The following is a 121896-nucleotide window of genomic DNA, read 5'->3' on the forward strand; positions in this document are numbered from 1 at the left end:
AAGAGCCTGCACAGTTCTGTGCTTGGGATCCACCCTGGTGACATGGGCTCATGAGGAGATCTCCTGATCTGTGGGTTGCACAGATTCATGGAAAAAAATGTGGTTTCCCTGATGCAGTAGCACAATCACTCGCCACCTCCCTTGGCTGTGAGTGGGAGTTTCCCTTACCCTGTGTGGCCTCTGGGTGGGCTGTCAGTCTGCCCTGCTTTTTCTCACTCTCTATGGATCACGCCAATCACCTAGTCAGTCCCAGTGAGAACCTGGATACCTCAGCTGAAGGTGCAGGATTCACTCACAGTGTTTGTTCTTCTAGGTCAGAGCCACAGGCTAGAGCTGCTTCTAATTGGCCATCTTGGCCCCTCCCCCACTTTCTGAATATTTCAGCTATAAGAAGGTAAATAATCCAAGATCTCCCTCTGATTCCCTTCAAGAAGTTTAAAATTAGTTCTACAGGGTCATTCCCACAAGCAGTATGCAGTACCAAAAAGGGAGGTAGAACGCTCCACTTAGTAAATAAAAATTTGGAGTAGTACATTCTGGAGGAAATTCAATAATAAACAACAAAAGCCAGTCAAATGCAGCTGCACACTGTTCTGTGTACTATTGATCTCCTTACTATATTGGTCTGGGTGCTTTCATTGGTTTGCAATCCAGAGGCCAAAACCTTCCAAGTAAGCCATTGTTTAAACCAACAGTGTAAATGCAAAGAACAACAAGCCATCAATTTTGGCTACTACAAGCCTACAACCTGAAGACTTTCCTGGCTTGCCTGTGACCAAACAAACCAACAACTGAGCCACAGGGCCTGCCCACAGGCCAGTGTTTTAATTGACAGACAACCTCACAGTCTATTAACAACACACACCCAAATCAGGCCATATGATTTAAAACCTATTTGCAATAGAACATCACCCATTTGGGGGCAAAATGCTGCAATGTAAAAAACTGTTCGCTTGCCCCACCCTTAATTGGGGCTCTAACTTTCCCAGTTGGGTTACTGCACCTTGGTTCATTATGACAGTATTGCAGATGTCAACATTGCCTTTGCCACCTGTGCACGCACATAGCTCCTTGACTTAAAGTATATTTGCCAGTCAGACTCCCAGGCCCAGTATTCTCTTCTGTTGTACTTTGGTTTGTTTGACCTCTTCAAATCTCATGTTGAAATTTCATTCCCAGTGTTGGAGATGGAACTTAATGAGAGGTGTTTGGACCATGGGGACAGATCCCTCATGAATAGATTAATGTCCTCCCTTGGGATGGGTGAGTTCTCACTCATTAGTTCTCATAAGAACTTCTTGTTAAAAGAAAACAAAACCTGGCACCTCCCTCCCCTTCTGTTGCTTCCTCTCTTGCCATGTGATCTCTGCACACAGCAGATCCCCCTTCATCTTCCACTATATGTGGAAGCAGCCTGAAGCCCTCATGAGAAACAGATGCTAGTGCCATGCTTCTTGTGTAGCCTAAAGAACCATGAGCCAAATAAACTTCTTTTTGTTTTTATAAATTGCCCAGCCTCAGGTATTCCTTTATAGCAACACTAAACAGACTAAGTAAGACACCTTCAAATTACACAACTGTGTCATGATCCTGGCTTGGCTCTCTGCCACAACCTACACCCCACACTCCCAGACCTAAAAGGAAACCTGGTAGAGGTTACTACTACCCATCCCTTTTTTAACATTTAATGAAGATTATTGCATTCACAAGGAGGCAATTGTCCTTGAGAAGAGGATAGCCCACTTCCCAGTGCCTCTCCTATTTCCCTACTGCAGCTTTCCACCATGAATTCCTGTCCTGAGTATTTGACCGTGGCCACCACAACCACCCCCTTTGTGTTAAGGACTGAATATTTATGTCGCTCCTCAAATGCATATGTTGACGCCCTAACCCCTAGTGTGGTAATATTTCCAGGTATGGTCTTTGGAAGGTGATTGGGATTAGATTAAGTCACAAGGGTGGGACCCTCATGATATCAGTGGCCTTATAAAAGCAGGAAAATCTTCCCTTTCCCACCTCTCCCGACCTTACCCACATGCATGAACCAAGGAAGTGCAATCTTAGGACATGATAGGAATGCAACCATCTGCAAACGAGGAAGAGAGCCCTCACTAGGAACCAAATCAGCCAGCTCCTGATCTTGGACTTTTCAGATTCCAGAACTGTGAGAAGTACATTTCTGTTGTTAAAGCCATCCAGTCTATGATAGTTTGTTATAGCGTCTCAAGTAGACTAAGACAAATTGTGTTACCAGGAATGTGGTCCTGCTGTGACAATATCTAAACATGTGGAAATGGCTTTGAAACTGGGTAATAGGTAAGTACAGACTGAAAGTTTTAAGGTTCCTGCTAGAAATACAAATGTTAAAGGCCCATTTAGATAAACTGGAAGTCAAACCTGATGAAAAGGGTACTTTAACCAGACACAGGAAGAGTGTGTCCATTGTGATGAGTGTACACCATATTGTAGAGGAATGTAAACAAGAAAACTAGTTCCTTGATTGGGGAATACATGGCTCTTAATAACAGCATGGTAAGTTTCCTGATTACATTGAACAATTCAGACATACCAAGAAAAGCCAAGAGTACAAAATCAAGTTATACTGTAGGAAAACATGCTTTTTCTAGACCTTGAAAATAAACATTTCAGTGTCAGGTCATAACAGCAGAATTATAACCAGAGAAAAAGTTACAGGAGTTGACAAAATGATGGAAGGAGACAGTTATCATCATAGTCAAGGGAAAAAACATACCTTTTCAAAGGGATAAAGAACAGAAGGCAATAAGTATGGCCTGCAAAATGGAATTCAGTAAGGTACCACAAAGGTTGAACTCCTGGGATATTAATCTGAGATGTTTCAAGAAGACACAGATTTCAGAATTAAAAATGAAAACCTTTTGCAGTTTCATTAAGAGCAAAAGAATACTTTAAGAAAACCAGTAGTAGGCCAGGCGTGGTGGCTCACACCTGTAATCCCAACACTTTGGGAGGCTAAGGTGGACGGATCATGAGGTCAAGAGATGAAGACCATCCTGGCCAACATGGTGAAACCCTGTCTCTACTAAAAATACAAAAATTAGCTGGACATGGTGGCACTTGCCTGTAGTCCCAGCTGCTCGAGAGGCTGAGGCAGGAGAATCGCTTGAATCTGGGAAGTGGAGGTTGCAGTGAGCCGAGATCTCGCCACTGCACTCCAGCTTGGTGACAGAGCAAGACTCCGTCAAAGAAAGAGGAAAGGAGAGGAGAGGAGAGAGAAAGAAAACCAGTAGTAATTATAGTCTATCCCTTTGGTTCTGTTGCTTCTTCCCAATGTCAAACTAGTTGATCATAAATATCAACCAATCTTTAGTGGTGATTTGTGAGATTTTTGGTACACCCATCTCCTGAGCAGTATACGCTGAACTCAATTTGCAGTCTTTTATCCCTCACCCCCTTCCCACCCTTTCCTGTGAGTTCCCAAAGTCCATGGTATGTCCCCAAAGTCCATTCTTATGCCTTTGCATTCTCATAGCTTAGCTCCTACTCATGAGTGAGAACATACAATGTTTGATTTTCCATTCCTGAGTTACTTCATTTAGAATAATAGTCTCCAATCCCATCCAGGTTGCTGTGAATGCCATTAACTCATTATTTTTTATGGCTGAGTAGTAGTCCATCATATATATATACTACAGTTTCTTTATCCACTCGTTCAATCATGGGCATTTGGGTTGGTTCCACATTTTTGCAGTTGTGAATGTGCTGCTATAAACATGCATGAGCAAGTTTTTTTTTAATCACCACTAAAGAACTTACTTATGTAGCCAGATACCTACTACCTGTTCCCCAAGAACCTATGGAGAAGAAAAAATTTAAAAAATAAAGAATAAAAAACAATAACAGCAGGAACATTATTTGATAATCTTCCTAGCTCTGATTATAATAATCAGTGCTCTCCAAATGTTTTTACAATCAAGAAACAAATATAGAATGATAATATTTATACACTGAAAAAAAAATCAACCAATCTGCCAAGGGAAGGATACCAAACCTCTTGATAAAGTCAGCTTCCTGAATTGCTCACCCAAATGTGTATGGGATGAGGTTCTAATATTACTTTGGATTCTTCCCATATATCTAGTTGACATAGTCAGCAATTGTTTCAGTTAGTGAGAGTGGCTATACTCTGCACAGTAGACCTTAAAGGATGTTTGGTTTGAGTAGTGAAAGTTTCTAACAAAAGAGGAAGCTTGAACATCTTTACATTAATGCAAAACAAAAACAAATCTTAGTCAATGAAAAAGAGTCAAATGAAGTCTTGGTGCACCATCTTGGGAAAGCTGTCTACTTCGTGATGCCATCTGTTTCTAAGAAAGATTTCCCTTGGATATTCTCAATTTTAAGTCACCTATAGGTTGATAAGTCCAAGAAACCAAGGGAGCTCTCTTTAGTCCAGAGACATGAACCCAAGGCTCAAGACACTGAAGCTTTACTGCAGTGTTGAGTAGTAAGAAGACCCTGGTATGGTTTTTTCAGTGAGACTCAAGGGCAGTTTTTCTCTAGTGTCATCTCCAAAAGACCCAATCTTTAGGTTCCAGGTGATGGAAGATCTGAACATTATCAATTGGTGGTTCATAGAAAGCCTACTTCAAGTGGTGGATGTGTACATTTGCAAAATGCATCAAGGCCTTGCATTATTGAGTCACATCAGAGCTAACAAGTACAGGGGATACACAATGTTGTATTATCAAAGGAATAGATGCTACAGTAATTATTTCATAAGGGGTTAGTTTGTGTTTTCCCATAGAGGTTAATCTAATTACCATTAAGGCTAGTGGTAAAAACTTTTGACCAAAATAAACCACTTGACTCTGTTAGTTTAACTAATTTTAGCTTCAAGATACCATTTGTCCGTTCAACCTTTCCAGAATCGTGAGGATGATAGTGCAATTGGGTTTGAAAAATCTTATTTATTAACTTATCCTATAAAGTGAATTGTCCAACAACTTTCTCCAAACCTGAATTTGTGGCTGTAATCATGGTTTATTTGGAATATTTTGGGTCAACAGTGTCCTTCTTGGGCACCATTCTCCTCAGCAGTGCACGCTCTGCGTGGCAAATGTCACACACAGGTCAATATGCATCCTGACGTTAGGAAAGGATTACTGTTGGGGTTTTGGGACTCGAACTGGCTTCTCTGCTCCTCAACTTGCAGACAGCCTATTGTGGGACTTCACCTTGTGATCGTGTGAGTCAATTCTCCTAATAAACTCCCCTTCGTATATACATCTATCTTATTGTTTCTGTCCCTTTAGAGAAACCTAATACAAATTCCCCACCTCAATATGTTTCTGAAACTGAAGTGATGTGATCCTAGATTGAAGAGTTTTTCAATAATATGAAAGTTATGTTACAACTTAATATTAAAGTAAACATATATTTAAAACCTTTCTCTGGCTGGGCACAGTGGCTCACACCTGTAATCCCAGCACTTCGGGAGACTGAGGTAGGTAGATCACCTGAGGTCAGGGGTTCAAGACCAGCCTGACCAACATGGTGAAACCCTGTCTCTACTAAAAATACAAAAAATCAGCTGGCATGGTGGTGGGTGCCTGTAATCCCAGCTATTCGGGAGGCTGAGGCAGGAGAATCACTTGAACCCAGGATGCAGAGGTTACGGTGAGCCAAGATCGCACCACTGTACTTCATCCTGGTCAACAAGAGCGAAACTCTCAAAGGAAAAAAAAACCTCTCTCTGTGAGAATCACTTCAACAATTAAGGTATTCCATGACTTCACGTGTAGTTAAAATAATCATGTGATGATTTATTTATATTCTGGGAAAATATTTATTTTCAAATATTCATATGCAAAGAAAGGAATCGGTTTGAGGAAGCCAGACCTAAAACCATTTGAAAACTTGTTTGAAAGCAGGGGATTCTGGGGGTCCTCCTCACACTCATGAACGGGGAATGACACAGAGTTTGAAACGTGGTGGGATACACCCAAACCCAATATTTACAGGACTGATGTCGATATCCTTTGGGTCAACGAGAGGCTTCAAATTAAAATGCTGCAAAATGGCAGACAACAATAGAAACAACTCCATGCGAGCCAAGCCTTCTCCAGCACACACTCGTTTTCCTAGAAGTAACAATGGTATTGATGAGACACTGAGGGAGTTTCAGAGACACGACGCTGTCAACAGTGAGACTAGGGGAAGCGGGGAGGAGGCTGTGGGCAAATGGCCATCACAAGGCAGGACTCACCCCTCTCTGTCTATTAAAAGCAGCACAAAATGTACTTGAGTGGAAGAATACCAGCGACACTGACTAATTCAGGGACCAGCCTTCATCAACCTCAATTATCCAGAGCTCAACTACAAAAACCAGTGTTAAGTTGGGAAGACAGTGTCTGCCCAGTAAAGAAGCCACCCCCAGTGCTCACCAGTGATGCCTACAGGAGGGAAGTAGGGCCCTGTTAGAAGCTGGGGCTCCAGCATTGGGTGTGAAAAGTATGGAGTTGGTTGTGTGATCTTCCCACAACAATCCCTAAGATGAGGCCCTGGGAAGGAGGACAAGTGCCTCAAAGAGAGTCACTGAGTCACATCCCAGGAAGGCTTTGATGCTTCCTGTGATGATTCTAGGTAACCAAAGCTTCGGTTTTGTTTAGTAGCTCTGGTTTACAATTAGGGAGAATTGGATAATATGGCTTTGAGAGCTTTTCACTAAGTCTTGTTAAAATAGAAACAGAATTTAGCAATGAATGATGTAAAATACCTAGTCTTTGGGGAAAAAATCCACCTACAACACTTCATTCCCAGGATTGCTGCTGAAAGATGTTCCCTGCTGAACAGGGAAGAGTACATGTGGGTCATGTTGTCAATAGAAACAGGACACACAGTGAGGTTTGGGGTGTCAGTGGGTGCCTGGGACGAGGGCAGAGCACACGTGGAGTGGACATGAGGAGTGTGGGCTGCTCCTCTAGGGAAGGTGCTGCCTCTGATCGTTCTCACCTGCGGAAAATGGCTTGAAATAGTCACTGTACTTGAACTTCCCACTTTCATCCAGGAAGTGTTCTGGCTTAAACTTTTCTGGATCAGGAAATTCTTGGTTGTCATACAAAACAGAGTCCAGAGTTGGCACTACGACCGTGCCCTGTAAGAAACAAAGACTTGTCTCAGTGAGTCATGTTAACAAAATGTGGGCTTTCACCTAGAAACCCCCAGGGACGAATGCTGTTTTGAATATTATGCTATAGAGGATAGTATATTTCCAACTGAGGGAGTTGCTTAGTGAAGGATTAGATAGAAAGCAGTCAGGGGTCAGGTCTAAATGAAGATGAAAGCCCTAATCTCACAGGATTAACCCCAGAACTGGTTGTGATTTTTCCTGGCATTAGAATTCACTACAGTCCCAGACATTAACTGCTGAGGCATTTTCCAGATTTCCTCCACCTCTCTGGTCACCAGGCCAATCTGAGCACTCCTGGGGAAGCAGCACCCCACAGGGTGCGAGTTGGGGGGCAGCCTCTCCACTCGGTGACCCCTGCCAAAGGGAGGGGTCTTGGGGCCCCCATCCTGCTCCCTGGCATGAAGGCGATTAGCTGATAGGATGGCGTTCATGCTGTGTGCTCCAGGCTCACGCTGGACCTTGGGGATGATGTATCCTCTGAAAATGGTGTCTCGGGTTGCTTCATGGGGCAGGTTGGAGGGCACGAGGGTGATGAACCGCTGAATCTCATGCACCACAGCATCCATGTAGGGCATCTCTTGCCTATCCTTGATGGCGGGGATTCGGCTTGGCCCAATCACCCTGTCAATTTCTTCATGGAGCTTCTCTGCCAGGATATGAATGGGACAAATTTAAGGGATTGGTTCCTGGCCAGTTGGACATCCACCCATCATCCACCCATCTATTCAATCACCCTTTTACCATCTGCCCACCTACACATCCATCCACCCCTCCATCTATCCACCCCTCCATCCATCCATCCACCCTCTATCCATCCACCAACCATGCACCCACCCAACCATCCACCCACCCACCCAGCCAACAAGCCATCCACCCATCCATCCAACCACCCACCTATCCATCCAACCACCCATCCATCCACCCTCCCATACACTCACCCACCCATTCACCCTCCCATCCACCCATCCACCCATTTATCCACCCTCCCATCCATCCATCCACCCACCCACCCACCCATCCATCCATCTATCCAACCACCCATCCATCCATCCAACCACCCACCCATCCACCCATCTATCCATCCAATCATCCACCCATCCACCCATCCATTGACCCATCCATCCATCCACCCACCTATCCATCCAACCATCCATCCATCCATCCATCCATCCATCCATCCATCTGTCTGTCTGTCCACCCACATCCATCCACTCCCCTACCCAGCCAGAAGATGTTTATGGAGCATCCTAAGCAGTGCTTAAGTTTCCCTGGGTCCTTTGCATTACTGGAAAATTCTCCAAAAACTTAGTGAGAGCTAAGCTCTATGAGGTTATTTACAGGATGTTTTGGCATCCATTATCTTAGTTGATGATGGCTTATTCAGTTCTCTTCATGTAATGAGTAGAAGATAATGAAAGTGTTTTGGAAATTTCTTCTGGGAGGGTAATCTTTGCATTGATAATTACTCCAGGTTTGTTTACTGCATGCTTCTGAGTATGAAGGGAATTTACAGAACAGAATCAGACATGCAGGGTCTACTTCCTGAAGTTGGACAGTCTCTGTCTTTCTGACAGAGGTCACAGCTGCCTTGGGCAAGTTGCCTAGCCTTCCCGTATTTGGAGTTTCCCATGGAATGTCTTCATATGTTGAGTGAAAAAAAAAACAAGCTGCAAAATGTTATGTACAGTACCCAGGTGAAATATTAAACACATACAGCAATAATATGAATATTGTGCTGATAACTAATAACTGTTAAAGGTGCAAAGCCACACAGCAATTCTGGAGCCATCTCTGGGGAGAGAGGTGGGGAGATGTGAGGAGGTGGACTTTGGCTGGCTCTGTAACACGTTTTCTTTTGAAGAGTTCTGACGTAAGTATCGCAAAATGTTAATAAATGTTAAATTTGGCAATGGATATATGCATGTCAATCATATTTATTTTCCTTTTGTCTACATTGGAACCTCCTCATAAATAATAATTTAAAACATTTTTTGAGTCCATGGTTCCCCTAGTGCAGAGTAGTTGAAAGTTCTCTTATAATTGCTGCAGATCCATGCAATGATTCCTTCCCTAAAGTTTTGGCTCCTTGACCCTTCACATTTCCATGTGATTGAAAAAGCAAAGGCCAGGGATGGGGCATGGTGGCCACACCTATAATCCCAGCACTTTGGGAGGCCAAGGCAGGAGGGTCACTTGAGCCCAGGAGTTCAAGACCAGCCGACGAAACAGTAACAACCTGTCTCTACAAAATTTTTTTTTTTTTGAGACAGATTCTTGCTCTGTTGCCAGACTTGAGTGCAGTGGGGCATGATCTCCGATCAGTGCACCCTGTGCCTCTGGGGTTCAAGCGATTCTCCTGCCTCAGCCTCCCAAGTAGCTGGGACTACAGGCGCATGCAACCACACCCGGCTACTTTTTTGTATTTTAGGAGAGACAGGGTTTCACCACGTTGGCCAGGCTGGTCTCGAACTCCTGACCTCGTGATTACCTGCCTTTGCCTCCCAAAGTGCCAGGATTACAGGCATGAGCCACCTTGCCCAGGCAAAATTATTTTTCTTTTACATTTTAATCAGCTGGGTGTGGTGGTGCACACCTGTGGCCCAGTTACTTGGGAGGCTGAGGTGGGAGGATCAATTGAGCCCAAGAGGTAGAAGCTACAGTGAGCCATGACTGCATCACTGCACAGCCTGGGCAACAGAGTGAGAACCGAAGAAGAGGAAAAAGAAGAAGAAGAGGAGGAAGAGGAAAATAACAAGAAAAGCCAGGGTCTGACCCTGGGTCCGTCACATGTCGACTTTCTTGGGAGAAATAACTTCATAGCCTGTAATTCCTGCTTTCAGGAACTGACGAGCCTTAAGACCACAAGTGACCATTAGCAGCAGCTTTCTGAGGAGGGCGGCACACACCACTCTGGCTGTGAACTGCCTCGGGCAGAGGCTGCCCAGCCCTGTGTCCAGACCAGCGAGAGGCAGGGGCTCTGGGCCCCCGGGCAGTCTCCAGCCAGGCTGCAGCTCCCTTTCCTGCCCTTTACTTGGAGCCAGTCCTGACTGGCCTGTTTGCATGCGGGTGCCCTCACATCACCTCTACTTGGCCCAGATGGGTGCTTCTCAGGGCACGACCCTCTGCCCACCTAGGCCCACACCCCTCACACCTCCTCCAGGCACCGAGTCCCAACTGCCCCAGGTGCCGCTGGGAGGAGACCTGGGGAAGGAATGACGAGGGTCCAGGGCAGCTGTAGCTGCTTCTTCCTGGACTTCCCTCCTCACATCTGCATTTGAGGAAGATGCCCCAGCAAGGACCCTCCCCTCCAGCTCCAACCTCCCCACCTGCTCTGCCTAGAAGACCAGGTCTTACTCGGGGGAACTGGGACATTATCTTCTCTGTCATAAATAGGTTATTTATGGAGCAGAATGCAGACCCTGCCACCTCTCTCCACTCTGGTGTTGGGATGTTTCCTGCAACCAGGGGCTTCTTCGTGGGGTATGGACCAACTAGTGTACAAGAGTACCAGGTGTCCAGCACAGACAGTAACATCTCCCCTCAAAGCAGTGCATCCAGCCATCTCACCACATCACCGTGAGGGTTAACAAGCAGCTTCAAACAGAAAGCTGCAGCCTAAAATGCGCAAGGCTGGCCATCCAGGGGGATTCATCCGCACGCACAGTGTCCCTCCAGTCACTTGCCTACCTTCGATCTCAGGGTATTTCATGAGAATCAGGAGCCCATATCTCAGAGTGGTGCTGGTGGTCTCTGTCCCCGCAAAGAACAGGTCGGCCACAGTCACGGTGATACCGTCCATTGTGTACAAGCGCTCTGCACTGTGCTTTTCCTGTGATGCCAGAGACAGACAGGAGAAGGGGCTGCTTGTCTCCTTTCAGCACAGAACCAGCCACCTCCCAGCTCCACAGGGACACAGGAGACAGTGTCCAAGAGGCTCTCCCAGCGGAACTGTGACTTGGAGCTGTGACAGACAGGGTCGTCTCCCCCGCACAGCCATGGAAACTGAGGCTCCCTGGAAACCTGCTGAGGGCAGGACAGGGCTCTGTCTCCCTCAACAGCATGAGGGCCACCCTGGGAGAGGCGACATCCCCCTGACCTTGGTCATAGCTCAGGCAGGAGCTAAACGGCTCCTGCTGACCCCTCCTGCTACAGGGCTAGTGTCTGCTGCCATGAGGGGCCAAACTGGTGGAGGAGATGCTCAGACAGTTCCGGGAAATCAGGGTGGGCTCCACATGTTGTTCTTGAGCCACAAGCCACAGGAAAGGACAAGACAAGGACACAAGAAGCTTCTCCAAGCTGGGAAGGAGGCAGGGGATCAGGGTCCTGAGCGGCTGCAGGTGGATGAAGCTGGGGAAGGCTGGAAGTCTTACACCTGTGCACTTGGGGAGTACATGCCCACAAGGAAGGCTGAGGGCTTCTCCTCAGACAAAATGCAATTCTCAAAGTCTGTGGACTAGAAAGGGTTGAGCAGCGGGACCTGGAGAGGGCTAAGGGGCCCACCCACACCACCCCAAAGCCCCAGGCCAGCTTGGCAGCCAGGCAGGCTGACTTGCATCCAGTGGTCATGCTGAAGCCAAGAGTGTGTGTGTGAAACTAAGAGCGTGCTGCGCTGGAAGGCCTGGACACCAGCGAGTGCAGGTCACACTGTAAATCTGAAATCGTGCACTCCCTGCCCACCCCGGAGAGCCCACATCATGGGAGGGCCGAGCCTACCTTCTCCATTTCCACAAGCAGGCAGTCGGTGAGATCCCGGGGGCAGTTGGGGTCCAGAGATTGAAGGTGCTCCTTCACCCTTTCAGACACATACTCCTTTATTTCAGCCACATTTTTCATGACTTTTCTATGGCTTCCAGGCAAGTAGTGTAGTAAGCTGGGGAAATTATTGTAAAGCTAGAGAGGGAAAAAAATATTTTACTATTTTCTTCTGGATGCAACATAATTCTGTGTGTTAGAACAACAACACATTCTCCAAACCTGAATTGGTGGCTGTAATGATTGTTTATTTGGAATATTTTGGGTCAACAGTGTCCTTCTTGGGCACCATTCTCCTCAGCAGTGCACACTGCACGGCAAATGTGCACACACAGGTCATTACTCATCCTGACGTTAGGAAAGGGGGTGCGTAGGGCCCCAGAGATGACTCTGGGAGTAATATTTGGGCTGTCTAATCAAACACCCCTTGAAGCTATGTTCTTTGGCTTTTGCAGGCCTGTCTATCACATATAACCTGAATTTTCCTTCTTTTTCTAATGTAAACTATACAGTTGATGATTGATGAAAGAGGAAAGTGGCTTCACCTGGAGCCAGGGAGTGCTGAGCAGCTGGAAGTTCTCATTAAACAAATACATCAGCCTCAGAAACTTCTCATCATTGTAGTCAAAACGCTTGCGGAAGAGGATGTCGGCTATGACGTTGCAGGGTGCGCAGCCGATGAGGAAGGTGGGGTCGAAAGGCTGGCCTAGAAACAGGCAGTCGGGGCAATCAGAAGATGGGCACAAGGAGACTCCTCCACCGGCTCAGTCACCCGCTGAGGTTCACCAAGGCCTGTGAGAAGGTGCCCTGATAACTGGCGATTTACAAAAGATAGTGAATGTCTGAACCTGTTTGAGTTTCCTTTGCTTTTCGACAGTATCTAGGATACAAGTCACATGTTTAATGGCCACCCTTGCTCCCTGAACTGTGTAGCTGGAAACTAGAGTTCTAAAACACAGTATCTGTGGACTCACGTGACCCTCTCCTTGTCCGTAGGTCCCTGTGGTTCAGATGCAGTCTAGGAGTCCCAGCCAGGGCTCCCTGCTCCCCTGGTCTGCATGAGGACTGGGCCCTGCAGCAGATACGCACCTTGGGTCTTCCTGAGCGCTTCCAGCAGGAAGTGGGCCTCCCTCTGGATCCGGCTCTCGTTGCCCTGTTTCCCCATCCCATAGTTCCGGAGGGTGGTCAGGGAAAACCGCCGGATGTCCTTCCAGGTAGGTCCGTTATTGAAAATAATTCCTAAGGCAAAGGGGACAGGAGAGGGTTATTCCAAGTACCCATTCTGGGGAGAAGCGGGCTAGAGAGGGCCTGGGAGAGCACAGCAGGGTTTGCAGGGGTGTAAACAAGTGACAGAGGGGACAGAGGGGACAGAGGGACAGAGAGACAGAGGGACGTCCCAGCCTGGGAGCTGCCAGCACCGGCCACTGGTCAGGTTTTGGGTGGGGAGGAGCCTTTCTGGGGCCCTCAGTCTGCACTGTGGTTCCTTCACCACATGTAGCCTCTCCTGGGTGCTCTTCTTCATGCTGTCAATTTGCCTTCTTTCTTTTTCCTTTCTGCTGAGTCTTCCCCATGCTACATAAAACCACATATGGCTGCTCCAAGAACACCTCCCACCTCTTTCCCTTTCTATATAAGGGAATAAGTATTCACTTATTCCCACCCTTATCTCAATGAAATATAAACCTTTTTATTTTCCCCCAGAGAGGAACCTTGAAATTATCCCTGTTTCCCTGCACACTCCCAGCCACAGCTCATTTACACCTCAGGGGCCCCTTCCCCCTCTCTCCCTCGCTCTGTGTCTTCCTCTTATCCATCATCACTTCCTGGATAAATACATTTTGGGTACCTCCCGCATATAAGACATTCTGCCAGCTCTGGGCATTCTGCAGTAAACAAGGGTCATGTCCTACGCAGCTGCATTAGCTGATTGACCACTGACCACTCCTAGGAGGCGCCTGCAGGGCACTCAGAAAGTGCCTGGCAAAGCTGTGCTCACGTGCTCCAGAAGCAAGGCTGTCCGGCCTGAGAGGAGCGGGGCCACATGAGATAAGGTGGGTGGGGCAGGGGTGCAGCTGGACTGAGGGCTTCATCTCATCCTGAAAGGTGTGGAGGAAGGACTGAGGAGACAGGTGGGGCAGGGGGCAGACGTGGTCATGTTGAGTGGAGGGCACCCCGAGATGACCCATTTAGACAGCATTCAACAGGTTAAAAATCTAGATTGGGAACGAAGCTTTCTCCGTTTTATGAACTTTTTCTGAAAGGATGTGTGCAGTTCCCTTGACACGTTGTCACACAGACTGTGCTCAGTTTTGTGCTAATGAGGAATATTTCCATCATTGTCCCTCAACGGCCAGGTGCAGCCCATGCCCAGGGCTCTGCTACTTTTCCGCCAGTCTGAGCCCTGTGCGTCATGTGAAAATGAAGCTTTAGAGCCCCCAGGCAGAGGCAGCAAAGTCCCCTTGGGCCCGATCTGTGTTGATGTGAGTTCGGCTCCCCGCCCTGCTGCCTAAGACTGTGCCTTGGACCCGTGGGTGGCAGATAAGGGCTCCCCGGAACCAGAACTGAGCTCCTCAACCACAGAACCCCAGGGCCTCCTCCAGTAATGTTCCTCCTGTGTTAACGACAAGGTCTGAGATGGTTAATTTTGTTTTTGGCAACCCCAGAGAAGCAAAACAAACCCACAATGTAAAAGAAGGAAGACCAAATGCCACTAATTGTGATATAACCAGCCCGTTGCCCGCTTCCGGAGACAAGGTTCTGGACGCGGTTCTGGCCCAGGAGCCTGAGCTGGAGCCGGACCCCGCCCTCCGCCATCCCGCGCCCCGCAGAGCGCACGCCAGGAGCGCGAACACCGGCGCCTGCTCTGTGCTGACGGCCTTCTTTATCAGTTCGTTTAATTTTCAGATTTGTTGGCCCATTCAATGTTCACAATGTTCAGGAATGTAGACTGGACAACTAAATAGGGCAAGAGCGTGAGCTCACCATGTAAAAATCCCACACAGCATGCCAAAGGTTTTCTGGAGCCTCGTCATCAAAGTTGACTCAGGAGGAACTAGAGGCTTCCATGTGGCACACCGTGTTATTTCTAATCTACTTTGAAACCGAGGGGCAGGGAGCGAGGAAGGAGAAAGCAGCAGCAGGCCGGGTCTGCAAGCAGGAAGAGGGGAGCCGGCCGGCAGCCCCGCCTCGCTGGGGTCTGAAGCCAGGAGGCTGGGAGAATGCTCAGATAAAGACGAGCCAGACCTCCAGACCCCAACCTTCCTCTCCCTAGAGAGACAACAGGCCGCTTTCTGGATTTGCTGAACTCGGGGCTCTGGAGACAGGAAATGTGGAGGAGACAGCAGAGGTGAGGCTGGGAGATGGAATTTCAGTGGGTCTCTTCCCCCTTCCCGGTCTCAGGACATCCCCCCAGCGGGACATCAGAGTCTCCCTCTCTGGAGGTCACCAGCTGCCGCTGAGCAAAGCCCCGAGGCGCGCAGTGTCCGCAGCTTCCGACGCCTCAGCGTGGGTGAGGGGACCTCGGTGGACGAAGCCACCTGTGCCCAGGCGGCTGAACAGGAGGCGAAAGCGCTCCCAGGAGGAGCCTGCGGGCCCAGAGGCGGAGCGGTGGGGGTGCGGGAGGCGACTCCTGCTCAGAAGCAGCCCCGCCCATCCCTGTGAACTCGCCCCGTCGCTGAGAGGCCGGACTCCTGGGCGACTCAGTGCGCCTCCAGCCGCAGGAAACGCGCGGGGCCATCGCCCGAATCCCGGTATCATCCTTCGGATGCTGTTACTGTAACATTACTGTTAGTTTAGTATTTGGTCATCTTCAAAGTGGCTGGCGCCCGTAACTGTCCCGGGGCGTGGTATGCGCCCCCCGCCCCGTGCCACGGACGCGGACTCACCCCTGTCCCTGTGCGCGTGGAACGCGGGGATGTCGCCTCTGCCCGAGAACTCGTCCTTGTGGTCCAGCAGCACTTCCCTCACCGCCTTGTAGCCGTGCACAACCACCACGCGCCGCGAGCCCACGTACAGCGTGAACACCGGCCCGAAGCGCTGGGCCAGCTGCGGAGACCCGAGGCTGGAAGTCAGGCCCGCGGCCCGGCGAGGAGGTGCGGGGCTCTAAGCCACACCCCTGCCAGGCGGGTATTGCTGTTGCTCTAGAGAACCCAGAGGGACGTGGGGAAAGGCTGCCTTTGTCCAGCCCGAGGTGGGGGAGACCCTCCCCACAAGACGCTGCTGCCTCTGCAGGGCGCGCGGGGGGCTCCAGCTGCCCCGCACCCCACCCGCCTGGATTCGGGCAACTCCGCGGACTCCGGCTCAACTCCCTTCCCTAAGGCGCGCCCACCAACCGCCCAGTTGCCCGCTTCTGGAGTCGAGGTTCTGGACCCGGTTCCGGCGCGGGAGCCCGAGCTTGAGCCGGCGCCCCCCGCCCGCCGCCAGCCGGCGCCCCGCAGAGCGCACGCCCAAGAGCGCGAACACCCGCGCCTGCTCCATGCTGAGGGCGTTCTTTATCAGTTCATTTAACGTTTAGATTTGTTGGCCCATTCAGTGTTCACAACAGTCGTAGGCGGCAGGTATTGGTGTCACAGGGGCTGGCCCAACACTTCACGTTTCATCTCCTGCTTTGGCAAACACAGGCTGACGCCCAGCGGGTGCGCATCTGGCCGCCAGCGCGGTTATCCCGGCCTCGCAGCAGCCCGGCCTCGCCGGCCTCCCCATCATCAGCCCCAGGACGAGGCACCGGCGGGGGCCTCCAGGGCCTGGCACGCGGGCTCCGGGCTCCAGCTGCACCGCAAGCGACACATTTTGAGTGTCGCTCCAGGATGCTATCAATTCCGTTAACTCACAACAGGCTGGTATTGAACAACCACAATTTGTCTGCAAAGCAGTTGAATACACACATACCAGATCCAATTCCTGAGTTATTCTCCCTCAAATCAACACTATTTCTCTTACCCGGGTGAAGGACTTGGGAATATTCTTCAATTCCAACTGGAAGAGGTTCCCGATGATGGGAAGTGGGAAAGGGCCTGGGGGCAGATTCCAGCTGCTGTGCACCTGCCTCCAGATGGACACCAGCAGGAGGACGGCCACCCACACCAACAGGGCCACGCTGACTCCGAGGGCAGACATGGTGCCGCTGGGGTCCCGCTGCCAGCCTGGGAGGACAATCCTGTGGAAACGCAGGGCTTTTTATAATGTGTTTCGAGCAGGAGGGTGACCCACCAACCAACGCCTTCTTCCCTCTCGTGTAGCCCAAGTTATTAGTTTATTATTAGCTGCTGTTGGCCATCGTTTCGAAGGCTGATTCCCGCAGTGGTGGCCCCCAGGGTTTCCAGTCAGTGACCTGGTGAGGACGAAGCTGGGCCATGTCAACACCCTGGTTGCTAGCACCTGACAGTGTGCGAGTAAACACATCCAGGGACATGTTGCCAACCCATAGTTAAGAACGTGGGGTGAGGGACTGTCCTGCCCTTTGGACAAAGGGGAACTCCAGCCGTATTGCCATGAATTTGTTTGGAGTAGGGTTTAATGTAATACAACATCAGCCACATGCCAGCCACCTCTAGACAGGGTACCGGCCCTCCTGGTGCAACAGCCTCTTGATGTCTGATGAGGAGGTTTGTCTGAGTAGCCCCCAATAGTACCTGAATCACCACCTGCCACATGAGTGGGGCCAGAAGGAAAATTCAACATTGGAATTCTATTCCACTTTCTCAAATTCACTGGAAAATTCCATGAAAGAAAAATAAAAGGAAAGAAAGAGTCGACCAATTCTGAGAAAGTTAATCTCTGTTTTTATTTTTTAAAAGGGTTTATATTCTGGCTGTAGAAAACTAAGAAAAAATTATTCTTTGGAATTATTCCACATTTAAGTTCTTAAAAATTACAGTAGGATTTTATTGAATTTGTTTTACATTAGGGTAAATTTGGAAGACGATTTTAAAGATATCTTGTCTTTGTTGATCCTGGGACACAGTAGAGCTCCACATTGACTAGTTTCTTCTTTCATGTATTAATTATTTTCTTCATACAGGCCCTCTTCCACCTTCTATGAATGTAGTCTGCAGGTAATTTGTGGAGCTTTTTGTGTGTGTGGTTAGAATGAAGAGAATGTTTTTCATTCTGTCTTCTAACTGGCAATATATAGAAGTTCTTAATTCATAGGTTGCAATTTTATACTTTTATATAAGCAATGAATATGTATAATAGAAAATATGATGAGAAATGAAGAAAATAAAAGTCATTTACAATCCAACCAAATGACTTGTGGATTTTGAGTTATGCCATTCTACACTTGTATTTATACAAAAATGAGACTCCATACTATATATTGCATTGTAACCCAGTTTTTCTCTTGGCAATTTATTAGCCACATGAGCAAGTCATTGGTTGTGCTGCACCTAACGCTGCACCTCTCCTGAACCAAGGAGGGGCATTGGCCTCAGGCAGAAGCTTCAGGAGCCTTTCCCTCCCTCTGGTTTTTTGCACCCCTCAAGGTAAGAACGGACAATGGAGAACTAGACTGGCTCATGGGTGAATTAGCATACCCTCTCCTCCTGTCTTTCCTTTCCAGTGGCCAGAGTGAGGTGGCAGGGACAATTTCCTAGGCAGAAACTGAGCTGTCCAGACCCCTGCACCCTGTTCTCCTGTTGTGGGCCCAGCCAGGCCTGGCCGAGACAGACAGCCATTGGGGTCCACAAGTTTCCTTGCTTACTGGTTCCTTCTCCTAGTGCTTGACAGGGGCAGAGTCAGCTCCCCGCAGACTGAAATTGAAGCCTTGGCTTTGGTGGGGTGAGAACAGGAAGCATCATGGTGGAGACTCAGAGCAGGCCTCTGGCTCCCCTGGGCTGAGGATAGCCTCGTCTGTGCAGCTTACCTGAGTGTGCACATCCCACGTGGGACCCGCGTGCCCTGGAGAATCTGTGCCTCACAGGGATGCAGCTGTGGTCTGAGTCCTCTGGCCATAATACTGTTAGATGCCCAACCAACATCAAATTTTAAATACAGGAACATGTTGTTTGAAAATAATGACATTTCTGTGTACTTCTTTTCAGAAGTCAGTGCTTTTATTTGTTTTGCATCTATCCCGTTGGCAGGACACTCTAGGACAAGGTTAAATAATCAGGATGACAGAGTGCGTGTGCCTGTGCCTGTGCCTGTAGCAGGGAGTTCTTCAGGCTTCCGTCACGTCTGCTGTTGGCAAAGAGGTGACTGTATTGGGACAATTTTCTTCTTTCTCTAGATAACTAAGAGTGTTTTTCAGGGATGAGATTTGGGTTAATGAAATGTCTTTTTGATTGAGACAATCCTGTGACTTTTCTCCGTAGACCTGCTAGTATGATGCCACATGAAAACACTGTCTCACAGTGCACCATAAAAGTACCATGAACTTTTATATTGTATCATAAAAAAGTACCTCATAGTTCCACATCACAACCATCTTCTTCATGGAGTGATACTCTTTTAACACTCTAAGGATTCAACTTGTTAATAGTATTTTTAGCAATTTTGCATTTATAACCGCAAATAAAATCGGGCTATAGTTTTTGTGTTATATTAGGTTCTCGCATAAAAATTGCACTATTCCAGAAACCACTGAAAAACCCCTGTCTTCTCTGTGCCTGGAGATACTTTATATTGTAGGGGAATTGTCTGTGCTTCAAAATTTTAATAGAACTCACTAGTAAAGCAATATAGAGAAGATTTATTGGAATTAAATAATTGTTTATAAAGATTAGAAAGATAATTTTAATTGGGAAAGTAAAAAATCTACTTTTAACAAATGCAGACAACATGGAAGTGGGTGAAGTGAAAACTGAGAGTCCCAAATTCACCCTACAAAGGCAGCTTCCATATTTTAAGCCCCATTCAGACAGAAAAATTCTGATAATTCTTTTTATTATTTGTAGTTTTAATTTTATACCTACTAAAACACTTTTTTGCACTTACTTTAATTCTGTGTATAATGTGGATTTGAGTTACTAGTGTTCTTTGACTTTGACCCGAGAGACTTCCTTTAGTATTTCTTATGACAGGCTTATGAATTCTCTCGGTGTTGTTTATCCAAGAATGTCTTAATTTCTCTTTCTTTTTGACATTTGTTCTTAGCCAAAAGGCTAAGATATATTTTAAATTTTAATTAATTAATTAATAGGGGAGGGTATTAGAAAACCTTCTAGACAAATTCTAAAGAGTTGTAATACTTCTGTCTTTTTGGAAGCATGTTTTCTGGATACAGAAATCTTGGTTGGCAGTGTTTTCCTTCAGTGCCCTGACTGTGTCATCTCACTGCCCGCTGGCCCCATGGCTTCTGGTCAACAGGTGCTGTTATTTTATCAAGGGCTGATTTACCTGATGACTCATTTCAGTTTCAGGTGAACAGGTTCTATTATTTTAACGAGGGCTGATTTACCTGATGACTCATTTTGCTCTTGCTGCTTCCAGGACTCCCACTTTCCCTTTGATTGTTTGACTACAGTGTGTGCAGGTATGGCTCTCCTTTCATTTATTCTATTTTGAGAATAAATGAATAAATGACAATAAACGAATATTCATTTATTAAGCTTTTGGAGATATAGATGGATCTTTTTCATCAAATTTGGGGAATTTACACCCATTATTTCTTCAAATAGTATTTGTGTCCCCTTATTTTTCTCTTTCTGTGATTCCCACTGTGCCTGTGTAGATCCTCCTGATGACGCCCCAAAGGTCTCTGAGGCTCCATTCATTTTTCAACAATTTTGCTGGTGTTCACATCGCCATTCTGGAGGAACAGATTTTCAGAGCTTCTTATCCTGCCATTCTGAAAGTGCTTCTCTTGTCTATCCTATTCATTAGGAAAATAAGAGCTTTCCAAGAAACTTCCAGAAAATCTGAGATTTTTTAAATTATTGGTTAGAATGTCACCACTCCTCTGTGCAAGAGGGGCTGGAAAGTGCAAAGACTTTCTAAGCAAATGCGTCAAAATGTTAAAGGAATTAGGAACGGGATTGATTGCTAATCAATAGCGTGTACCATACTATGGTTAAAAGTATTCTGTGTATTTTTCCAGACTTTAAAAACAATTTATATAAACATACACACACATACTACATTTTGTGAGGATTTCACAATTTGTCTATTTTGAGTTGATGAACAATTCAAATGGTTTCCCCAACTATTTATGTTACAAAAGGTGCCACAATGGTACCTGTAGATGTATCTTTGTTCAGACATGCACGTATCTCTGTAAGTCAGTTTTGTAGGACTGGGACGGTTACGTCACTAGATGTGTGGACTTACGATGTTAATAGGTATATAAAACTGCTTCCTGCAAAGGCTGAAACACTTGAAACCCCCCATAGTAGTATGGGAGTGCCAATTTCTACACATCTTCTCCAACACTGGATACTGTCAGTCACTGATAATTGAAAATTCATATGTCATTACTTTAATTTGCATTTCTCTGGTCAATAAAGAAATAGAGTATCTTTTCATCTATTGATTTTTTATCTGAATTTCTTTTTTAATGAAACTTCCTTCCCTTTTCATATTGGGGTTTTACATATTTCCTCTCAGATTTTCAGGACTCTTTGTCTATCAAATAAGTAGTAGTTGTTTTTACGTTTTATGGTTTGGAAGTTCCTCCCAGTCTCTTGTTTGATTTCCATGTGTAAGTTAGATTTTTATACAGTTAAAATGTTCAGACTTTTCCTTTACGGCCTTTGGAATTTAGACAATGTTTTCTAAAAGACCTTCCCCATCGATTATTTTTAATTTAAAAGTCACCTTTATGGCCGGGCGGGGAGGCTCACACCTGTAATCCCAGCACTTTGGGAGGCCGAGGCGGGCAGATCATGAGGTCAGGAAATCGAGACCATCCTGGCTAACACGGTGAAACCCGTCTCTACTAAAAGTACAAAAAATTAGCCGGGCGTGGTGGCGGCGCCTGTAGTCCCAGCTACTCTGGAGGCTGAGGCAGGAGAATGGCATGAACCCTGGAGGCGGAGCTTGCAGTAGCCGAGATCGCACCACTCACTCCAGCCTGGCGACAGAGCCAGACTCCATCTCAAAAAAAAAAAAGTCACCTTTAGAAAAGATCTATGTGATCTGGTCATTTCTAGGTAAGGTGCTTTGATTTCTCCGACTAGAATCATGTTTTATTAAATTATCCTTTATTTTTAAAATCTACTCAGATTTATTCAATACGTATTAAAAATTAGCAATTAATCTTCTAATTGTAACTTTTCCGTTGTATAAACATCTTTTTGTCCCCTCTGATAACTGTTACTACATGTGTTTGCTTTTCATAGTATTTCCCTGGTCTATCTTTGCTCATCACAATATTTAAAGTATCTTTATGTCATTTTTGTTCTTGATAGGTGTCCTGTAAACATTCTATAGCTTTGACATAAACAAAGTTTTTCCTTTTTATAGGAGAATTAAACAGTCATATTTATCATGATCACTAAATTTGGCTGTTATGATGTGTATGTTTGTGTGTGTGCGTATGTGTGTGCATGTGTGTGTGCATGTGTGTGTGCATGTGTGTACGTGTGTTTCCTTTCGCTGTGTTTGGATTGATCATTTTCTGTTTGTTCTTCTTTTCGCTTGATGATTTGGAATCCTGTTGTTATTCTACCAGTGGTTATCCTTGAATCTGAAAGTACATATAGACTTATAGTTTTTTATTAACTTGAATAATTTGTCAATATCTTCTTATCTGAACAAGAAGGGACCTTAGCATGCTTTTCTTCTCTACTTCTCTTGCAATATACACTCTGCCCCAAATCTCGGGAATTTTAGTTTTAGAATATTAGTTTTAAATTTGTTCAAATATACTTTCTTCTATTTTATAAATTAATTTATATGGAGGGCATTCACATTTTCAGCCACCTATCGAGTGATTATTTGCACTCGAATATATGCTGTACCAATCCCTTTGCCTGCTACTTCTATATCATATCTTGTCTTCCGTGGATTCCTGCTCCTAGACACATATCTTCCACATAAAATCAGGACCCAATTTTGTGGGGAGAGGGTGGGCTACACGAGGGGGTACACTTGGAGGAATGCCCACCTCCCTGGACTACTTGACCTCCCTCCACAGCCAAGTTCTCAGTGGCAAATCACGTGGCAAAATTATGTTGTCAGACTGACAGCCAACTTCCCTCCCCTCCCTTCACACTCACAAGTAGGAAGCATCAAACATCTCAGAAGTGCTCTAGGAGGACAATCAGTGCCATAAATCCTTGCACCACAGAGCTAAGAGGCAGAAGAATGTTACTTTTCTGGGCACCCAAAAGGCTCTGGAGAAGAAGGGAGGAGAGCACGGATGAGGCTGAAAACATGCTCAGAATGGCTGATTTGAGGGCTCTCCCGGGAAACTTCCTCTTGTTTTGTGTTGTCAAAAGGGTGAGAACCCTAAAACAGACATTCGTGTGGGCAAGTATCTAATGTTCAATGCCACACAAGGTCATTGGAAATAATGACCTTGACAAAAGCCAAACGTCTGTTCCAAGTAAAACAAAAGCAGAGAACACACAACCTCGCCGCGTCCAAAGGCCAAGCCACGCTGGTGCAGGAACGAAGCCTCCCAGTCCGAGGGCGCGCGGCCCTGCGCTGTGTCCTGTCTCCAGTCAGCCGGCTCTGCCCGCGCGCTGAGCCGCGGTTAAGGTTCCGGAAGCAAACAACGCGGAAGTGGCAGCCCGGCTGGGTGGAGGAGGGAGCCCTCCGGTCCCGCTGGGGCTGCAGCTCCCTGAGGCCCCGAGGGGACCCCGCTCGCCTGGGCCCCGCCCACCAGAGGCCGCCAGAGAGAAGCCGCAGGGGAGGCGCCTCGGCTGTTTCCCTGAGGCTCCTGGTGCCCCGTTTGAGACACAGGACAAAACGTGTGAACGGCTTCTGTAAATTATCAAGTGTGGTGACGTCTGAACACCAGGCAGCGCACTCCCAACCCCAAACAACGTCTCATTCAAGCCCCATCTGCCAGAAGCTCTCACATCCAACTGCCTCCCTCCAGAGGTGGCCGCTGTCCTGAATTTTGCTTTGAATGTGATTTTATTTTTTATATTGTTTAATTTTATTTTTGGATTTTTAAAGGGATTTCGTAACATTTATATTCCCTGAGGCTTGAATTTTTTGCTCATCATTTGTCGTTACCACGTCGTGAGGTGTTGCTGCAGTTCCTCAACTTTGTGACTCCACAGATAAGAATATGTCGCACTTTGTTTAACCACTGACCTGTCAGATTATTCCCAAGGTTTTGCTACTGCAGACTAGGAATATTTTTCCACATGATTCCTGGAGCACTGTGTAAGAATATCTCTAGGCCAAGTGTGTACCTGGGCAACCTAAAATACATGGAACCAGATTGTTTTCCAAGTATTTGAACCATTTACACGCTTCCAGTGGTGTCTAAGTGTTCCTGTTATTCCCAACAGTAGGTACTAATATATTTCTTAATATTTTCCCATCTAATGGATATAAAATGATATTTAATTGTGGTCCCATCTTGCACTTCCTTGATTATAAAGTAGAGAAGCTTTCTCTCCCTCTCTTTCTCTCTCTCATCAGAATTATACATACCTTCCCTGAAATGCCTACCCATGTATTTTATGTATTTTGCTCTCCTCTTCCCCTGGGGTCTTGGTCTCTCATTGTTTGTAGCAATGCTTTATTCCACCTTCAGTTCTATGTGTTGCAATAATTTTTTCCATCCTTTAGGTTATGTTTCTACACTATTTATGGCATTGCTTTTTTATGAACAGATGTTCTCAAGTTATAGTCTTGTATTTTTGGATTAGCACTTTTTGAGTTTAAAAAATTCCTTCTTCCAGCCTGGGTGTTGGGGTGAGACCATGTCTCAAAAATAAAAATCCTTTCTTAGCCAGAAAGATGATAAGATAACTGCTTATTTATAAGGTTTTACTGTTCACATTTATGCCCTAAATCTATGCAGAATTTATTTTTATACATAGTAAGGACTAAGGAAGTTTGTTTCCCATATAGATATGAATTGTCCCAGGATCCTGTCTCTGATCCCCAAATCTTCTTCCAGCACAAGACAAAGTTCTTACACAGGGGATGCATCAGAGGCCTGTGTCTCCCTGATCCAATGCCACAGCATTTTAATTCTTATACCTTTAAAGTAGTATTGATATCAAATAGTGCAAGTCCTGATGGGATTCACTCAGGATGGTGGCAGAAACATTAAAGGGAAATATTAGGGAAAGTTATAGGGAATAGTCACAAACCTTTTTGGAAGGCTGAAAGGTTACATAGTTTGTAATAATTGAACAGGCTGAAGGCAGCTGGTTCTTACCTCAGAGCATTAGGTCATAGGGTAAATACTAGGGACAATAGAGGCTTCCCCAGTTAAGTCTGTTTACCCCACCTCCATTAACTAACCTCTGAGCCAGATGGCCCACTCGGGGGGGAGGTCGACCAGGAAAATTGCCCGCTGGTGGTATTTAAACCATGGTACCTGAGCTTTAATCATTCATAGAACTACTCTCTTAACCATGTTAATTATCCACAAGTGTGTTGACTCAGAGCTTCTGGTGTTAATTGTATACTAAATAAATGTCTGAAGTGCAAGCTGCTCAGAGCCAGGCGCAGTGACAAACCTCTCTTGGTGTGTAGGCTGTCGGACACTCAGCTGGACTGGCAAAGCTGAATATCTGTGTGTCAGTGTACGTTTTATTCATTCGTCGTTTGGGTCAGGGTCTGCAGGCCGACCCCTCAGCTAATGCCCTCTTGTGAGGAGCAATACCTCAAGTCCCACCACCATTTTTTATTTCAAGAGTGCCTTGGGTCTTTGTTCTTCCATACAAATTTTAAGACTCAGTTAGTTAAATTTCCTCAAAAACTCTTTTGGGATTTTGAACGGAATCACATAAACTCTGTGAATTAAATTTCTTTAAAGTACTGATTTTTCCTATCCATGATGTGGAATCTGTTTCTGATTATTTAGGCCATTTTTAAATGTTTTCAATAAATTTTATAATTTTCTGCATATAAATCATACACATTTTTGTTAGACTCACTCTTAGGTAACTTTGAGTTTTTTCAGCAGAGTTCTTGATAAATTACATTTTCCCACTATTTATTGCTAGTGTATAGCAACACAAATGATTTTTGTTTATTGATCCTAGAGGCAGCCCCCTTGCTAAACTCTCTTATTTCCAATAATTTCTGTGCCGATTATTTTGTGGTTTCTCAGTAGACCATCCTGTCATCTGTGACCAATGAGAGTTTTGCTTTATAGCTGTCAATCCTTTTTCCTGTAATTTCTTTTTCTTGTCTTATTGCACAAATAAATCCTGAGTACACTATTGCCTTGATTTTTATTTTAATGGAAAATATCTCAGTTCTCTAAGAGGACACTCAGTAGCCATTGCCCCGTTAGGAATGATGTTTGCTGTGGGATTTTGATAGGTATCCTTTTTGAGTTTAAGGAAATTCCCTTTCATTTCTAGTCTACTAAGAATGTTTAAGTTAATAATAGATGTTGAATTGTACTAAATGCTTCTTTTGAAATGTTCAGATGATTTTCCCCTTTAATTTGTTAAAGTGGTGAATAAATTTATATATTCTCTACTGTTGAACCACTGTTGGGACCCTGGAATAAACACAATGTGGTCCTGACGCTTTGTCTTTTTAATGTATTGACAGATTTGCCCCCAGAGGAAGGGCTGGCTGGCAGCTGCATTAGGTTTGCTCACAGGTTGTTTTGATTTTTGCTTCTATGTTCAGTATGAGGCTGGCCCATAGTTTTCTCTTCTGTCTTTCTCTGCATTGAATGTCAAAATTATCCAGGCTCCATAGAATGATTTGATGACCATTCATTCATATTTGATTCTTTTGAATAGTTTATATAAGATTGATATAATCTAATAGGTTTAGAAGAACTCACTTTTGAAACCATATGGTATTTTTGTGAAAACATTTAGAATTAATAATTCAATGTATTGAAGAGCAGCATAACTGATCAAGCCTTATATTTCTTGAATTGATTGTGAAGACTACATTTTTTTCTAGGAATTTGTGATTTCTTGTAAGCTGTCAAATTTATTGACATAAGTTTGTTTTAGTATTGTCTTATCTTTACAATCATTGTTCTGTATATCATTATGTTCCTTTTACATCCCAAACATTGTGTATTTGTGCTTTTTTGTGCTTAAGTAGTCTCAGAAGCAGTTTTTCTACTTTTATTAATCTTTTTCAAAGAGCAAGCCTTGGTTGTGTTCCTCTCTTATTTCCTCATTATTTTGTATTTCATGATTTCTGCCTTTGTTATCTTTCCCCTTGCCCTTCTTGGGGTCCAGTATGCTGCTTAGTTTCAGCTGGACATTTGGTTTATTAATTTTCAGTCCTTTCTTTCTTAGTACAAGGGCTTATGATTATATATTTACCTCAAGACCTTCTGTTACTGCTTCCCCAAGTGTTGATATTTAACACTTCCATTATTTGTTGAGCTCTATGTGCTTTCTTAATTTCCATCCCTTGATTCATGATTCATGTGGAAATGGGGTATTTTTCAAACTATATAGAAATTATTTTTTAATTAGAGAAAATTTCAAATGTGGAAAAACAGTGAGAGAAATATAAAGCACCCCCACATGGCTAACACTCAAATTCAACAATGGTCAAAATGCAGTTAATTTTGTTGCATCTTTATAGTTAAGACCTTACTCTCTCTAATCTCTCTCAAACTACTTACAATGCCAATATCACAACTAAAAATAAAATAATTTTATGAAGATTTTGTTTATACTTTCACTGATGTCTAATTTAATTCTATTGTTGTCAGAGAATATGGTGTGTATATAAATTTTGTACAGTTTTCTGAACTTACTATATGGCCTAGCACAGTGCTCCCTAGAGTGTGGTACGCAGACCATTGGTGACGAGGCTGTACAGAAATTGAGAGCAGGCATCTGTTCAAACTGTGTTCAAATACGGCAAACGCAGAGCTGTAAACAACCCAGCTGTTTCTAGACCTCATTTTCGTTTCTCTACATTTCTTTTTCTGTCCATAAATCTTCCACCACATGGCTCCACTGGCGTCTCTCTGAGCCTATTCTGGCCCAATTAAACTCTGTTAAATTTAATTTGTCTAATAAAGTTTTTCCTTTAAATATAGGATTGGGAGAAATATTGGCCACAAAGGAAAATTCACATTGGCAGAAGTCACAATAGTTAAAAATAATGAATATGAACCCCCCCTGCAAAAAAACTAAGAAATCAAATCTTCATTGGATAATTTAAATGGAGAAACTAATGTGGATTAAAACCATTGATGTAAAATGAAAGTGCAAAAAAGTCATAGTTCAACTACTGTGTGTAAAAAAGTGATAGGATATTAAACAGCTTAAGAGAATTTAAAAGTCATGAATGTTGGCATAATTCAGTGTTAAAGTTGCACATGTATGTCCAAATATCACCCGATTTAAAACATCCTTTCAATCAAAGTTCAGGATAGTAACTCTCGGGCTCAAAGGTCTCCTGCCTTCCCTACTTTTATCTTGTTAATTTTCTTTAAAAAAAAAAAGGAAAGAAAGAAAGAAAAACCAGTTGTTTTGTGCATGTGTGTGTTTTTGGGTTTTTTTGGGGTTTTTTTTTGTTGTTGTTGTTGTTGTTTTTTGAGACACAGTCTCGCTCTATCACCCAAGCTGGAATGCAAAGGTGAGATCTTGGCTCACTGCAGCCTCAACCTCCTAGGCTCAAGCAATCCTCCCACCTCAGCCTCCCAAGTAGCTGGGACTACAGGTGCATGCCACCAAGCCTGGCTAATTTTTTTTTTTTTTAGAGACAGGGTCTCACTATGCAGCCCAGGCTGGTCTTGAACTCCTGGCCTCAAGTGATATTCCTGCCTTGGTCTCCCAAAGCACTGGGAAAGTTTAATTTTTAATGAAGTATGATGTACATGTCAAGGTTTATTTGTTTTGCATATGGACACTTGATTGTTGCAGCACTGTTTGTTGAAAAGACTATCCTTTGCCCATCAAGTTGCTGCTGCACCTATGTAAAAACTCAGTTAGATATATTTGTCTGGGTCTATTTCTGGGCTATCTATCCTGACCCATTAACTTGTCTTTGTCTTTCGCCAAAATCACACTCTTTTTCACTGTACCTTAAGTAGGAGGGCTCTCCCTAGCCAATTTACATCTTTAAATTGGGTAGAGGGAATAAATTAGGTAATGAGAGTCCCACAACTTTGTTCTTTTTCATAATTGTTTTGACCATTCTAATTCCTTTGTCTTCTGCATAAATTTTAGAATTATTTGATCAATATCTGATTGCTAAGATATCGATTAGAATAGCATTGAATTTATAGATAAAACTGGGGACAATTGATACACTAACGAGAGTCTTTTCTAACCCATGAACATGGCATATCCTGCATATATTTTATTAAATTAATATCTAAGTGCTTCACGTGTTGATGCTATTGTAAATATTTCTTAAACATTTAATTTTACTTAAAAATTTTAGTTTCCTATCTAGTTGTTCATTGCTGGTACGTAGGAATACAACTGCCTTTTGTACACTGACTTTGTATTCTAGTCTTGATCAACCCATTTACTAGTTCCAGTAGCTTTTGGGGGGTAAATATGTAGGGATTTCTATACAGATAATTATATAATCTATGAATGAGAACAGATTTGTTTCTTCTTCTCCAGTCTGCCTGCGTTTTATTTCTTTTTCTTGACTTACTGCACAGTGTTGAATGGGAGTGGTGATAGGGTTTGACTGTGTCCCCACCCAAATCTCTCCTTGAACTGTAATAGTCCCCACCTGTCAAGGGCAGGGCCAGGTGGAGATCCCTGAATCACGGGGCAGTTTCCCCCAGACTGTTCTCGTGGTGGAGAATAAATCTCACGAGATCTGATGATTTTGTAGATGGGAGTTCTCCTGCACAAGCTCTCTTACCTACCGCCACGTGAGATGTGACTTTGCTCCTCCATCGCCTTCCACCATGATCATGAGGCTTCCGCAGCCATATGAAACTGTGAGTCGATTAACCTCTTTCCTTTATAAATTAGCCAGTGTCAGGTGTCTTTATTAGCAGTGTGAGAGCACACTCATACAAGTGGTGAGAGAGGAAACTGTTGACTTTTTTTCCAATGTTGAGGGAAAGCATTTACCCACTTATCTTTAAGTCTGACGTTAGCCGTAAGTTTGTGTAGTTGCCCTTTGTTAAGGTAGGGACATTCTTTTCTATTCTTAGAGTGCTGTGAATTTTTATTGGGAATGGAGGATGAATTTTATTGTATTTTTACAGTACTTTTTGATATGACAATATAGTTTTTCTTATTCAGTCTGTTAATACAGAAAGTTACATTCATTTTCCCATTTATTATTTTTTAAAATGTATTGAGGTGAAATTCATTTAACATAAAATGGACCATTTTAAAGTGAACAACTCAGTGGCACTTAGTACATACACAATATTGTGCAACCACCATCTCTACTTCCAAAACATTTTCATCATTCCAAAATAAAACCTCATACCCATGAAGCAGCTTCTCTCCATTTCTCCCTAGTCCCTGGCAATCACCAGTCTGTGTTCCGTCTTTAGGAATTGACCTGTTCTGGCTATTTCATGTAAATGGAGTCACACAGTTTCTATTGCTCTGTCTTGAAGTTAATTTAGTCTTTCCTGAGCTGTGCGAGTACTAGTGAGCCTTTTGAAGGCATTTTTCTTCTCTAGTGCTGTGGTTTAAAATTTCTATTGTTCCCATCACGTTTGTGTCTACAGTTTCCAGCTCTCCGCTACAGTGACCTGTCTGATCTTGCATACGGTCTGTCTTTTTCATTAGGACCATTAGCACATTGCTGAGTTGTTTTAAATTCCTTTCGGATAGTTCCACCACCTGTGTCACATTGAGCCTAGTTCTAACGATTATTTTATGTCTTCTGTTTTTCCTTGCCTTTTTGCATACTGGACATGTTGTGTAAGACAGTAGATACTAAGGTCAAAAGTGTTTTATGCTTTGAGAAGAGCACACATTTTATTTTGCTAGTTCTTTAAGTGTGGGGGCTTGTGCTAATCTTAATGGGGGTTAGGCTGAGTTTCAAGTTTGTTGTTTCTGCGTGAACATGTACCGTGAGCTCCTGATTCCCCTAGACATACCTCACGTTTGTCCGCATGCATGGCTTTGGCTCTCTCTTTGCTCCTGGAGAGAGGCTCTCTCTTGCAGCTCCTCCAGCTCTGTTCCACTGGTATTTTTATGTGATGCTAGTCAGGGAGATTATGGAGTGTGCAGGAGGGCAGCATTCCCTGAGATTCTAATGTAGCCTCAGTCTTCGGCAGGCCCTGTCTTTCCAGCCCTTCCAAGCTCCAGGAATGTTGTGGGATCGCCTGTAATTTCCAGAGGTACAAGTTCCTCCTTGATTGCGTCCCCTCCACAGAGCACTAGGTAAGGAGAGAATCAGTAACTTCCACTTATGCAGCATCTTCTAAAGTAATTTTCTAGCATCTATTTCTGAGATTTTAAGGACAATCATGACATGGAGAAATCCTATAATAATCCAGTGACATCTTGAAGTTGCCAAGATTGTGAGAAGCATTTCAGAAACCTGGGGAATTATTTTCTGGATTTAAATCATGTGGAAGTTGTGGTGCTTTTAAAATATTTATCTCGTTTGGAAGTTTCACGTGCAGAAGATATGTCAGTTGTATTCATAGCCTAGGAAATAGAGTCCTATCTAACATGCCACAGTTTGTTTTTCTAAACCTAAAACTCTGTTTAAAGGACAACCTTCTGGTTCATATATTTTGTAGGTTAATATATGCCCAGAAACAACTCCTACAAAGCCCAGATTCCCCAATGCATGCCAGGAAATAACCTTTGTATGAAATTGAATGAGAGTGTGTTGCAAGAGTTACATCAATTTGCAAAACAGTCCGTTAAATGATGAAGACAGCATAATGCGAAAAGCTGGCGATAAGGCACTTCTGATAGTAGGTATGAGGACATCACTAGTGTATATCAGTTTCAAAAGCTGTTTTTTTTTTAGTAATCTGATTTCAATTTCGAGTAAGATTGGGGGAGTTACCTTTTAAGTATTTCTAACTTTGTTGACTTAAGATCAAAGAATGTGGACTCTAAAGTGTTTACTTTGTATAATTCGATAAGGTTTACTTTGTTCCCAAGTACAAAATTGATTTTTGTAATTGGGACATGAACACACAAACAAAACGTTATCTTCTGTTTAAAAAGTAAGTTTAATGATTACATTATTCAGTTTTTTCCGTATTTGCTTTTTATACTAAATTTCTCCAATTCTGAAATTGTGTTTTGAAGGTTGCCACTGTCATAGAACTATAGTCTAATTCTTTTTTTATTTCTAGTAGATCTCAGTTCAAATATTTAGTTGTTTGGTAAACACAGATTTGTGGCTGTGTGGCCGTTACATCTTCTTCATAAATTATGCCCTTTATAATTGCCTGCTACCTCTCTGTGTCCTGTTTAGTGCATTTAACTATAAATATTGCAGCTGTTGTAATCTGAATACTATCAAATGCATAAGGAAAAGCATGCTAAGTGAATAGCCTGATGGGTTATCACAACATGAGTGTGGCCATGCTGAAGGGCTTTCAGAGTAGAAATAAAACAACACCCACCCTCAGAAAAACATCACCTTCTGTCACCAACTCCTCCCTTAGTCCTAGGGGAGTTTATCCTAACTTTTAATACCACAGAATAGTCCTGGCTGCTTTTAGACTTTATGTACCATTTGCTGAATCACACAGTGTGCATTCTTTGTGTCTTAATTCTTTTACTTGACTTCATGTTTGCATGACTCACTCATGTTGTTACTTGTAGAAGCAGTTCATTCTTTTTCACTGCTATATATTATTCCACTTCGTGAGTATAGCATGATGCATCAATCATACCCCAAACGATACTGTTTTTTCTACTTTTCTGCTATGCAAATAATGCTGTCATGAACATTTCAGTGCCTGCTTTTTAATGCACATGTGTTGCTTACTTCCGTTGTTTATATATCTGAAAGTGAAATTGCTGTAACAGAAGGTAAGCACAAGTCCTAAGCCAAGGTTCTGTGCATGTGTGAATCTGGACTTTGTGTGGCTCCGCTGGTTTGTTTGTCCTTCCTCGCACCAATCCCACACTGTCTTATTTAGAACAATTTAAAAATTACCCTTGATATCTGATAGTGTAACTCTTCCAACTTTGTTCCTCTCCGAGGGGATATTCTTGGCCCCTTGCATTTCTACCTACATTTTACAGTCGTCTTATCTGTTTCTACCAAAAACCGCTGACATGACCGGAATCGCACTGAATCTATAGATCGATTTGTGGAGAACGGATATATTGCAACATTGACTGCTCTAATTCATAAACATGGTATCAGTTGTTTCTGTGCAAGGAAACTCCAGGACCCTCTCCTAATCCAGGCTGGGCTGGGATGAGTGGCCTGTTGCAGGTGGGCTGGGTGGAGTGGTCCTGCCTTCCTGCAGGTCTTGTGTGGCTCTGCTTCACATCTGTCACGCTTTTTGGAACAGTTGAGGAGCTGACACATGTGTCCTCATGCCCGTGGCAGGAGCACCTTCTCAGACACCTCCTTGCATTGGTCGCTCACTGTTTTAATCATGCACTGTTGGATCTGACATGAATTTGGAGAAATCTGTGACCTACCAAAGGCCTCAAAAGGCATATCTGGGGTCTCTGCATTCTCTTCGTTTGTTGCGGACAAGTTGTTCAAAGCTAAAATTCAGGATGTGATGGTGCTCATGACAATTTCCCTGGGGCACTAACTTTGGAATTTTTTCTATTTTGTTCCATTGCTATTCTTGGCTAGTTTCAAAAGAGGAGAGTATAGTAAAAATGACACGCATCTACCATCATTAAACAGAAGTCTCCATACTACTTTCTGTTCTTTTATTTTTCAAAATCATCATGTGTAAAATAGATTTCTTTTCCTTTGGTATACAGATCTATGAAATATGATGCTCTTATATGTATTATATATTTATCATAATATATATTATAGTATATTTATTATAGTATATATTATATTTTGTGTAACTCCCACCATAATCAGGTAAAAAACAATTCCCTCAATGCAATTATTTATCAGTTCTAGCAGTTTTTTGATGTAGTCTTTATGGTTTTCTGTATGTAATATCATGTCATCTGCAAACAGGGACAATTTTATTTCCTCTTTTCCAATCTGGATGCCGTTTACTTCTTGCTCTTGCCTAATTACTCTCGCCAAGACTTACAGTAGTACTATGTTGAATAGGAGTGGTGAGAGTGGGCATCCTCGTCTTGTTCTTGATCTTAGATGGTTTGACGCTTTTCTATACTGATATGCTTTGACTAGTTTCTTCTTATCTTTTGTGTATCTACTATAGATTTTTGCTTTGTGGTTACTTGAGGCTTGCAGAAAACATCTTATGTTTAAAACCAGCTATTTTTCAGCTGATAAAAGCTTAATTTTGATTGCATAAATAAACTCTATATTTCTACTCCCCCACCTCATATTTTATGCTTTTGATGTCACAATTTGTATCATTTCATCATTTGTATCCCTCAACAAATTATTGTAGTTATAGTTGTTTTTAATAGTTTTACCTTTTAGCCTTCGTACTAGAGATAGAATTGTATTACACAGTACCATTGCCTGATTAGTATTTTGAATTTGACAATGTACTTACTTTTACCAGTAAGTTTTTTATTTTTGTATTTTTATCTTATCAATTAGTATCCTTTTTCTCCAGCTTGACAAACTCCTAGAATTTCTTGTAAGGCACATCTAATGGTGATATCCTTCCTCAACTTTTGTTTGTTTGAGAAAGTCTTATTCTTGCCTTCAGTTTTGAAAGATAGTATTGCTGGGTATGGTATTCTTGGGCAGTACTTTTTTTTTTCTTTTAGGATTTTGAATATATCATCCAGTTCCTTTCTGGGCTATAAGGTTTCTGGAAAAAGGAAATCCATGGATATCTTACACAGTGGTCATCCCTTTTGTGTAACTAGTTGCTGTCCCTTGTTGCTTTCAAAATTCTCTCTTTGTCTAAATTTTTAACAATTTGATTATAATGTGTCTCAATGTGTGTCTCTGGATTTTTCCTATTTGGCATCATCTGAGCTTCCTGAATCTTGATTTCAATTTATTTCCCTAGGCTTGGGAGGTTTTTTCCCCATGATTTCTTTGAATATGTTTTGGGCCCCTTTCTCCCTGTCTTCCTCCTGGTCCACCAATAATGAATATATTGTTCAGCTTGATGAAGTCCTGTAAGGTATCTTTTTCATTTCTTTTTGCTTCTAGGATTGGATTATTTCCAATGACGTGTCTTTAATCTCACTGGTCCTCTCTTTCACTTAATCTGGTCTCTGTTGAACACCTCTGTTGAATTTTTCAGTTCAGTTATTATATTCTTCAGTTTTATAATTTCTATTGGGTGCTTTTGAAATACTTTCTATCTCTTTGTTGAAATTATTTGTTTATGCATTTTTCTTCTGACCTTCGTGAACATCTTTATGACCATTATTTTGAATTCCTCATTGGGTAGATCACACATCTCCACTTCACTAGGGTTGGTTTCTGCAGATTTATCTTGATCTTTTATTTGGAACCCATTTCCCTGTTTTTCCATCTCCTTTGATTCTCTGTATTGGTGTCCGTGCGTTAGATAAGACAACAGCCTCTCCCAGTTCTGTCAGACTGTGAGACTCCCAGGTCTGTCAATGTAGGAGAAGGGCCTCACCAATCAGTCCAGATATTCTGAGGTGCCTCTTAAATCCTTGTTTATCCAAACTACTGTCTCTGATTTTAGTGCCCCCCGACCACTGACCACTGCAGGATATTACAATGTGCCAAGTCCCGTCAGTGCCTTGAGATAGGTAAGATAGAAACTAGATGCAGTTGGAAAGATTGGAGTGTTAAATATATGTTCCAGTTTCTTCTTTGCTCAGGGTAAAGCTGAGAGCAAGAGTTTATCTCCCACTCTCTATGCACTATGTCAGAAGAAGGATCTGTGACAAGTGTCTGCATTTTCATTCAGACAGCACCCTCTGATAGTCACTAGAAGTTGGATTGCTGAATGTCCACTTCTTTATTTTCTGTGGTCCAGGGAGACTCAGAAATGCAGAGACCCACCAATTCCCAAAGTTAGGTGGTTAAGGAGGCACTCCTCTGGGTGGGAGCTGTAGAAGTTGTGGTACTTGGTGCACAAACTGCTTCTAAAAGGAATCTACAGAGCTAGTTTTATCACTGGGGTGAAGTGGAGGGAAAGGCTTGGGAAGTGCCTGAAGTCTCATTCAGAATCCTGGAGGTCTATTTGTTTGTCTGCCCTGTTGGCTCCCAGATGCAGGCTAGATAGGAGCCTGATCCTTAAGCAGTAACTGGAAAATTCTGCAGACTAATCCCTTCCAGGGAGAAACTGGAAGCCGTGTATTTTAACCTCTTCCCTGCATTGGTCCTTGAGGGTGTAGCTCCTATAAGTGCTTGCATGCCCATTTTTTTTCTTTTTCTTTTTCTTGTTTGATTTTTTTTTTTTGTTTTTTGTTTTGTTTTGTTTTTTGTTTTTTTCTGATGGAATCTTGCTGTGCCACCTAGGCTGCAGTGTAGTGGTGCGATCTCAGCTCACTGCAACCTCCACCTCCCGGGTTCAACTGATTCTCCTGCCTCAGCCTCCCAAGTAGCTGGGATTACAGGTGCCCGCCATCGCACACAGCTAATTTTTGTATATTTAGTATAGACAGAGTTTCACCATGTTGGCAAAACTGGTCTCGAATTCCTGACCTCAGGTGATCCACCTGCCTTGGCCTCCCAAAGTGTTGGGATTACAGGCGTGAGCCACCACGCCCAACCTTGCATGCCCATTTAAAACTACCTCTTTGTACCGTGATCTAGGGAGACTAGCAAATGCCAAGTTGCTTTCATTCTCAGAGTTACGAAGTTTAGGATGCAGTCTTTTGGGTGGGAGCTGTAAAATTGGTGCAGTCAGTGTGCAGACAAACTTCTTCCAGAAAGAATTGGTAGATCTAGATATATCACAGGCAAACCACAGGAGAGGAGAAGGCTTAAGATGTGCTGAGCTACTGCTCCGCCTCCCGTCGGGCTATACACTAGTCCCCCTTATCCGTGGATGATACAATCCAGGACATTCTGCAGATTCCTGCAGCTGTGTATAGCACCAAACCCCGTATATACTATGCTTTGTTTCCTATACAGACCTATGATGAAGTTTAATTTATAAATTAGGCACAATAATGAAGAAAACATAATTCATTATAAAATAGAACAATTATAACAACATACGGTGATAAGTTATTTAAAGCTTACAAACTATTTCTGGAATTTTCCATTTAATATTTTCAGACTGCAGTTGGCCATAGTTAACTGAAACTTTGGAAAGAAAAACCGTCAATAACAGAGGATTATTGCAGTTTCTCAGCCCGGTTAACTCCCTAATTCAGGCTAGTTAGAAGCTCAGCCGTTAGCAGAAGGTGGAGGAGTATACTGGCAAACTCCTTTTAGGGTTTTGCTACTTTGTTCTGTGGTCTAGGGGGACTTGTGTATGCCTAGTCCCTTCCACTACCAGAGCTAGCTGAATTAAAAGTCAAACCGCGGGAACCTTGGAGCTAGGGTCATGTACACGTGGTCCATACCCTTCTCTCCTCAGGGAGAAGTTATATGTTGGGAGATTTTCCTGATTTATGGTGCAGTACCCAGAGTGATATTTGTGCCTACGTGTGCCTCAGCTTTTCCTACCTGCTTGATGTGAATATTTTCTCAGTTGTCTGCTGTGTAAGAAACTCTCAACTTTTTCTGACTTTCCCTCAGAGAAAATGGATCCGTGTGTAGGTGTTTATTCGAGTTGTCTCTGGGTGGAGGGAGAGTTGGAAGTCTCCTATGCCACTATGTTGCTGATGTCACCACCCAGTAAAGTTTTCTAAAACAAATTACTTGACCATAAAGCCCAGAACAACAAGAAGTGAATCAAAATAAAATTTAGAAATAAAGAAGCTATGATCGGAGGTTTTATAAATACTGGTAGCCACTATATTTATAATATATAAGAGTAAACAATTATGGCATAGAATGTAAATGATATGAATTCTGACAAGATAACATAGGCAGCGATCTCCTCATTTTTCATGGCAAGGAGGGCATTCATATTGTCTAAAATTAAAATTTGTTTAGAAACAACTACTCTTCAATGTTTTGATAAACTTCAGTGTATGTTCTAGGACACAGCAACATTCAGGGAGCTCCTTGCCTAAGTGAATGGCCATATTTTATTTCTTTTGAGATATATTTATGCTATAGTTTAGATATTAGACCTTCCAGACTTCATGTTGAACTGTGATCCCCTATGTTGGAAGTGGAGCGTCATGGGAGGCGTTTGGGTCATGGAGGCAGAACACTCATGAATAGATTAATGCCCTGGTGTTGTGACTTCTCACTTTATTAGGTCACCCAAGAGATGGCTGTTGAAAAGAGCCTTCCCATGATGGTTAGTACTGAGTGTCAACTTGATTGGATTGAAGAGTTCAAAGCATTAATCCTGGTTGTGTCTGTGAGGGTGTTGCCAAAGGAGATTCACATTTGAGTCAGTGGGCTGGGAAGGCAGAGCCACCCTTAATCTGGTAGGTACCATCTAATCAGCTTCCAGAAAATATAAAGCAGGCAGAAAACCGTGAAGAGGTGAGACTGGCCTAGCTTCCAGTCTACATCTTCCTCCCATGCTGGATGCTTCCTGCCCTGGAACATCAGACTCCAAGTTCTTCAGTTTTGGGACTCAGACTGGTGCTGCTTGCTCCTCAGCCTGCAGACAGCCTATTGTGGGACTTTGTGATCATGTAAGTTAATCCTAATAAACTCTCCTTTATATATATAGTTCATATATATTTATATATACTATATATGGTGTATATATAGTTATATATATTTATATATATTTATACCATATATGGTATATATGAATATAAATATATATAAATATATATAACTATATATACCATATATAGTATATATTGTGTATATATAGTATAGTGTATATATAGTATATATAGTGTGTATATAAGTGTATATACTATATAGTATATATTACATATGTATATACTGTGTATATATACTATATATAGTATATACTGTGTATATATACTATATATTTACATATATAAATATATATACACTCTCTATATATAAGTTCTGACCCTCTAGAGAGCCCTGAGTAATACAGATTTTGGTACCAGGAGTGGTTCTAGAGGAACAGAATATTAAGGATGGAGTTTTTTCATTGGTTTTCAGGTTTCTGGAGTTGGCTGCTTAATATGATTAGATGCAAAAATGCTAAGAACTCTACTTCTAATAGTATGAACAATGATAGTCCTTGGCATAAACTGTTTAGAAAGTTATACAAAATAAATGCATCTGACACTCCTGATTCACAGCTTGTGAGGGGCAAGGAGTTTAGTGACGCTATACATAATATGTGTGACCATATGTGGAGAACCAAGGAACATAATGAAACTGGTTGGTTGTTGCTAAGTTCAGTGGACAAGGTGATGAAAGCAAATGATGAACACAGGTATTCCATCTCCTGGCTTCAGAAGAAGATACTCAGCCTCAAATCTGCTAAGATTGCCCTGAGAGTCTCATGTCTTTCAGAGAAAGAGCTGAAATTGTGGAAAAACGGACACAAGCTTTTATCATTCTCGTGGCTAACCTGCAGTGAAAGATGCATGCACAGCCTCTCCAGGTGTCTACTGTTAAAGTGAGTGCATTGATTGGAAAAAAAAAAAATGGGACCCTGAAACTTGGAATGGGGACATGTTGGAGAACCCTGATGAAGCTGGGGACACTTGAGTTCGTAAACGCTGAAGAACTTTTTTGGCCAGAAGAAACTGCTTCCCCATCCCCCATAGTGGCAACATCCCCTCCCCAACCCATGCTGCCATCAGCCTTTCCACCTTTGTCTGAAGCGATAAACCCTGCGCTGCCTGAGACAACAGTGATGGCCTCCCCTGAGGCAGTTGCCAGGCAAGATAATGTTGATTGTCCTCAGGAGCTACCCTCCAACACCGCTGTTTGCTTCTAGACCTGTAACTAGACTAAAGACCCGGTGGGCCCCTAGAGGTGAGGTTGAGAGTGTGACCCATGACGAGGTGCACTACACCCAAAAAGATCTGCTTGAGTTCTCTAATTTATATAAACAGCAATCTGGAGAACAGGCATAGGAATGGATATTAAGGGTATAGGATAATGGGGAAGGAATATAGAGTTGGATCAGGCTGAATTTATTGATTTGGGCCCACTAAGTAGGAACTCTGCTTTTAATGTTGCAGCTTGGGGAGTTAAAAATGGTTCTAATAGTTTATTTGATCGGTTAGCTAAAATACAGATTAAAAGATGGCTCATTGTGAGTGAAGTGGAAATGCCTGATCTCCCTTGGTTTAATGTAGAGGAAGGGATCCAAAGGCTTAGGGAGATTGGCATGGTGGGGTGGATTAGTCACCTTAGACCTACTCATCCCAGCTGGGAGGGTCCAAAAGATATTCTCTTGACCACAAAAATAGATTTGTGAGGGCAGCACCTGCATCTTTGAAGTCCCCTGCAATTGCTTTTCTCTGTATGTCAAATCTTATGGTGGGAGCCACAGTCACTCAACTACAAAATTTAAAGACAATGGTAATAATTGGATCCCGAGGTGGCAGGGGCCAAGTGGTGGCACTCAGCTGTCAGAAGCATGGTGGGCATAGCTATCATAATGGACAGCAGAGGCAAAGCGACAATCAGAATAGTCTGATTCATGTAGAGCTCTGGCATTGGCTAATTAATCATGGTGTTCCTAGAAATGAAATTGATAGAAAGCCTACTGCATTCCTACTTAATTTATACAAGCGGAAAACTTCTAGGTCAAATGGATAAAAGACTAATTTGAATTATAAAAACAGGGAATCATGGCCCCTCAATTTCCAGACTTGAGCCTGTTTACAGATCCAAAACAACTTGAATGAAGGGGAAGCCAAGTTCCCTTGAGGTAGGACCCAACTACATTACCATCAATTTGTGCAGTGAATCGTTCTCCTACTCTTCCCCAAGGAGGCCTCTGACCTTTCACCAAAATAACTGTGCACTGGAGAAAGGGAAATGGTCAGGCATTTCAGGGACTACTGGACACTGGCTCTGAGCTGACATTAATTCCAGTGGACCCAAAACGTCATTGTGGTCCTCCAGTTAAAGTAGGGGCTTATGGAAGTCAAGTAATTAATGGAGTTTTAGCTCAGGTCTGAATTACAGTGGGTCCAGTGGGTCTCCGGACTTGTCCTGTGGTCTGTTCCCTACTGCCAGAATGCATAATTGGCATAGACATACTTAGCAGCTGGCAGAACCTTCACATTGGCTCCCTGACTGGTAGGGTGAGGGCTATTATGGTGAGAAAGGCCAAACGGAAGCCATTAGAGCTGCCTCTACCTAGAAAACTAGTAAACCAAAACAATATTTTGCCACTGGAGGAAATGCAGAGATTAGTGCCACAATCAAGGACTTGAAAGACTCAGGGGTGGTGATTCCCACCACATTCCCATTCAACTCTCCCATTTGGCCTGTGCAGAAGACAGACAGATCTTGGAGAATGACAGTGGATTGTCATAAGCTTAACCAAGTGATGACTCCAGAGCTGCTGCACCAGATGTGGTTTTATAATTTGGGCAAATTAACAATCTCCTGGGACTTTGTATTCAACCATAGACTTGGCAAATGCCTTTTTCTCCATTCCTATCCATAAGGCCCTCCAGAAGCAATTTGCCTTCAGCTGGCAAGGCCAGCAATATACCTTTACTGTTGTACCTCAGGGGTATATGAATTCTCTGGCTTTGTGTCATAATCTTATTTGGAGAGACTTTGATCACTTTTTGCTTCCACAAGATATCACACTGGTCTATTACATTGATGACATTATGCTGATTGGATCCAGTGAGCAAGAACTAGCAAAAACACTGGACTTATTGGTGAGACATTTGTGTGCCAGAGGATGGGAAGTAAATCTGCCTAAAATTCAGGGACCTTCTACCTCAGTAAAATTTCTAGGGGTCCAGTGGTATGGGGTGTGTAGAGATATTCCTCCTAAGTTGAAGGATAAGTTGCTGCATTTGGCTCCTCCTACAACCAAGAAAGAGGCACAATGTCTAGTGGGCCTATTTGGATTTCAGAGGCAACACATTCCTCATTTGAGTGTTACTCCAGCCCATTTATTGAGTGACCTGAAAAGCTATCAGTTTTGAGTGGGGTCCAGAACAAGAGAAGGCTCTGCAACAGGTCCAGGTTGCTGTGCAAGTTGCTCTGCCACTTGGGCCATATGACCCAGCGGATCCAATGGTGTTTCAGGTGTCAGTGGCAGCTAGGCATGCTGTTTGGAGCCTTTGGCAGGCCGCCATAGGTGAATCACAGTGGAGACCTCTAGGATTTTGAAGCGAGGCCCTGCCATCTTCTGCAGATAACTACTCTCCTTTTGAGAGACAGCTCTTGGCCTGTTACTGGGCTTTGGTGGAAACTGAATGTTTGACTATAGGTCACCAAGTCACCATGCAACCTGAACTGCCTATCATGAACCGGGTGCTTTCTGACCCATCTAGCCATAAAGCGGGTCATGCACGGCAGCATTCCATCATCAAATGGAAGTGGTATATACATGATCAGGCTCCAGCAGGTCCTAAAGGCACAAGTAAGTTACATGAGGAAGTGACTCAAATGCACATGACTCCACTCCTGCCACCCTGCCTTCTCTCCCCCAGCCTGCACCGATGGCTTCATGGGAAGTTCCCTATAATCAGTTGACAGAGGAAGAGGAGACTAGGGTCTGGTTCACGGATGGCTCTGCACGATATGCAGGCACCACCCAAAAGTGGACAGCTACAGTCCCTTTCTAGGACATCCCTGAAGGACAGTAGGGAAGGAAAATCTTTCCAGTGGGCAGAACTAAGAGTAGTGCACGTGGTTGTGCACTTTGCATGGAAGGAGAAATGGCCAGATATGCAATTATATAGTGATTCATGGGCTGTAGTCAGTGGTTTGGTTGGATGGTCAGGACCTTGAAAGAAAAATGATTGGAAATTGGCAACAAAGAAATCTGGGGAAGAGGTATGTGGATGGAACACTCTGAGTGGTCAAAAACTATGAAGATATTAGTATCCCATGTGAGTGCTCACCAATGGGTGACCTCAGCAGAGAAGCATTTAAACTATCAAGTGGATAGGATGACCCCTTCTGTGGACACCATTCAGCCTCTTTCCCAAGCACCTCTGTCATTGTCCAATAGGCCCATGAACAAAGTGGCCATGGTGGCAGGGATGCAGGTTATGAATGGGCTCAGCAACATGGACTTCTACTCATCAAGGCTGATCTGGTTATGGCCACTGCTGAGTGCCCAATTTACCAGCAGCAGACACCAACACTGACCCTCAATATGGCACCATTTCCCGGGATGATCAGCCAGCTACCTGGTGGCAGGTTGATTATATTGAACCTCTTCCATCATGGAAACGGCAGAGATTTGTCCTCAGTGGAATAGATACTTACTCTGGATACGGGTTTGCCCATCCTGCATGCAATACTTCTACCAAGACTACCATCTGTGGACTCACAGAATGCCTTATCCACCATCATGGTATCCCACACAGCATTGCCTCTGACCAAGGTACTCACTTTACGGCTAAAGAACTGCAGCAGTGGGCTCATACTCATGGAATTCACTGGTCTTACCACATTGCCCATCATCCTGAAGCAGCTGGATTGACAGAACGGTGGAATGGCCTTTCAAAGTCACAATTACCATATCAATTATGTGACAATACTTTGCAGGGTTGGGGAAAAGTACTCTAGAAGGTTGTGTATGCACTGAATCAGCATCTGATATATGGTACCGTTTCTCCCATAGCCAGGTTTCATGGGTCCAGGAATCAAGGGATGGAAGCAGAAGTGGTGCCACTCACCATCACCCCTAGTGATCCAGTAGCAAAATGTTTGCTTGCTATTCCCACGACATTATGTTCTGCTGGCCTAGAGGTCTTAGTTCCAGAGGGAGTAATGCTGCCACCAGGAGACACAACAACGATTCCATTAAACTGAAAGTTAAGATTGTCAGCTGGACACTTTGGGCTCCTCCTATCTTTAAGTAAACCGGCTAAGAAGGGAGTTACAGTGTTGGCTGGGTTGATTGACCCAGACTATCAAGATGAAATCAGTCTACTACTCCATAACAGAGGTAAGGAACAGTATGCATGGAACACAGGAGATCCATTAGGGCGTCACTTAGTATTACCATGCCCTGTGATTAAGGTCAATGAGAAACTTCAACAGCCCAAGCCAGGCAGGGCTACAAATGGTCCAGACCCTTCAGGAATGAAGGTTTGAGTCACTCCACCTGGAAAAAAGAAAACTTCGACCTGCTGAGGTGCTTGCTGAAGGCAAAGGGAATACAGAATGGGCAGTAGAAGAAGGTAGTCATCGATACCAGCTATGACCACGTGACCAGCTGCAGAAATAAGGACTGTAAAAAGTATTAAATCCTAGGTGTGCCTGTGAGGGTGTTGCCAAATGAGATTCACGTTTGAGTCAGTGGGCTGGGGAAGGCAGACCCACCCTTAATCAGGTGGGCACCATCTAATGAGCTTCCAGCAAATATAAAGCAGGCAGAAAAACATGAAAAGGCGAGACTAGCTTAACCTTCCAGCCTACATCTTTCTCCCATGCTGGATGCTTCCTGCCCTCAAACATCAGACCAAAACTCAGTTTTGGTACTTGGACTGGCTCTCCTTGCTCCTCAGCTTGCAGACAGCCTATTGTGGGACCATGTGATCATGTAAGTTAATATTTAATAAACTCCCCTTTACATATATGTGTGTGTGTGTGTGTGTGTGTGTGTGTGTGTGTGTGTATGAAATTTATCCTATTAGTTCTGTCCCTCTAGAGAACCCTGACTAATACAGATTTTGGTACCAGGAGTGGGGTGTTGTGTTGCTGAAAAGATACCCAAAAATGTGGAAGTGACTTTGGAATTGGGTAACAGGCCAATGTTGGAACAGTTTGGAGGGCTCAGAAGAAGACAAGAAAATGTGGAAAAGTTTGGAACTTCCTAGAGACTTGTTGAATGGCTTTGCCCAAAATGCAATAGCAATATGGACAATAAAGTCCAGGCTGAGGTGGTCTCAAATAGATGTGAGGAACTTGTTGGGAAGTGGAGCTAAGGTGACTCTTGTTATGTTTTAGCAAAGAGACTGGCAGCATTTTGCCCCTACCCTAGAGATATGTGGAACTTTGAACCAGAGAGAGATGATTTAGGGTATCAGGTGGAAGAAATTTCTAAGCAGTAAACATTCAAGAGGTGATTTGGGTGCTGTTAAAGGCATCCCATTTTATAAGGAAAGCAGAGCATAGAAGTTTGGAAACTTTGCAGCCTGACAATGCAATAGAAAAGAAAATCCCATTTTCTGAGGAGAAATTTAAGCCAGTTGCAGAAATTTGCATAAGTAATGAGGAGCCGAATGTTAACTCACAAGACAATGGGGAAAATGTCTCCACAGCATGTCAGAGGTCTTCATGGCAGCCCTTCTCATCACAGGCCTGGAGGTGTACAAGGAAAACATGGTTTCCTGGGCTAGGCCCAGGGTCCCCAGGCTGTGTGCAGCCAAGGGACTTGTCCTGTGTCCCAGCTGCCCCTAGCCATGACTAAAAGGGACCAAGCATGAAGCTCCAGCTGTGGCTTCAGATGGTGCAAGCCCTAAGCCTTGGCAGCTTCCACATGGTGTTGAGCCTATAGGCACACAGAATTCAAGAATTGAGGTTTGGGCACCTCCACCTAGATTTCAGAAGATGTATGGAAATGCCTGGGTACCCAGGCAAAAGTTTGCTGCAAGGGCGAGGCCCTCATGGAGAACATCTGCTAGGGCGGTGCAGAAGGGAAATGTGTGGTCAGAGCCCCCACACAGAATTCCTACTGGGGCACCACCTATTGGAGCAGTGAAAAGAGAACCACCATCCTCCAGACCCCAGGATGGTAGATCCACTGACAGCTTGCACTGTGTGCCTGGAAAAACTACCAACACTCAATACCAGCCCATAAAAACAGCCAGGAGGGAGGTTGCACCCTGCAAAGCCAAGGGGCAGAGCTGCCCAAGACCATGGGAACCCACTTCTTGCATCAGTGTGACCCAGATGCGAGACGTGGAGTCAAAGGAAATAAGTTTGGAACCTTTGAGATTTGACTGCCCTGCTGGATTTTGGACTTGCATGGGGCCTGTAGCCCCTTTGTTTTTGGCCAATTTCTCCCATTTGGAATGGCTGTGTTTACCCAATGCCTGTACCCACATTGTATCTAGGAAGCAACTAACTTGCTTTTGATTTTACAGGGCCATAGGCAGAAGGGACTTGTCTCGTCTCAGATGAGACATTGGACTATGGACTTTTGAGTTAATGCTGAAATGAGTTAAGGCTTTGGGGGACTGTTGGGAAGGCATGATTGATTTTGAAATGTGAGAACACGAGATTTGGGAGGGGCCAGGAGTGGAATGATACAGTTTGGCTGTGCCCCCACCCAAATCTCAACTTGAATTGTATCTCCCAGAATTCCCATGTGTTGTGGGAGGGACCCAGTGGGAGGTAATTGAATCATGGGGGCTGGTCTTTCCTGTGCTATTCTCATGGTAGTGAATAAGTCTCACGAGATCTGATGGGTTTATCAGGGATTTCTGCTTTTGCTTCCTCCCCATTCTCTCTTGTCACTGCCAGGTAAGAAGTGCCTTTCACCCTCCACCATGATTGTGAGACCTCCCCCAGCCACGTGGAACTGTAAGTCCAGTTGGACATCTTTCTTTTGTAAATTGCCCAGTCTCAGGTATGTCTTTATCAGCAGCGTAAAAATGGACTAATACACTTCCCCTCTCTCTCTCTTGCTCACTCACTCATTCCCTTCCCCTCTTACCTTGCCATATGATCCCTGCATGCCAGCTCCACTTCACCCTCCACCATGTATGAAAGCACCCTGTGCCATCATCGGATGCAAATGCTGGCACCATCATTCCTGTGCAGCCTGCAGAACCATGAGCCAAATAAACCTCTTTTCTTTACAAATTACCCAGCCCCAGCTATTCCTTTATACCAACACTAAATGGACTAAGACAATTGAGATAGAAACTTTAAGCACCAGCCAGCAGATATGGGTTTTAAGAGTTTTGTTTCCCATTGAACCTACCAAATGTCCTGAAAACAATGTCAAGTGTTACCTCATTACATCTGCCTCTGCTGCAAGTTGTGGTGTCATAATAGAATCATCCAGAAATCCTTTCATTGTTTTTCTTAGGAAAGACTTGTGGGCCAAGGTGGCATTTAATCATAACTCTCTTACCTAACTTGGAAACAAGAATTTACTCTCCTTCTCTTCTATTCGCTCTTTCTCTCTTTCTAAAAAAAAGGGGGGCAGTAAGCATGATGTCTGAAGAAATAAATATGCCCTGGAGATTTGGAAGTATTTTATATTACCTCCCACATTCTAGATGCCCACTCTTTCCCTGGGAAGAAACACAGAGACCCCGATAAGCCCCCGATTTAAGAATAACAGACTAGTCTCTGAGAAGGAAAAACTGAAGTAAGGTTTGTCAGGGTGTTTTGCACCCTCACAGAGTGAAGCTATGTAGTAATGTAGTTTATTGGAAACTAATCATTATGAGAAATGTTTTCTCAAAGTTCTTTAGCTTCATCAGTTTCCTTTCTTTTTATTAGTAAATATAGCTAAAACTTGCTTTTAAAGCATATATGATAGTTTCATAAAATTTTATCTTTCAACCTAATCTAAGCAGTTCTCTAGCTATACACAATTTAGCTTTCTTTCTGTATATGCAGAGAGACATGGAATCATGATTGGAGTGATGTCCACCAGATGTCAAAATAGATTTCTGGATTCCTGTTTTCTATCAATTTTAATGAGGTATAATTTCCATATAATAAAATGTACACATTTCTGTATAATTTGAAAAGTTCTCAAAAATTTATACATCCATGTAAACACCTCCACGTCATGATACAGAACATTTCAATTACCCTAACGAGCTCTTCTCTGCCCTTTTGATACAAATCCTTCATCTCAGCCCCAAGCAATCACTATTCTTTCTCTCACTCTACATTAGTTCTCTTATTGTGCAGTTTTATATAAATGAAATTATACAGTATGAACTTATTTTGTATCTGTCTTCTTTTGCTAATCTAAACACTTTTCAGATTCATCCATGTTGGTGCATGGATTAATTTGGATAAAGTTGGGATAAGCATAAATACATAGGCCTTTGTGTTGATATATGTTTTTCAAGCTCTTACATAAATCCCTATGAGTACATATTCAACTTTCTAAAGAACAGTCATTTTTTTCCCCAAAGTAGTTTGCCATCTTATATTTCCACCATAAATTTATGGTTGTTCCAGTTGTTCTACATTGTTTCCAACACTTGAAATTGTCAGTTTCTTTAATGTTAATTTTTCTAATGAATCTCTAATGGTATCCCATTTTGCTTATAATTTCTATTTCCTTGATGACTAATGAAGTTGAACATCTTTCCACATGCTGATTGGCTATGCATATAATTTCTTTTGTGTAGGGTCTGTTTGTATCAACTGACCATCTTAAAAAACAATTGGGTTGATTATCTCCCTTTTATTGAATTTTTAGAATTATTTATATAATACGGAAATACAACTTTTGTCTAATATATATGTTATGAATATTTTCTCCCAGTTTGTGGTTTGCCTTTTCACTTTCCTATTTACGTCTTTCAAAAACCAGATGTTTCTAATTTTTATAAAGCCAAGCCTACTTTGTAAATTATGTTCTTTGGTGGTTTGTGTTTTTGTGTGTGTACTACCTACAAAAATTGGTATACCCAAAAGTTGCATTTTTTTGCTAGTAGCTTTTAGTTTAGCTTTACTGTTTTGGTATATGATCTGATTGATATTTACATATGGTTTGAGGTAGGGATTATGGTTCATTCTTTTCTATATATATAACCAGTTATTTATTTTCTACATGTAAATAACCCGTTGTTTCAACCATTTTTGAAAAATTTGTCTTTTGGCTGGGCATGGTGGCTCATGCCTGTAAACCCACACTTTGGGAGGCTGAGGTGGGCAGATCACATGAGATCAGGAGCCGAAGACCAGCCTGGCCAACATGGTGAAACCCTGTCTCTACTAAAAATACAAAAATTAGCTAGGCATGATGATACATACCTGTAATCCCAGCTACTCTGGAGGCTGAGGCATGAGAATTGTTGAAACTGGGAGGCAGAGGTTGCAGTGAGCCGAGATCACACCACTGTACTTCAGCCTAGGTGACAGAGCAAGACTCCATTAAAAACAAAACAAAACAAAAAAGTCTATCTCTTCCCTGATTAAATTGTATTGATCCTTCATTAAATATCAATTTACCATTTAGGTGTAGGTTTATTCATTTCTGAATATTTATCCCATATTTATGCTTACATCAATAGCAGACTGTCTTTACCAAAATAGCTTTAAAGTAAATGTTCAAATCAAGTGATTTTATTTCCCTAATTCTGTTCTTTATTGTTCTTCAAAATTGTGTAAAATACTTCCTGACATTTGCATAACCATATAAAATTTAAAATCAAATGTCAGTTTCTAGCTACTAGTTCAATTTTAGAAGAACTGAAATATTATCAATATTGACTCTGCAATCATAGTGTGTATCTCCACTTATTTTATCTTCCTTGAGTTTTATCAACAAAGCTGTGATCTTAGTACTTAAGTCTTAAATACATTTTGCTAACTTTATCCTTTAGTATTTCATGCTTTTGATGCAATTGCCAATGGTGTTATTTGATTACAATTTCCAATCCTTGTTATTAGTACATGAAAACACAATTTATTTTTGTATGTTTTACTTTATGTGCCCTTGATAAACTCACTTATTAATTCAAGTAGCATTTTTAACATACATGTGATTATGTTACATTACGTGGCATAGTTAACCTTAAGATAGTGAGATTTTCCTGGTAAGCCTGACCTAAACACAAGAGCTGTTTAAAAAGGGGAGTTTTTTCCCCCAGTTTCAAAAGGCAATGTAGAACAGAAGCAAGCTGGTTTCACTCTCTCCCACAGAAAACCAAAATTATCACCAGAAATATCCCAACTCAAAATAAAGATGAGACCACTTCCAGGCCCACAGAGAAGTGAGAGCACTCTGAGTAGTTGGTAAGAGAATTAGACATCCACATTTGCAATACCCCCTCCCCCATTCTGCCTGGCACCACATATATTGAAAAATTTCCCCAATTCATTGTTTCTACGCTGAGAAAAGCTAAATGGAGGAGACAAACAGCTTCCCCACCATCTTGGGTTCCCTGGCAGGAGAACTGTCCCTACCTTAGCCCATCAAGAAGTATCCTGAAGACAAGCAGAGACAAAATGGGGAGGAGGGACTACCTTCTCCAGACCTGGAAACTCTGCTCAGAAACTCAGCCACAGGAGATGCCAATCAGAGTGGATGTTCAGCAGCACCACGCTGTAGGAGGTTCATTCCACAGGTCCCCTGGGTACAAACCCCTAGCCAGCCTTCCCACACTACTGGGATATCCCTTTGGGACTTCCCCACCTCCAACTCGAGAACAGCAGTGCTCTAACGCTTTACTAGAGCCAAGGGGAGCTTGTTTTTAAGGTACCACCTAGAGCCATAAAGGAGGCCTAGGTGACCTAGCATTAGAGAGCCTCTAAGCTTGGGAACAAGATAGCTGACTAGAGATGTCTGGTATTCATCTCCCCACCCCCCACCTCAGACAAGAAGGAACCAAAGCAATAAATAAACAGCTTAGAGTTAACTGGAGTGTTGAAGGAAGAGTGCTGGTATGCAGAAGAGGAGTGGAAATGCACCAGTGGTGATTAGAAGTCCAGGAGGGCAGTGTGGAAGCACTTGGCCTCTGCAACCCCTGTCCCTCATCCAAATCAGAACTGCCTAAGGTCAGGAGTTACTTATTGCAGGTAAACAAAAGATCCCCACTATCCCCGATTGCCACTGCAAACACCTAAAGTCCTTACAACAGGAGAATCCCACAGTCACCCAGTTTGGAGAGCTGCAGGGCGTTCCCACAGCTCCATTGCCCTAGATTAGGAGCATAAAGTGTGCACTCCCCATTCCCCAACTATCCTCTGTGAGCCAGTCTGCTGCAGCAGGGCACCAGCTTGAGACCAGAGCCATGTCTGGAGTGCACCCTATTCTGGAGGCCAGTATCCACTGCACCTCTCCAGCACTGGAGCTCTGTCTTTATTCCACCAAGCCCACCCTGGTGGCTGAACACCGCAACACTGGCAGCATGAAACCTGGGCCCAGGATTGGCTGTGACTCCAGACAGCAGAAAAATCAACTCCTACCCCCCTCACTTCCACACAGGGGAAATGTCTGGCAGTCCCACCCAGGGCAAAACTGCCCTTGAGCCAGCCAAACTGCTGCATGCCCTCCTCCAAGTGGGAGAGTCCCTCGAGACTCTGAGTAGCTGACACACTTCCAGGCCAGTGGAGTGGCTATGTACCTGTATTCAGGGCCTGAGTAACAGTTTCGAGGTGCCCTATCCCCTGCAGACAAAGCCCTGCCTTGTACAATGGCCCTATGTCCACAATCAGTGGCTGAGAAACAGCTCTAGGGACTGCAATTGCAAAACACCCCCAGAATAACCAAGCAGTTGTGTGCCCTGGGACTGAGAAACAGCTCAGCTGACCACCCCTGGTGGACTAATCCCCAGTCCAGCTGAGCAGATGCACACCCACATCCCAGATCCAAGAAACAGACTGGTGGCCCACCCCCAGCAGACACATACTCGGGCCAGCTGATCAGTCATGCAGCTGTGTCCTGGGCCTGAGAAATAGTCCCATGGCCTGCAGCAGACACACCCCCAGGCCAGCCAAGCAGCCCTGTGCCTGCATACCAGACCTGAGAAACAGCCCTGTCAGCCACCCATAGTGAGCATGCCCACAAGCTGACCAAGTATCTATGCTTATGTTCCTGGCCAGAGTAACAGCCCAGTGGCCTCAACCCCAGGGAGTCAGACCTCAAGTTGACCAGCCCATTGTGTATATGCACACACATCCCATCCTGAGAAACAGCCTTGTAAGCCTGACCTAAGTGCACAAGCTCTTTAAAAAGGAAAGGCAAAGCTGTACCACCAGTGCCAAAGACACTCTCAGACTAGGCCACTGAGAAACTTGAAACACCACCAATGTAGATTACAGCCAAAGAAACTACACAGAGACTACATTACTGCATCCATCGAGAACCCAGGGCAACACACCCCACTGAACTGATGCCTTAAGGCCCAGTCTTTTTTTTTTTTTTTTTTTTTTTTTTGAGACGGAGTCTCACGCTGTTGCCCAGGCTGGAGTGCAGTGGCGCGATCTCGGCTCACTGCAAGCTCCGCCTCCCGGGTTCCCGCCATTCTCCTGCCTCAGCCTCCTGAGTAGCTGGGACTACAGGCACCCGCCACCGTGCCCGGCTAATTTTTTGTATTTTTAGTAGAGACGGGGTTTCACTGTGGTCTCGATCTCCTGACCTTGTGATCCGCCTGCCTCGGCCTCCCAAAGTGCTGGGATTACAGGCTTGAGCCACCGTGCCCGGCCGAGGCCCAGTCTTATGAATGAGTCTTTCCCTTCAAAACTTACTCCATACAAGCAAAAGAGGTGATGTTTCTTCCCACCAGATGTATAGAAATCAACATAGAGATACCTTAACACATTAACCATGAAAAAGAAAGGAAACATGTCACCTCCAAAGAAAAATAATAATTATCCTATAACAGATCCCAATCGGCCGGGCACGGTGGCTCAAGCCTGTAATCCCAGCACTTTGGGAGGCCGAGATGGGCGGATCACAAGGTCAGGAGATCGAGACCATCCTGGCTAACACGGTGAAACCCCATCTCTACTAAAAAATACAAAAAATTAGCTGGGTGTGGTGGCGGGCGCCTGTAGTCCCAGCTACTCGGGAGGCTGAGGCAGGAGAATGGCGTGAACCCGAGAGGCAGAGCTTGCAGTGAGCTGAGATCCAGCCACTGCACTCCAGCCTGGGCGACAGAGTGAGACTCTGTCTCAAAAAAAAAAAGATCCAAATCATAAGGAAATATATAAAATGCCAGAAAAAGAATTCAAAATAATAATCTTAAGGAAACTCAGTGAGTTACAAGAGAATACAGATACAACATTCAATGAAATTAGAAAATAATTTATGATTTGAATAAGAAATTTAACAAAATGGTATATATCATTAAAAAGAACCAAATGGAAATCCTACAGCTGATGAATTCAATGAATGATTTAAAATATACAGTCAAGCACTTCAACAACAGATTAAACAAAGGAGAAGAAAGAATTTCTGGACTTGAAGATAGGTCTTTTGAAATAATACAGGCAGACAAAAAATAATTTAAAAGAATAAAGAAAGCTTGCAGAATTTATGGGACACCATTAAGCAAACAAATATTATGGGCATCCAAGGAGGAGAAAAGAAGGGAAATGGAAAACACATTTAATGAAATAACAGCAGAAAAATCCCAAGTCTTGTGAGAGGGATGAATGTCCATGCCCAGGAAGCTCAAAGAACCCCAAATAGATTCAACCCAAACAGGTCCTCTCCAAGGCACATTATAGTCAAACTGTCAAAAGTCAAACATAAATAATTTTTTAAGTAGCAAGAGAAAAGCATCAATTCAGATATAAGGGAATCCTAATTTGATTAACAGCAGATTTCTCAGCAGAAACCTTACATGTCAGAATAGAATGAGATGATATAGTCAAAGTACTGAAAGAAATTTTTAAAAAACCTGTCAACCAAGAATATTATACCCAGCAAATCTATCCTTCAAGAATGGAAGAGAAATAATTTTTCTTGAGAAGGAAAAACTGAGGGAATTCATCACCACTAGATCAGTCTTACAGGAAATGCTCAAGGGAGCCTTACATTTGGAAGTGAAAAGACAATAACCCTTCATGAAAACATGCAAAACTATAAAACTAACTGATATAACAAAGGAGAAAGACAAAGGAATCAAGCGTTATCACTACAGAAAACCACCCAACTGCAAAAATAAATAATAACAGATGAAGGAAAGACCAAAGAATATACAAAGCAACCAGAAAACAATCAATAAAATAACAGGAGTAAGTTGCCACCTATCAGTCATAACTTTGAATGTAAATAGATTAAACTGCCCATTTAAAAGCTAGAGACTGGCTGAAGGATTAAAAAAAAAAAAAAAAAAACAAGACCCAACTATATGCTGCCTTACCTATAAAGACACACAAAGACTGAAAGTGAAGGAAGGAATGGAAAAAGATATTTCATGCAAATGAAAACCAAAAGCACCAGACACAGTGGCTCACATCCATAATCCCAGCACTCTGGGAGGCTGAGGCAGGTGGATCACAAGGTCAGGAGTTCGAGACCAGCCTCGCCAATAGGGTGAAACCCCATCTCTACTAAAAATACAAAAAAAAAAAAAAAAATTAGCTGGGCATGGTGGCACACACCTGTAATCCCAGCTACTCAGGAGGCTGAGGCAGACGAATCATTTGAACCTGGGAGACAGAGGTTGTAGTGAGCCGAGATAGCACCACTGCACTCCAGCCTGGGCAACAGAGTGAGACTCCGTCAAAACAAAGAAACAAAAAACAAAACAAAAAAGAAGCAGAAGTACCTGTATTTATATCAGAAAGTACAGATTTCAAGCTAAAAACTATAAAAAGAGGCAAAGAAGAACATTATATAATAATAAATGGATCAGCTCATCAAGAGAACATAACAATTTTAAATATATATGCATCCAACACTAGAGCGCCCAGACATATAGAGCTAATGTCATTAGATCTAAAGGGAGAGGTAGACCCTACTACAATAATAGTTGGGGACTTCAACACCCTACTCTCTGCACTGGACAGATCATCTAGACAGAAAATCAACAAAGAAACATTGGTTCTAAATTGCACCATAGAACAAATGGATCTAATAAACATTTACAGAACAGTTCATGAAACAGCTACGTAATACACATTATTTTCTTCAGTACATGGAGCATTCTCCAGGATTGGTCATATGCTAGGATACAAAGCAGGTCTCAACAAATGTTTTAAATGAAAATTATATCAAATATCTTATCTGATCACAATGGAATAATGATATCAATAGCAAGAAAAACATTCAAAACTATAAAAATCTATGGAAATTAAGCAGCATAATCCTGAACAAACAATGGGTGAAGGAAGAAATTAAGAATGAAATATTAATACTTGTTGAAACAAGTGAAAATAGAAACACAATGGAAAAGCAGTATTAAGAGGGAAGTTTACAGCAATAAATGCCTACATCAAAAAAAAAAAAAAAAAAAAAACTAGAAAGAAAACAAAGGACTTAAGGATGCACCTCAAGGAACTAGAAAGCAAGAACAAACCAAACCCCAAATTAGTAGAAGAAAAGAAATAGTAAAGATCAGAGCAGAAGTAAACAAACTTAAATAAAAACACAATATAAAATAACAAAAAATGAAAAGTTGGTTTTTTGAAAAGAAAACGTTGATAAACCATTAACTAGACTAACTTTAAAAAAAGAGAAGGCTCAAATAAATAACATCAGCAATAGAAAAAGAGAAATCACAATGGATATCACAGAACTACCAAGGATCATTAGAGACTGCCATGAACAACTGTAGAAACTGATAAATTTCTGGACACATACAACTTAACAAGATTGAACCAAGAAGAAATAGAAAACCTGAACAGACCAAGACAAGTAACAAGATTGAATCAGTAATAACAAGTCTTTCAACAAAGAAAAGTCCAGGTCTGGATGACTTCACTGCTGAATCCTACAGAACTTTTAAAGAAGAATTAATACTGCTTCCTCTTAAACTATTCCAAAATATTAAAGCAGAGGAAATTCTTTCTAACTCATTCTTCAAGACCAGAATAACTTTGATACCAAAACCAGACAAGGACACAACAACAGCAAAAAGAAAACTACAGTCCATTATCTCTTGAGTACACAGATGCAAAAATCCTCCACAAAATACTAGTAAACTAAGTTAAACAACACATCAAAAAATAATAACCGTGATCAAGTGGGCTTTTATCCCAGGAATGCAAGGATAGTTCAACCTACACGAATCAACAAACATCATACATACATCAGTAGAATGAAGGGAAAAAAGTGATCATCTCAATACATGCAGAAAAATGTTTTGATAAAATTCAACATCTCCATGACAAAAACTTTTAATAAATTAAATATATAATCAAAGTAACTCAACATAATAAATATCATATATGACAAACCCAGTTAACATCTTACTGAATGAAGAAAAGCAGCAGGGGGGAGGGCATCCTTGTTTCAGTGCTTAGAGGAAAAGAAAGCTCTAACTCTTAGAACTGATAATTTAGTACAGCTGCAGTATTCTAATATACAAAAATCAGTAGCATTACTATATATGATGACACAGTTTAGATATTTGTCCCCTCCAAATCTCATGTTGAAATTTGTTCCCCAATGTTGGAGGTGGGGCCTAATGGCAGGTATTTGGAGCATGGAAGCAGATCTCTAATGAATGTCTTGGTGCCATCTTCATGGTAATGAACCAGAACTGATTGTATTTTAAAAGCCTGGCACCTTCCTTCCATCTTTCTCTCTCCCTTCACCTCACTATGTAAGGCAGCTTCCTCTTGCCTTCTTCCATGAGTGGAAGGTTTGAGGCCCTCACCAGAAGCATATGCTGGTGCCATGCTTCTGTTACAGCCTGCAGAACTGTGAGCCAAATAAACTTAATTTCCTCATAAATTATCCAGCCTCAGGTATTCCTTTATAGGAACACACATGGATTAAGGCACATGAACAATGAACTAGCTGAAAAAGAAAGGCAATCCCATTTACAATAGATCCAAAAAAAAAAAAAAAAGTGCCTAGGAACAAACTTAGCCAAGGAAGTAAAAGATCTCTACAAGGAAAACTACAAAATATTGATTTAAAAAAACTGAAGAGGATACAGATAGATATCTCATGCTCATGGATAGGAGAATGACAATACTACCCAAGGCAATCTACAGATTCAGTGCTATCTCTATCAAAATACCAACGACACTCCTACAGAAATAGAAAAAAAAAATCATAAAATTTGTATGGAATCACAAAAAAACCCAAATAGCCAAAGTAATCCTGAGCAAAAGGAACAAAGCTGGAACTATCATCACATTAGCAGACCTCAAATTATACTACAAAGTTGCAGTAACCAAAACATCTACGGCACGGTACTGGCATAAAAACAGACACATAGACCAATGGAACAGAATGGAGAACCCAGAAACTAATCCATATATCTACAGCCAACTGATTTTTGACAAAGGTGCCAAGAATATTCACTGAGGAAAGGACAGTTTCTTTAATAAATGGTACTGGGAAAAGTAGATATTCACATGCAGAAGAATGAAACTAGACCCCTTTCTACTCTATACAAAAATCAACTCAAAATGAAACAAAGATCTAAATGTAAAACCCAAAACTATAAAACTGCTAGAAGAAAACATAGGGTAAATGCTTCAGAACATTGGTCTGAAAAAAAAGATTTTATGAATAAGACCTTGAAATCACAAGCAACAAAGGCAAAAAATAACGAACAGTGTTATATCAAACTAAAAGATTTTTACATGGTGAAGAAAACAATCAAAAGAGTGGTAAGACAACCTATAGAATGGGAGAAAATATCTGCAAACCAATCATCCAAGAAGTGATTAAAATCTAGGATATAAAATAAGCTGCAACATCTCGACAGTAAAAAAAGATTTAAAAATAGGTAAATCATCTGAATACACATTTCTCAAAAGAAGACATGCGAATAGACAACAGGTATGTGAAAAAATGCTCAACATCTCGAATCATCAAGGAGACACAAACCAAAACCACAATGAGATATCATCTCACCCTAGTTAGGATGGTTATTATCAAAAAGACAAAAAATAACAAATGGCAGCAAGAGTGCAGATAAAAGGGAACTCTCGTGCACTGTTAGTGGATATGTAAATTAGTACAGCCATCATGGCAAACAGTATGGAGGTTTCTCAAAAACTAAAAATAGAACTACCATATGATCCAGCAATCCCACTGGGTATGTATCCAAAGGAAAAGAAATCAGTGTATCAAAGGGATACCTGCACCCCATGTTTATTGCAGCACTATTCACAATAGCCAAGATATGGAATCAACCTGAGTGTCCATCAACGAATGAAGGGATAAAGAAAATGTGGTATATATACACAATGGAATGCTATTCTGCCATAAAAAGAATGAAATCTTATCATGTGCAGCAACATGGATGGAACTGGAGGCCATTATGACAAGTGAAATAAGCCAGCCATAGAAAGACAAATATGGCCTGTTCTCACTCACATGTGGGAGCTTAAAAAGTTGATCTCATGGAGATAGAAGTAAAATGACAGTTACCAGAGGCTAGGAAGGGTGTGGGGGAAGCAGATGAAGAGAGGTTGTTAAGGGGTAAAAACAGACAATTAGAGAGAAGGATCTGATCATCACAGTACCTGATTTGATCATCACACACGGTACCTGATCTGATCGTCACACACGGGTGCCTGGTCTGATCATCACACATAGGTAACTGACTTCATCATCACACACAGGCACCTGATTTGATAATTACATTACTCAGCAAATGTACACCCTTATTTACGCATTTTATTGTTTGAAAATGTTACCTTAAAAGGAAAAATAACGATAAACAAATGTTTAATGATATGCACACAGAAGTATTTAAGAAGTGAACTGATGTTTGCAACTGGCTTTGAAATGCATAAAATAAGACAGATTGGTGATGGACATAGGATAATCAATTAAAGATAACAAGTTAATGACAGAATGTAGGTGACTGATGCATAAATTAAAGAATAAGAATGCCCTTCTCTGAAAGGAACTAAATCAATAAAGGCCCATGTATTTCCTGCAGGTCATTAGAAAGAAAGGCTGGATAACCCCATCTCTCACCCTTCGTGGTGCCAGGACCACAAAACTTCACACAGGAGGAGAGCATTTCTCGTGTATTCCTTGACCTCACACCAAGAGGACTTGGTTTGGAGAGTCGGGGTTTGGGTGATTTTCTCCAAAGCAGGATATGAAGACACCCCCACCCCACCCCATCAACACAGACCGGGCAGTACGCACAGTGGGCATATCTGGCTCTTGACTCATCCCCGAACGAGAACCCATGACTAAAAGAAGACATGGCCAGTGGCACCCCCCAGATAAATGCTCCTGCATTGCTCCCAGGGCCCAGTTGCCAGTGAAAGGGAGTCAAGCAGGTGCATGGGGTGTCGGAGGGTGGCAAGTGGCCTTTTTGGGTTCCTGCTCAGCTAGCCGCTGGCTCTCCCTTAGCTCCCTGCTGCCCTGTAGCCCTGACTGCACCTACCCATAGTGCCTTGAGATGTTGGAAGTTCCACATTGAATGATGGCAGTCACGTGGGGGAGCACATTATTTCTAAATCTATGCGTTAATTACCTTCTTGTTCCTTGCTGCTTGCATGAGATTCTCAAAGTCATATGTTGAAATTAGTTTGTTAACACCTGGAACATTTCACACTGGCCACTTCCTTTCCTTTTACCCGATGCACGAACACACTCTCCTCAGCGCCACCGTTACGTCCTTGTTCCGCAGGGAGTAGGTGAGGGGTTCAGGGTGGGGCTGGCCACTGTGTACAGCACAGCCACCATGTGCTGTTGTCCATGGAGGAGCTGGAGCCCAGGAGGATGTAGGTGTAGGCGACGGTGGAGTAGTACACGCAGACCAGGTGTAGGCGACGGTGGAGTAGTACACGCAGACCAGGTGTAGGCGACGATGGAGTAGTACACGCAGACCAGGTGTAGACAACGGTGGAGCAGTACACGCAGACCAGGTGTAGGCGACGGTGGAGCAGTACACGCAGACCAGGTGTAGGCGACGGTGGAGGAGTACACGCAGACCAGGTGTAGGCGACGGTGGAGTAGTACACGCAGACCAGGTGTAGACAACGGTGGAGCAGTACACGCAGACCAGGTGTAGGCGACGGTGGAGCAGTACACGCAGACCAGGTGTAGGCGACGGTGGAGGAGTACACGCAGACCAGGTGTAGGCGACGGTGGAGGAGTACACGCAGACCAGGTGTAGGCGACGGTGGAGGAGTACACGCAGACCAGGTGTAGGCGACGGTGGAGGAGTACACGCAGACCAGGTGTAGGCGACGGTGGAGTAGTACACGCAGACCAGGTGTAGGCGATGGTGGAGTAGTACACGCAGACCAGGTGTAGGCGACGGTGGAGCAGTACACGCAGACCAGGTGTAGGCGACGGTGGAGTAGTACATGCAGACCAGCAGCAGGCGGGAGGAGGACGTGGAGAAGGCCTGCGGCTTTGCCCTCTGCAGTGCGGATGCACAGGATGCTGCAGGGGCTGGCGATGATGCAGCGGGTGGGACACCATGGTTAGCAGGAATTTGACCACGCCAAAATAAACGTCTATGACCGTGATCATGATGTTGTTCGGGGCTATTGGACTGCAGGACAGCAGTAGCAGGGTGGGGACCTCACACAAAAAGTTCTGGTTCTGACCAGAGCCACAGAAGCTGACCTCAGGCCCGTGTGCACTGACGTGCTGACCACACTGACCACTCACCAGCGTGCCTAAGCAGACGGCCACGTAGCCGTCGTAGGCCATGGCGGTAAGCAGCAGCAGCTCGGCCCCCAGAAACCACGTCAGGAAGAGCTGGCTGTGGCCACCAGCCCCTCCAGCAATTTGGGGAGGACAATGGACGTGCAGACGATGTCTAAAAGGGCCAGGTGGGGGAGAAGGAAGTGCACTGGAGTGTGGAGGCCTGGATTCAGGCTGACGGCCACGACCATGAGGATGTTTCCTGCAAGTGCATTCGGGTAAAAGAGGAGGAAGAAAGCAAAGAAGCAGCCCTGGAGCCGACGGTCTTCAGAGCAACCCCGCAGGACAAACTTCTGGACAGCTGTGTGGCTGTTTGCTGCCATTAGGAGTGCGAGGCCCTTACAGGTCACTGGGCACAGCTAGTGCCACCAGCACAGGAACTGGGTGGCTAGGCGACCTGTCCCCCTGCTCGCTGTCCCGCTGAGACTCTGGGAAAGTTTGCTGTTGGCAACTTTGCTGCAGAAAGCACATAATTAAGATGTTAACATGGCTCCCTGCGCCCAGGGAGAAGTCAGCATTAACCCTCCATTCTGCGGGGAGTCAGCAAGCCCAGCCTCGCTCACCCCCAAGGACAGTGCTCTCTGCCTGCCTGCAGTGGGGCCCGCATCACAGTAAATAACAAAAGTGCAGCAAGAGCCTCTCATTGCTTTGACTTTAAACATTTCCTCCGTTATCCCAACACACAGAAGCTCGTGGTGTGCAAGTGTGCCTGGCCCCCGAGGCAGGCGGAGACCAAGTCAGTGACCTGGGCGCAGGACTGTGGGTTCCAGAGAAGAAAAACCACCCAGCAGGAGTGGGCCAGGCTTTACGGAGAATTGTGGGCAGAGCAGTACCTAGGTGCCAAGGCAAGAGACTGAAGGCACAAACTGTTTCAGTGTAATAAAGACAATAGTTAGAATAAGAATAGTCATAACACAAATTAGATATAGACATGATCATGGACAATTATCAATCATTATTATAAACATTATTAATCATTGGCTTTTAATATTACTCTTCGTTGCATTACTAATATAACCAAGGAATAACTGGCGGGCATAGGGTCAGGTGCTGAAGGGACACTGTGAGAAGTGACGAAGAAGACAAGAGGTGAGCCTTCTGTCACGCCCGCATAAGGGCCGCTTGAGGGCTCCTTGGTCAAGCGGTAACGCCAGTGTCTGGGAAGGCACCTGTTACTTAGCAGACTGCGAAAGGGAGTCTCCTTTCCTTGGAGGAGTCGGGGAACACTCTGCTCCACCAGCTTCTTGTGGGAGGCTGGATATTATCCAGGCCTGCCCGCAGTCATCCGGAGGCCTAAACCCCTCCCTGTGGTGCTGTGCTTCAACGGTCACGCTCCTTGTCCACCTTCATGTTCCTCCCGTACTCCTGGTTCCTCTTAAAGTTTGTAGAAGACAGCGGTAGAAGAAACAGTGAAAGTCTGAAAGTCTTTGATCTTTCTTATAAGTGCAGAGAAGAAAACGCTGACGTATGCTGCCCTCTCTCTCTACTTCGGCTACCTAAGAGGGAAGGGCCCTGTGTCCCATGATCACGTGACTTGCTTCACCTTGTCAATCACTTAGAAGATCCACCCTCCTTACCCTGCCCCCTTGTCTTGTATGCAGTAAATATCAGCACGCCCAGCCGCTCAGGGCCACTACCGGTGTCCACGTCTTGGTGGTAGTGGTCCCCCAGGCCCAGCTGTTTTCTCTTTATCTCTTTGTCTTAAGTCTTTATTTCTTACGATCTCTCGTCTCCACACATGTGGAGAACACCTGCTGAGCTTCGTAGGGCTGGACCCTACAGAGAATTAGCCTCAGGACAGCACCTGCAGAGGCTGGGGAGGGGCATCTCCAAAGGGAGGGATGTGGGGACATCAGGGCAGTGAGTGGCTCCAACTACCGCCAGGCCAGACTCCAGCTCTTTTGGCCAGGTGACCTCAGCTGTCAGATTTCGGCTGTGGGTTGACCTCGCCACATTTCTTTAGTGGAAACCACGACTGCGGCCCTACCTCGGCCACCCCAGACCGCTCCCTCGGGAGGGCAGACTCCATGCAGACGCGGGCACAGACTGGCCATCCCTGTTCCTGGTCTGGGTGGGAGGTTTTTTCCCTCAGGGGGTGTCAGGCTGTGTCCGAGACTAGATCCATCAAAGAAAGGCACAGACCCAGCCTCGGCCCAGCCCCCAATCCAGTGTCTCCACCCAACCAACCTCACATACCTCTCCCACCACCCATCTCTGACCACCTAGCCTCCTCGGGCAGGACAGGCCCAGCCCAGGGCAAGGAGACGCGACTTAGTCAACATCAGAGGAAACAAGGCCAAGCCCACTTCCTTCCCAGCCCAGGCCAGCCCTCAGCCCAGGCCAGCCCCCAGCCCAGGGCAGCCCCTCAGCCCAGGCCAGCCCCTCAGCCCAGGCAACCCTCAGCCCAGGCCAGGCCCCAGCCCAGGCAGCCCCTAGCCAGGGAGCCCCCAGCCCAGGCAGCCCCTCAGCCCAGGCAACCCTCAGCCCAGGCCAGCCCCCAGCCCAGGCCAGCCCCTCAGCCCAGACAGCCCCCAGCCAGGGAGCCCCCAGCCCAGGCAGCCCCCAGCCCAGGCAGCCCCCAGCCCAGGCAGCCCTCGGCCCAGGCAGCCCTCAGTCCAGGCAGCCCTCAGCCCAGGCCAGCCCTCAGCCAGGGAGCCCCCAGCCCAGGCAGCCCTCAGCCCAGGCAGCCCTCAGCCAGGGAGCCCCCAGCCCAGGCAGCCCTCAGCCCAGGCCAGCCCTCAGCCAGGGAGCCCCCAGCCCAGGCAACCCTCAGCCCAGGCCAGCCCCCAGCCCAGGCAGCCCCCAGCCCAGGCAGCCCTCAGCCCAGGCCAGCCCTCAGCCAGGGAGCCCCCAGCCCAGGCAACCCTCAGCCCAGGCCAGCCCCCAGCCCAGGCAGCCCCCAGCCCAGGCAGCCCTCAGCCCAGGCCAGCCCTCAGCCAGGGAGCCCCCAGCCCAGGCAGCCCCCAGCCCAGGCAGCCCTCAGTCCAGACAGCCCCCAGCCCAGGCAGCCCTCAGTCCAGACAGCCCCCAGTCCAGGCAGCCCTCAGTCCAGACAGCCCCCAGTCCAGGCAGCCCTCAGTCCAGGCAGCCCCCAGCCCAGGCAGCCCTCAGCCCAGGCAGCCCCCAGCCCAGGCAGCCCTCAGTCCAGGCAGCCCTCAGTCCAAGCAGCCCCCAGCCCAGGCAGCCCTCAGTCCAGGCAGCCCTCAGTCCAGACAGCCCTCAGCCCAGGCAGTCCCAAAGACCCCCTGGCTGCCCAGTCTGAGGCCCAAAATCCACCCTCCTTCACAGGAGCCCATTTGCCTGCCGAGCCGAGGGCAGGGCTGACTCTTCCCCGGAGCCTTGCACCAGATTCACAGGAAGCTTCCAGGCCCCTCTTACAGATCCTGATCTGCCTTAGAGGCCAAACCACAGGGCTCCAGCTTCTTGCTCACCTGATCGAGGGCACAGATAAGGCACAGAGCAGCCCACAGAGGTTCCCAGACACAGTTTCAAACGGAAACCCTCAACACAACAGCAAAGCAATTTAAGTCACCTTTTTTCCACGTTAAAGTAGGTCAGGGCAGGGTACAATCAGACCTGACTTTTCAAAAACGTTGAAAGGAAGATTAGGTGGGTCATCCATGCGGAAGGCAGGCATGGAGGGTCACAGCCACTCACTGAGTGAGGAGTGTGGCTGGGCCAGCTCCTGTCTAAACGGAGCGTCCACATCTCCATGGACACGACGGTGCCTCAAGGCTAACGCCTGTCTCCTCCCAGTCAGTGTTTCCTGTGCTTGATGCTGAACTTTGAGTGAAGTCTGTCCCCTGGGGGTGGACGCTGAGGTTGCTAGAGGCCCATGTGCCCCCAGGAGCAGCTCTCAGGGAGCACTTACCCCACGTGGAGGTAGAAAGGGGTCCCCGTGGGAACCGCCCCCAGGCTTGAGCAGACACAGGCCAGGGCACCTGCGGGGCTTCTAGATGATGGACCTGGGGAGAACAAAGCCAGAGCTGGTGGCTTCTCCCCAGCACCTCTGCCCTGCGCACACAAGGACCGTGTGCAACCCTCCCTGCCGGAGGATGGAATTTTATTTAAATAGACTTAATCTTTTAGGATAGTTTTAAATTTGGCCCCACCCAGTTTCCCCCGTTACTGACATATTCCATTAGCATATGTTACATTAATGTGCCAGTATCGATCCTGTACTATCCACTGCAATCCATGGCTGTTTCCCATTTCCTCCGTGTTCACCTAACCGCCTTCTGTCCACATCACAGTCAGGAGTTTCCTTAGGCTTCCCTGGACTGCGACATTTTCTCAGACTTTCCTTGCTTCTGATGAACTTGGTAGTTTTGGAGAATATTGGCCAGGTATTTTGTATTTGCCAGGTATTCCCTTGACTGGGATTTGCCTGATTATTTTTTTTACTCGTGATTAAAGTTATGGGTTTTGGAGAGGAAGGACACAGAGGCACGTGACATTCTCATCACACCACACCAGGGTGCACGCTGTCAGCATGTCTTGCTGTTGATGTGAACTTGAGACGGTCAGTATTTTCATCACATTTCTTATGTGCCCATCCAGACACTGAGGTGGCCTGCAGTGTCCAGGGAGACACTGTCCTGCCTTCAACGATGGAGCATCCAAAGGGTCTGAGGAGACTAAGAGTCTTCTGGTAGGCTGGAACCCAGACCCTACTCTGTACCCAGCAGGCCTGGCCATGTCGATGAGGCATGGTGAACCCACGGGGGATTGACTGACTTCCTTGTTTGGGCCAAAGGCCCACAGCTGATTGGTAAAGCATGTGTAGGTGGTCACAGAAAGTGCCCATAGGTAGAACTGAGATGATAATCGTGCTCAGGAGAAACCTGGCAATTTATCTTAGTGACCAAGTGCAGAAAATAAGACACGCAGAAAACAGCCATTGCAAAAGAACCAGAGACGTGGCCATGGCTGATTTAAAGTGGTTCTTAATTTCACAAAAGGAAGACGACTGGCCCCTTTAATTTTCCAAACCTCCTAACGTCCTTCATCTCAATCGGTCAGCACATATTTTTAATCTCTGGCCAATGATTATCTATTTTCCATGACAGTGTATGTAATAGCATTTCAGCAACCCAAGATTTGAACACTTCCTCTAATTTATTCAAATGTGATATAACCTTCAGCTATGCCAGATGTTCCTAATCAAACACACCACATTTCTTTAAAAATAATGTTGATTTATAAAAACATTCAGTATCAAAGGTCACTGCAACACTGATTTAAGGTTATTTCATGGCCCACAATAAGCAACCATATTTGTAGCATTTAAACCTCAAAATCCAAGCTCAGTGGTAAGATGCGGGGAGCACCTGCTACACACCTGGAACTGTCCCAGGGCTACAGGGATCCTCACAGCCCAGTGAGAGTCCCTCATCTCCCAACGTTTTGGGATCCTCAGGCAGCAGGGCCAACTCCAGCAAGGCTCAGCAGGTCTGAGTCACCTGACCACTTTCCACCGGGCACTCCCTGGGGGACCCTGTGCTCAGCCTATGGGAAACAAGCTAAGCAAAGGGGCTTCTTCAACTCTGGGGTCAGTGAGACACCCACCAACAATTAAGCGCAGGACGTTCCCTTGGGAGCAGTCTCTGTACTCACCTGTTCTTACACTGCTATAAAAAAATGCCCGAGACTCTGTAATTTATAAGAAAAGAGGTTTAATTGGCTCATGGGTCTGCAGGCTGCACAGAAAGGACAGTGGCGTCTGCTTCTGGGGAGGCCTCAGGAAGCTTCCGGTCATGGTGGAAGGTCAAGGGGGAGCAGGTGCTTCACATGGCAAAACAGGAACAAGAAAGAGGGAAAGATGCCACACTCAACGACCAGATCTCAGGAGGGAGATGCCACACTCAATGACCAGATCTCAGGAGGGAGACACCACACTTTCAGCTGACCAGATCTCAGGAGGGAGACGCCATACTCAATGACCAGATCTCAGGAGGGAGATGCCACACTCAATGACCAGATCTCAGGAGGGAGACGCCACACTCAACAACTTACATCTCAGGAGGGAGACACCACACTCAACAACCAGATCTCAGGAGGGAGACGCCGCACTCGACAACTTACATCTCAGGAGGGAGACGCCACACTTTCAACCAACCATATCTCAGGAGGGAGACACCACACCCAACGACCAGATCTCAGGAGGGAGATGCCACACTCAATGACCAGATCTCAGGAGGGAGACACCACACTTTCAACTGACCAGATCTCAGGAGGGAGATGCCACACTCAACAACCACATCTCAGGAGGGAGACGCCACACTCAACAACTTACATCTCAGGAGGGAGACACCACACTCAACAACCAGATCTCAGGAGGGAGACGCCGCACTCAACAACTTACATCTCAGGAGGGAGACGCCACACTTTCAACCAACCATATCTCAGGAGGGAGACACCACACTCAACGACCAGATCTCAGGAGGGAGACAACACACTCAACGACCAGATCTCAGGAGGGAGACGCCACACTCAATAACTTACATCTCAGGAGGGAGACGCCACACTCAACAACCAGATCTCAGGAGGGAGATGCCACACTCAACAACTTACATCTCAGGAGGGAGATGCCACACTTTCAACTGACCACATCTCAGGAGGGAGACTCCACATTCAATTACCAGATCTCAGAAGGGAGACACCACACTCAATGACCAGATCTCAGGAGGGAGACATCACACTTTCAACTGACCAGATCTCAGGAGGGAGATGCCACACTCAATGACCAGATCTCAGGAGGGAGACGCCACACTCAATGACCAGATCTCAGGAGGGAGACATCACACTTTCAACTGACCAGATCTCAGGAGGGAGATGCCACACTCAATGACCAGATCTCAGGAGGGAGACATCACACTTTCAACTGACCAGATCTCAGGAGGGAGATGCCACACTCAGTGACCAGATCTCAGGAGGGAGACACCACACTTTCAACCAACCACATCTCAGGAGGGAGACACCACACTCAACAACCACATCTCAGGAGAGAGACGCCACATTCAACCAACCAGATCTCAGGAGGGAGACACCACACTTTCCATCAACCAGATCTCAGGAGGGAGATGCCACACTTTCAATTGACCAGATCGCAGGAGGGAGATGCCACACTTTCAACTGACCAGATCTCAGGAGGGAGACGCCACACTCAATGACCAGATTTCAGGAAGGAGAAACCACATTCAACGACCAGATCTCAGGAGGGGAACACCACACTTTCAACCGACCAGATCTCAGGAGGGAGATGCCACACTCAACCAACCAGATCTCAGGAGGGAGATGCCACACTCAATGACCACATCTCAGGAGGGAGATGACACACTCAACTGACCATATCTCAGGAGGGAGATGCCACACTTTCCATCGACCAGATCTCAGGAGGAAGATGCCACACTTTCAACTGACCAGATCTCAGGAGGGAGATGCCACATTCAATGACCAGATCTCAGGAGGGAGACACCACACTTTCAACTGACCAGATCTAAAGAGGGAGATGCCACACTCAATGACCACATCTCAGGAGGGAGACAACACACTCAACCAACCACATCTCAGGAGGGAGATGTCACACTTTCAACCAACAAGATCTCAGGAGGAAGACGCCACACTTCCCACTGACCAGATCTCAGGAGGGAGAAGCCACATTCAATGACCAGATCTCAGGAGGAAGACACCATACTCAACGACCAGATCTCAGGAGGGAGATGCCACACTTTCAACTGACCAGATCTCAGGAGGGAGACACCAAACTCAATGACCAGATCTCAGGAGTGAGACACCACACTTTCAACCGACCAGATCTAAGGAGGGAGACGCCACACTTTCTTTTTTTTTTTTTTTTTTTTTTTTTTTGAGACGGAGTCTCACGCTGTTGCCCAGGCTGGAGTGCAGTGGCGCGATCTCGGCTCACTGCAAGCTCCGCCTCCCGGGTTCCCGCCATTCTCCTGCCTCAGCCTCCTGAGTAGCTGGGACTACAGGCGCCCGCCACCGCGCCCGGCTAATTTTTTGTATTTTTAGTAGAGACGGGGTTTCACTGTGGTCTCGATCTCCTGACCTTGTGATCCGCCCGCCTCGGCCTCCCAAAGTGCTGGGATTACAGGCTTGAGCCACCGCGCCCGGCCAACGCCACACTTTCAACCGACCAGATATCAGGAGGAAGACGCCACATTCAAACAACCACATGTCAGGAGGGAGACACCACACTCAACCAACCAGATCTCAGGAGGGAGAAGCCACAGCCAATGACCACATCTCAGGAGGGAGACGCCACACTTTGAACTAACCAGATCTTAGGAAGCAGACGCTACACTTTCAACTGACCAGATCTCAGGAGCGAGACACCACACTTTCCATCGACCAGATCTCAGGAGGGAGATGCCACACTTTCCATCAACCAGATCTCAGAAGGGAGATGCCACACTTTTAACTGAACAGGTTTCAGGAGAACTCACTAATTCAATCTTTTCACTTGTATATACTTGTTTCTTTTTCTTCTGAAGTCGATCTTGGAAGTTTGTGTCTTTCTAGAAATTTGTCCACTTCATCTAAGTTCTCTGATTTATTGACATACAAATGCTCATAGTATTCCTTTATAATCCTTTCTATGTCTATAAAGTTGGTAGTTATGCTCCCTCTTTCATTTCTGATTTTAGTAATTTGAGTCTTCTCTCTTTGTCAATATAGCTAAAGGTTTATCAGTTTTGCTGATATTTTCAAAGACCAAGTTTTGATTTTACTGATTTTCTCTATTGTTTTTCTGTTCTCTACTGCTATAACTTTAATTATTTCCTCCTTTTTATTTGCTTTAGGGTTAGTTTGCTCTTCGTTTTTCAATGTCTTAAGGTGGAAAGTCAGATTTTTTAACTTATTTCTTTTTCCCCAATATTTATATTCACAGATACAAATTTCCCTCTGAACATTGCTTAGCTGCAGCTTCTACATTTTGGTAGGTTTCACCTTCATTTTCATTATTCGCAAGATTTTTTCTCATTTTCCTTTTAATTTATTTTAAATTCATTGTTTATTTAGAAGTGTGTTAATTTCCAAAACTGTACAACATGAAACAGAAATGGCAAGAATGAAAATCCTTCCCTTGTTCCTAATCTTGGGGGAAGAATTCAGTCTTTCAACATTAGGTATGATGTTAGTTGTGAATTTTTCATAGATACCCATGATCAGGTTGAGGAAGTTTTGACTCAGTATTAAAATGAAATAGAAGACATCCAGAATGGAAATAAAGGGGTAAAATTATCTCTAGTCTCACATGAAAGATTCTTGTATGTAGGAAATCATAAGGAACCCACTAAAAAACTATTAAAACCTTATAGCAAGTTTGCAAGATATAAGATCAATATATGTATACAGTAAGTGCTCACTTAACATCAGCAATAGGTTATTGGAAGCTCAACTTTAAGATAAATGATGTACAGCAGGCTCTCAAATACCATTTCATTCAACATCATTTCATTACATCATTAATGAGAAATTTTGTTATATGTCATTTCACTTAGAGTCAGTTTCCAAGAACCTACTGACAACATTAAGTAAGGACTTATTATATTAATTGAGTTTTTAAACACTTACAACAAACAACCAAAAAATAAAATGTAAAAAAATTTCCTTTATAATAGCATGAAAAAGACTAAGAATACTTAGGAATAAATGTAACCAAGGAGGTATAAGCTATGTATACTAAAAACTACAAAATATCGTTGAAAAATTAAAGAAGACCTAAGATATCTTTCCATGAACATGGATTAGAAGATTTAATATTGTTGGCCGGGCATGGCAGTTCATGCCGGTAACCCCAGCACTTTGGGAGGCTGAGGCAGGTGGATCACTTGAGGTCAGGAGTTCGAGACAAGCCTGACCAACATGGTGAAATCCTATCTCTACTAAAAATACAAAAATTAGCCTGGCTGGGTGACACATGCCTGTAATCCCAACTATATGGGAGGCTGAGGCAGGAGAATTGCTTGAACCCAGGAAGCAGAGGTTGCAGTGAGCCGAGATTGCACCACTGCACTCCAGCCTGGGCAACAGAGCAAGACTTCTGCCTCAAAATCAACAACAACAACAACAAAAATGAAGATTTAATATTGTTAATGTGGCAACACTCTCTAAGTTGATCTAAAGATTGATCACACTCTGGCCGGGTGCTGTGGCTCATGCCTGAAATCTCAGCACTTTGGAAGGCCGAGGTGGGTGGATCACCTGAGGTCAGGAGTTCGAGACCAGCCTGGCCAACATGGTGAAACCCCATCTACTAAAACTAGCCGGGCATGGTGGTGTGCACCTGTAGTCCCAGCTAGTCAAGAGGCTAAGCAGGGAGAGTCGCTTGAACCCAGGAGGCGAAGGTTGCAGCAAGCTGAGATCGCGCCATTGCACTTCAGCCTGGATGACAGAGCAAGACTCCATTAAAAAAAAAAAAAAAATTGATCACACTCCCTATCTGAAACCCTGCTGGCTTTGTTGAAATTGACAAACTGACTATAAAATGTATATGGAAACTCAAGAGACCCGGAATACACAAAAACAGTCTTTAAAATAGAACAAAGTGGAAGGGCTCACACTTCAAAATTTCAAAACTTACTACAAAGCTATGAAAACAAAAACTGTGTGACATTGGCATAAGCTAGACATATAGATCAGTAAAATAGAATTGAAAGTACAACAATAAATCCATATAATTATGGCAAATTGATTTTTGACAATTGAAGGGTGCCAAGACCATTCAATGGGAGGAATAATCTTCTCAACAACTGGTGCTAGGACAACTGCATAGCCACATGCAAAAGAATGAAGTTGGACCCCTATCTCACACCATATACAAGAATTCATTTTAAATGGTCACAGACCCAGCTATAAAAGCTAAAATTGTAAACAGTAAAAACATGGACGTGAATCATCATCACCTTGGGTCTGGTGCTGTTATCTCAGATATGGCACCAAAAGTATAAGCAAGCAAAGAAAAATAGATAAATTGAATTTCAAAATTGAAAACCTTATGTGTCAAAGGACACTACCAAGACATTGAAAAGACAACTTACAGAATGGGAGAAAATATCTGCAAATTGCAATCTGATTGAGACTTGCATCTAGAATTTTTTTAACTCTTAAAATATAGATAACCCAATTAAAAATGGGAAAAGAACCTGAATAGAAGTTTCTCCAAATAAGACCTATGAATAGCCACTAAGAACCTGAAAAGATACTCAACATAATTAGTCATCAGGGAAATTCATACCGAAACCACATGAGCTACCACTTCACACCCACTAGCACAGATATAATAAAAAACAATAGGCAACAACAAGTTTTGATGAGGATGGAGAGAAATCAGACTCTGCTGATGGGAGGGTAAAATGGTGAAACCACTTTGGAAAAGAGGTTGGCAGCTCCCCAACATGTCAAACATAGAGATACCATTTGATCTAACAATTCCACTTCTAGGCACATACCCAAGAGAAATGAAAACATTTGTACACAGCAAATTGTGCATGAACATTCATAGAACCATTATTCATAATAACCAAAATCTGGAAACAACCCGAATTGCCATAAACTAATAAACAGACAAAATGTAGCTTAGCCACACAATGAAACATCATTTCATCATAAAAAAGAATGAAGCTGCCAGGCGCAGTGGCTCAAGCCTGTAATCCCAGCACTTTGGGAGGCCAAGACGGGTGGATCACGAGGTCAGGAGATCGAGACCATCCTGGCTAACATGGTGAAACCCTGTCTCTACTAAAAAATACAAAAAACTAGCCAGGTGAGGTGGTGGGTGCCTGTAGTTCCAGCTACTTGGGAGGCTGAGGCAGGAGAATGGCATAAACCTGGGAGGCTGAGCTTGCAGTGAGCTGAGATCTGGCCACTGCACTCCAGCCTGGGCGACAGAGTGAGACTCCATCTCAAAAAAAAAAAGAATGAAGCTCAGATACATGCTACAACATGAATGAACCTTGAAAATAATATGCTAAGTGAAAAAAGCAGTTACAAAATACTAAATATTATATGATTCCATTTATATGGAATGTTCAGGAATAGACAAGTGTATAGAGACAAAAGGTGGATCAGTGGTTGCTTTGGGCTAGAGAGGATGGAGAGTTGGATCGGTGATGGCTAATGGGTACAGGCTCCTTTATATTGATAAAAATGATCTAAAATTCATGGTAGTTATGGTTGCGACAGTCTGTGAATATACTAAAAACTATCAAATTTTATACTTTAAATGGATGAATTGTATGGTATATGAATTAATTCTCAAAAAAGCTGTTACCAAAAAACAAAATTCAGTGAATTTTTATTTCAGGTCACCCTCATTGTATACTGGACAAGTGCTAGACTGATGTTAGAAACAGTGCTGGTGCTCCTCGTCCTTGAGGGCCTGGGGTCCCACATCTGCCCAGGGCCCATGCACAGTGCCCAGGGGGAAACCCTCCAGAGGCACCTCAGTGCAGCTACAGACCTCACTCAGGATCATCAGCGAGTAATAAAATAATCATCTATAGGCAGTGTGACCTATGCAGGCCACAGGGACTCAGGGAGACTTTGAGGCTGGCAGAGGAAAGAAGCAGCAAGACCACATGGAATGCTGGGAGCCTTCCTAAAAGGCCTCTCCCATCCCAGAAGCTCCCAAAACTATCCTGGGTGGGCCGCAAAGCCCCAGGCTTTGGAGCAGGGTGCCTGTGCCCTACAAGCGGGCACCCAAGATGGCCGAATAGGAACAGCGCCAGCCTCCAGCTTCCAGTGTGAGCAACACAGAAGACAGGAGATTTCTGCATTTGCAACTCAGGTGCAGACTGACACCACACACCTCACACAGCTGGGTACACCTCTGAGATGAAGCTTCCAGAGCAAGAATCAGACAGCAACACTTGCTGTTAAGCAATATTCTATCTTCTGCAGCCTCCATGGTTGATACCCAGGCAACCAGGGTCTGGAGTGAACCTCAAGCAAACTCCAACAGACATGCAGCTGAGGGTCCTGACTATTAGAAGGAAAAATAACAAACAGAAAGGACACCCACACCAAAACCCCATCAGTACATCACCATCATCAAAGACCAAAGGCAGATAAAACCACAAAGATGGGAAAAAAGCAGTGCAGAAAAGCTGGAAATTCAAAAAATCAGAGCACATCTCCCCCTCCAAAGGAATGCAGCTCATCACTGGCAAAGGAACAAAGCTGGACAGAGAATGACTTTGACGAGTTGGGAGAAGAAGGCTTCAGTCGATCAAACTTCTCAGAGCTAGAGGAGGAACTACGTACCCAACACAAAGAAACTAAAAACCTTGAAAAAAGAATGGAAGAATGGATAACTAGAATAATCAATGCAGAAAAGTCCATAAATGAACTGATAGAGGTGAAAACCACAACACGAGAACTACGTGACAAATGCACAAGCTTCAGTAACCGACTCGATCAACTGGAAGAAAGAGTATCAGTGATTGAAGATCAAATGAATGAAATGAAGCAAGAAGAGAAGTTTAGAGAAAAAAGAGTAAAAAGAAGTGAACAAAGCCTCCAAGAAATATGGAATTATGTGAAAAGACCAAATCTATGTCTGATTGGTGTGCCTGAAAGTGACAGGGAGAATGGAACCAAGTTGGAAAACACTCTGCAGGATATTATCCAGGGGAACTTCCCCAACCTAGCAAGGCAGGCCAACATTCAAATTCAGGAAATACAGAGAATGCCACAAAGATACTCCTCGAGAAGAGCAACTCCAAGACACATAATTGTCAGATTCACCAAAGTTGAAATGAAGGAAAAAATGTTAAGGGCAGCCAGAGAGAAAGGTCGGGTTACCCACAAAGGGAAGCCCATCAGACTAACAGCAGATCTCTCGGCAGAAACTCTACAAGCCAGAAGAGAGTGGAGGCCAATATTCAACATTCTTAAAGGAAAGAATTTTCAACCCAGAATTTCATATCCAGCCAAACTAACTTTCACAAGTAAAGGAGAAATAAAATCCTTTACAGACAAACAAATGCTGAGAGATTTTGTCACCAGCAGGCCTGCCCTACAAGACATCCTGAAGGAAGCACTAAACATGGAAAGGAACAACTGGTACCAGCCATTGCAAAAACATGCCAAAATGTAAAGACCATCCATGCTAGGAAGAAACTGCATCAACTAGCGAGCAAAATAGCCAACTAATGTCATAATGACAGGATCAAGTTCACATATAACAATATTAACCTTAAATGTAAATGGACTAAATGGTCCAATTAAAAGACCTCCAGACTGGCAAATTGGATAAAGAGTCAAGACCCATCAGTTTGCTGTATTCAGGAGACCCATCTCACATGCAGAGACACATACTGGCTCAAAATAAAGGAATGGAGGAAGATCTACCAAGCAAATGGAAAACAAAAAAAGGCAGGGGTTGCAATCCTCATCTCTGATAAAACAGACTTTAAACCAACAAAGATCAAAAGAGACTAGGCCATTACATACTGGTAAAGGGAACAATTCAACAAGAAGAGCTAACTATCCTAAATATATATGCACCCAATACAGGAGCACCCAGATTCATAAAGCAAGTCCTTAGAGACTTACAAAGAGACTTAGACTCCCATACAATAATAATGGGAGACTTTAACACCCCACTGTCAACATTAGACAGATAAACGAGACAGAAAGTTAACAAGGATATCCAGGAACTGAACTCAACTCTGCACCAAGCAGATCTAATAGACATCTACAGAACTCTCCGCCCCAAATCAACAGAATATACATTCTTCTCAGCACCACATCACACTTATTCCAAAATTGACCACATGGTTGGAAGTAAGGCACTCCTCAGCAAATATAAAAGTACAGAAATTATAACAAACTGTCTCTTAGACCACAGTGCAATCAAACTAGAACTCAGGACTGAGAAACTCAATCAAAATCACTCAACTACATGGAAACTGAACAACCTGCTCCTGAATGACTACTGGGTACATAGCAAAATGAAGGCAGAAATAAAGATGTTCTTTGAAACCAATGAGAACAAAGATACAACATACCAGAATCTCTGGGACACATTAAAAGCAGTGTGCAGAGGGAAATTTATAGCACTAAATGCCCACAAGAGAAAGCATGAAAGATCTAAAATTGACACCCTAACATCACAATTAAAAGAACTAGAGCAGCTAGAGCAAACACATTCAAAAGCTAGCAGAAGGCAATAAATAACTAAGATCAGAGCAGAACTGAAGGAGATAGAGACACAAAAAAACTCTTCAAAAAATCAATGAATCCAGGAGCTGGTTTTTTGAAAAGATCAACAAAATTGACAGACTGCTAGCAAGACTAATAAAGAAGAAAAGAGAGAAGAATCAAATAGATGCAATAAAAAATGATAAAGGGGATATCACCACCGACCCCACAGAAATACAAACTACCATCAGAAAATACTATAAACACCTCTGTGCAAATAAACTAGAAAACCTAGAAGAAATGGATAAATTCCTGGACACATACACTCTCCCAAGACTAAACCAGGAAGAAGTTGAATCCCTGAATAGACCAATAGCAGGCTCTGAAATTGAGGCAATAATTAATAGCCTACCAACCAAAAAAAGTCCAGGACCAGACGGATTCAAAGCCAAATTCTACCAGAGGTACAAGGAGGAGCTGGTATCATTCCTTCTGAAACTATTCCAATCAGTAGAAAAAGAGGGAATCCTCCCTGACTCATTTTATGAGACCAACATCATCCTGATACCAAAGCCTGGCAGAAATACAACAAAAAAAGAGAATTTTAGACCAATATCCCTGATGAACATCGATGCAAAAATCCTCAATAAAATACTGGCAAACCGAATCCAGCAGCACATCAAAAAGCTTACCCACCATGATCAAGTGGGCTTCATCCCTGGGATGCAAGGCTGGTTCAACATATGCAAATCAATAAACGTAATCCAGCATATAAACAGAACCAAAGACAAAAACCACATGATTATCTCAATAGATGCAGAAAAGGCCTTTGAAAAAATTCAACAGCCCTTCAAGCTAAAAACTCTCAATAAATTCGGTATTGATGGAACGTATCTCAAAATAATAAGAGCTATTTATGACAAACCCACAGCCAATATCATACTGAATGGGCAAAAACTGGAAGCATTCCCTTTGAAAACTGGCACAAGACAGGGATACCCTGTCTCACCACTTCTGTTCAACATAGTGTTGGAAGTTCTGGCTAAGGCAATCAGGCAAGAGAAAGAAATAAAGCATATTCAGTTAGGAAAAGAAGAAGTCAAATTGTCCCTGTTTGCAGATGACATGATTATATATTTAGAAAACCCCATTATCTCAGCCCAACATCTCCTTAAACTGATAAGCAACTTCAGCAAAGTCTCAGGATACAAAATCAATGTGCAAAAATTACAATCATTCTTATACACCAGTAACAGACAAACAGAGCCAAATCATGAATGAACTCCCATTCACAATTGCTTCAAAGACAATAAAATACCTAGGAATCCAACTTACAAGGGATGTGAAGGACCTCTTCAAGGAGAACTACAAACCACGGCTCAGTGAAATAAAAGAGGACACAAACAAATGGAAGAACATACCATGCTCATGGATAGGAATAATCAATATCATGAAAATGGCCATACTGCCCAAGGTAATTTATAGATTCAATGCCATCCCCATTAAGCTACCAATGACTTCCTTCACAGAATTGGAAAAAATTGCTTTAAAGTTCATATGGAACCAAAAAAGACCCTGCATTGCCAAGACAATCCTAAGCCGAAAGAATAAAGCTGGAGGCATCATGCTACCTGACTTCAAACTATACTACAAGGCTACAGTAACCAAAACAGCATGGTACTGGTACCAAAACAGAGATATAGACCAATGGAACAGAACAGAGCCCTCAGAAATAATACCACACACCTACAGCCATCTGATCTCTGACAAACCTGACAAAAACAAGAAATGGGGAAAGGATTCCCTATTTAATAAATGGTGCTGGGAAAATTGGCTAGCCATAAGTAGAAAGCTGAAACTGGATCCTTTCCTTACTCCTTATACAAAAATTAATCCGAGATGGATTAGAGACTTAAATGTTAGACCTAAAACCATAAAAACCCTAGAAGAAAACCTAGGGAATACCATTCAGGACATAGGCATGGGCAAGGACTTCATGTCTAAAACACCAAAAGCAACGGCAACAAAAGCCAAAATTGACAAATGGGATCTAATTAAACTAAAGAGCTTCTGCACAGTGAAAGAAACTACCATCAGAGTGAACAGGCAACCTACAGAACGGGAGAAAAATTTTGCAATCTACTTATCTGACAAAGGGCTAATATCCAGAACCTACAAAGAACTCAAACAAATTTACAAGAAAAAAACAAACAACCCCATCAAAAAGTGGGCAAAGGATATGAACAGATACTTCTCAAAAGAAGGCATTTATACAGCCAACAGACACATGAAAAAATGCTCATCATCACTGGCCATCAGAGAAATGCAAATCAAAACCACAATGAGATACCATCTCACACCAGTTAGAATGGCAATCATTAAAAAGTCAGGAAACAACAGGTGCTGGAGAGGATGTGGAGAAATACGAATACTTTTACACTGTTGGTGGGACTGTAAACTAGTTCAACCATTGTGGAAAATAGCGTGGCAATTCCTCAAGGATCTAGAACTAGAAATACCATTTGACCCAGCCATCCCATTACTGGGTATATACCCAAAGTATTACAAATCATGCTGCTATAAAGACACATGCACATATATGTTTATTGTGGCACTATTCACAATAGCAAAGACTTGGAATCAACCCAAATGTCCATCAGTGACAGACTGGATTAAGAAAATGTGGCAAATATACACCATGGAGTACTATGCAGCCATAAAAAGGGATGAGTTCATGTCCTTTGTAGGGACATGGATGCAGCTGGAAACCATCATTCTCAGCAAGAACAGAAAAACAAATACTGCATGTTCTCACTCATAGGTGGGAACTGAACAATGAGATCACCTGGACACAGGAAGGGGAACATCACACACTGGGGCCTATTGTGGGGAGCGGGAGGGGGGAGGGATAGCATTAGGAGATATACCTAATATAAATGATGAGTTAATGGGTGCAGCACACCAACATGGCACATGTATACCTATGTAACAAATCCGCATGTTGTGCACATGTACCCTAGAACTTAAAGTATAATAATAAAAAAAATCATCATCATCATCTATGAACAACAGTAATGCCAGTAAGAAGAATAAAATAATAATCTATGAACAACAGTGATGACAGTAAGGAGAATAAAATAATATAAAATAATAATCTATGAACAACAGTGATGACAGTAAGGAGAATAAAATAATATAAAATAATAATCTATGAATAACAGTAATGACAGTAGGGAGAATAAAATAATATAAAATAATAATCTATGAACAACAGTGATGACAGTAAGGAAAATAAAATAATATAAAATAATAATCTATTAACAGTAATGACAGTAAGGAGAATAAAATAATAATCTATGAACAACAGTGATGTCAGTAAGGAGAATAAAATAATCATCTATGAACAACAGTGATGACAGTAAGGAGAATAAAATAATCATCTCTGAACAACGGTGATGACAGTAAGGAGAAGGAGGTGAGCCCACTCCTATGGAGCTCACAATGTGCAGAACGTTCTTCGAATCCCTTTAAACCCAACAGCAACCTTCATCCTACTAATAACCCCATTTATAGGTGTGCAAACTGAGGCAGAGGGAGGTCAGGAAAGATGTCCAAGGTCCCACCACTAACAGGCATGAAGGGAAGGCCCCAGAGCCCACTTCTTAAGGCAGGGCCCTTCCCCACTGAGGTGAGCAGCTGCTGTCATCCCACCCGCCCTTCTCCTTCGGGGCCAGGAGGGGCTGGGGGCCCTAGAGCCACAGCCAGAAAAAGGCTGAACTTTTTTTACTCAGTTGAATAAATAATCAGGCTTTATGCTTTCTTCTACCTGTGAGGTAAGAGGTGGGTCCACCCCAGCTGGGGTCCTGGGGCTGCCCGGGGTGGGGCTCTGGGTGTTAATTGTGTTCACGTGACTGAGCCAAGTTTCAGTCCTTGGGGACCGATATGTTCCCTGTAAAACATTTCCCATCTAACAGTCGCTATGTTAAAAATCCCTGGGATTCCATTTAGTCATGATCGCCAGAGAAACACGGAATTCAGAACTAGAGAATGAAATGAGATAAAAGTGGACGGTTGTGGCTGGAATTCTTTCTTGTACAAATCAAAATGCGGTAATAGTTTCAACACATTTGACACCATCATAAATCCAGACACATCCAGTAGGCTCACTCCATAGCTCCGGTAGGCGGGAATCAGTCACTCAGGCGCCTTCACGGACCTCTCCTGTATCCCCCGTCCTCCCCGGGTTTGAGGAGCTCGGGGTCCTGCCCTGGGACACATCTGTCTTGCCCTCGGACACTGGCTCTGCCCTTCGCCCAGCACTGCCAGGAGGCCAAAAAACAAGGCAGTGGCCACGGGCTCCCTTCCTGCTGGGCCCCTTTCTGGGCAGTGCTAGTTTTCTCCTCGGAGGCCAGTCGGCCTCCCACCACCCTGGCTGCAGTCCTCACTCCACACTTCAGGGGATGCCAGGGTAGTCTCCTTACACCCTGCCCCACCCTCCTGACAGGCCCTTCACCAAACTCTCTTCAACCCCTCTCTGGGCCTGCCACCTGCCTCCTGCTGGGACTCTTGTGTTTCTGGTCATGAGCTCAAAATAGTAATACATTTTAATTCATTTTTTTAAAAATACTGAAAATATTAACAGAAGTCACAGTAATGAATGTGTGCAATATAAAGTTGCAGCCCTGAACACAGGCTCTCGTCCAGTTTAGCACGATCAGCTATTCCTGCGTATTTTGCGACTATAATTAGTTTCTCGCTTTTGAGGAGGGGTGGCCACAAATCTGCACCACTCGCTGGCCTGTGGCCTGGCAGGGAGACCCAGCCTCCAGCTGCCCTCAGCCCAGGATCCCCTTCCTGGCCTCCTCAGCCGAGCCCCCTGCAAGGCACTCAGGCAGAAACTCACCCTCAGGCCGGACACCAGGATAAACTTCACACAGAGGAGACAGTGAAATGCTTCCAACTACGCAGACCCCAGAAACTGAGGGCAGTGACCTTGTGACTGTGGATTTCTACATGGTCTGTAATATCAATATTGACTTTCTCTTTGACCCAAATTACTTGAATGAATGTTTTTAAGTATCAAGACTGTTCATTGTAGAAGTCATCCTTGTGTTGTCAATTCTAACTGTGTGGACTTGCAGTCAAAGGGCATAAGTAGATTGGGTCTACTTTTGAAACCTGGCTGAGACTTTCCTGTGACCCAGTGCACATCCATCAACAAACGCCGGGGCCCACGCTGACCGGTCTGTGTGAGCTGCACGTGTCATCTCAGTCTTTTTCAGTTAAACATGAGAATTGAAGCATGATCAGGTTTTTCAAATATCCTATGGATATTTAAAAAGAATGTTAACCCTTGGAGAGGCAAGGATATTGTCTTAGTCCGCGGAGACCCCACACCTTGTAGGGAAGGTGAGAGGGGGCAGGTCGTGTGTGTCCTCGGGGCCTGCTGCGCTCTCTGGCCTGCCTCGTACCATCCTCCTGCCTCTGTGGGCACCCAGCTCCTTCCGGCTCCAGGCTCTGCATGTCTGGTCCCACCTCATCGATAAAGCCTTGGTCTAAAGGTCACAAGAGGACTGAGACAGGGCCCAACTGAAAGTGGTCGCCGGGGCTCTCTCCTCATCTCCCCACTGTAAATCTCCGTACAGCATGTACTATTTGCATCATTGTCTGTCCCTTTTCTGGTGTGTTCATTAATTGTCTTCGACCTCCGTGAGGAGCTCCCTGAGCCCTGCCTTTCCCACCTTGTTTACAGACTGTCAGGGAGCTGGCACTGAGCCGTGCTCAGTGGGCTGTTAAGGCAGCAAACGACCAAACAGACAAGCTCTGCCCATTGTTTCAACCTGGGGGCTGGTGCCATCAGGAACGGGGTACAGAGGGGCTCTGGGTGCTTAGTGTGGCCTGGCTCCCATGCCCACATCCGGGCCTGGCTGAGGCCACCCTGCAGGACTTGATTGAACACTCGCTTCCTGTGTTCCTGTTGTGGGGAGGACCCCTCAGTACCAGGGCCACAGCTGGGAAAGGACCACCCCAGAGGACCTCATGAGAACACTCAAAACTCAAACAACCCAAGAAAGCCTGAGCAAACATTGTGAACAGACACTTCAACAGATGGCAAGTAAGCACGTGAGAAGGTGTTCAGCATCGTTAGTCCTTAGGTAAATGCAAATTAAAACCACGAGGACACAGCACCGTATATCTGCTAGAATGTCAAACATTATCAACCGAGTGTTGGAACCTTGTGGAGGAAGCAGAACACTCAGAGATTACCAGGGGATCTGACATGATGCAGCCACTCCAGAAAGGGTGGAATGTTAAACTTGCACCTACCGCACAGTCGTTCCATTCCTAGGCAGCCGAGAGAAATGAAAGCACATGTCCCTGTAATGACTCGTACATTAATATTTGTGGCAGATTTTTTTGCAATGGCCCGATACTTTAAGCAATGCAAACGTCCATCAACAAGTGAACAGGTGAACAGCACAATGGAGCGCTATTTACCAAGAGGAAGAAATGAACTATGGTTTCTCACCACATAGATGAATCGCAAGTAATTGTGCTGAGCGAAAAAAGCTAGACTCTCATCCCCCAAAACAGAGTATGTGCTATATAATCCATTTACACAAAATTCAAATAGTACGAACAGGGCACAGGAAGGGACAGGGCAGACATTCAAACATAGATGAAAAACGTTGGGGGTGATGGATGCGTCCATTCTCATAGACGCTGAGATCCTTTCAGGGGTGTATGCACATGTCAAAACTTATTGCAATATATTCTTTAAATATGTGAAGTTTATTGTATGCTAATTATACCCCAATAAACCTATTAAAACAAAATCACAACATATCAAAACTCTTGGAATGCAGCTAAAGCCATGCTAAAGGGAAAGTTATAACCTAAAATATATGCATTAAAAAAGAAAAAATGCTGAACATAAACAATCTGAATGTCCATATAAAAAAGCTAGAATAAGCAGAAGTAAATCACAAAGATGAGACCAGAAAGAAATGAATTAGAAGGCAGATGTTCACTAAGAAAAATCAAGACAACCAAAGGCACAAGCTCCACATGCCTTGAAAAGACTAATGAGATGAATAAGCCACCAGCAGCACCGGTCAAGAACAGCAGAGCGCCCAGAGTCCCAGCTGTGCGGGGGGCTGTGAGGGAGGATCGCTAGAGCCCAGGAGTTTGAGTCTGGTCTGGGCAACACGGTGAGACCCTGGTCTCAAAAAAACAAGGGGGTGGGGGGAGAGAAGAGACAAATTGCCACTATCAGGATTGAAAAATGCATATGACTACAGATTTTGTAGACATTAAGGCTAGTAGAAAGACACTACTAACAAATTTATACTGACAAACTTGAAAATTTAGATTAAATGTACCAATTCATTTTAAAAAGAACTGAACAAAGCAGATCTAATAGGAAATACAGAATCTGAATACTTCAATTATTTATTTTAAAAAATTAAATCTGGGAAAAAAAAAACCTTCCTAAAAAGGAAACTCCAAGCCTAGATAGAGAGCTTTACTGGTGAATTCTTCCAAATGTTTAAGAAGAAATAAAACCAATGCTACATAAATAAACTCTTGCAAATTTTTTTTATTATACTTTAAGTTCTGGGATACATGTGCAGAATGTGCAGGTTTGTTACACAGGTCTAGAGGTGCCATGGTGGTTTGCTGCACCCATCAACCCATTAAGTATTTCTCCTAATGCTATCCCTCCCCTAGCCCCCCACCCCCTGACAGGCCCCAGTGTGTGATGTTCCCCTCCCTGTGTCCATGTGTTCTCATTGTTCAGTTCCCACTTATGAGTGAGAACATGCAGTGTTTGGTTTTCTGTTCCTGTGTTAGTTTGCTGAGAATGATGGTTTCCAGCTTCATCCATGTCCCTGCAAAGGACATGAACTCATCCTTTTTTATGGCTGCATAGTATTCCATGGTGTATATGTGCCACATTTTCTTTATCCTGTCTATCATTGATGGGTCATCAGAATGAACAGGCAACCTACAGAATGGGAGAAAATTTTTGCAATCTATCCATCTGACAAAGGGCTAATGTCCAGAATCTACAAGAAACTTAAACAAATTTACAAGATAAAAGCAAACAACCCCATCAAAAAGTGGGTGAAGGATATGAACAGACACTTCTCAAAAGAAGATGTTTATGCAGCCAACAAACATATGAAAAAAAAGTTCATCATCACTGGTCATTAGAGAAATGCAAATCAAAACCACAATGAGATATTATCTCGTGCCGGTTAGAATGGTGATTATTAAAAAGTCAGCAAACAACAGATGCTGGAGAGGATGTGGATAAATAGGAACACTTTTACATTGTTGGTGGGAGCCTAAATTAGCAAATATTTTTTTAAAGAGAATATACTCCTAACTCTTACGGTACCTGAATAATCCTCGTAGCAAAAATTAAACAGAAATACTACAACAAAAGAAAAAAATCACACATCATTTTCTTTTTTAAACATTGACCCAATGTATTACCAAACTAATTCCTGTGAAATACAAAAAGAATAATATATCATGATAAAGGTAAGTTTGTTTAACCCATGGTTAATGTAACATATGAAAATCAAATCATCTATCATCTTAATAGATACCAAAAAGAATTTCATAAAAGTCAACACTTATTTATGATAAAAAGCAAAACCCTTAACAAATTAGGGATAGACTGGGCTTTCCTTGATCTGATAAATAGCATCTACAAAACCGAACATCAAATATTATATTTAATAGTGAAATTAAATGTGGAACACGTTTGCTCTGAGTCCATGAATGAGATAAGATCCCCATTGGCCACCTCTATTCAACACTGGACTGAAGGGTCCCAGTCCACAAAACAAAGCACAGAAAAAGAGATTAAAGGTACATGGATTGGAAGGAGAAGATAAATCTGAATATTCACGGATGACATGATTACACAAGTAGACATCTAAAAGATACTTTGGATTCAATTAAGAAGAGATTTTAAGAAAAAAAGAGGAATGTTCTGGCGTGAGGAGCTCTGCAACGCACTGCTGGGTGCAGAAGATGAAGATGGCACCACGTGTCTCTAAACCACAAACGTAACCACTGATTTCTATACATATTTGCATTTGCTGTAATGTGTGAGAAATCTGAAGGTTACCCAGCACAACCGTCCACAGCAGATGGCCCTCGAAGGGGATGGGGGTTAGAGCCAGGCAGGGCCTGGAAAGACTGGATTTTATACGGATGTGGAGGACATTGCAAGAGAAAGGCATCCAAGACGTTCTCACGAAATCCACTACAACTGTACAAGAGAATGAAGAGCTGTGATTTTGACAGCCAGCTGGTGGATCTCCTCCTCAGGGTGCTTTACAATGTCATCCCCTCCAGCGGAAATGCAGCCTCGTCATATCCCTGAGAAACGGGTCTGTTGGTTCCTCCCTCCACACGTGTAGACTGTCCCTCCAGGAGGTTAGACGCCTCCCCTGAAACTGGCGCAGGAGACACCGCATGACCAAATCGGCACATGTACAAGTTGTCCCCAAAGCACATTTGGCAAGCCCATAAGATAGGGACGCACAAACATGTCAACCAGAAAGCACCTGGCAACGTTCAAGGCATCTTGACACTGAAGCACCTCAAGCACCTGCAACAGCAGCGCAGTTCCCACAGGTGAGGAAACAGGCTGAGCAAGCTGCAGCATAGGCCCCTGCCAGACGCACGGCTCCCAGCGCACCCAACAGCCCTCTTCTCCCACCCCAGGGCAGGCCTCTCCGATGGGGACTCCAGCCACTGACTCTGCCCTCATTAGTGTGGCCCTGCTCTCCCCTGCCCACGGGTCCCCTTGCATCCATGAACCCTGTGGACAGCCCTTCTGAAGCCAGGCTCCTGTGGTCAGAGTCCCTTTCCACTGCATCCTGTGGTCAGCATCCATAGCCCACCCCAGAGCTCACCCCTGAGCTGGAGCACAAACCCACCTGCTGTTTCTGTGTCCCCCTTCACCACACCTGCGTCCTCCTCATCCTGGGGCACGGCCTCGGTCTCCATGATTTCCTCGTACAGTCCTGCTAGCGGCATTTCCCCAATGACATCATAGATCGCTTCTTCAGGAGATGCCTCAGATCTTCCCAGACCTGAAGCAAGGTGAACATGGTCACACGCAGGCCCTCAGTGTGGACGTGGCCACAGGCAAGGGAGGGCAGCGACTCCAGGCGGGAACCCCACCCAGGCAGCAGAAAGGCAGGACGCTGTTGGCTAGGATGGGGGGGCCACAGGAACACAGCCAGACCCCCAGTGCCCTCCCATCCCTGGCCACCGTCCCTTGTCAGTCAACCACATGATGCTTCCCGGTGAGCCCCAGTGTGCTGCCTGGGGGAACCTTCTAGGGTTCAGCTCAGTCTTGAGGGCTGGAGGCTGAGGCAGATGTCTGCCACTCTCTCTGGCCAATAAAATGAGCCCTAAGTGGCCAGGCACGGTGGCTCAAGCCTGTAATCCTAGCACTTTGGGAGGCCGAGACGGGCGGATCACGAGGTCAGGAGATCGAGACCATCCTGGCGAACACGGTGAAACCCCATCTCTACTAAAAAATACAAAAAACTAGCCGGGCGTGGTGGCGGGCACCTGTAGTCCCAGCTACTCGGGAGGCTGAGGCCGGAGAATGGCGTGAACCTGGGAGGCGGAGCTTACAGTGAGCGGAGATCCGGCCACTGCACTCCAGCCTGGGCGGCAGAGCGAGACTCTGTCTCAAAAACAAAAAAAGAAAAAAAAGCCCTGAGACCAGCCTGCAGGCTGAAGCAACTGCCTTAGATGCGGACCCACCATGTTGACTTCTGACCAACTCGAGTTCCGGGAAGGCCTCTAAGATTTCTATTTTATCTACTGTTCCTTGCATAAGAGCATGCATTTACCGTAAATCCTGCCCTTAAGCAATTGTCCTGCACGTCCCCTTCCCCTGGGGTATAAAACTTCTAGTTGTGAGGGATGATCATATGGGCATCCACCTTCTCAGCTAAAGGCCGTCCAAGGCACGGACATCGCTTGTCCTCATAAGTCCCTTTTAAGCGTTTCTTCCTAAGAAACTGGATTTGTCTGTCTCTTTCTTCAGCTTCCCTGGACTGTGGGGGTAGGTCTGCATAGGCCTGACCTATGGAGCATCCCACCTGCCCGGACCCCAACACCAGGTTGGAGCTGTGAGCTGCTCCTGCTCCCACACACCAGCTGATGGGATCAGGGTGGGGTCACGCTTACCCCTCTGCATGGCTTGTGTGACTCGAGGCAGAATCAGAAAGGCCATGAGGCCCAGAAGGAGAAGACCAAGAAGGGCTCCCAGGATGACACTGACCACCCAGAGTGTCCGGAAGGGCGCTGCAGGCAGCGGGGAGCCTGGGCCAGGCTCTGAGGAAGGAGAGGTCTTGAGCCAGCAGAGTGGCCAGCGGGGACCTGCACACCCTCCGCAGGACAGGGTGGCTCCAAGGGCCCAGCCACACCCCTCCCTCATGGGGGACCTGCGAGTTGGAAGTGCTGGGGGGGCATCTGCTGCTTTCAGCTGCGCAGAGCACCCCAGAATGACTAGTGTCCACTGGGGGGGTCTGCTTTCCAGGGACAGCCCCCTTCCTTGGTAAAACATGGCCCCCAAGCAGATGCCAGGGCAAGTCACAAGAGGTGACCAGAGCACAGAGAATGGGGGCGGCTCAGGGAAAGTTACCCACTGCTGCTATTTGTGCTAAGGTCATCGCTGTGGTTAACTGTTTGTTTGCTGCAAAGAGAATGAGGTGCAGGCTTTGGGAACAACTGAACCTGCCAACACCCAGGTGACACATACCCGAAACGGACAAGGATTGGAATAAACAAAAGGGAATTCCCAAAAAAGATTGGGGGAAACCCCAGGGGGTGCATGTCTCAAACAGGCCTCCACAGCAAATCAGCTTATCCCAGAAAAATCCCAGGGTGGAAACCAGCCCGCTAAAGCCTGGGCGTGCTCTCCTGCCCACCGAAGCGACGGAAGCAACACTCAAGACCGACCCCATCCCAGCGGCCTCTGCCGGCCTCATGACCCGTTTCCCAACGCCCCCCACTCACCCAAGCAGCGCACGCCCGCGTCCTCCTTGTGCGCGCAGTCTCCGCGTCCCCACCGCTCCGCAGGGCAGCCCCGCAGGGACGCCTCGCTGCCCCGGCACCCCACCTCGTCCAGCCACACGGGTCCGGAGCCAGGGCCAAAGGCGGCGGCCCCCAGGGCGGCGACGGCCCCACCACAGCCCAGCTGGCGGCACACGACCTCCGCGTCCACCAGGTCCCAGCCGTCGTCACACACGGTGCCCCAGGAGCCCGCGTGCCAGAGCTCCACGCGCCCGGAGCAGCGGTCCTCGCCCCCGCGCACGCGCAGCGCGCCCTCCTCTGGAACGGGGGCTGCCGTCACTGCGGGGGCTGGACCAGGATGGGAAGGAGGACAGGGACAAGGACAGAGGGGTACCTGGGCAGCCGAGCGAGGAGGGACAAGGACAGAGGGGTACCTGGGCAGCCGAGCGAGGAGGGACAAGGACAGAGGGGTACCTGGGCAGCCGAGCGAGGAGGAGCAGTTGAGGGGCTCCCCAGGGTCCTCAGGAACTTCTCCTGCCTTTTCTGCACAGGAAATGGGGACCCGTTTCTGTATTTGCAAGCTCAGCAGCTAAATTATGTAAAATATTTTTCGTTTCCTTTTTCCCTCTGTCTCCCCAACACACCAATTTCTGCTAAAGAGAGAACCCTCTGTTTAAGCAAGAGATCTCCACATGGGATTACAGATTCCACAAACTGTGCTGGAGTCTTTTCCAAGGGGGACGTCTCCCTGTGGGACGTCCTCAGACCATACCGGGAAGTGCAGGGGTCCTGCTTCCCTCACTGGGGAGATCACCGGGTCTGGGAAGACTCCAGATGTTCCCCACCCAGCCCAGAGCCTCAGCGCAGGGACCCCCCACCTTTGACTGGACCAGCACAGGGCAGACTCATCCAGAATAAGGAAAAGGGAAACTGACATTTCATCTCCCAGGAAAGGGCCCAGGCAGACACAGTGTGGGGCCCCTCAGAGGCCCCTCTCCACCACCACTCCCCCCCCACACAGGCCCACCCACTCACCTGTGCACAGGACCCACGCTTCCTCTCCACTGGAGCATGAACGCTGGTCCCAGGGGGCTGATGGGCACTGCCACAGGGACCGGTCATGCCTGTCCCTGCACTGGATGGAACCCACCCAGAGAAACTCAGGAGCAGACCAGCTTCCTCTCCTGGCCTGCAGCTGCCCGTGGGACCCACAGCCCAGCTGCCTACACAGGACCTCAAGGGAGGCCGCACTCAGGGTCCGGCAGACGCCACCCCAGGTCCCATTGTAGAAAATTTCCAGCCGCCCTGCGCATGGCTGCCTGTGGTCCTGAAGCCTCAGATCCGTGAACTCTGCAGAGAGAGAGGCCAGTCAACAAGGCCCAGCTCGGAGTGCGGGTGGGGACGACAAGGTGGAAGCGCTGCAGGACCTGAGCAGAAGACACCGGCGTCCTCCTTGTGGCTGCAGTCGTGCTGGCCCCACTCCGCCGACGGGCACTGCCACAGCGCAGACTCGTGGCCCTGGCAGCCCAGCTCATCCAGCCAGATGCGCCCTGCCCCGGCTCCGAAGTGTGCGGCCCCCAGGGCGCTCAGGGCGCGGCCACAGCCCAGCTGCCTGCAGACCACGTGCGCGTCCTGCAGGTCCCAGGCGTCGTCACACACGGTGCCCCACGCGCCCCCGTGCAGCACCTCCACGCGCCCCGCACAGCGCCCCGGCCCCGCGGCCAGCCGCACCCCGAGGCTCCCTGTGGAGAGACAGAGTCAGGGCGCCCAGGACCCCGCGGCGACGGGCCATCGGGGATGCGGTTCTGCCCTCACCAGAGCACACCACCCCGGCGTCCCGCGAGGTTCCCGCGGGCTCCTGCAGGGTCGCGGACACGTTGCACTGAGTCAGGCGGGTCTCGGTGCCCAGACAGCGCGCGCGGCTCAGCGACACCTGGACGGACCCGCGGCTGGGGGCAGGTGCGTCATAGGCTTGTTCGGCCGCTCCGCACCCGAGCTGCCGGCACACCACGTCCGCGCCGCGCAGGTCCCAGGCATCGTCCAGGACGCGGCCCCACACGCCCTCCAGGGAGACCTCCACGCGGCCATCACAGCGGCTCTGTCCTTCCCTCAGCCGCACGGCGTGGGGCAGACCTGGGGATGGGGACGCACAGGGGACCCAGGGTGTCAGCGGGAGGGACCCGGAACCACCCCACAGCAGGGCCCCTCCCTCTCCGCCCCCTCTGTCCATGCCTCTCACCCACCCTCCTCCTCCACCGTCCTGGCTGCACCCACCTGAGCAGACCGCAGAGGCTGAGTTTCCCGGGGCACAGGCCGGGGTGCCCAGGGTGCTTACTGGGCAATTGCACAAGTACGGTTCTGTCCCCCCACAGTGAAACGCGTCAGGCCAGATGGCAGCGTCCCCGTCCCCAAAATGGCCTCCTCGAGGTGCAGCCACCGCGTTGCCGCAGTTGAGCTGGTGGCAGAGGACGGTGGCATCTGCTATGTCCCAGTGGGTGGCACAGAGGGGCGCCCAGGACCCCTGCACCTGGAGCTCCACACGGCCCTCACAGCTGCTGCTGCCATTGACCAGCCTGAACTCTGGGGGAGAGGAAGAGTCAGCGTGGCTCGCACGTGGCAGACACTGTCTGCACTTTCCTTCATGTGAGCCTGAGCCTGGTTACACAGTCCAGTACTTGGGGGACCAGACTGAGGGCATGAAAACAGCTTTGGCGAGTGACGTCACCACAATTGCCTGGGAAATCAAAAAGTGAAGGGCATCATCCCTTCACTTAGGCAGTGATTAAGTTGGGAAAACTATGGAAATACACTTTGTCAGTGCTCTGGAATGCACCCAACACAGGGGAACGCTAATAAAGGTGAAGCTGCTGAATGTTGTCTCCAATAAGCAGGCAGTGAGCACCAAGACAGAGCTCCACACACCCTCTCAGATCCTGCTTCTCATTGCCAGCCAAAGCTCTGGGAAACGGGGCAGCACCCCTGGCCCCAGTCCCCAGGCCCCACACATGCTGCTGCACCTGGTTCTTGGTGTGAGCCTAGTCAAACATACCCCACACCCTGCACGTCAGAGGAAATGCCTGAGGGTAAGTAGCAACAACAGTATACGTGGCAGAGTAAGGAACCCCAAAGCTCCATCTCCCTCTAATGTAATGACTAGGTGGTAAAACTCATAACCAACTTTTTTGAAATTCTAGTATCTGGGAACAACTTGAAACCACTTAAGGAAGAAAGAAGTGGCAAATTTGATTCTGCATAAGGAACGAGTGAAGAATAATGCCTTAGTATTGAAGGTGTGCCCCAACAAAGAGCTAACATGCAAAGACTGGAAGAGTTGGGAGTGCTTGTTTGTCTGTTTTTTACTATGGGCATTTAAGGAAACATGTCTAATCACTAACCCCACTAACCAACAGAAAAGAGACCCTAGTGGTCACATGCAACAAAGAGTCTTTACAAAAGGAGTTTAGAAAAGTCATTAAACAGGGCCAGGCACGGTAGCTCATGCCTGTCATCCCAGCCCTTTGGGAGGCCAAGACGGGTGGATCATGAGGTCAGGAGTTCAATACCAGCCTGGCCAAGATGGTGAAACCCTGTCTCTACTAAAAATACAAAAATTAGCCAGGCACAAAATTATTACTAATTACTAATACAAAAATTAGTGGTGGATGCCTGTAATTCCAGCTACTCAGGAGGCAGAGGCAGAACTGCTTGAACACAGGGGGCGGAGGTTGCAGTGAGCCAAGATCACACTACTACACTCCAGCCTAGATGAAACAGCGAGACTCCATCTCAAAGAAAAAAAAAAAAATCATCAGCAACAACCAACCCTGGTGATAGAGAAAAATGTGATTTCTAGAGTTGCCACAGTATAATAATTCAAAATGTCCAGTTTCCAACAAAAAAGATGAGACATGCAAAGTAACCATAAATTATAACACATTTATAGGGGGAAAAGGGAAATAGAAATTGTCCTTGAGGATGCTAAGTTATCAGACTTACTAGACAAATACTTTAAATACACTGTCTTAGATATGCTCAAAAAGCTATAGGAAACCAGGATAATGATATCTTACCAAATAAGGAATATTGATAAAAATATATAAATTATAAAAAGGAATTGAGTAGATTTTTCTGTAGCTTAAAAAAGTTCAATAACAAATGAAAAATTCACTAAAAGGTTCAACAGCAGATCCCTTGAGTGAGCAAAAGATAGAATCTATGAACTTGAATATAAGTCAATTCAGATTATCTAGTCTGAGGAGCAGAAAGAAAAAAGAATTAAAAAAATCAATAGATCCCAAAAGACCTGTGGGACACCATTAAGGATACTAAGAGATGCATAATCAGAGTCACAGAAAGAGAGAACACTGGCTCTTCCACAGAATAACAAAAAAAAAAAAAAAATTTTAAGAGAGAGAGGAGAAAGTGAAAGAAAAAATATTTGAAGAAATAATGGTAAAAAAATTCCAAGTTTGATGAAAGATATAAGTCTGCATCCAAGAAGCTCAACGAACTTCAAGTAGGTTATACTTAAAAATATCTGCACTGAGACACGTTAAAATCAAACTCTCAAAAGACAAATGTAAAGAGAATCTTGAAAGTAGCAAGAGAGAAGCGACTCGTCATGTACAAGGGATCCTCCATAAGACCAACGGTTGATTTCTCAGCAGGAACCACGGAAGCCAGAAAGCAGTGGAGTAGTATATTTAAAGTGCTGAGAGGAAAACCTGGTCACTCCAAAATTCTGTATCTAGCAAAACTATCCTTAAAAATGAAGAACTTTAAACAAAAGCTGAGGAAATTCATTGCTAGTAGACTTGTCCTACAAGAAATGCTAAAGGGTTTAATTCAGGCTGAAATAAAGGCACTAAACAGTAAATCAAAGCCTAATGATTAATCTAATAACACTGATAAGGATAATTACATAGGAAAATATAAAGGCCAACAGTATTGTATTTGGGGTTTGTTATACCTTTGTTTGTTCGTACATGCTTTAAAAAAATAGGCATGAAACAAAATTATACATTTATGTTAATGGACAATGTGTAAAGATGAATTAGTGACAATAACAATATAAGAGCAGAGATTTTGTATACTATTGAAACTAAGTTGGTTTTAGTGCAAACCAGAGGTTTGTAAATTTAAAATATTTCTTATGATCTCCAGGGGAACCACTAGATAGAAAACTAAGAAATATACCAAAAAATAAAAAAACAGAATGGGAAGGGAGTGAAAATGGTACACTGTAAATGTCAATTAAATGCAAAAGAAGGCAGTAATGGAGGAATTGAGGAACAAAAAAAATAAGACATGTAGGAAACAAATAGAAAAATAGCAGAAGTGAATACTCCTTATTGGTAATTACTTTAAATGTAAAGGGATTAAACCATCTAAATAAAAGGCAGGAAGGGACAAAATGGATTTTTTTAAAAACTTGTTTTAAAATGTGCTCTCTTCATAAATTCACTTCAGATCAAAAGACCATTAGGTTAAAAGTGAAAGTTTGGAAAAGATACACATAGTCACCAAAAGAGAGTTGAAGTAGCTATACAAATATCAGACAAAATAGACCTAGTCACAGTTTGAATGTTCATGTTCCTCCAAAATTCATGCTGAGATAGAATCCGAAAAGCAACAGCATTAAGAGGTGAAGCTTTTTGGAGGTGGTTAAGCCATGAGGGCTCCATCCTCATGAAGGACATTAGCCCTCATAAAGGGCTCAAGGGAGCAACTTCGTCCCTTTTCCTCTTTTGCTCCTCTGTTACGTGAGGACACAAAGAAGGCCCCATCTGTGAGGAACAGGTCCCTCCAGACACTGAATCTGCTGGTTCCCTGACCCTGGATTTCTCAGCCTCCAGAACTCTGAGACATACATTTCTGTCATTTACAAATTACCCAGTCTACAGTGTTTTCTATAGCAGCCTAGATGGACTAAGACAGACTTTAAGTTAAAAATTGTGAGGAGAGATAAGAAAAGGATTACATATTTATTAAAGGGTCAGTCCATCAAAAGAATATACAACAAATATAAGCATACGTGCAGCTAATAACAGAGCCAAAAGTAATAAAGAAAAAAATTGACCAAATTGAAGGCAGAAATAGATGACTGTAAATAATAACTAGAACCAAAAACATCTCACTTTTAATAATGGATAGACCATCTATGCATATAGCTAATAAGGAAAGAAATCACTGGAAGAACACTATAAACCAACTAGACCTCACAGACATATGCGAAACACTGTGCTCAACTCAGCAAAATACACATTTTTCTCTCGTGTCCATGAAATGTTCATCAGGGTAGACACTATGTTGAGGCATAAATCAAGTCCGAATAAATTTTAAAGAACTGAAATCATAAAAAGTATCTTCTCTGACCAAAAAGGAATGAAGTTAGAAATAAATTTAAAAGGGGAAACTGGGAAATTATCAAATAGAACACACCCATAAGCAACCAATAAGTCAAGGAAGAAATCACAAGGAAAATTAGAAAATACTTTTGGATGAATGAAAGTGAAAACACAACATAACAAAATTTATGGATTGAAATGAAAGCAATGCTTAGAGAAAATTTTATAGTAACGAACATCTATATTAGGAGCAAATAAATATCTCAAATTAATAATGGCATTTACACCTTAAAAAACTAGAAAAGGAAGAATAAACTAAACCTGAAGCTAGCAGAAGGAAGGAGATACTAAATGAAATATAGAATGAAAAACAATAGAGATAATAACAAAAATAAAAGCTAAGTCTGTGAAGAGATCAACAAAAGTGACAACATTTAGCTAGACTGACCAATAAAAAAAGAGAACACCCAGCTGGGCGTGGTGGCTCATGCCTGGAATCCCAGCACTGTGGGAGGTCAAGGCGGGTGGATCACGAGGTCAGGAGATTGAGACCAACCTGGCTAACATGGTGAAACCCCGTCTCTACTACAAAAAAAAAAAAAAAAAAAATTAGCCAGGCGTGGTGGCGGGTGCCTATACTCCCAATGACTCGGGAGGCTGAGGCAGGAGAACGGTGTGAACCCGGGAGGCAGAGCTTGCAGTGAGCTGAGATCGCGCCACTGCACTCCAGCCTGGGTGACAGAGTGAGACTCCATCTCAAAAAAAAAAAAAAAAAGAGAGAGAACATTCAAATCACCAAAATCAGAAATGAATGTGGGGGGTACTTGGTATGAAATCTATACAAATAAAAGAGAAGTGTAAATGAACACCTTGACTAATTTCATAGTATTCACTCCCCAGTTAGATAATTTAGATGAAATGAACAGATTTCTAGGAATACACAAATTATCAAAACTGACCCAATGATGAACAGAAAATCTGAACAGAGCTATAAAAAGTAAAGGAAATAAATCAGTAAACAAAAACCTCTGAACAAAGAAAAGCCAAGCACCAGGTATCTTCACTTCACTAGAATGAAGGAAAAAAAAATAAAACAAAATAAAACATGATAATTTCAATTGATGCAGAACAAGCATTTGACAAAATCCAACAGACTGTCATGATAAAGCATTCAACAAACCAGAATAGAAGGGAACTTCCTCAATGTGCTGAAGAACATTTATTAAAAACCCACAACTAGCATCATACTCAATGAAGAAAAACTGAAAGCTTATCCCTTGAGATAAGGAACAAGACAAATATACACTTTTTCACCATTTCTACTCAACATTCTACTGCAAGTTCTAGCCAGAGAAATTAGGCAAGAAAAAAGAAATAAAAAGCATCTGTATTGGAAAGGAAGAGGAAAAACTACCTGTATTCACAGGTACATGATCTTACATATAGAAAATCCTACAGAATCCACAAAAAAACTATTTAAAGCCATAAGAAATTTCAGGAAAAAAGAGGGCATAAAAAAATAGTTGCATTTCTATATTCTAACTATGAATAATAATAAAAGAAGACCCCAAGAATACTCAAAGCAATCCTGAGCAAAGATCAAAGCTGAAGGCATCACATTACTGGATTTCAAAGTATACTACAAAACTATAGTAACCAAAACAGCATGGTACTTGATATGAAAATAGACACATAGGCCAGTGAAACAGAGAGAGAAGATAAATAAATCCATGTACTTACAGTCACCTGATTTTTAACAAAGGTGCCAAGAATACACATTGGGAAAAGGACAGTCTCATCAACAAATGGTGCTGAGAACACTGGATATCCACATGCAGAATGAAACTAGACCCCTGCCTCTCACTATATACAAAAATCAATTCAAGGTTTATTACAGACCTAAATGAAAGACCCACAACGATAGAGACAACTAGAAGAGAACAGGGGAAGTGCTCAGGACATTGGTCTAGCAAGGATTTTTCAGATAATACCTGAAAAGCACAGGCAACAAAAGCAAAAATAGACAAATGGGTTTACAGAAAACTAACAACCTTCCATACAGCAAAGGAAACAATTGACAACATGAGAGAAAATCAGTAAGTTGAAGAGATATCTGTACCCCCATGTTTATGGCAACACTAATCACAATAGCCAAACTATGGACTTGAACCTGTGTTCATCAATGGGTAAATAGAGAAAATGTGGTCTATGTATTACACAAAATGAAATCTTATTCAGTCTTAAAAACAGAATGGAATCCTGTCATTTGCAGCAATGTGGATGGCCTGGCAGACATTATGTTAGGTGAAATAAGTCAGAGAAAGACAAACACCAGAGGATCCCACTTGCACATGGAATCTTGAAAAGTTGATCTCATAGAAGTAGACAGTAGAATGGGGGCTACCAGAGTTAGGGAGTGTAGTGAGGAGGAGATATGGGGGTGACTGGTCAACTGGTAAAACGGTAGAGACAGAGAGAAGTTTCGGTGTTCTACAGCACAGGCGGTTGGATACAATTAACAGTATTGTACTATATATTTCAAAATAGCTAGAAGAGAGAATTTTGAATGTCCTCACCACAAAGATACAATCATGTTGAGGTGATGGATACGCTGAATGCCCTGATTTGATTATTACACAATATATACATGCACTGGAACCCTGCACTATACCCCATAAATGTGTACAATTAGTATGTATCCAAAATGTGTCAATTTAAAAAAGAATGAAATAATAATAATAATGTTTACCAAGGAGGCCCAAGACAGACTTATACACTGAAAAATACAAAACATTTTTGAAAACAATCAGTGAAAACCTAAACAAATGCAAAGACATCCTATGTTCATAGATTGAAAGATTTAATATTGTTAAGACGGCAATACTCCCAAACCAATCCACAGATTCTATGAAATCTCTATCAAAATCCCAACAACTATTTTTTGTTCAGAGATAGAACTGATTCTAAAATTCAGATGCAATTTCAAGGGACCTTAAATAACCAAAACAATACTGAAAAAGAAAAACTTACAGGACTCATTTCCCTATTTCAAAACTACTACAGAGCTATGGTAATCAACCACTGGCATGAAAATACACATATAAGTCAACAGAACAGATTGAATGTCCCAAAATAAGTGTATCCATGTGGGGCAAAGGATTTTCACATGGTGTGAAGAAAATTCAATAGGAAAGATCACCTAATCATTACAAAAGTATACATGTACTGAGACATCACACTGTACAATTATTATGTGTCATTTTAGAACAATAAATACATACGTTCAAAACATAAGGAAAGAATAATGTCTTCAACAAATGGACAACTGGGCGCCACACACAAAGGAATGAATGGAACCCTTTCCTTATACCATATACAAAATGTAAGTCAAAGTCAATCAAAGACCAAATAACAGCTGAAACTATACAACTGAGAAAAAACCACAGGAGTAGTCTTCATGACCTTGGATTAGAGACTGGATTCTTAGATATGACACTAAAAGTTCAAGAAACAAAAGGGGAATAAATAGGTAAACAGGACTTCCTCAAAACTAGAAGCTTGTGCCTGAAGGGGCATTATCGGAAGTGAAAAACACCCCACAGAACGGGGGGAAATATTTGCCAATGATATATTGAAAGGGATGTAGGGTCCGCATGGAGAAGGGTCCTGAATAAACATTCCTCCAAAGATGAGCAACTCAAAGTCAACAAACACCTGCGAGAGGAAGGGAGGGAGGGAGCGAGGAATGAAGAGAGGGAGGGAGGAAGGAAGGAGAGAGGGAGGAAGGGAGGGAGGGAGGGAATGGAGGGAGGGAGGAAGGGAGGGAGGGAGGGAATGGAGGGAGAGAGGGAGGAAGGAAGGGAGGGAGGGAATGGAGGGAGGAAGGGAGGGAGGGAGGAAGGAAGGGAGGGAGGGAATGGAGGGAGGAAGGAAGGAGGGAGGGAGGAAGGGAGGGAGGGAGGGAATGGAGGGAGGGAGGAAGGAAGGAAGGGAGGGAGAGAGGAAGGGAGGAAAGGAGGGAGGGAGGGAGGAAGGAAGGAGGAAGGAAGGAGGGAGGGAGGAGGGAGGGAGGGAGGAAGGAGGGAGGGAGGGAGGAAGGAAGGAGGGAGGGAGGGAGGAAGGAAGGAGGAAGGAAGGAGGGAGGGAGGAGGGAGGGAGGGAGGAAGGAAGGAGGGAAGGAGGAGGGAGGGAGGGAGGGAGGAAGGAGGAAGGAAGGAAGGAAGGAGGGAAGGAGGAGGGAGGGAGGAAGGAGGAAGGAAGGAAGGAAGGAAGGAGGGAAGGAGGGAGGGAGGAAGGAGGAAGGAAGGAGGAAGGAAGGAGGGAAGGAGGGAGGGAGGGAGGGAGGGAGGAAGGAAGCTGGGGTCCCAGCAGCCCCAGGCCCAGGGCGCGAGCGCCGGGTTCGGTGTCCAGGGAGTGGCCGTGCCCGCGCCCCACAGGGCACTGAGCGCCGCCCCCGCCCCGCAGCCTCGGCCTCCCTGCCCCGACCCAGCCTCCCTGCCCGGACCCGGGTGACTTACTTTCTCCGGTGCACCTGAGCCCCGCGTCACGGCCGGGCCCACACTGGCTCCCGCGCGCCCGCGGGCAGTGGAACAGCAGCGACTCGTTGCCCGCACAGCGGAAGGCCTCGGTCCACACCGGCCCCGAGCCCCGGCCGAAGCGGGCGCCCTCGGGCGTGGACGCCGCCGCCCCGCACTGCAGCTCCCGGCACACTACGTGGGCCGTGGCCAGGTCCAGGTCCGCGTGGCAGACGGTGCCCCAGGTCAGGCCCCGCCTCACCTCCAGGCGCCCGGAGCAGGGGTGCTCGCCGCCCACCAGCCGGGCCTCGGTGTGTCCTGGGGGCAGACGCTGGGCTGGAGCACAGGGCAGGACCGGCTCGGTGTAGGCCTCTGGGATGAAGCGACCTGACCGCTGCCCTCGGGTCCCACGGAAAGGACCGATGCAGGAGGACTCAGGACCACCGGGGCTGGTCCGGCCCCTGGGGCTCTGAAGCGGCAGGAGAGGTCCTGGGGTGGGCAGGCGGAGGCCTCTGCCACCCTCCCATCTCCCTGGGGTCCTGGCTCCGGCAGAATTCGGACAGCAACAGTCCCCACCCCAAAACAAGGATGTCTATCCCGGGGCCTGGGGCCCCCACATCTGTGTCATGGAGCCCACTCCCAGGCTGGGACCTGGACCCTGGCAGGCCACTGTAACCACCTGGTCAGTTTTAAGCCCCGTGCCCAGCCACACCCTGGCCAGAGCCCCGAGGGAGGAGCTGCCATCCATGTCAGCCATCTCCCCAGGTGACCCCTGGGCCACCAGCCCCTCTCCCTCCCCCGGACAGGGGTACAGGAGGGCAGCAGCATAGGGGCCTCGCTGGGCAGGTGCTGAAGCCCCAGGAGACAAGACCCCCACACCCTGTAGGCCAGGGCCATCCCCTCAGTCCCCGCACACTGCTCTGAGTGGACACCTCCCGTCTCAGAGATTCTCAGGAAAGGGCGTCCGTACCTGCACACACCACCTCAGAGTCTGTTGGGAGGTCACAGTGGTCTAGGAAGTTCAGGTTGAACCTGCAGTTGAAGATGCTGGACTCTGTTCCCTGGCAGGAAATGACTTTCGAGCCCAGCCAGCCTGGGTGCCCTGTGAGGTGGGGCCTGGATGCCTGGAGCGCTGGGCCGCACCCCAGCCTTCTGCAGAAGACACTGGCCTCCTTCTGGTGCAAGCCACAGCTTATCACAGGGCCTTCCGTTATCCTGATCACAGGGGTTCCCGCACAGGGGCTGCCTCCACCACGCAGCCCCAGGGAGGCCAGCTTTCCTCCTGCACACACAGGTGCCCACTCTGGTTCCACTTCAGTTCTGCTGGGGCTTGGTCCTCCCACCCCTAACGTGTGGACTGAGGCAGTGGCCTTTGTTGAAGGATGAGGTGTGTGGGGGTCTGCAGCAGAGGCCTTTCTTTCGGGCCCAGGACCCCAGAGGGGGCAGCCAGAGACTATACCTGCCCACTTTAGGTCCCCTCTCCCCACCACCCTGTGCCCAAGAGGCCACCTGCATAGATGGCAGGACAAGCTCCATGCCCTCTGGCTTCTGGGGCCTTGCCCACAGTGAGGGCCCATCAAGCGGGGAGGACAGCACATAGGAGATCGGCCCATCTGCTCCTCTCTGAGAGGCCCTGCAGGCCAGTATCCCAGGCCTGGTCATACCCCCACAGTGCTCTCCACACAGGGCCAGCTGTCTCTGGTTCTGGAGCTCATGCCTTGGAGTTTGCAGGCCAAGGCCCTCTGGTGCCAGTGGCCTCTCCTTGCCTGTGTCAATGCCCCTCATTTCTCTCTCCTCACACATGCCACTTTGAGCCTCTGCTTCCCACCAACAATCCAGCAGAGGGGAAAGGGCAGGGTCCCCGCCAGAGCCTGAGCAGGACAGGGCTGCTGAAATCTGGGGCAGATCCAGGAGCTCAGAGGCTCCTGAGTGGGCCCTGACAAGGGAGAGCACAGGAGCAGAAAGCCGAGATGAGGGCCAGGAGGGAGCACCTCACTCAGCACCAGCCTCCGCACCTGCCTGAGCCCCTAGGCCGGTGCCTCCACTCGTGCCAGCCACTCAGGGGAGGAAGAGAGGGACCCTTCACCCCACAAGGTCCCGTGGTCACCACTGGCCCCCAATGTTTGATGGTTGCCATGAGTCAACTGAACCCCAAAAGGACTGAACTCGGGCTGGGGTCCCGGCCAGGGATGGCCTCGGTGTGTAATATGTTGCTCAATTGTGCTGTGCCGTCTGGGCCTTTGGAGGGGACACACGTGGGGTCATACAGTGCCATGAGGGTCTGAGGGTCACAGCACTGGAGTCACAGTCACCCCAGGAAGAAGGGTCTTGTCTTCCACCCCGGGGGACTCAGGCAACACCCCTCCTCCCCAAAGTGAAGGTCGTGGGCGGGGACAGGGCCACAGACTGGCAGAAGTGGCTCCCGGGGCACCCGTCCTACCTGAGCAGTGGACTGCACCGATGCACTCACACTCACAGCCGTTCAGTGACCCCCACTTCCCCAGGGAGCAGTCCCAGAGCGAGGCCTCCACACCCTGGCACTGCACGCCCTGCAGCAAGGACTGCTGAGCCTCCTGCGGCCACACCACATACGTGGGGACATAGAGGGCGCGACCACAGCCCAGCTGCCTGCAAATCACAGACGCCTCCCGCAGGCCCCAGTGGTCCCCACACACCAGGCCCTGCTGCCCCAGGGACTGCACCTGCAGGAGGCCCTCGCAGCGGTTTCCACCCCTCACCAGGGCCAGGGACTCTGCAGCGGGAGCTTCGGGGACAAGAACATAGGAAAGGCGTCATGGCAAAGGTACCCTTGAGTACTTTATGCCCAGAAATCTAACTGTCACCTTCCAGCCCAGTTTGCACCTTACTCTTGATTTTCCCAAGTTTTCTCACGCATTATTTGGATGTCACCAATAACATGAACAAACTTAAATATCAACAAAAATGAACAAAATGTTAACAAAAACAGCCTAAGGACCATTTTCTGAGGAAATTCAATGAAGTGAAGGTCCCAGCCTTTCACATGCATTTGGAAGGCCCAGAAAACAAGACTGTGATCACTCTGCTCACTCATGAGCCCTGCAGCGGACACCCCAGCCCTCTGTGGTCGCCAGCTGAGGCTCCCAGGATTCACAGCAAGGAGCAGACGGGACCACTGTGGTGTCGTGGCCCCCGCCCCCATGGAATGTCCTGCACACCGGGGCTCTGACCCCCAGCGCCCTGCAGGCAGGGGCACACACTCACCGGGAGGGCGGGTCCCGCAGGCCAGGAGCAGGGGCCACAGTCCCAGAGGGAACAATGCCATGCCTGGCCACTCTGCTGCTGCCGTGCCCCAGGCTGATGCTCTCGTGGCAGGGACGTGTGTTCCGCCCCCGGACGGAAGGTGGACGCCGACTCAGTGTGACACCTTTCTGAGAAGGAAGGCCCGTGCACGCCCTCGCCTCCTCCCCCCATATCAGAGCTGTCATCTGTCACCCGTGCCTCAGCCCAGACGGTGCCAGCAGCGTGTGGTGAGGCCAGGCTGGGCTTCCTGCAGCTGGTGCCCAGTGCAGCCCCAGGCGTGAGATGGACCAGTGAGGGCCCATTCTCAGCAAGGCCCTGGTGGCCACGGGTGCTGACACCAGGGCCTGGCAGCGGAGGGATGGACCTTCTCTGCCTCTCACAAAAGGTGCGGCTGAAGACCTAGGGTCGTGCCAAGCTCATGCGCTGTGAACACACAGACCTAGCAATGGGAGCAAAATTCTGAAAAACGTGCGTGCCTGCGACCCGAATTCGTAAGGGATGCACGGCCTCCCTGTGAGGCTGTGTCCTTGGGAAGCCGCCAAATCCAACAGAGGATTAAATCAATGATGCGGCGTCTGAGGCAAGGCCAGAAAGGGTTAGGCTTAGGGTTAGGGCAGCGTGTATGCACGGCTGGATAAACACTCGCATTTGGGCAAGTCAATACGCCAGCTACGTGCTTTTAGAGACGGGGTTTCACCATGCTGCCCAGGCTGGTCTCGAACTTTTGGACTCAAGTGACCCGCCTGCCCTGGCCTCTTTTTTTTTTTTTTTTTTTTTTTTTTTTGAGACGGAGTCTCGCTCTGTGGCCCAGGCTGGAGTGCAGTGGCTGGACCTCAGCTCACTGCAAGCTCCGCCTCCCGGGCTCACGCCATTCTCCTGCCTCAGCCTCCCGAGTAGTTGGGACTACAGGCGCCCGCCACCTCGCCCAGCTAGTTTTTTGTATTTTTTAGTAGAGACGGGGTTTCACTGGGTTAGCCAGGATGGTCTCGATCTCCTGACCTTGTGATCCGCCCGTCTCAGCCTCCCAAAGAGCTGGGATTACAGGCTTGAGCCACCACGCCCGGCCGCCCTGGCCTCTTAAAGTGCTGAGATTACAGGCATCAGCACACCCCGTCTGGCCTGTTTTTACATGTACAATAATTAAGCATGGTATTATTTTATAAGCAGCATAATATCAATAAAGGTCAATTTCCAGTAGATTTGCCAGAGAACCAGTTCAGAACAGGGTGACTCCGGTTTCTAGACCTCTATGTGGAGACCAGGAGAGTGAGAGGGAACCAGATTTCCAGAGAAGGTCACAGGCCCGTCCGCCAGGCTGTGTGTGCTGGAGCCCCGTGCCTGGGACCTGCCGCTGCCTCAGGTGCTTCCCCGCACTCTGACTTGCAAAGGGCCTCTTTAGTGCCCTGCACATGAAGTCAGGAAGGTGAAAGCCCTGGGGAGGCCTTGGGGGAGGGTTTGCAGCTCTAGGTCCCCGTGTCTGTGCCAATCGCTGTAAAAAAAAAAAACTCATAAAACACGGCTGCTGGAAGACCGAGGGGAAGAAACGGGGGGGGCGAGGCAGGCACACATGGCAAGGCTGGGAGGAGCGAGGCTGGCACACACGGCAAGGCTGGAGCAGGCAGCAACACCAGGGTCCTCCCTGTGGCACTGACAGCTTCACTCTGCTCCCCAAGTGTCCTCCACGTCCGTGTCTCATGCTCACACCTCATCCCATTTCCTGCCACCTCGCTGCTCTCTCCCCCACGGCCCCTCCACACACCTCATGCCTCCCTACCCTCACCCTCCCCAGGGACCACCCACATCCCCTACCCCCCACCTTGCCCTAAGGACACGCCTCGCACGGAGTCAAGCCAGGTTGGCCAACCCTCGATTAGGGGTTGTTGCCTGAGAGCAGGCCCTGCCGGTTCTCGGAGGGTAAGGTGTGCTCAGACGGTAGGTAAGCCTCTGCCCCCAGCTCCATCAGGAGCTGCTCCAGCTGCACCCCAAGAAGCTGGCCACACGTCCTCAGCACCGCACTTCTGCCCGGAGGCCCTGCCCACGCTCTCCGGACGTCCCCTCCGCACCGCACTTCTGCCCGGAGGCCCTGCCCACGCTCTCCGGACGTCCCCTCAGCACCGCACTTCTGCCCGGAGGCCCTGCCCACGCTCTCCGGACGTCCCCTCCGCACCCTCATTTTCTGGTTTATCTTCTCCACCGGAGGTGGTCCTTGGACCCAAGCAGGGGCCCCCTCACAATCCCAGGAAGTTGGAACAGAGGAGGGGTTTGGGGGATGGCAGGCAGCGTGCAGAGAGACCCCAAGGGTGCAGCTGGGGTCCTCACTGCTTACGGAGCCAGTGTCAGTGAGGCCAACAGCACGCTGCCCACACGCCAGGGCAAACACAGAGGCCAGACAGAGGCCGAAAGACCCTACAGGTGACGACTCACTGGATGTTTAGACCTGGGTGTTCCCAGTATGCTGAAACCTGAGATGAAGAAGTCAGAAAAGATCTAAACATGCCTGACGGGGTCCTGCGTGGTGGAATCCTGGGTGGGTGGGATTGTTGGTGGGTTAGGTCCTGGGAGGGTGTGGTCAGCAATGAGGATGGTCAGGGAAAGCTTCGGGGCCCATCAGAGCAATGCAGCTGTAAGAAATGGAGATTCTGACCCCAAGCGCCCAGCGGAGCCCTCACCATCCCCCTCAGCACTGTGTGTGCAGATGAAAGGCAGGAACCCAGGGGTGGTTCATCAGGGAGCCACACTGAAGGTTGGGCCCCTAACCTTGGAAGTCAGGTGGCAGCAGAGACAAGAAACGATCCAAGAGGTTGCCTGACTGGGAGACCCCTGACCCTCCTGCCTGAGTTCCAGGAGGAGTAGCCCACATCCCGACTCAGTAAAACAGTGAAAACAATGTGGACTGGAGACACACACAGTGGCCCTCAGACAAGAAGACAAAGGACCAGATGAGGCAGACAGCGGGGCCCAGAACAGAACCTGGACCATCATGGTGTCTGTTGAACGTTTCTGGATCGAATTAATGACGGATGAGTGAATTCAAAGAGAGTTTAATAACATCTGTTTTGAGAGTGAGGACAAGGAAGACCCCAGCCTTCCCTGGTGTGTCCCACTCTCTCCACACACTGACATCCCCACTGTCAGCTCCAGGTCATCACGTCCTGGGGCAGAGGCCACCATGGTCTTCCATCCCAGCCTCAGCTTCGGGGCCCAGGCTGAAAGGAGCCCCACCTGTGTTTAGGGAGACAGACACAGGGTCCATTGTGGTGCTGAGCGATTTCTCAAAGCCCAGGAGTTCCCATCTCCCGGTTTCTTGCTGGGAAGCAAAGCCTCAAAGGGACAAGGATGGGACACAGTGGGTCGGGAGACAGTGATATGGCTTCTCACAGTGACCTGGGCTGCCCAGCGCCCCTCCTGCAGCCGACCGGGACAAGGTGCTGGAAGGACACTGCTCAGCTGCAAAAGCAACCCAAATATAGACCTATGACCTCCCTAAGTCCACATCTACCCCTGGGAGATGCAGCTTCAAAAGGACAGCCAGAAGTCCTAATGCCCCAGGCCCGAGACAGGAGAGAAAGTCACGGACACGTGAGAAGCAGCTCTCAGGTTCTTTAAATGTAGGCGCTGGCCAGAGCACAGCCCTCTGCATAGGAGCAGTACAGCAGGAAGAGCACCATGGATGCCAGGACACAGAGGTGCACACCTGCAGGGCTCAGCAGCACCCTGGCCTCCTCCGCCTCCTCCCCAGCGCCATCCTCAGGCTCTCCCACATCGTCATAGTCCTCCTCCAGGCCCAGGTCCCCGGATCCTGCAGGTCCCTCGTCTTTCTCCTCCATGGGGAAGGCTCCGATGTCCTCATAGACACCCTCTGAGGACAGATGGCCTGACATGTCCCAACCTGCAAAGGCCCCACCAGAATGTTCTAGAAGAAATGCTCCTGCAGTCCAAGCCCACCCTGCCTGGCCCCTGCGGTCTCTCATGCACACCAAGAGCACCCCTGGCTCCTCTGTCAGCAGCCCCCACAGACGGCAAAGACCCCCCAGCCAGAGGCCACTTTCTACTCAGGGCCCCCAGGAATGCGGTCCTAGGGTGGGACCGGTGGCCTCCGCCTCTGAACACACCCAGGAAAGCCCCCATTGGACATAAGTCTTAAGGGTCAGCAGAATCCTGAAGCCCGTTCTCACTCCAGGCAGCCCTGGGAGTTTGGATTTCCTTGATCCAGCACATCTCGGGGGCAAAGCAAGACTCAGACTCAGGGTCCCTGAGGCCCAGACGGAGAGTCACTGAGCAGTCACCATGGGGAAGGCCACTTAGCATGCAGGGCAGTGACCAGGACAGAAAGGGTCTGCAATGACAGGGCCACAGAGCGTGCCCCCCAGCCTCCCCACCCCAGGCCCCTGCTCACCACACCTGGGCACACCCACCTACCCCTGCAGGCTGCTCTGCGGCGGCACCACTGCGTGCCCAGGAACAGGGAGATGATGCCCAGGAGGGAGCCAAGGACCAGGCAGGTGATCTCAGGCAGGGCCCAGGCCTTGTGGGCAGGTGGAGGGGCCAAGGGAGGGGCTGTGGGGCACAGTGAGAGGCGGGGCCTGCTGTGCACCTGGGCTGCCTGGGCCATTGTGACCCTGGCCCTGAGGGACCTCAGCCTCACAGGGATGGGGCCACCCCAGGAGAGGTGGGCCTTTGTGCTGCCTGAACGGGCGCTCCTCCCGTGGAGAGACACCGTGGAGGTCGAGGCCACCACACGAGAGGCCCAGGTGGAGGGCCCAGGTGGAAGAATCCAGGAGGCCTGTAGGCCCAGATAGTGGGTACCAGGGAGGAAGGCCCACGTGGGAGGGCACAGGTGGACAAATCCAGCTGTGTAGGCCCAGAGAGCGGTTACAGTTGGGAGGGCACAGGTGGGGAGGCATGAGTGCAGGACTGAGGCGGAAGGCACAGGTGGGAAAATGCAGGTATGTGGGCCCAGATAGGAGCATCAGAGGATGATCTGGGAGGGGGTGAGGCCTGTGGAATGCGCTTAGCATCCTGACTGCCCACTGCCCTCAGCTCTGCCTTGAACACAGACCTAGGGTCCAAGGGGCCACAGCTTTCGAGGGCCAAGCCCCCCGCAGCCACCAAGGCAAAGACCCCAGAGAAGTGGCTGTGTGGGGCCTGGGGTCTCTGTCCTCCCCATCCCCAGATCCCCAAATATTCACTCAGGTGGGCACGGGGGGGGTGTCCTGGTCGTGATGGTCAGCCCTGAGCCCCAGTGCAGGTCCCTGCGGGGTCCGACATACAGGAGTGGGGTGAGCATGAGAAAGAGCCACCTACCCAGCGGCGGCAGGGGCAGCACAGTGGTCTCCGGGGAACCTGCAGTAAACGGTGGCAGGTGAGGACCGGGATGGGGAGGCAGCTACAGCCCTGAGCCGCACAGACCCTCACCCAGCCCACGCAGCCTGAGCGGACAGGACTGGTCCCCGGCAGCCTGGCCAGGAGCACCCACAAGGGTCCACGCCTTGGGCAGCCTCAGGGCTGGGTGCTGGGGATCCGCTTGAGGGGAAAGGGGCCGGAGACCACCACAGGACTCAACCAGCGCCCCTCTTCCCAGCCCTCCCCCGGCCCCACTCACCCAAGCAGCGCACGCCCGCGTCCTCCTTGTGCGCGCAGTCTCCGCGTCCCCACCGCTCCGCAGGGCAGCCCCGCAGGGACGCCTCGCTGCCCCGGCACCCCACCTCGTCCAGCCACACGGGTCCGGAGCCAGGGCCAAAGGCGGCGGCCCCCAGGGCGGCGACGGCCCCACCACAGCCCAGCTGGCGGCACACGACCTCCGCGTCCGCCAGGTCCCAGCCGTCGTCACACACGGTGCCCCAGGAGCCCGCGTGCCAGAGCTCCACGCGCCCGGAGCAGCGGTCCTCGCCCCCGCGCACGCGCAGCGCGCCCTCCTCTGGAACGGGGGCTGCAGTCACTGCGGGGACTGGACCGGGATGGGAAGGAGGACAGGGACAAGGACAGAGGGGTACCTGGGCAGCCGAGCGAGGAGGAGCAGTTGAGGGGCTCCCCAGCAGCCTGTGGCCTGTCCTCTGACAATCCTGCAGGTTAAACAGCAGCTCTGAGAGCATCAGTGCCCGGAGAAGCTTCAGAAGGAAGGCTGTGGATCCCAGTGACCCCCAGGCCCAAGCTCTGATTCGATGGCATCCCCTGCCAGTGACCTGTCAGGACAGATGACTGTCTTCCCGGGCACCCCCGGAGACCTCTAATGCCCACCTGCACAGGTAATCCAGACCTGCTCCCGAAGGTCACAGGCATGCGGGTGCCACGGATGGGAGGGGCATTGCCACAGGGTGGAGTTGCGCAGCGGACGGCACTCGATGTTGTCCACCCAGGCGGTCCCGGTGCCGGCAGAGGGGAAGGGCCTGTTCTCCAGCCAGCCCCACTCCCCACACCCCAGCTGCTTGCAGATGATGGACAAGGAGAGGTCCTTCAGGGCATTGCTGCACACGGCGCCCCAGGTCCCATTGTAGAACACGTCCAGCCACCCAGCACAGCAGCAGGTCCCGCCTCGCAGCCTCAGAGCCACCGACTCTGCAAGGCAAGCACAGTCAGGCCAAGGAGTGCCCTGCCTGGACACCACGGGCAGTCTCAGAAGGAGGGGGCTAGACTCAGGGGGTCCCAGCGCTGAGATCAGTTATAGAAAGAGTGTGGAGCTTCTCTGAAAAATTTAAAGCAGAGCTACAACACAATCCAGCAATCCCACTGCTGGGTATAGACCCAGAGGAAATGAAATCAGCACAGCAGCGACATCTGCACGCCCAGGTTCACTGCAGCACTACTGACAATAGCCAAGATGTGGAATCCGTGTAAATGTCCAACAACAGATACACGGACACAGAAAATACGGCAGTTACTCAGCCATTTAAAAACAAAACAAAACAAAACAAAAAACAATAAAATCCCATCATTTGCAGCAATGCGGATTGAACTGGAGGACACTGTGTTAAGTGAAACAAGCTAGGAACAGAAGTTAAACACCCCATGTTCTCACTCATAAATGGAAGCTTTAAAAAAGTTGATCTCCTAGAAGTAAAAAGCAGAACAGAGGACACTAGAGGTTGGGAGGTGGGGGAGGGAGGGATAGGAGGAGATCTGTGGAGATACAAAATCACAGCTGGATAAGAGGAATAAATCTAGCATTCTATAGCACTGTAGGTGACTGTAATTAACAGTCTATTATTTGGTTTCAAATCGCTGGGAGGAGGATATTGAATGTTCCCAACACAAAGAAATGAAACATGTCTGAGATGATTGTTTGCTAATTACCCTGATCTTACCACTACACATTATACGGATTGAAACACCACTATGTACCCCATACAGGTGTACGAAGATTGTCGATTTAAAAAAGTAAAACAGAAATGTGGTACATGGATGCTATGGAATACTGTTCAGCTTCAAATAAGAAGGAAATTCTGTGATCCGTGACAACATGGATGAACCTGGAGGACGTTATGTTAAATGAAATAAACCAGGAATGGAAAGACAAATTCTGCATGATCCCACTTACATACGGGAGCAAAAAAAAAAAAAAAAAGTCAACTGCATAAAAACAATAGAATGTGGTTATTGGGGCAGCTGGTGGGGGAATGGGGAGAAGTAGGTCAAAGGGTACACAACTGTGCAGGATGAATAAATCTAGAAACCCAACATACAGCAGGAGGAATGTAGTTAATAATATTGGATTGTACACTGGAAATTTGCTAGGAAAGTAGATTTTAGGTGCTCTTACCACAAAACCAAGCGTAACTTTGCAAGATGGTGGAATGCTCATTGGCTTGACTGTAGTAATTATTTAACTCTGTGTGTGTGTGTGTGTGTGTGTGTGTGTGTGTGTGTGTGTGTGTGTACCTCAGCCCCATGTTCAGAGATAGCTTCGGTCCTGACTGATCAGTGCCCAAATATGTTCAGTGTTACCCTTGGAGCAGTGTAGAGTCCAACAGACTAATATGGTCACCTAATGGCATGTTAGACAATTCTTTAAAGCTATGCCATGAAGCACTGTAATAACATTTTAAAAATACCTGTACCAGGATAATTGGAGAACATTGGGTATAAATTGCAACTGAAAGGATCATATCTAATTAAAATAAGCTTAGAAAAAGTACTGGAAAGAAATTCATGGTAATAGAATACAAAAGTGTCCACAAGTATCCCCTGCCTGATCCACACCCTCTCACTGAGTCCGTGCCCCAGTCCTTGAGTCCTGGCTGCCTCGGGACTTGGGCCAAGGAATAGGGTCTGAGACTCTGTGCCTGTTCCTAGGCTGACACTGCTATCATTTTTAGAACCAAGGCTGGATCATGACAGAAACAGAGCCTCCACCACTCCTGCCTTCAGCCAGGGCCCAGAAGCAGGGCTCCACCTAACCATCAAGTGACCGAAGGCACTGAGGGAGCCCGGCTGGGACAGAGAACCACCAGGCTGAGCACAGCCAAAGGCAGTGACCACAGAAGTTGGAGCCACACACATCCCTGCTGCCTGTGGTGGGGCTGGTTACTCAGCATCAATTTCACGTACGTTACATATTCATGGTGGCTTTATCTCCGGCTGTTGCGATTACAGATGGTTTTTTCTTTCAAATGTTTTGGGCTCAAATTTTAACACCATGTAAAACTTTATATTTCATTCTCTCAAAAATATTAGCAATATAGTATTTTTGTAAAGTCTATCAAGAGATATCCTCTACCTATGTCTAGAAATTAGTGTTCTAATTCTTTAAAATGGCTCCTGTCCCTCAGATATGAAAAGTCCCATCTGCTTTCCCAAAACAATTAAAGTTTGCACCCTGGACATATGGACAGGACCTTGGGCAAAGCAGCAGCACAGGCAGGAGACACAGGCCATGTGGGCAGCCCAGAGCTGAGCAGGGCTCCGTGGCCTGCCTGTCCACCTGCCCACAAGTGGGACAGCAGGAGCCATGAGCGCCCCACCCCACCCTGAGGATGCAGTCCTGTCAGGCAGGGACCCTGAAGAGCCTGTAGGGGCCTGAAGTGACCGAGGCATAGCTGAGACCCAGGTGGAAAAGAGGCAGCCCCGGGAATTGAACTGGCCATGCCCAACATGCTGGCTCCAGCAGACGGTCTGACAGCCAGATGCCTGCACATGCCGGCTCAGGTGGGGTCCCCAGGATGAAGCTTCACAGACAAACAGATAAAGTAGCCACCAGAGGAAAATGCTGCAAACCAGAGACCAACAGCCACATGGAAGATGCGGAGGAAGGGCTAACATCAGCCGCTTTCCACAGAAACCAGCAGAATGTTCCAGAAAATGACCTGCCATTCTCACTGAGATGCCAGAAAAAGATGGACCTTTTATGAGAGTGGAGCATAATGTCATTAGGAGAAAACAAGCTGCTGAGAATAAAGACACAAAAATGAGGTGACAGACGAGGTGAGGAGGGCGAAATAATACACCAAAGGACCGAAGAGCAGAACCGACAGAAACGCAGATTGTGGTGTGCCACCTGGAGAAATGCCCCAAGAATCCCTGGGGAAGGAGCAACGCCAAAATTAATTTCAGAAACATAGAGAAGACCCAAACTCACGAGACTCCAGCATTGCATACAAAGAACACAATAATTGAAATAAATGTAATAATCCAAGATACCACTGAAGAAAACGTTTCTAAAGTACAATATAAACCAAAATCAATGAGAAGAGCCCACACTTGGATGAGCTGCTGGAGACTCTGCCGGCATCCAGCTTTTCCCCCCGGGATTGCCTGGAAAGACCGCAGGTCAGGTGGGGAGCCCATGACCCGCTCGCTCACAGGCTTCTCTGGAGAACCCATCCCCCAAAATGACAAAGTTCCATCACCCAAGAATGACCACACCTGGACAAGATGAGAACACAAAGGATCTCGGGTATGCGTGAATAATAATAACAATAAAAAATCTCATCCACCACCTCAAAAATAGTCTGCAAAATGGCCAGGTACGGTGGCTCACACCTGTAATCCCAACACGTTGGGAGGCTGAAGCAGGTGGACTGCTGTGGGCGGCAAGCCACTGAGGCACCGAGGCAACAGACCGAGGGCACGAGCTGTTCCAGTGTAATAAAATATATAAAATAACAAGCGTTATACTAGATCTAGATCATAGATATGATTATGTATGAATATCATTAATCATTAGTTGGTAGCAATTACTCTTTACTCCAATATTATAATAATCCTCGCTCTACAATCATAACCTAGGAAAAACCAGGCCATACAGAGATGGGAGCTGAGGGGACATAGTGAGAAGTGACCAGAAGACAAGTGTGAGCCTTCTGTGATGCCTGGGCAGGGCCAACAGAGGGCTCCTTGGTCTCGTGGTAACGCCAGCATCTGGGAAGACGCCCGTTGCCAAGCGGACTGGGGTCTAGCGGTACGTCGGTGCCAAGGAAAAACACCCACTACTTAGCAGACCGGGAAAGGGAGTCTCCCTTTCCCCGGGGCAGTTCAGAGAAGACTCTACTCCTCCACCACTTGTGGAGGGTCTGACATCAGCCAGGCCCGCCCGCAGTTATCCGTAGCCTAACGGTCTCCCTGTGATGCTGTGCTTCAGTGGTCACACTCCTAGTCCACCTTCATGTTCCATCCTGTGCACCTGGCTCTGCCTTTTAGATAGCAGTAGTAAAATTAGTGAAAGTATTAAAGTCTTTGATATTTCTGAAAAGAGCATAGAAGAAATAGGGATGTAAGCTGTCCTCTCTCTCTCTGCCTCAGCTACCTAAAAGGAAAGGGCCCCCGTCCGGTGGACATGTGACTCACATAACCTTATCAATCATTGGAGATGGCTCACACTCTTTACCCTGCCCTCTTTTGCCTTGTGTCCAAAAAATAACAGCGCAGCCAGGCATTCGGGGCCACTACTGGTCTCCGAGTCTTGGTGGTTGTGGTCCCCTGGGCCCAGCTGTCCTTTCTTTTATCTCTTTGTCTTGTGTCTTTATTTCTACAATCTCTCATCTCCGCACACGGGGAGAAAAACCCACTGACCCTGTGGGGCTGGACCCTACAGACTGCTTGAATCTAGGAGTTTGAGACCAGCCTGGGCAACACGGTGAAACTCCATCTCTACAAAAATAAACATTAGTCAGACATGGTGGCACATGCCTGTAGTCCCAGCTACTTTGGAAGCTGAGGCAGGAGGATCGTTTGAGCCCGGGAAGCAGAGGTTGCAGTGAGTCAAGATTGCATCATTACACTCTAGCCTGAGCAAGACTTTGTATAAAAAAAAAAAAAAAAACAAAAAAAAAACAGTTTGCAAAAAGTTCTCCAGTCCCCCAAAATATGGATCAAAATTAAGACTCTGAAGCCAGTGGCAGCGCTCACTTCTGTAGTCCCAGCAGCTTGGGAGGCTGAGGCTGAGGGATCCCTGGACTACAGGAGGTCAAGACTGCAGTGACATGTGATTGGGCCGCTGCACTCCAGCCTGGGCAACACAGTGAGACCATCTCAAAATAAATGTATATATACGTGAATTCCGGATGGAAACTTCAAGCTCACTTGAGCTGGTGATGGTGGAAAATGAGCCCAGGCGGGGCTGCTCCAGGAAGCTCCAGGTGCAGGAAACCAAAGCGCTTTGTCCGGTGCCGTTTACTACACCAAGAGGAACCTCACCCAATACATTGTGAAGGAAGACAACAGCTCCTGATACTTTAATGTAATTCTGGAAAGCAAGTAGGCATGATTGTACGTAATAAAACAGCATGATCATTTGATACCCAACCGCCACTCACCTGAGCAGAAGACACTGGCGTCCTCCTTGTGGCTGCAGTCGTGCTGGCCCCAGCCCGCCGACGGGCACTGCCACAGCGCAGACTCGTGGCCCTGGCAGCCCAGCTCATCCAGCCAGATGCGCCCTGCCCCGGCTCCGAAGTGTGCGGCCCCCAGGGCGCTCAGGGCGCGGCCACAGCCCAGCTGCCTGCAGACCACGTGCGCGTCCTGCAGGTCCCAGGCGTCGTCACACACGGTGCCCCACGCGCCCCCGTGCAGCACCTCCACGCGCCCCGCACAGCGCCCCGGCCCCGCGGCCAGCCGCACCCCGAGGCTCCCTGTGGAGAGACAGAGTCAGGGCGCCCAGGACCCCGCGGCGACGGGCCATGGGGGATGCGGTTCTGCCCTCACCAGAGCACACCACGCCGGCGTCCCGCGAGGTTCCCGCGGGCTCCTGCAGGGTCGCGGACACGTTGCACTGAGTCAGGCGGGTCTCGGTGCCCAGACAGCGCGCGCGGCTCAGCGACACCTGGACGGACCCGCGGCTGGGGGCAGGTGCGTCATAGGCTTGTTCCGCCTCTCCGCACCCGAGCTGCCGGCACACCACGTCCGCGCCGCGCAGGTCCCAGGCATCGTCCAGGACGCGGCCCCACACGCCCTCCAGGGAGACCTCCACGCGGCCATCACAGCGGCTCTGTCCTTCCCTCAGCCGCACGGCGTGGGGCAGACCTGGGGATGGGGACGCACAGGGGACCCAGGGTGTCAGCGGGAGGGACCCGGAACCACCCCACAGCAGGGCCCCTCCCTCTCCGCCCCCTCTGTCCATGCCTCTCACCCACCCTCCTCCTCCACCGTCCTGGCTGCACCCACCTGAGCAGACCGCGGAGGCTGAGTTTCCCGGGGCACAGGCCGGGGCGCCCAGGGTGCTTACTGGGCAATTCCACAAGTACGGTTCTGTCCCCCCACAGTGAAACGCGTCAGGCCAGATGGCAGCGTCCCCGTCCCCAAAATGGCCTCCTCGAGGTGCAGCCACCGCGTTGCCGCAGTTGAGCTGGTGGCAGAGGACGGTGGCATCTGCTATGTCCCAGTGGGTGGCACAGAGGGGCGCCCAGGACCCCTGCACCTGGAGCTCCACACGGCCCTCACAGCTGCTGCTGCCATTGACCAGCCTGAACTCTGGGGGAGAGGAAGAGTCAGCGTGGCTCGCACATGGCAGACCCAGCACATGGCTGGCTGTGGTCATTTCCTTCCTTCACACCCAGAGGGGTGGGCACAGAGCCCAGCTCTGCTCTCACCAGCTCCTCTGCCCTCCTCTGCCTCAGCATGCAGCTCACACAGCTCTCCAGAAGAATCTGATCTTAGCTGCAGCCTTGGGGCACATCACTCTACACCCAGTCTCTTCCCTGCTTCTTTCAACCAACTGAAGCAAACATCCAAAGCACACACACCTACCGGCCAGAGGCACCTTTAGGGCATGAAGGGATTTGGCAGAGAACAAGGCAGGGATGAGCCTTCAGAGCCCACACACAGGACCTCACCTGAGCACCTGAGCCCCGCGTCACGGCCGGGCCCACACTGGCTCCCATTTCCCCGCGGGCAGTGGAACAGCAGCGACTCGTCGCCTGCACAGCGGAAGGTCTCCGTCCACACCGGCCCCGAGCCCCGGCCGAAGCGGGAACCCTTGGGTGTGGATGCCGCCACCCCGCACTGCAGCTCCCGGCACACCACGTGGGCCGTGGCCAGGTCCAGGTCTGTGTCACACATGGTGCCCCAGGTCAGGCCCCGCCTCACCTCCAGGCGCCCGGCGCAGGGGTGCTCGCCGCCCACCAGCCGGGCCTCGGTGTGTCCTGGGGGCAGACATCCTCTCAGGCACGAGACAGGTGTTCTCAGGTCAACTGCCTGGCCCTGAGCCTTAGACTGCAGAAGGCTTCAGCCAGGAGCCATCATCTGTATCTAGGCAGAGGGTCTGCCAAGCACAGGCAGGAACCTGCAGCCAGAGGCCCTTCCCCCCTGCACCCAGAGAAGAGCAGGCGTCTTTGGCCGCATCGCCAAGGTCAGGGTCAGGGTCACCTGCTGCAGGTGCCCACGTATTTCACAGCCTCTGCCTGTCCGGGGCCATGACAGCAACACTCTCTGCAATCCCAGAGGCGATTGGGAGGCGTCAGGGCACCCCTTGGTCCACTGAGCACCACCCTCTCTGGGGTACTGCAGCAAGCAGACTATCCACCTCATTTCAGCTGCTCCTCATACAAGGCCAGGAGCTGTGAGGCCAGTGCAGCTCACACACACTTGAGGCAGGGCTGGGAGGACGTGACCTCTCCCCAACCCCAACCCTTAGACATGCAGAGATCACAGCTGAGGCAGCTCCGACTTACACCAGCGGCCAGGACCCCTAGATGGCCGGCGGGTTCTGAGCCAGGACACCTCTGTGGGGCCACCAGAAACTCAGCTCCGCTCAGCTGAGAACCAGTGTGAGAGCTGAGTCCCGTTCCCTCCGGCTGCACATGCACCACGTCTGCGCCCAATGTCTCATGTGGGACAGGAGCCCCATCCGTGGGGACGCCCACCCCTTCTCCCTGCTCTCCCCAGGTCCAGGCCCAGCATCATCCCAAGGGTCACTGGGAACATCGCGTGGCAGCCTCACCTGAGCAGACCACCTCTGCATCCAGCCGCAGGTCGCAGCTGCCACGAAAGTTGTTGTCCAGTCTGCAGCTGCGGATGGTGGGCTCGGTGCCCCTGCAGGCAAGGTACTTCCTGACGACGCCCACGTCCCGGCGGGGGGCCTGGAGCACAGGGCCGCACCCCAGCTCCCGGCAGAACACCATCGCCTCCTCCATGTGCAGGCCACAGAGGCGGTCCACCCCGTTCACGTTTCTGATCTCGGGGAGCCCCGCGCAGGGACTGCGGCCCTGCACCAGCCGGAGCTCCCGGAATGTGCCGTCTGTGGAGCACAGGCCCGTCTTCCGTGAGGTATGGACCCAGCTGCCCACATGGTCACTTGGCAGCTCCTTTTTCAGGGAGGACAGTGCTGCGCTGCAGAGGGCCAGCTTCAGGGGCAGGTGACCGGGCAGTCACACAGGGCCCGGGGCTCAGAGAGGCCCCCTGTGCCCAGCTTCATGCTCTGCTGCCGGTCTCCTGAAACAAGGGTCCCCACAGGGTCCCTTCACACTGGGCCCCCAGATGATAGGAGGTCCTGGCCAGGTGGTTCCGCTTCAGAGGCAGGACGCTATGAGGGGTCCTTACAGCCACACAAAGTCTGAGGGACAGCTGAGGACCCTCAGGCCAGATCTCAAAGGCAAAGCGTGTACCTTTCTGTCATTTGTGTAAGAAACTACCATCAGCTACCTGTGTGGGCCTCAGGCGTCCACAGACCCCCGCCCCCTCTCGGCTGCTACCTCCCCATGCCTGGGCCTCACTCTGCTTCCTTCGTGCACTCTCTGACTGTCCCTGGCAGTGGTTTTTCCACAGCTGAATCTTACAGTCAGGATGGTTCCGGTGCCCAGCGAGGAGCCCCTCCCAGAGAGAGCTCCAGACCCACGGCCTCCCCGCCCACCTCGGAGACCCTCCCTGTCCTCCCACTCCTCCTCCCCAGCCCGCCCCCTTCACTCCTCCCTACTTACTGGAGCACAGCGCGACCACCACCCACGTGTGGGGGCACGGGCTCTGGCTCCATGAGCCCAGGCTGCACTCCCAGAGGGAGGACTCGTTGCCCCGGCAGGACACGTTGTGGAGCCAGGGCTGGGCCATCTCTCCAGGCAGCGGGACATACTTGGGGGCGCCCACGGCAGGACCGCAGCCCAGCTGCCTGCACACCACAGAGGCCTCTGCCAGCGTCCACTCCTGGTTGCACACGTATCCCCACGCCCCGTGGTGTCGGACCAGCACCACTCCGTCGCACGTGCTGTGTCTGTACGCCAGCCTCAGAGCGCCCGGTCCACCTTCAGACAGACAGGTCCAGTTAGAGGGGCCAGAACCAACCAGAGGCTCAGGAGGAAGCTGGCAGCAATGGCAGCTCTGGCGGCAGCAGGGAACGGCCTGCGAGGCCTCAGCGGCAAGTCGGGTTCCTCTCACCACACCAAGCAGTCCCAGAGAGGTGATGGGTGTGGCTCACACAGAAACCCTCACCCCATGTGTCTCCCCCGGGGCTGCTCCCCTCCCCGGCCCTCTGAAGCCCCAACATCATGGAGGACCGCCCCCCCGCAAGGATGTCCCCTGTCCTCCTGGGTCTGCAGCTGGGCGGGTCCTCCCACCCACTCTCTGCCTCCCAAGCATCATTCCCCCGCTTCCACTGGAGGCCCTGTGGTCTCCAGCCCACCACTGTCACCCCTGCCCCGCCCACGTGACTGTCCACACCCCTTGGAGTGCTCTGCTCACCCCTCGCTCCTGTCCTGTGCAACCCTGAGCGTCCAGGAAAACACCCCCTGCCTGCCCCGCCACCACACCAAACCCAGCCCCACTGCCCCACCCACACCGGCCTTCCAGCCAGGATCTCAGTCTCCATGGTTTCCAAGCATCTCAGATGCCCCAGCACCTTCTCTCCCACCCCCCACAGAGGCACCCCAACCACCCTCTCCAGGCCTCTGCACCCCCACATCAACACAGCCACCCCGAGAGGAAGCACCACTAGGAGGACTCCATGTGGGTGGTGCTGTGTGGTCCCAGAGCAGCCTCCAGGGCCCCCGGAGGACTTTCCACGCCCAGAAGAGAGCCTCCCAGATGGCAGTCGGGAGCAGAGGCGGGACCCTGCATGGTCCAAGATGAAGACCTTTCCCTCCCACCTCGTGGGGAGCCTTGAATCCCCTCCCTCTCAGTCTTCCTCCCTCCCTCCACACCCCCAGCCTCCTCACCACCCTCCCACCCGGTTCTCCTCAGGACATGGATGTGTGCTGGTGTCTGCGATTGACTGATTGATTTACTTAGAGACAGAATCTCGCTCTGTCACCCAGGCTGGGGTGCAATGGCACGATCTCAGCTCACCGTAACCTCCGCCTCCAGGGTTTAAGCAATTCTCCTGCCTCAGCCTCCCATGTAGCGGGGATTACAGGCGCACGCCACCACAACTGGCTAATATTTGTATTTTTAGCAGAGATGGGGTTTCACCATGTTGGCCAGGCTGATCTCGAACTCCTGACCTCAGGTAAACTGCCTGCCTTGGCCTCCCAAAGTGCTGGGATTACAGGCATGAGCCACTATGCCCGCTACGAATGGCTTTTTATACTGTATTTTCTAAAGCTTATTTCTTGTTGTAGTAGAGAATTCCGGCCCTTGTGCTTGCAATCCTTAACACAAAAGCAAATCCCTTCAGCCCCAGGTATCCATCCATCTGTGGCCACACTGCTGCCTTTCCTTCAAATCCCAACCCCCTCTGCCCCCTCTGCAGCTGCTCACAGACTCCCACCCCACCACTGGGGGTGCGGCTCCATCCGGCACCAGGTCACCGCCCTGCTGGGCACCTGGACCAGCCCTGCCAGTGAAGTGTTCCTCAGCCTCGAGGGCACCCTCCCGTGCCTCCCGCCCAGCCCCACACTCATGTCATGGCTCCGTGCCCATGTACGCAGGTCCCCAGGGCTCCCTCACCTCCAGCCTCTCCTGCTCTTCCTTCTGGCCGGACCTCCCTCTCTACAGCTGCCTGCTCTGACCCAGCAGCCCTTCCACATGGCCCCACACCACAGTGTCCCCACCTGGCCGCAGCATCTCTGTGGGACCCCATGCTCAACCTCACTGCCAGATGCAGCCAACCCTCCCACCTCCTTCCCAGGACCTCAGCCCTGCTCCAGGGGACATGGATGGAGCAGCCCCCACAGGACCCCTCAGGACTCTGCTGATCGGGGTCATTGGGACCAGACACTGGGCCGTGTCCCTCATTTTGTCCAGGGCCTGACCCAGCCCTGTGCCCTGGGTTCTGAGCAGTGGGGTTAGGGGCTGGGGGCCCTGAGGTCACAGGGATCCAGCCATGCGGAGCCACCTCCCTCCTGCCCCAGCATGTCCGATGCACTCTGGGCTGAGTGAGACCCAGACAGACAGCAGGTCACTGCAGGGACCCTCATGCCCCGGGGCCTGGGCATCGACAGAGCTGCTGCCTCCAGAAAGTTCCATGGATGAAGGAAGGAGAAACTTACCAGTGGGGACTGCCCAGAGATTGAGAAGAAGGGGCCCGAGTCCCAGGGTCCAGAGAGCTGCGTTCATGGTCCCACAGCCCTCTGGGCTTCAGCAAGTCCTCACTGCTTAGCTGGGGCAACAGTGGAGGTCACAGCCCAGAGTCACATACACAGAGGTGGGAGCTTCCAAGGACCTCCTGGGGCCAATGGGGACAGCCACAGCCTTTCCAGAGCGAATCAGCAGCTCTGCCTCTCAGCCGTGAGCAGAGCAGCCAATGCCTTGCTGGCCTGAGCATCACCAGATAAGAGGAGGGTGCAGGCTGTGGGTTTCCTCCCACACTGATAGCTGCTGATGGGACTAGACCCAACCACCAGGCAGGTGGTCCAACCTGCCCACAGCACAGCATCAGTGAAGCCCTGCATCTCCGCCCTCCACCTGGGCCCGTCGGCTTCAGCCATGTCACCACCACAGAAGGCAGTGACGCCAGACAGCCAGGGAGGCGCCCTCCGTGCTGCCAGATGGCACTAGTAGAATTAGGGGTAGGGGTAGGGTGAGGGTTTGAGTGGGAGTCCCAGCAGCACCAGAAGCATGACACGGAAGAACTTTGCAAGAACTCTGAGAACTGAACTGTCGTTGGAACCAAAACTCTTGAGAGAAGATACAGCTAAGAATCACTCATGATATGAAGACCCAGGGACACGACCATTTCAATAAGAGACAATCAACTGAGGCCAGCACCAGGAAGACTCGGGTGTCAGAATTATCTGGCAAGGATTTTAAAACAGGCATCGTAAAACTGTTTCCATAAAAAATTGCAAATCCCCTTGAAACAAATGGAAAAATAGAAATCTCAGCAAAGAAATAGAAGTTATAAAAATGAAACAGTCTAGGCGTGGTGGCTCACACCTGTAATCCCAGCATTTTGGGAGGCTGAGGCAGGTGGATCACCTGAGGTCAGGAGTTCGAGACCACCCTGGCCAACATAGTGAAACCCTGTCACTACTAAAAATACAAAAATTAGCCGGGCATGGTGACGTGCACCTGTAGTCCCAGCTACTCGGGAGGCTGAGACAGGAGAATCGCCTGAACCCAGGAGGCGGAGGTTACAGTGAGCTGAGATTGCACCACTGCACTCTAGCCTGGGTGACAGAGTAAGAATCTGTCTTAAAAAAAAATGAAACAGTGGTAAGGATGTGCAGAAATGGGAACTCTCAGATTTTACTGGTAGACTGCAAAATGGTGCAACTGCTTTGAGAAAATTTGGCAGTTTGTCCACATGTTAAATAGAGATATTCCAGGAAGATACCACTTGAGCCCAGGAAGGGCAGTTCCACTGCAGGGTACATATCTAAGAGGAATGTAAACTTATGTGCAAACAAAAATCTCTACATGAATGTTCACACAGCATTATTCATAATAAAGATGAAAACAGCTCACGTGTGCATCAACTGATAAATGGATAAAGAAAATGCAGTATGTCCATATTACAGAACGTCACTGAGCTGTAGAAAGGGAACGAGGCACCCACACCGACTAGATGTGCATCAACCTTGAAAACATGCTCAGTGAGAGAAGCCACACTTAAAAGACCACATACTGGGTACAATTCCATTCATATGAGGTTTCCAGAATAGGCAAATCAATAGACATGCAAATTAGATTAGTGGTTTCCAGGGGCTAAAGGAGGAGGAAAGAGAAAAGGACTGAAAATAGTATAGTGTTTTTATTTTTTATTTTTATTTATTTATGTAATTTTTTATTGGGAGACAGAGTCTCACTTTCTTGTCCAGGCTGGAGTGCAGTGGCATGATCATAGCTCACTGCAGCCTCAACTTCCTGGCCTCAAGTGATCTTCCTACGTTAGCCTCCTGAGTAGCTGGGACTATAGGTGCATGCCACCATGTCTGGCTGATTTTTAAAAATTTTTGTAGAGCTGGAAAGTCTTGCTATGTACCCAGGCCGGTCTCAAACTCCTGGCCTCATATGACCCTCCCACCTTGGCCTCCCAAAGTGTAGAGATTACAGGTGTGAGCCACTGCAGCCAGCTATAGG

General features: G+C 47.1%; 4 protein-coding genes, 1 long non-coding RNA gene and 1 pseudogene across 11 annotated transcripts; 1 reads left to right on the forward strand and 5 right to left on the reverse strand.

Annotated features, from left to right (window-relative positions):
* Positions 1-5778: 5778 nt before the first annotated feature.
* On the reverse strand, positions 5779-17081 carry CYP2E1 (cytochrome P450 family 2 subfamily E member 1). Of its 2 annotated transcripts, XM_071068877.1 has the most exons (9): positions 16862-17081; positions 15808-15967; positions 13013-13162; positions 12469-12629; positions 11885-12061; positions 10859-11000; positions 7630-7817; positions 6994-7135; positions 5779-6122 (listed from the first exon to the last, which is right to left on the reverse strand). In XM_071068877.1, the coding sequence occupies exons 1-9, from the start codon at positions 17036-17038 to the stop codon at positions 5938-5940; spliced, it is 1482 nt and encodes a 493-aa protein (XP_070924978.1). In that variant the 5' UTR covers positions 17039-17081; the 3' UTR covers positions 5779-5937. The 2 variants fall into 2 exon arrangements, with proteins under 2 accessions (XP_070924978.1, XP_070924980.1); XM_071068879.1 differs by lacking the exons at positions 15808-15967; positions 16862-17081 and adding an exon at positions 15590-15716.
* Positions 17082-20065: 2984 nt separating this feature from the next.
* LOC112424907 (U7 small nuclear RNA) lies at positions 20066-20114 on the reverse strand (annotated as a pseudogene).
* A 19703-nt stretch (positions 20115-39817) lies between these two features.
* Positions 39818-83501, reverse strand: LOC139356146 (uncharacterized). 4 transcript variants are annotated; one of them, XR_011607552.1, is made up of 5 exons: positions 64180-64552; positions 59464-61103; positions 49145-49241; positions 46851-46958; positions 39818-45493 (listed from the first exon to the last, which is right to left on the reverse strand). XR_011607552.1 is itself a non-coding variant. In XM_071068880.1 (2 exons), the coding sequence occupies exon 2, from the start codon at positions 60651-60653 to the stop codon at positions 59601-59603; it is 1053 nt and encodes a 350-aa protein (XP_070924981.1). In that variant the 5' UTR covers positions 60654-61103; positions 64079-64552; the 3' UTR covers positions 59124-59600. The 4 variants fall into 4 exon arrangements, 1 of the variants encoding a protein (XP_070924981.1); XR_011607551.1 differs by having other exon boundaries at positions 64079-64552; XR_011607553.1 differs by lacking the exons at positions 59464-61103; positions 64180-64552 and adding an exon at positions 79645-83501.
* An 82-nt stretch (positions 83502-83583) lies between these two features.
* On the reverse strand, positions 83584-103030 carry LOC105471310 (scavenger receptor cysteine-rich domain-containing protein SCART1-like). Its single transcript, XM_071068881.1, is given in 15 exon segments — positions 83584-85294; positions 85781-85936; positions 87051-87197; positions 87882-88196; positions 88353-88421; positions 88693-88706; positions 88956-89076; positions 89079-89228; positions 89306-89561; positions 89563-90011; positions 90153-90458; positions 98743-99057; positions 99710-100021; positions 101180-101503; positions 101983-103030. Coding segments are annotated over 15 exon segments (3117 nt in total). The 5' UTR covers positions 102044-103030; the 3' UTR covers positions 83584-85172.
* Positions 103031-105606: 2576 nt separating this feature from the next.
* Positions 105607-120838, reverse strand: LOC112424903 (scavenger receptor cysteine-rich domain-containing protein SCART1-like). The gene is given in 14 exon segments (XM_071068882.1): positions 105607-105910; positions 106441-106578; positions 107326-107364; positions 107624-107938; positions 108015-108083; positions 108278-108442; positions 108445-108576; positions 113769-114024; positions 114026-114474; positions 114616-114921; positions 115284-115592; positions 116390-116686; positions 117366-117683; positions 119865-120838. Coding segments are annotated over 14 exon segments (3147 nt in total). The 5' UTR covers positions 119932-120838; the 3' UTR covers positions 105607-105623.
* LOC139356147 (uncharacterized) lies at positions 106592-113145 on the forward strand. Of its 3 annotated transcripts, XR_011607554.1 has the most exons (5): positions 106592-106785; positions 108090-108266; positions 110334-110561; positions 112243-112418; positions 113012-113145. It is a non-coding gene; the product is annotated as an uncharacterized lncRNA (long non-coding RNA). The 3 variants fall into 3 exon arrangements; XR_011607555.1 differs by lacking the exons at positions 112243-112418; positions 113012-113145 and adding an exon at positions 110787-110926 and having other exon boundaries at positions 106599-106785; XR_011607556.1 differs by lacking the exons at positions 112243-112418; positions 113012-113145 and having other exon boundaries at positions 106607-106785; positions 110334-110628.
* Positions 120839-121896: the final 1058 nt, after the last annotated feature.

Source organism: Macaca nemestrina, chromosome 9 (assembly GCF_043159975.1).
Source record: "Macaca nemestrina isolate mMacNem1 chromosome 9, mMacNem.hap1, whole genome shotgun sequence".
NCBI lineage: Eukaryota > Metazoa > Chordata > Mammalia > Primates > Cercopithecidae > Macaca > Macaca nemestrina.

Bases quoted from the DNA above. Each gene is read 5' to 3' on its own strand.
- CYP2E1 (XM_071068877.1), bottom strand. From the start codon at position 17,038: ATGTCTGCCCTCGGAGTCAGCGTGGCCCTGTTGGTGTGGGTGGCCGTC. The intron at 12,630-13,012 runs GTGCGTATCTGC...GCCTGTTTCTAG, and splicing joins AGCGCTCAGGAAGACCCAAG to GCCAGCCTTTCGACCCCACC. The intron at 11,001-11,884 runs GTAGGCTCGGCC...CTGGCATCACAG, and splicing joins TGCTTGTGGAAATGGAGAAG to GAAAAGCACAGTGCAGAGCG.
- LOC139356146 (XM_071068880.1), bottom strand. From the start codon at position 60,653: ATGGCCTACGACGGCTACGTGGCCGTCTGCTTAGGCACGCTGGTGAGT.